Raw genomic sequence first — 144,179 nt, 5'->3', positions numbered from 1 at the left:
TAAGTTGTATCAATGCTTGATGCAAGGTCCTTAATTACTAATCTATACTTTAAACATCTTCATGTCCAGAATCCACAGAATTCTCACTATTTTGATAACAAAAGTATTGCTCTGAAACAGTCCATCTCTTTGAAATCATTAGCTAACAAGTAATTTTCTCCTCTTTCTTGTCTCATTTGGGTGTTATTTAACATCTAAAAACAATGTTGCAGCAATATTGGAATCTTGTTCGACATTCCATAACTGAAATTATTCAACCACAAAATTATTGGCACAATTTAGAACATTTGCAGATGTTATTCAAGGCAAGCTATTGCTGACTACACAATAGAATTCATGGTTTCTGTTTTGTAACATAATTACATTTCAGGTAGGCAATTCTTCTTAAGAAAACATTATTGCCACAAACTAAAAAATTTGTTTTCCACTATATATGCATTTCAAGTACTAGTATCCCGAGTTCTTTGGCATTGGATCCACTTATAATTTATTTGCTCATATTGAAACCCTACAGATTGAATTTTAGAGTTAGGTTATTGTGAGAGACTGTAGGAGGATCCTGGCTCAAAACATTTCAGGTGCATGTGTGGCAAAAGGTCAATGCTTGTTCTGGTGAGGTGATCCCTGCTCCACACACCCTGCACCCCAGGGCTCCATCCCAGCCCTGCAGTGGGGCCAAACCCTGGCATGTGGGAGGCAAAGCCCCACACCCCGATCCTGGAGCCCCTAACCCACATCCTGAGTGGCCAAATGACCACAGAACTCATCTGGGGGAAGGACCTGGGAAAGCCAAAGTACTTAAGCTGGAGCACAAGGCACACACAGGTCTTTATCTTACTTCCTCTTGGGTTTTAAATCAGCTGGAACACCACTGGAGCCATGGGTGGTAGCTATATTTGTTCTTTTCTGTATCTCTCTTTCTTCTTCTTCTCAAACTATGAGTAACTTAAAATTGGGTGAATTGGAGATTGTTAAGTGAATGTTTTGTGAAATGATGTGTTTTGATTGAATGTTACTTTAAAGTTTTGCTAAAGTTCCCTTATTTTCTGTATTTTGCCTATAAAGTTGTTTTGGCCTCTTAAGGAATACCTTATTGGGCACATAAAAGAATCTCAAGCCTTTTCAAGACCCTTGTTGAGCAAGCTCTGGGGCCTTACAGTTATCCATCCACATTAATCACAGTTTTCTGTTTTACAGGCTACAGATGCAACACATAGATTTTGGCAAATATAACATGCCCCATAGAAAAGACTTTCCTTCAAGTAAAGGCATCTGCTTTTCTACTTGAAAAATACTAATATGAATGATGTTCAGATCCCTTAAGCATAAATTTATTTTGTAATTTAAAATTCTGTTTAGGAAGATAAAATAAATTCCAATGAGATTTTATATCACAAAAACATCCTTCTTATTGAATGACTGCTGTTGATATACCAATTAAAGCTAGGAATACTGTAGAATGAAAAGAAAATTGTTGAAAAGAAAAATGCATATGGTAACATTTTGTTACTTTGTAGGGGAGAAAAAAGCATGTTAATAACAGAAATGGCAGAGGAATACAAAAGTACAGAAATAAGGCTGAAATAGCACTCTTTTGTTATAATTATACAATTTCTTTATACCTATCAAACACATGCACCTGGAAAAGATGCAAAAAAAAGAGAGGATAAGAATGTGGCTAAGAACAGGCCTAAAAATGAATACAAATAAAACATTTGAAGAATATTTCTTTTTTTTTTTAGTCAGTGAGAAATGATCTTTCCATACATTGTTTTGCTTCAGTTGTACTGAACATTAATGTTTGAGCTTCAGCAGAATTCTCTAAAAGTTCAGATCAAACTTAATATTCTATTTGATATTTATTTTGAAAGTATATTTAATTCATGTTTTCTACTGTCATCAGTTTTCTTTCCACAGATGCTTTCTTAACTATAGGATTTCAAAAATATCATAAAACAATACAATGACAGAAATTCTTTTGACAATGAAGAGATGAAGAATTGACATATGTCTACACAACAATCACCATAAAGGATTTTAAAAGACATGCAATAATTCAGTACCTTACTAGCTGTTTAAAAAGCAACTATAATGATATTACAGTTGTCAATATCTAAGTACTCTTTATTCTTCAACTATAATGTACTATCTTTAATGACAGTTTGGGTACCTAGCAATACATTAAAAGTTACTGATTTTCAGATTTAACTAATAATATTTCCTGATTAATCCATAGTTCCAATGATTCATTTTCAGCTGCCTATCTATCATCTGGTGGTTTGTTGTCTCTCTGTCTAAAAGAAGAACTTATATATGAATCATATTTTATTTATTATTGTGCACATACTCCTATTAGTACTGGAGGGAAAAGGATTAGTCTCCATTGAAATGGGATTTGTATTACTTTTTTAAATATTGAATTAATTTTATTTAGTTTCCTAGAGTCAATAAAAGAATGCCACAAATATGATGTGTCTGCACTTAGAATTGTCCAGGTCTGGGTAAACATTCTGACCATAGAAGCACAGAATAGTTCAAGTGAAAAGGGAATTCAGGAGGTCTCTAGCCCAACCTCCTGCTCCAAACAGGGTCAGCTATGGGATCAAACCAGGCAGCTCAGGGCTTTGTCCAACCAAATGTAGAAAAAATCCAGAGATGGATGCTGCAGAATATCTCAGGACAACTTCCTCCACTGTTGGACTATGCTCATGGGGAAAAAAGAGTTTTTATTTGTACCCAGTCTGAATAGCTCCTGTTTAGTTTTAAAACTCTTCTCTTGTCTTTCTGCTATGTAATGCTATTAACAGCCCATCTACCTTGTCCCATATACATCAGGTGCTTCTCTAACATACCCCCAAAGCCTCTTCTCTCCCAGACAGAACAAGCTCATCTTCCTCAGTATTCCCTCACAGGTCAAGAGCTCCAATGAACAAGTACCCTGGTGGCTCTGCTAAAGTCACTCAAGTATACCAACATCTTACTTGTATTGGGGAAAATAGAATATTTCCAACTGTATTGGAAACAGTAGCCTAAATGTGGTCTATTTATTGCCTAATAATAAATTTTATAGAACCCACATCCCAACAGTATATGTGAGGTGTGTAACAATTTTCTTACAACTAAATATTCCCCAATGACTCTACATAGAATCTCTGAAAAGATAACCAAAAGGCTACTTTTAAAAAAAATAGGAAAGCATCAGGACTTTTTGAGATTCTTTAATTTCACTTTTAATTATGTCAGTAAAGTCTTCAAAATCTTAATGTAAACAGGCCCAAAGTAGGGGAAAAGAGGCATGGTTTGACCATATCTAATGACCTGTTTTCATTTCACTTCATGTGTGGAAATCCTCACTTCTGGTGCAGAAAAAAAAACCCCAGAATTAACTTAGGTTATATTCATGTAGATATTTATATAAACCTGTGTCAGGATCTTACCTCTATTCTGCAGGCAGACTGCTCCCACTTACTCTCAAAAAAGAAAAAGGAATGAATTGTGAATTAGGAATTTAAAGACTGCTCATGGGATGATGAACTGTATGAAATGGAGCTTCAAATGATACTGATGAAAAGCACTTCTGTGTGACTAGGTTTGATATTTTATATCAAAAATATAGCAAAAATAGAACACAGTGGATGTATGTGGAACAAATAATTTATTAACCTAAATATAATCTTAACAACTCAATGAAAATACAGACTTTTTTGCAGTTCAGTTACAGCAATACTTTGAGACTGGGATCTGTTTGGGTTTAAGGTTGTTGGACTGCATGATCTCAAAGGTCTTTTCCAACATAGTTAAATCTGTGATTATGTGTGCTTCTGTTGACAATGTCACAAAAGGAGGTGAGGGTGGCACATGGAGCTGCCAGCATCCTTCCTTCTTCAGTGGGAGGGGCATGATGGTGGTGGAACCTTTGCCTCTGGCCTTGGTTATTCCTAGGTTTGTCTTTATAAATGTTCTCATCCATTTGGCATCCTTCTCCCGGTCTGCCAGCTGCAGTTCTTCCAGCCCCATGCACACAAAGGGCCATGCAGTGACAGGCAGGGGGTGTCACCCCTTCCCCAGCGGGGCCACCACAGGGCTGAAGCTGGAGCAAGGGGGGCAGCAGCCACTGGGCCAGCAGAGAGCTACAGAAAACACGCTTGGAAATTTAATCATGTTAAATACGTACATGTGTCTCCATACTGCTAACCCTCCCTTTTCTGTCAGCTAGGTAATGATTCACATCTATGTTCACATGGAAAACAAAGTCAACTGTAAATAAACTGTTTTTTCTCTCCTCTTCACACTTAATTCCAAACTTTTACTTGACAACTGAAAGCCAAAATTTATATCCTTTCCCAATAGCTGATTAGGGAGCAGAATATGCTTTACTCTTCCTTTCGTTGCATGCAGTCTAATAGCTCTTTACTTTCCACTGATTATGCCACTTTAATTGAAGTGGTTTGTGCAAAATAAATCAGCAATACAAACAGCTTTATTTTCCCCTGACTGAATAAACCAAATTTGGTCACAAAACTGGAATAATAGAATTAAGTCACTTGCTCGGAATGTTTTTGATGGCAATGACATGAAAAGATGTCTCTTTCATTTTCAATGTCTGTTGATGCAACATAAATATTATGCCAATACATCTTGTTACTGCTTAATATAAGAGTATAATGTAGATTTTATTTTTTATTTGATTTTCATATAAAAGTTTAGGAAATATATTGGATTAATCTAAGACCCAGTGAAAGCATGTGATAATTTATATGAATGGCTGAAAGAAAAAGATCTAAAAACAGAGTTTTCAAATCAATACACTAAAATAATGTGCTGAGCAGTTGATATACTTGGGAATGTCATAAGGAAAAAATAGAGAAGGGAATGGAATATCAGCATGACATAAAAGCTGAGCTCTTTAAACCCTTGGGGATGGTTTAAAGATGAACTGAAGAATATATTTTCTGTCATTGTCAAAATTTTGACAGGTGGGAAATTCTCACTTAGATACAGCTTCCCTCTTTACTTGGGAGGACTAAAAAATGGTTGTGGGAAGATTAGCAACTTAGGCTTCTCATTTCTGGTTTTTAAATATTAGACAATTCCACATAGACAAGCCTGTATGTCCAAATGCAATGTATCCATGGCTACCAGAGGAGCTGGCTGATGCTGCTGAGGGGCCCACCTTATAATTTGCAAAATCAAATGGAAATTGTGAAAGGTTTCTGATGACTGGAAAAAAGCAAGCAAACATCACATCCATCTTCCAGGAGAAGGATCCAAGTAAAGGTCTCACCTCATCTGTTATGGAGCAAATCCTATCAGAAGCTATTTCTCAAGGCACAAGAGACAATTTAAGTAACTGGAAGAAGTTAGCATGTGTGTACCAAGGGTAACTTGTACCTGGGCAACCTAACTGCTTTCTGCAACAAAGTGATTATTGCTGATGCTTCACACTTTGACACTAGGAAGGTCTTTGACACAGTCTCTCATAGTCTTCTACTACTGAAATTTTGAGGTATGTGTGGACAGGTAGACAGTAAGATGCACACAAAACTGACTGAACTGCTGGACTCAAAGACCAGTGGCTAATGCTGGAAAGAGGAGATGCTGGATTGGTGTTTGCTGATGTTGTGGCGCCTTTCAGGAATAAGTCCTGGGAAAAATGCATCTTAATGTCTTCATAACAGCCTCGATGGTGGGACAGAGCATTCTCTCAGCAAATTTGAGAACACCCCCAGAGGTGAAAAGCACATAGAGGGCAGGACTGAGAGGGAGAGGTGGGAGGAATGGGCTAACAGGAACCTCAGGAGTTCACTGAAAGCAAATGCAAAAGTCTGCACCTGGGGAGGAGTAAACCCAAAAACTAGCACATGCTGGGGGCTGGCCAGCTGGAAAGCAGCTTTGCAGAAGCTGGTAGACTCTAGGCAGATGATGAGCCAGCAGTGCATCCTTGCAGCAGAGGCCAATTGCCTTTTGGGCTGCACAAGCAGGACTGCAGCCAGCAGATTGAGGAGCAGGACTGCAAAGTTTTGTTTTTTCACAGAATCTGGGCTACAAAATGACATGGACACCCTGGGGGTTGTCCAGCACAGGCCACTGTGTCTGCCATGGGCTGGAGCACATGATAGACTAGGGAAAGCTGAGAGAACTGGGTTAACCCAGCCTGGGGAAAAGAAAACTCAGGGAGACCATATTGGTGTCTGCAACTCCCTGATTTGAGGATGCAGAGAACGTGGAATAACCCCATGGAAGTGCACGGTGATTGGCAAAGAACAGTAGTCAGAATATGGGAAATTCTGATTGAATATTGTGATTCTTTTTAACAGTGCAGATGGCCAAACCTTGGACCAAGTTACCCATAGAAGAGTGCAGTCAGTCAAAACCTGGAGTATTCAAGCCTTGTGGACAAAATCCTGCACAGCCTGACTGAATTTGTCCAGCTTTGAGCAGGATGTTGGACTAAACTATGAGAAGTCCCTCCTGGTCATAATATTTTTTGTTTCTGTGATTCCATGATATTACTTTATTGCTTGTGGAAAATAGTAGCTATTTGATTATTTTGACTGAAATAGTCTCAATGGCAAGGAAATAAACTCCATTTCCCCTAGTAGCCTACCTGGACTTGATTTATTTTAAGAGATCTTGAGTGTGACAGCAGATTATCTTTAGATATTAAATAAGTCCCATTTTAGACAAAACTTCAGTTCCACTAAGTATGGGTTAGAATACACATTCTTAATAATGGTTTCTGAATTTTTATTTAAGGTTGAAAAAATACAGTGAGTAAGCAGCGCTGAAACAAAATCCAGAACTTTACCATTTTAGGAAAAAAATATCTTACTAGGCTGAGAAAATCACACTTCTATAATTTATGTTTTTTCTTGCCTTACTTTTCTTTTCTTCATTTTCTAATGCAAATCTAGTAGGAAGCCTAGAGAGAAAAAAAAAAAAATCAGAATTTTTTACAGTCTGGCAACTAAGGAATTATTTAACTGGGAAATATGGGTATCAACTTTCATAGATATAGGACTTTGATCTCTTGAGATTTAGAGAAACAATCTGCAAAAAGCTTATTCCCTGTATCTTTTGGCACCTTTTTTTGCTGGGCAGACAAGAGCCTACATATAAAATAAAAAAAAAATAAAATATAAAGGAAGAAAAAAAAGTATTTTAAATCTCTGTGTTAATTACTTTTGTAATTTTGAAAAAAACATGTGAATAGAGGGACTTAAAAATGTGAGACAGATGGACTGAATGCTCTGTCATTTTAGCAAAACCTTTGCTCTTAATAATTCATGTGTCTTGATTTCACTGCCAGTATCTAAAGCTGAAATAGAGGCTGGAAAACATTAAAGACTTATGAAAGCATAGGATGCATATATTTAGTGAGGCTCATGCCACATGATATAGGATATTTTATCACCAGCATGAGAAGAAGTTAAAAACAAAAATATCTTACTCCTCTGTGAATTAATATCCTGTTTTTACTCATCAATAATTCATCTAGTTCTTGTGGCTACTACACAGTGTGAGTTCTGTGTCCTAGATCTGAATAAAGTAGAATTTCTGCCCCAATTTTCACAAAGAATTATATAATTTCTTGACCAATAGATCTTTAGGCACATATAGAAACTGTAGCTGGAAGAACTTCAATTTTTTTTTATTTTAATTTTTTGCTTTGATTTGCCAATTATTTCTCTCCAGAGGTGTGTTGTATTCTGACACTTTGGCTTGAACTGTGGAACTGTGGGGAAATATTGCAATAATACCTGTAAAAGCACACATCTTACAAATGAAATGAAATATATTATTATTTCAGGTAGTTTGGGTTCTGGCTGCACTCAAGGAATTAGATGGCTGAGAGTGTCAGCTGTTCAGACCTTAGGGGAGTAGAATCCAAACTGAGGCCCTGAATAACTTAGTAACTCATAGCAGAAGTGAGCAGAATTCTAGACAATGCCATCTGAACGCTGGTAGCACATGAGCTCCAGCAATGAAGCTCCAATCTGCTGGTTGACAGGGCAACACAGACACAGGAGTTATTGAGTTACTGTTGACTGCAATTGCAGCTAGGTGGGTTCACAGGCCATATGCTCCTGGAAATTAGGGAGCAAACTTGAAAGGAAGTGTAATATTTATTGTCCTCCTTAGGAAGTTAGGAGCTTTCAGATATAATGTATATCATTGGAAGGACTCTCTCTCTCTTTTTTTTTATTTTTTTTTTTTTTTTTAAATCTTTGAACATAAACTCTTTGTCATAAAATTTAAACTAAATTCATTCCACTGAGCTTCTGGCACCTTCCTGAGGAGTCTAACCTAGGCACAAAAATGGCATAAGCTATTTCTGTACTTAACAGAATGACACCTCAAGAGAGAAATCTAAATAAGTTCTGAATCATCCTGTGGAAAGCCTACTTCACTCCAACAGACAAAGACACAAATATCTCTTTGAAGACTAAAGTGGGATTGAATAAATCCAGATTTTGTGCTGTTTGAAGCAAATGGAGGCTTAAAACCATTCAGACCCATGTCAAGTTAATTAGGAAGGTACTAGCAGGATTGCATAAGAATATAATCAATGTTTTTCCTGTTTAGTTCTGTCTTTCTGGTTCTACACAGTTAAATAAAAATTTCATCTTTCCTGTGCAAAAAGAAACCCCAACGAAACCTGAAAAGTACAAATCTACTCATAACCTCTGAAAAGGAAATAAATTTACAATTTGGTCTAACAAGTAATAAAGCAATGTTTCCCTGAGCAGGCAAGCAAAGTAAAAACCTCTCTCACAAGGATATGAACTGTGCAGCAAAGCACTTCCACCAGATGAGAAGATGTGGGTATAAAAGTACAAAAGATCCCACATTGACTGGCTGTCTGCATTGATTGTTTTATCTACTCACAGCACTGCTAAGGCTGCTCTAAAGATCAGAGGCACCTAACTCCTATATTACCTACCTGAAAGTTCACCTCTGGAGAGTGATTCCACCCCTGAAGTAGTGTCCTGCTCCAGCCTTCCCTTACTGAACCACAATTTCTCCAGGACTATTTTGCTCTGCACAAACAGACCTTGAGAGCAAGATGCACATTCCCATGGGCACCCAGAAAGTATTTACTGTCTGATAGATATAGCTGAGAAGTAGGACTTGCAAAATACAGGGCTAATCATTAATGTTCTGCCTTATCTAACCTCAAGCTAACTTGGGTCTCTTCAGTCATCTGGGAAGGAGTTGGCTTCCATTGCTTCTTGGAACAGCATAACCCTTGATATTGTCAAATTGAGATCTCCCATCTCTCTGCTCTTTTTTTTGCTTAGTTTTTTTAATGCCTTCTACTGCTTCTAGATGTCTGTGTTGATATTATCATCTCAACACTTTTATTTTTCTGTTTTCACTCTACTTATCTTGCCTGGCTCTGCCTTTGTGATAAAACTTGGTGAATATCATACAGCCATTCTGCAAAGAGCTGAACTTTGAATTACAGATGGCTCAAGCCCTGGTCCTTGGTCACCTAAGGGCATGATTCCAAAACCTAAATCCAGGCCTTTAACTGCCACTAAATGTAACTTAGGTTGTAGTTATCATTAAAGAACAATATAAATTTCCCCTAAGGTTTGTTCCAAGAAGGTGTTGTTCTCCTATCTGGGAAAGGTCTTCTTACATGGTTTCACTACTCTCCCTTATTTGATGGGAAGTAATGAAAAGCTTGGCTGCTCTGAAAGTGTTGATTTGCCTCAATCTCTCTGAAAACAGCTATTTCTCCTCTTTGTTTATTTAGGAACTCTTTTATTATGAGATGTTTTAGACTGTGGAATGCCTCAGCTAGAGATTCAGATATTCCTGTGCTTGTTTTGGCTGGAATAGAGTTAATTTTCTTCACAGTGGCTGTGTTTTGGGTTTGTGCTGAATATTGTGATGGTAATAGAAATGTCTTTTGCTATTGCTGAGCAGGGCTTATACAGAGCCAAAGCCTTTTCTGCTTTTCATACTGCCACACTGGTGAGGAAGCTGGAGAAGTTGGAAGGAAATACAGCCAGGGCAGCTGACTCCAAGTGACCAGAGGATATTCCAGACCCTGTGAGATCATCCTCAGCATTAAAGGGGGGGAAAGAAGGAAGAACTGAGGAACATTTGTAGTGATAGCATCTGCCTTCCCAAAAAAACATTTATGCATGACGTGTCCCAGCTCTCCTGGGGGATGGCTGAACACCTGCCTGCCCATGGGACACTGTGAATTAATTCCTTGTTTTGCTTTGCTTGTGTGTGTGGTTTTTGGTCTCCCTATGTAAACTGTTTTTGTCTCAACTCACAATTTTTCCAGCTTTTACTTTTTTTCCCCAATGCTTCTGCTGGAGGAGTGAGGGAGTTCCTGGGTGGGACTTGCTTGTTGGCTGGAGTTAAACCAAGACTTATTCTCAGTTGTGCTCTAGCACAATAGATTTTTTTTTTTTTTAGTGAAAATTACCAGAATCACTCCTAATACTTCTCCAGATGGAAATCATATAAATGGAGGTTTTTAACAGATCAAATTTGTACTCAGCTGTCTTAATCACAGACAGTGTGAGACTCCACCTAAAGTACTGTGTCCAGGTCTGAGTCCTCAGCCCAGGACAGACATGGATTTGTTAGAGTGGGTCCAGACAAGGGCCACAAAGTTTATTTGAGGGCTGGAGCACCTCTTCTACAAAGACAGGCTGAGAGAGATGGGGTTGTTCAGCCTGGAGATGAGAAGGCACTGGGGACACCTTATCCCTGCCTTCAAGTACTTAAAGGAGGTTTAAAAAAAAGAGGGGAAGTGACTTGACAGACAGTGATAGAACAAAGGATAAACATTTTAAACTGAAAGACTAGAGATTTAAATTAGGTTATAAGCAGAAATTCTTGATTCAGAGGGGAGTGAGGCACTAGAACAGTTTGCCCAGAGAAATTGTGGATGTCCAATCTGTGATAGTGTTCAAAGTCAAGTTTTACAGGTCCCTGAGCAACCTAATAGTGGAAGGTGTTCCTGCCCATGGCAGGAAATGGGGGTATTGGAATAAATGATCTTTAAGGTGCTTTCCTACCCAAACCATTCTTTGATTCTATGATTATGCAGCTTCTCATTAAATAAGTTGGGTACAGTTTTATTTCTGTTATATATCAAAGCATGGAACTACATTTATTGAAGAAATATCTCTTCATATTCACTATAAATTAACTCATGCCAATTGCACTATATATCATGTGGCATATGTAAATTTTATTAATAACAAAAAATTTCCTTTTTAAAGTCCATTTTTTCTTAGACTGGTCAAAATTTCAAAGCACAACATTTTGTTTCCATAGGGATTAATTACAAAAACAACCACTCTGGCAGTCCTCTGCCTTCTGCAATGTAAACTTTCAAAGGCATTTGGTACTTAATGTAGAAATGAGTAGGCTGAACCCAACTGTTTGAGTGCTCTGAGGTGGACAGAAAAGAGTCAGTTGGGCTATGAACAACAAAAAGAACTTATCTGGTGATGAGATTAAGCATTTTCCCCAATAAGGATATTGTAACTGAGCTGCTCTGGTGTGTGGGATTCATAGGTATGAAAGTGCAGGAATTCCACCCTAAAAGGAATCATATTTGAATTTTGCCCTTAAAAAAGCATGAAGTCTCCTGATAATAGATTTACTCATCAGTCCCTTAGGTGGCTTGTCCAGCCTCCATAATGAACATAAGCAGCATTAAACACTTTCAGTATCTTAATCAGATCGTTATAATTTTCTACACATTACAAAACAGGCTGTTGTCTTACTAATTGTGAGGCTTATCAGAAAAATCATTATTGGCAGGAAATTTTAGTAAGATCTGTGGCAGGTTTTGTCTAACATCTGAGGAGACTTTATCTCCCATTGTTTTAGCATGCTAAAATATAATTAAGGGAATGAAATTACAGAGATGTCATGAGGTGAACAGGCCCAGGGGAAACAGCTGCAGAGAGCTGTAAATTGCAAATACATGCCTAAAATGTTTATAAAATTGTCGTGAAAATGAAAGAAAGAAATTCCTGATAAAGTTTTGGAAATTTGGAAAGGAGACATAAAGTTGAGATGGTCTAAGGACAATAACAAAAAGATTTTCTGTGTGATGAAAATTATAACCAAGAAAACAGGAAAAGAGAGGTATTGCATGGAGAATAAAAAGATTGCACACTACTAATCATAAAGGTTGTATAAAAGGGCAGTCCACAGCTAGTGAAATTACCATTGCCCTAGGAAACAATGCTCTAAGAAGATAGGAAATTATTTAAGGTGTTTTGTTAGTTTTTTGTCTTTATTTTTTTCCTTTTTAAATTTACATAGCTGTTGGTAGGTAAAGAAAAGAGGCACTGTATGCTTAAAAACCCTTTCCGTCTAGCTGGGTTTTCTACAGCTCTTGTCAAGACAGAATAAGAATAAACCAATGACAGCAAACAAGGTTTTTATTTTATCCTCACAAATCTCTAAGCAGACAAGGATTATGGCAAGGAAATAAACAGAAGCCAGAAACAAAGCAAATAAAGGAAGAGAGAGAAAAATCAACAAATTTGACTGAACTGATATAACAGGCCTCAGTTTTGCTAGATCTCAAGCAAGTTATTGTTAAGTGCTCACTATATTGTATGTGTAAGAATATTATAAATAAATGCAATAATACAATCCTCCTGTAGCCTTGTTCTTTTATTTGTTGCAGGGGAAATTAATGTAAAAACATGTCAGCAAAAATAAATCTCAGTAGAACAGACAGCCAAAAAGTAAGGAAAAATTTTCTTACTTTTAGTACTAAGAAATTCTTAGTTGCCCATTTACATCCTCCCAAATGCTGTCTTTAGCAACACATCATGTATGCTGCATTTTGTGCTCAGATGCCAAAAAGCATGAACAACAACAAAAAATCCATCATGACAAGGGTGAAGGAAAATGTTAGCCTACACAACAGATTTCCCGGGAGTGTGGTTTTATAATACAAGAGAGATAGAACTGGAAGCAATGTTCAAATCTGCATGCATGTTTTGAGATTTTCTGCACTTACATATATATACCGAGCCTGCTTGCAAGTGATAAGGAAATCCTAGTTTTCTACAGGATAAAAAACCCCAGCATAATCATGGCCTATTCTTACCTCAATCATATTTTTTTTTTATTTGTATATTTATTTTTTAACCTTATATATACTGAAGCATTTCACTGATCTATTGTTTGGTGAATACAAAGAATCTTAGTAATTAGTAAGCTGCAATATGAACTTCCAGCCTGCCCTCTAGTTAAAACTGTGATGTGGGTGGAAGGAAATCAGGTTCAACAAGAAGGATTTTCCCCTCATGAAGCTGTGCTGTCTGATACCAAGGACTATGTTGTTCTCCAGGTGTTTTTCAGTACTTTACAGAATAACTTTTTCCATGATTTCCAAGCACTGAAGTGAGACTGATGGGCCTGAAGTTTCTGGCTTCTTCCTTCTCTCTCTTCTTGAAATTGGGACATTTGTCAGCTTCCAGTCATCTGGGACCTCTCTGGACCCCCAAGCCTGCTCAAATACCAAGTTGTCCTTAAATCTGCTGATTTATATCCCATGTGAATTATCCCAAAGACCTCAAGGTAGCTCGTGTTGCAGAGCTGATCAAACTGTACTTAAAATAAATATTTGTAAAGAAGCAATAGAGAACTGCTCATAGAGATACAAAAAGGTTCATGCAGAACAGCATTTTGTACATTGCTGAGATATTTGGGAGATGTTTTTGTGGTGTTAGGGTGATTGATAGCAGTGGGTTATTCATATGCTGGAGTGGTCACACAGGATCATGGAGCAGCTGGAGTTATACCCAGCCCTGCTGAAAATGCTGCTGCAGTGATTATTGCAGTGGAGACCCCCATTGCCATTAGAAAACAATTGATCATGCTGTTCAAGAGGCTTGATTTCCCATATGAGTGTTATCATTTGCCAAGATCCCAATAAATTAGTTTTGCCTTTTAACAAATACTTTGTCCATGAGACTGTGAATGCCTCCCTAAAAATTCACATACACATAATTACTATGGTAGGATTAATGTGTCTCGGAAAGTGCAGACAATTTTATTTATATTTCAGGTCAAGAGTGCATTTGAAGCTTAGCTGCAAGGGAATTACAAATTTCAGGGACAAAACCCAGACCTGAAGAGAAAATGGCCTAGTCAAAGTGCAGTCTTTTTTGAAATTGGATAACAAAATTTGAAAAAAAAAAACCAACAAGTAAAATGATTTATCAGGAGGTCATTAAAAATATCCAGCTATGCATACTTTCCAATTAATTAACCACCACTTTATGAAAAAAAGCAAAGCATAAAAGAACTGAAAATAGGTGGTTTTTAAGTATGTGGACCTTAAAATATGTAGGTTTAGATCAATAATCCAGTTCTGTGGATCATAGGAAAGTCATGAATGTGGCAAGGGCAGTCTTCTTAAAAAGAATATTTGGTGCAATCAAAGAGGTGCAGTACCTAAACATGATGCAAATTCTAGCATGCTTGATAAAAGATCTGTCTCTGAACTTTAATAACAGAATTGTTAAAATGCTTTATTTATTAGACATATAACCAGTATCAGTCAAGGCATCTGATTTTCAAAAATAACACCTGTACATTGTTATTTCCATTAATGGGCACATGGGATAGGGGACTGCAGTGGGATGGGGGATACACCTTCAAGTACCTTGATAAAACCAAGTCATATACCTGAAGTAAATGCAGGAAAATGCTTTTAGATCCAGTAACACAAATGCAGCCAGCAAGAACTGGCCTTCCTACGTTTGCATAAACCTTTCAATTTTAACATAGTAAAGTTTTATATTTTGTTTCAAACTTAATGTCTCATGGAGTTAAAGAATTTAGATTAGCATAATTACCTTCATCAACCAGATTCATAATCTTTCCAAATAATTCTATTCAGGTACTTGCTTAAGTACTTAATAAAGCTAACCAGTTGCTATCCTTTCACAATGGAGGGTAATTTAAATTCTTTTGCCCTTCTTTTCATGCTTTATTGACTAAAAACTATGTCAACTATCTCATTAGTTTCTGAGAAAAATTCTCTACTTGATACATTTGTAATTTGTATTACAACACAATCTGTAACTGTGTGAAATACCTCATATTGTTTTCTGGTTTTCTTTTTCATTCTTCTCTTTCACACATTTTATCCAGTTTATCGTATTTAATCTCATCTACATTTGAATGACTTTGTGAAGAGTTTTTTATTAAAAAAATCTGACCATTGCTATGGTGCTGGAGATCTGTTACAAATAAGATGACCACTATCTTTTTTTTTTTTTTTTTTTTTTTTTTAAAGAAAGGTTTTTAACTCATTTCAAATTAAAAACCACACATTTGCCACTTTTGACAAGAGTGAATGAAAAAATACTTTAACTATATCTGGGATTTCATTTCTACTAGTATAGTTCTCTTTTCTAGGCCAGTCAATACAATGACACTGTTGGAATGCAGTGCTAAACCTCTCTGAAAATAATTTTTTATGAAGTATAACTTTTTCCACTTCATCCATTGAGAAGGTGAAAATTAAAATGTTAACTAATATTTCTTAGCAATCTTGACTTCAAAATCAAGGTAAATTTGGAAAAATGGGATTTCATTTGTTTCAAAGGAGTCAAAGAGTTAAAGATAAATATTTAACCTTTTTTAGAATGTCACAAAGACATTACAAACTTGTAGGAAGGAAATAGCCCCCAGTAGATCTAATCATCTGGGATACTTCAGAGACTTGCCTTCACCTGATTAGTGTGGCCTCTCTTGCAGTGGTATTTAAGCAGAAAAAATCCTTTTGTGTATTGAAATAACCTTGAAACTCCAATTCTATGATACATAGTCATGTAGCCCATTTTTAAATGTTCACTACATCCCACACCTTTGAATTAGCATAAATAGTGTCATTCAGGGTTTCTTTGTACTCAAACACAAAAGCATCCAATTAAGCCAAAGCTTCTAGATATATGTGACAGCACATAACCTCTGTGGGAAAATCAACCCCAAAATCAAAAGATACACAAGAGGTAAAGTCAGTCCTCTACTTAAGTATGAACTATCCATTGGTATTGACTGAATTCTCAGCACACTGTGTCTCAATATTTACCTATTTTAGGTGAAATAGAAACTGCTGTTTCTTTTAACTGGACCCACTGCCAACAGTAAAGTTTGATTTGAAAACTAATACTTTGTATGACTTTGTACTTGGGAAACTAGAGAGGATTGTGGCATTACAAGAAGACAGTAACAAGGACAGATCAGTTTGTACTCATTGCCCTTTACCTTGCAAGGCTTGTCACAAGGATGGATTAATGTTGTACCATTTTCTCTTCTCATTATGCTCCACCTAAAGGAGAATGAGGCATTAGAATTTTAATTCCTCCCATTCCTAACACTTAAAATGTTCTGCAGCTTCTAGTAGAATGATAGTTTTTCTTTCTTCATTCAGTGCTTTTTTTGAGTAATTTAATTGTTTGAGACACTGCAATAGTGTTTAAGTTCTGTTGTGCTTATTCTGATTCTCATGGGAGAATCTGACCATTGTAAACTAGAAAAATACTGACATGCAGTTATGAAAGTACTATATTCCATGTTTTATTTTGAGCTTGATTTTGGGAAGTAGTTTCCATTTTCTGCTCATGATAATTTGCAGGCATTATTAGTGAGGTACATTATTATCTGTCTTGCTCTTTGCAACACTAATGAAGTCAACACAACAGTCAACACACAATGGATTACCTCCAGCAGTCCTGTGAAGGTAAATGCCAAACACAGGAAAAAACTCCACCAAACAAACATCTCTGTGAACCCTGTGATAAAAATTATTATATTAAGCCAGTTTTAGAGTTCTTGTTGTATCTAATTTTGGCAGCTTCAATCCAGACAAATCTCTTTAGAAGCAAATGATTTCATCTGGCTATTTACAGATGCCAGCCTCTCTATATTGACTATAAAAGGAATTTATATATCTGAACTCCTTTTTATTTTTCTTTTCTCCTAAAAAGCACATTTTAAATAGCCCACACACTAGGATATGGGCATACATATCAGATCAATACTTGTCTGGGTCATATTAAAATGTGTCCATGTCTACTGTTGACTGCAGTTGAATCGATTAGTCCCAAAAATAAAAAATATTTAAGTGTTGAGGTGTTCACAAGTCTACATTAACATACATTTGTTTGTCTCCAACCAGAATGTTCATTTCTGTCTACATTCTTTCCTTCAAAAGAGGGTGTATCTTCCAGAATACATCTAGATTAGTTACTGTCTGTCTTTCACTTCAGATTGATTGCAATTGAATTAATCACAGATTTCACAGAATATTCTGAATTGGAAGGGACCCATAAAGATCATCAAGTCCAGCTCCTAAGTGAATGGTGAATTATACAGCCTGTAAATTTTGTCGTGTGATTTTTCAGAAAACGCAAACTGACATAAACTTTATTCCTTGGTAGCTTGTATTTCATTTTATCCTTTTATTGATAGATTTAAAGTTCCAAACTAAGGAAGATTTCAAGGTTTATAACCAGAGGAAATATTTCAAGGGCAATAAAAAACAAAATAAATCTTAATATGTATTTTCCATATGGTCTGTAATGAATCATTATTTTTCAATATAAGAAAAGAGCAAAGGTTTAGTTAGACTCAAGAAAGACAAAATTCACCTTAACAGATGCACATTTGTTCTGATGTTGTATGAGAGGATAATAAAGATGTCTTGTAAAACATTAAACAGGAGTAGTATATCTCAGGTGTATGATAACATCCCTTGAATTTGTATTTTGTCATATTGGGCAGCTTTCTTAATTTGACTGCATTTATCAAATTAAAAAGAATAGATTTCATGTTTATGCTTTCCTTTCTAATTTATGGCCAGAACAAATTATTTCTCTACTGTTAATCCAGGATTCCAAATAACTAAGCCATTCACGAATTATAGTTTTTTATATGGTTGTGTAGAGTCTGCAATAAGCCCTTTCACAGCTGTATAAACTTATATTGCACAACAAACAACAAGGCAGAGGCTTGAAGAAAGGTTTTACAGCGCTCTATTTTTTGTGAATGTCCCAAGTTGTCTGGTTGTTTGTTTTAAATTATCATTATTATTGTTTATTTTCCATATTATGGCCACCAGGTTATGTGTTCTTCTGTGAAGCCAAGTTCAGTTGAGGCCATCCAAATGAATGTCCATTGAATCCAATGAATGTCCTTACCTCTGCTCTTCAGAGACCCCAGTGTGATGTTGCATGAGCTGTAGCTCTGTCCTTGCCATCTCTGTTACCACACATCTGAGAGAGAGAGCACAGCACCAGCTGCCTCCTGACTTTGCAGAACAGAGGAAATTGTGGCAGCACGAGGTACAGGTCTGCCTGCTGCAGGTGTTTTTGGTCATCTGGTCTGAATGCATCTCTCTAACAAAGAGACCACATGAAGATTCCTGATTTTTCAAACATAGAATTTAACAAAGGGAGGGGAAAAAATGCAATAAAACAAACAAATTTTTAAAACAACCAACCTAACAAACAAACCCAAAGTCAGCCTGTACACTTGAGAGTACAGAAAACCACCTGACACTATGGAAGCCATACAGAATGCCAACATTTGTGAATTACAACTTGGGCATTTTCCTGGGCACTTATGCTAGTTGTGGTATAAAAAGAAAGATATTTTTTCTCTCAAAATCCTCAGATGACACCAAATTACTGGTTAAATGCTAACATACTCCCACTGAAAGCAAATCACAGTGGCTGTCAAGAAAACTGGAGACTTATAAAAGAAAATTTAAGACCACAGGGACTTACAAATATGGATTTTGGAGCAGTGATGTTGATTGGATGGCATAAACTTCTGGTTCATATTTGATATTGAAAATTCACCATCATCCATAGGCACATTACAGAAATTTGTCTCTTGAGGCATAGTTTGGCTTTAATAAAAAACTTAAGACTAAGAATTAAGATGGGAGAATTTACAACATTATGATTACAGTGAACTCCAGAACAGTTCTCTATTGTTCTGATTAAATAAGATCTGGGTGAAGAAAATGGTAGCTGCTGTCCCGTTTTTTTTTTTTTTTTTTTTTTTTTTTTTTTTGGTGAGTGAACATCCAAGGGAAACAGAAAAATCCTTTTAATTTTTTTTTATTTTTCATCTTTGTGTTAGATTTCTCCAGGACCTCTTTCCAGAGGTTTGTAGCATTTTTAGATATTTAAGATATGTTTAGAGACTACTTTGTACCTGCAACAAAAGTGTACTTGGGACAAAACATAAAATTATGCAGGTCCTATCATAAAATTAAGATGTGGTAATATAAAAAGACACCTTTGAATAGATACAAACAGCTCTGCAGTCAAATTCCTGTTGCAGACGTTGCAGACATTACATATAACCATGAATCTTCTTCTAAAAGCAGTATATACAAAATAATGTTATAGATAAGGATTAAATTTATCTTGATGTAGGTCTGCCAGTTTAGCTGTAGAAACACTAAGCATGAATTTCAGCTCTGTGATCCTCAGATTTACTTTAAGGAGGTTACTAAGCAGATTCTAATGGATAATTTCCACATACACTGCACTCATCTAGGAATATACAGCTTCTGTGGAGGAAAGCTGTCAGCACACAAGGCTAAGATTATTAAGTAAGAGTTGGCTAATCATGTGACTGATTGGAAGGTCTTCACCTTTTTTTTATTCTTATTTGTAATCAAACTTCATTGTTTCCATACATTTATCACAATAATGGTTTATACAGTTAGGATAAAATCAATGTCAACTAATTTAAGTGACAGAAAGATGGTCTACATTTAAATTCACTATTTAGAATCCTTTTAAGTCTAAGGAGTGCAATACAAGACTGGTCATGCTCTGGAATTTTCCAGGTATCCAAGCCCTTCAAAGATGAATTCTGCTCTGCATTGTGTCAATAAAAGGTTTTTAGGACTTTAATAATTTTAATTCAGAAGACCAATATTATGAACAGTGAGAAAAAATGCTATTTTGTCTATATAATACATTTCATGGTTATTGTAAAGCTTTTTTAAGGACTGAAACTGAACTTATTATTTTGGTTTTCTGGTCAAAATTGCTGAAAAATAAATACCTTCGCTAAATCAAGTTGAGACATAAGATTAGTTTAATAAATCTCTTTATTTTTAGCTTATATATTTCCTACTTTTACATAGCCAGATGTCACATAAGGTTTGTAAATAACATTACACTTTCCAAGGGATACATTCAGTAAAAATGTCTTCAGGAACAACTAGTCAAATTCCAAACATCTGATTGATTTGGTTTTTATAGCTCTTCCTCATTTATCGTGTGGAAACATTCACAAGGAAAGGCTTTAGTGTTCTGATATGTTGGAGAATTGCTTTTTTTTTCATGGTACTAAATGTATTTGAAAACATGAAAGAATTATTTGTGCCAAAAGGACAACATCTGCTATTGTGATCACTGAGATGGGTGATTCTGCAGAAATCCCCCTTGACCTTGGAATTCCTTTATCTTATGTGATTTAGTGCTACTTAATCAATTTTCAGGAGAAAATGGATCTTAAAAAAAAACTATGTGGCTGTTTGCCATAGAGGAAGTTTCCCCTTTCGTTAGAGGGCTCAAGGTTCTGGAATTTTTTTCCCTTCTCTCTTTTTTTGGCTCATTTGACCCATCTATAACATTAAGCAGCTCCCTGGCTGACAGACAAGGCCATCTCATCATATGGTAAATGGTAATATGCTCCATTACCCAGTAAGTTTAAAATCACAGCCACAATGAGAAGGCTGTGTTCTGAAATTAAATGCCTCTCCTGGAAGGTATCAGCCACCAGCTAAATACATGAATAGGGCAGAGCCCACCTTGCCCAGCAGAGGTTTCAGAGGAACTCCTTGCACATCCTCCTTGGAGTGTTCTCCTTTTCATGATATTTTGTGTTCATTCTCTCCCACTCCACAATTACTTCTCACCCCACAGATGGTGTTTCTTTTCCCCCTTTCCCATCATCCAGACATACACTTGCAATTTGTATGTAGAAAAGTACAATATTTTTACCATGAACATGTCAGAGTTCAGTGGAAATGTGTTTTTTTTTCTTCATCCATATTTGTTCCTCTCTTCTAGATACTATTTCCCCCACCCACAGTATCAGCATCTAGGGCTAGATTTATGTAAGCCATCCCACTGTTTTTCATAGCTGGCCACGGAGGAAGCCAGTCTCAAAGTTTGGAGGATAGCATAGAAGGCTCAGAAATTACATAAAATAAGTTTAGCCTTTCTACAGGTATAGCATATGATAGTTCTTCTCAAGAAACAGTATAGCCAAATCAGGGAAATATTGCCTGCAACACATTCAGAATATATATATGTATATATATTTAGTGCCTCACACAGCCTACACTTTTTGAAAAGCATCAGGAATGAAAATTAAGTCTGGCACCCTTTGATAATTACACCCACTCAGAAGTAAAAACAGAGTGGATTCAAAGGTAGGAATACATTAGGGAAGATAAAAACCCATGAGCATTATGGGGAGATATTATTGGCAGAGGAGGTATGGAAAAAGAAGTAAATTTTTCAGTAGGGTTCACATCATACTAAATAATTTCAATTATCTAAGTAATATTAAATTTTTAAGTAGGTATGTGTCATACGCATGAAAGTTGAATTTTCTGTTGAAAAACAGAAGCATTAAATTTGGATGCACTGACAAACCACTATATATTCCATAGCTATTTTATTCTGCCATCGAAGGGTAATTTCATACACTAAACAAAAGCCCCAAGTTTTGTAACAAAAATTGTTAATAGTCACCATGATATCAAAAGATTAAAGAATTTAGAGAACACAGTTCAAAAAAAAAAAAGGTCAGAATACCTTATAGGAAGAATTAATGGTGTAATATTGAGACTACAGAGATGTGACAAAATAAAATTATCTGCAATGTAATGTCATGAGCTTCATGCTTTCTGTTATAATGTCTCTATAAGTTAGTATCCTATTAGAAGATGTATCATCTTTATATAAAAAAGTCTAATCACACCATTGTGTACAGGACTAATGAGTTATAATTAATAATCATGTCCTTTGGTTTGATCTTTGCTGAAGAATAAGATTTCCTGGCATGTATACAGGGAAGCAAAGAAATAGACAGATGTGCCTTTCATACATGTTAAGTAAGAGCCTGGACCACAGCACCATTGAACTCCAGTATGAGCTCACATTTAATTCGAAATATTGAAGATCTTTGAAAAAAAAAAAAGTTATATTTAAATGTTTTCATGAAACTCCTGAGAATTTAAACAAATAACCTTTCAAATGGTAAAGATTACAATTGCAATTATTTTTGCTAGCTTGGGTCTATGTTAAAAAATGTTTTTAGCTTCATCCTTTTTGCCTGACATGATATAGTCCTGTGGATTCAATGAAATTTTTTCATTATTCTTTTATTTTTCAGTAATATTCAGAAATATCACCTCATTTAAAATGAGGAAAATCGTTTTATTCCAAGTGTAAACCATGACTATACTTTGCAAGTCTGCTTGGAAGGGTTAACAGGAAGATGGAAAATTATAATTTCTCAGGTGCATTGTCAAAGTTAAAATTCAAACTTTATTGGCAATACATAGACAAACTCAACAACTGAAATTTTATTTAGTGATAGGCTTGATTGACAAAGTTATAAAACTCAGTCATATTCAGGATATTCCTGACATTTTGAGTAACTATGATTTGAGAAGGTTGTTTCAGCTTCACAATTACAGCCAGATTTTGAGAAGACCTCAAGGCCATATTTTTAAGTACTCTTCCTCTAAAACTAGAAATAATTATCATAAAATAATATTTTTTCTTCTAAAGGAAAAAAAAAAAAAAAAAAAAGAGAAAACTCTGTATCTCCAATCATAACACTTATGATCCACTTTTCTAATTCAATCTCTTTTGGCAATCTGGCCAATTAATTTGAGTCCTAAAGGGGAGCTGATTCTTTAGAAAACATGACCTCAATTCAAGGTGCTGAGTCTTTATTAGCTTTTTCCAGTTTGATCTTCATTAAATTCAGACCCTACAATTTTTGACATCTAAAGAAGAAAATTAAAATGAGTTGTATGATCCGTTGCATCCTTTAATACTATATGATAGAGAGATATGTATATATACATAAGAGATGTATATATATAAAGATAAGTATATATACATAAATATATGTGTTGCCTGGTCAGTCACATCTGAAGATTCTGAGGGCTTTTTTTAAACTTAAGGACATAAGGATTATAAGCAAGTGCAATAAGGCACCTAACACGATGGACTCAAACTGGGATTGAACATTCCTTCAAGTGTTAAAACATCATAATTGCTTCTTGGATATTTTTAAACTCAAACTTTTTAATAACTTATGTGTTCATTAAAAAAAAAAAAAAAAGGTTTGCTCACATTTTACTATGTTGCATCAGAATTCAAGCAAGGTGTATATGTTCATCATCTCTTTCCATATTTGCACAAATATAAGTAAACAAATAACTAACTTTCAGACTGGTGACTAGGGACTGACCGTTTTCAAGGACAAAGTTCTTGTGCCAGCAAATAGTCAAAAGGAAGAGGTTGCAATAGCTGGGTTGTGAGATGAGATCTAATTTGAGATATAACCTCAAGCAGTAATTTTCTTTGAAATTTTCTTTGACAACTTTTCTTGCCCATTCAAGACAGTGCAAGATAAATTGTAGTAAAACAGATTCAAGAGCATTGTGAAAGCCAAACGTGCATTAAGAGACTACTCAGCAGACAGAAAACTGTTCACAAAGGCTCCATCAAGATACTGGAGGATGAGTTGACTTAGGAGCGGGTTTAAAGTGCTTTACTTCAGGACCCATGCACTTAATGACCATCTTTTTAGCTATTAGCTCAGCAAGAGACTGGCCTCAAAATGCATTCTGTACATATAGAGACAGACGTGCTTAGAGAGAGAGATGGTGCATATTCCTTCTGGACAATAAGGCCAAGTGTCTATCTATGAGTTAAAATGCTAAATCCTGCTGAAGTACTCTATTCCAGCTACAGCTAGAACTATTGTGGTCTGTTGTGCAAAAATTAGGGGTGGCAGGTAAGATAACCAAGTCTGAAATATGACCAGGGTTTGCATCCATCATACGAAGACAGAAAAAAAAATTTCCTCCATCTCAAAACAACAGAAGCAGACAGATGAAAAGACAATAGATGAAAAAACAAAGTATGTAATTATGGGTGGCATAATTCTTGTAATGGATGGCAGCCCACGCACCAGTCATCAAAAATTACAGAAAATAAGGAAACTAGGGAACGGAGGGAACTACTTAAGATAAGGAAATAATTTGTTTATTCATTTCTTGTAGACTCTGGTTTTGTAACTCTGAGCAAGGTAGATTAAAAATAATTTACAGGCACTGTCAACATCTTTATGAGATTTTTTTCTCAGATAGTTGCAGACATAATTATGTGAATGAGAACCTGAAATGATTATTGGATAGTCATTACTCAGTTAATATGCAAAATTAAGAACCTAAGAGAATTCATCTGATGTTGTTCATTGTATAAACATTTATTTCAAGAAGTCTACCCCTTTCATACATACATATACATAGAAAAAATTCAAAGGAATAATAAAATGCAGGACACAGTTATCTAAGAAAATTTCTGGTTATCCACATTTGTTTGTTTTTTATTTAAGGAACTGACCACTACTAGCTTTAATGATTGAAAAGAAAAGATAATTATGAAAACTGGCAAGTCATATTAAGACTAGATTCTGTTGCTTTTCTACACAATTTATTTAGATATGTGTCAATGAGACCAACTACTCTGTAAGGTGTTATTCAGTGTGACTAAGTCTCACAATATCAGGTTTAAACCTAATTTAAAAAGCCAAACAGCTGTTGACAAACAGCTATAGAAAATGTCTGTAACAACAGGTTAAAACTCAGAGAAGCTACAGAAATTCAAGCAAACAAGGCTTCCTACTCCTGCAGCACGTCATTAACAAGTCTGTGTGCAATTCATATCCAAGTTCTGTTTCAAATATGTTTCTTTTAAATTTCCAGCCTGAATAAGCAAAGAAGGAGTGACTAGTTTTCTCCATATCCTCTAGTCTTAAAACAAATTATATAAATTAAATGTTATCAAATATGTCAATATTCAGTTCTTTTAGAGAAATATGATTGCACTTGCATTCAAAGGAGACAAAGCTTTGCACAACTGAGGGCAATCACAGTCTCTTTACTAGAAGAGTACATTCACTTGCTTTTAAGTTAAATAGAGCAAAGATGGATAGGTCATGTGTTGACTTAATATATAATAGAATTTCTAACATTTTAAATAGAAAGGCAATGTCAGATAGGTGCTAAATGATCACCTTCCTGCCCACACTGCCAGCAAGTATTGAGATTCAGCAAACATATTTGAAACATGCCATAGATCAGTTAAACATTGCTTAAGTTTAAATTAAGTTTCACTTTGATCCCACAAATATCTTTTTTGTTCTGTCTCTAATACATATTTAAGTAGTTTGAGCACTGATAGAAATCCATCTCTGACATTTACATGAAGGGCTGGTGTAGAAATTCTCATATTTAAGCCTAAAGATGTTTCTTTTATAAGTGAAATTACAGGGCACTTCCAGACCATAAACTGTAGATGGTATAATTTAAGTTTGATATAGAAAGGCTTTTGATATGTTACAATGTCTGTTGGTTGTTTGGGTTTGTTTTTTTTTTTTCAAACAAGTGTATGTCAAACATTTCATGCAGTCGCTCAGCAATTGAAAGTCCACATAAATTCTTTACAATACTGTCAGACAACTGTCCTTTAAACCAGGACAGATTTACCAAAACTTCTCTCATGTTTTAGTACATTTCACTATTTTCTTCCATTTGCCTTAAATGCCAGTAGGAAAATACCCTGGAATTGCATCCCCAAATTGCAAGTAACATCACGTTATTGAGAAATAAGGCAGCCCAAGATACAAGAGGTGAAGAAAGGAAGATGAACACAGATGAAACACAAAAGGCAAAGGTTGAAATGAAAACAGATGACAGCAACTTTAGGTTGCTCTTTATAATCCTTATTCAGACTGGTCAAGAGCAGTGAAAACTGTGCATGGTTGTGAAACACACTACCTGAATGCAGACTTAAATTTTAGTTTGATAAAGTGAAACATGATTGATAGAAAGTCTCAGTAGAATTGTAATTTGTTCTAAGTCACAGAATATAGTTTTGGAAATGCCTTCTGAATAACTAGTATGGCTTGTAAATTTAAAACCTCATACTATTTCCCAGGTTGGCTTTCCTTGCACATTTTCTAGCTGGACTATATTTGCTGTGATGAACGTAGATGAGTAGGAAACTGCAATAATTATGGGCCATGTTTCATTCTCTTAATCAATCTGAAAATTTAATCTAAGTGGAGAATGAAAATCAAATTATATGGACAGGAGGAAATCCAATTGCTATTGTTTTAGACACCCTGCCATCATAATAAATTTTAAATAATTTCAGACTAAATATTTTAGGGTCTTGAATATTCAGTTCCTCCCTGACATAAATACATGGAAAACAGTGATGACAAAGAAATCAGCAATGTGTTAGCCTTCTGCCTAATATTATTTATGTATTTACCCACAAAGTTGCATGCTCTCTAGACTTATGCATGTACAGCTGTAGTCTCCTGGCCCACAATATATATATATACACAGCTGTTTTACTGTCATCATGAAAATAGTGAAAAACAGTTCTATTGCCCAGGCTGCATATTGTATTTATTACTTGGGCCGTGACTTCACTTACCAGATATCAGTTGAAAAAAAGTTAAGTTCCATAAGGTAATAATTTACGTTTTTGTGGGAATTGATAAGAGACAGATTAGCTGTGGAAGAGGCAAATTATCCTTAGCAGGTACTGGCCCTTGGTGTCAAGTAGAGAAAGAGTTTAAATGATTACTTGCTATTAATTTTCTTTTATTTTCTTTTCTCTGCTCTTCTTTTTCTTCTTTTTTTTTTTTTAATTTTTTTTCCCAAATATTAAAAAAAAATATAAGAAATAGACAAACCATGCATTTTTATTCAAATGTTTCTATCAGCATCTGAAATGACATTTCCAGCTCATTAGCCACAATCAGAAACACTCTGAATCCAAATATGAATCTATATTCTGTCAAAGCCAACTGTAAATATATGGGGGTTTTTGGAGGACTTTTTCTGGATTGCAAATTCTCTGGTCCCCTCAAAGTCATGAAAATATCTCTGCTGGTATCCTGCTTGGTAAGTGAGAATCTGGCTAAGAAATTCATGTAATAAGGTAAAATCAGCATAGCTTTTGAAGACATTAGAGAACTTAAGAGGTGTAGGTGGTGTTACCATAGCAAAACTCAATTTCTGCAATCTAGTTCCCTAACTCCCTGGAGTACCTTCATACCTTTCACAGAAATTGCTGATTCTCCTTACTGATTTCCTAGCTGTGCATCATTATGTGCACTTGTAAGAAATTAGGTTTTGTGGTTGGCATTTCTCAAGTTTATTCTTTTAAACCACATCTGGGGACACAATCTGAGGGTGTTGTTACACTTTTTTTTTACAATGACAATTCATCTGGTTCCTCTAAATGTAAGGCTGATGTCTCAAATGCTGGATTATGACTTCAGGCTGAGAATAAGCAACAGCAGCAGATGGACTCCCAAAAAACAAAGATCCCGTTTTCATGCAAATACTCCTAGTAGTAAAGAACAATGGAAGATAAATATTGAAAAATTTATAATATGGGAACAGAATGCCTTGTAAACAGCATGCTTTCAGAGTCAGCTGCTCTTTAAGCAAACTAGAATAGAGTAGCTCTAGAGACACATTACATGATTCAGTGTAATTACTAGCTTGTTCAAGTAAGTATGTTTTATCTGATTCTAATCTGAATTCTTCAATTCAGCTATATGGCACAATGATCTACTTTGCATTTTGGAAAATGCACCACAGTAACACAGAAAATGCATCTTCACAATTTTATGCAATATTAGATGCTATGACAGAAAAAATTAAATACAGAAGGGATTTTCAGCAAAGGAATGTTTTCAGAGTGATGAGGACAGTTTGGAGACACTAAAATTCTAACAAAGATCTCTAACTCCTATCCTTTATTTTAGGATTTATGCAGACTCTTAGTGAATATAAAAAGTACAGAAAAAGAGTAAATTTAAAAAATATATATCTGTTGATTGCACTGTACAGTAACAGGCTACTTTGCTGTAATAATTTGCTTTCTATATCATAGGAATTTCTTTATCTTGATGAGCTGTGCCTAGAAAGAGGCTTATACTATCACTTGGGGATTTTTTTTAATGATAACTGTTCTACACGATTTGTTTACTTCCTTGCAAACTTTTTTGCAATTCCACAGACCTTTGTTGATCTTCTTTCAATCAATTGACCACAGTCTTACAGAAAAACACAAATAGTCGAAGTACTAATGAGAATTTCGGACCCTGTTCAAATGAATGCTTGACCAGCCAGTGGAACTCTCAACAAACCTGTGACTTCATCACTAGCAGTAATGTCAATCTATAAAGAGGTTATCTTTTAATGCTGTTTGAGAGACAGAGACAAGAGGGATTGCTTAAGAGATACAAAGAGACAGATACACTCATTCTACATTCAGACAGGGAGGCTGCTGGTCACACAGATCACTTGAATCACATAACTTCTACTGTAGAGGTGCTCTATCCCATGTATAAATCAAAATGAGTGGTTTCAGGGCACTGGCACTTTATAAAAGAAACTTAAACCTCCAAACAGCCTTGCCAAAAACAAAAGAAAATCTTTCCTTTCCTCTGAATGCTTAATTCCTTATAACTCTGATGGTGCAAGGCATGAATTTTGTGTTTGAACTAGTGACCATTCACATCTCATCATAAGATATTGCAGTAAAATATTTTAACAGACTTTTTTTTTCTATCCCATTCTTTCAGTTTATTTATTTCCCATGTTATTATAAAGCCTAAAAAAATAAAAAGACTCTGGACATTCTGTCAGTATATTTAGATAATAGGAACTAAAACCATAAATGCAGAGCAGTATTAAAGGACAGAATTATATATATGTTCTTGAATACATAACAGAAAAAGCAATATCAGCAGAGTCCTCTTAGGCTTATTTTTCTCAGCTTTTTTTTTGTCCCCTGAAAATTAGAAAATTTTTTAAATGTTTATATGTATTACTACAAACTTCCTTCAAAAAGAGAACTTGCTTGGAGCCATTAAGTAGAAAAACATTTTCTTAAGCAGTGATGGAAATCTATTTCTTTCTGTTATGTTGCAGTGTTTCAGTTCTGTGGAACTACCTTTGTAACAAGAGATTTGTAGGTACAGATATTTGGATATTCATTTTATTTAACTCAAAAACTATTTTTCAGATGCGTGTTCAATGAAAAAATAGAATAAAATATTATCATTAAATGTCTCCAGCTATTTCAGTCTTTTTAAAAGCAGATGACACAATCTGAAATTAACTCATTCATAGTCCACATTTTAAAAATTATTCATTTGCCACAACTAGTAAGACCTGAAATGAAGAGAGCAGCAACAGAGACAACCTGTGATGAGCTGACCATAACCTCTGCTGCTGGGAGGAAGGAGGAGCTCAGGAAAGAAGGAGGAATGGGAGTAATGAGTTTTTTAATATTTGTTTCACTTCTCATCATCCTGCTTTGATTTTGAGTCAGATAATTTCCCCAGTTCAGGTCTGATTTTCCCATGATGTATTCAGTGAATGATCTCTCACATGATCTTTAACTCGTGAACTTTTGCTATATTTTCTCTCTGTGTCCACTGCAGAGGGGAATGATGGAGAGGCTTTGGTGGGAACCTGGCATCCAGCCAGTATCAACCATTACAGAAACCCAGGAAAAGTTTATCTTTCCTTCTCTATTGTTTAATCCTTTGCATGCCTTAGTGATCTACAAGGTACAGATGGAATTTTGAACAAGTCAGTTTACATTTCACAGAGTGGGATGTTTCAAATAAATGATTCTGGGCTGCTCTTTTGTTTTTTTCCCTAACTCTTTAATTACATATATGTAAATCTTTATAGATTTTTCTTCACAAATGCTTCACTTTTAACACACTCTCTAGTGGAGTCTGAATTTCTTCAATCATTCATACCTCCAGATTGCCCATGTGCTGTTTCTTCAAATAGTGATGCTTTTTTGACCTTTTACTAAAGCAGCCCAAATCTTCCACTTTTAATACAAGACCAAGTAAAATATGTTGATTTCACCTGAACTGCACTTTTGCATTTTCTTTTCTACTGAAAGTGAAATTAATATCACAGCTGATGTGAATATCCAAGAACAAAATGCTTGACAGAAAGTGCTCCATAACCTGATGTATTTATGCACACTAAGGACACAGAACCTTCAGCACACCCTGGGCCCAGCATCAGGTAGCATCTCTTCTTTCTACTGCTTGTGTTTCAGCGCTTCAAAATATCCATGGTTTCTTGAGATTCTTGAGGTATCTTTTTTATACCTCCTCCATCCTTAATCACAAAGCAGGAGAGAGAGTCCTCTTCTAAAGTAACAGAAATAAGAAAATGAAACAAAACATTGCCAAAGAGCTAAATTTTCCATATTCTTCCATGTTGCCATAAGGCTACTGACTCAATTGTTGCCATTGTGGAGAAGGCTGCACAGTTTTAGAGAAGCTTAACACCTGTGCTGAGAAAGCATGAACCTGAGACAAACTGTATTTTGGAAAAGGAGTCTGTGATTCATTGAATTCCTGCCCCTCTAAACAGCATGAGCCACTATTTAAAATCATAAATTATTTCTACTTTTAAAAGTGTACTGCAGATGTCTGCTACTCCTGTGCAATTTATTCCTGGGCATTTTTCAGATTCTACTGAAAGAAACTTACTTTCTTTAAAAATTGAGTTTTTCCTTTTGGTTTTGCAGCTTCTGTAGGACTCTTTCTTTGGTAAGGATGAGAAAAAATAATGGATATATATATACTAGACTGTACATGCAATTTAATGAACATACTTTACCATGAGATTTAGCCCTCCATTCCTTCTAAATCCATTAAGATTATGAAAAATGTTTTATTTCCCCAGAACACAAGGGGTCAAATAATAAGTTTAGACTAGTACATAACAAACAATGTATCATCCTGATATATCACTAGGAACATTTTTCCACTTAGAATTAAAGGAATCAGACTCTGGAAGAATGACAAGGTAACCACAACAAAAATAGATCCATCACACTAAAACAAGACAGAATGACGATGAGAATGTTATTGTGACTGTGAATCAGTTTATAACAAGAACACCATTCTTATCAGGATCTGGATGACAAATGAGCTTCAAATAAGGAAATTCTCAGAGAATGTGTTAGCCAATACAGAGAAACAAAGGGGACAGGAGTAAAACCTGAAAATCGAGCAGAACAGAATGTGGGAAGGTGGGTTGTAAGTGTGGGAGGATAGTTCGTGGGGATAGTGCAGAAGGCAATTTTCCCCAATGAATTACAGCTGTAGTGATTGCCAAGGAGTGAAAACAGACTTGCCTGCCCAATGGGGATGGGGGCTATAAAAGAATGGGTTAGCCAGTTGAGAGAAGATTGTAGTTGCAGTTGGAGCTTGAAACCCAGAGTCTGCTGGAGTTTGGGATGGAGTCTGCTGGCTGTGCTGTGAGCATGAAGGGACATGTGGCTGTGCAAGGGACAGACAGGGTTAGGCAGGTAAGTGCACAGGTTGGGGTTAGCTAGTCATGCAGAAGGAAAGTGGCAGAGAAAAGGAATTAGTGCTGTGTGGAGTTGCCTGAGAGAAGGCGTGAAAAGTTCTTAATAAAGGTCTGGTGATAATGCCAGTCATGTCTGTCTCAACATAATTGCAAAGACAGAAAGATATTTTAATGCAATAAAATTAATTCTACATTTTTTATCTAGCTGGCTAATATGTTTGGTTCAAGAAGTTTTTGTATTGCTACTTCCTGAAGCAATTTTTTTAACTATTTGAAACTGGTATATTTGTAAAGAGTAGATTAGTTTATCTCAGCCAATTTTTCACAGGCTGCACCAGGAGGAAAAAAAATAAAATAAACCACGAACTTTCTGAAGAAATACACAAATTTATTTTTTATCTTTGATCGTTACTATGTTCAGATTTTTCTGATTTCTGCTACTGTAAGGAAACCCACAGGACAATAAATTTTGAAGACCCATACCATGGTTTAGTTTAAGTATTTTCATCGGTACTCTACATACTCGTGTGTGCTTACTTTTTTCATTAGCAAATTTTATAGGTAATCTAGCACTCTCTGTATGTTACTACAGGATTCTCTGCAAAGTTGAAGAGGTCTTTAAAAAGAAACAGATATGACTTTAAGCACAAATTACTTAATTCAGAATCTCTTTAAGTAAACCAACATTAAATTTTATTAGAAGTCTGTAATTTTCAACCTAACATGTTATTCACATGTTTGGAAATTAAATTCCTGTCAGGTATCTGGTCATATTCAACTGGTTGCTAATCCAGAACCTTCATATCAATAAAAATTCAGTGGTGTTACAAGTTGAGACTTCTGTGATTTAAAAAATGTTAGTTTCCAGAGTATTGAATGTTTTACACCGAGAAGAAGAAAATAATATAATGGCATGGACAGGAAGAGGTTGTGTGCTTCAATTTATATCTAATTAGCTTTAATGGAGGCTTCCAAAGTTCTATCATTTCTTCAAGTAAAAGTCTACTATTTCAGGCAGAAGCAGTTTCTTCTTCCGTTGTATCTTTTTTCAATGCATCATCACAATGCATATAAATTTGCTTTTAGTAATATTTTACTGTTAATAGTAGTAATTTCAAAACAAGATTCTTCAGGATTGGAGGAATAATTATGGAAAATGAAGGCAACTTACTCAAATATTTTGGAAAACATTGATTTGTTTTTCAAAACTCAATATAAATATATTGTCATCTGAGAAAATATATTTTAGTAGTAAATTGAATTATATCAATTTGTTTGATAACAATTTAAAAAAAAAATTTAAACACTTAAAAACCTTTAAAAATCTCCTCAGCTTTATTGTGAGTCTTACTATGAATATGTGTTATTGGCTTGAACTTATTCTCAAATGCATCAACAATACACAGCTGTACTAGTAAATAAAAAGAACTAAGAAACAACTCTATAAGAATGTACATTCTTTGTAAACAATGCAGTTAACAAGCAAATATCCAGTTACTCATTTTTACACAACATAGGTTGTAATTTGTGTTTCTCTATGTGCTGTTTGGCGCTTTGGTGTTTTTGTTTTGATATTAGAATTTTTCTTCTTTTTTTTCAAAAGTAGTAGTTTGGCATTTTCAATTTGAAAGACAGCAAGCACTTCTAGTTAATTGAGTATAAAATTGAAAATTTACCAGGGACATATAACATGCTTCTCCAGGCTGTTTTATGGGAAGAAAATGGGAACGAGATCTTTTTAAAGGTTAGTATCTTTCTCTCAGGCAGGTTAGATTTTAAGTACCCATTTATTTCTCATTTCTACTCTATTCTGTCTACACTAGCCAAAGGCTGAGACTCCATCTGGCTTTCTAGGATGAGCCCAATCTTCACCTTTACTTCTTCACTTCTTACAGCTGATGAATCTTTCTTCAAATGAATGGGAAGATGTTTACTAATTAGATATTTTTTATTAAGGTGACCACATTGTACTGGTCTGAAATCTCCAGAAATTATTTGTGATTACTGCTGTTCAATATATGGAACTAACTCAAACTGAGATGTTTCACCTTAATTATTTGGGCTGCAAATTATCTCCAGGAACAGAATTAAAGGTAAGAAATCTACAAAGGAGCCTTCACTGATTTTTTTTTTCTAGATTTTTTTTTTTTTTTCCTGATTGCATTGCTAACCATTTCCCTTAGAAGTAGCTGGAGGAATTGTTGGATTTTTTCTTTTTGTTCATTGTTCATCAACATTCTCAGTGCTACATCCTACAGACTCTTTTCAAAAGTCACTTTTGGCACATCCAGAATTAAGAAAATACTAATCTTGACATTCTCTGATTAAAATAGCTTTAAATAAATATATTAATGTTTTGTCACAAATGCTATTTTACATAGACATAAACCTTCCCCTGCAATCTATCAATGAAATCTTACTAACATAGAAAACAGTCCAAATCCTAATCTGTATCCAAATTTCAAATTTTGCACTTGACTAATTTCTTAGCATTACATCTGAATTTGAATCGACTCCTGCTTGCTTCCTTCCTTCTTCCTGACTTCCTATGTCTTGCTATTCTTTCAGAAATATTTGAAATCTGCCATGCTTCATCACCCTGCATGGTTCTTCATGATAGTCATGAAATGCTGACTCCTAGATCTGTAAACTGGTCTTCTGCCATAAAATGTGCCTATTGACAAGCAAAACTCAATAGTTTATCATGAGTGTCCTTGTCTTATGTACCTGATATGTTCCACAGCATATATTATAACACTGATCCTAATAATGTCAGCTTCATGATGTCATGGTGGGAGAGTTCTAATGGGGATCTACTGCTGAAAACTTTCTTAGCACTTACATTACTCATTGAACAAATGTACATGTCATTAAAAAAATGTAATATAGCAACTTATCTAAGTATGAAACTTAAAAGAATAAATAGAAATTGTTACATATCTTATATACAGAGCTGATGCACATATATGTGCACACACAGAAAAGACCACACATATACTCTATTATATCGAATGTCTTTAGAAGGTGTGAACCCATCTCTGAATTTGGTTGTTCATCAAATGTAATTGGTCAGTATATCTGGCTGCCTTTGATTGCTGTAACTGACTATCCAGTAGCCACTTATAACTAGACTGAAAAAAGTAGCCTTTTCACTGAACAGGCCAAATAAATCCCTATTTTTTTGATATTTGACAAATAATTTAGCCATTCATCCCCCCCTCAGTCCCTTAAAATAACAGTGATTAAAACAACATCCAGAGATAATAGTTATGCCTTTTTGATTCCACATATTTATAGTTCTACTGAGAAATTTCTATAAGTTGCAATTTCTTATGATGAAGTATTTCTCCTATCAATGTTTCCAGAACATGTGATCAATTAATATTTAGCTTTGATTGGTAGTGTTCATGTAACATTTATATCCTTTCCTTAAGTTATAAATTATCTTAGCTGCTTATGGTGAATTGCTTGGTTTTTTCCATACTCATATTCAGAAAATACCTAATCCAGAAATGTTACTGCTGCCTGTTACGGAGTTTCATGAAGATGTTCAGGGTGTAATTTATCCTGGCCTGGTACTATGTCAGTTTTAATAGGTCTAATTTCCTAACTCCCTGCTTCATTGTGACCATAAAGCCTTTTAGCATTTCACTTGCTTCACCAGGAAAATTTATCCCAGGCTGTGGAATATGACCTTCAAATTCTTTCATGCATACACTAGCAAAGGATTCATTCAGCCTCTTGGCAATATGAACCTCACTTGTCATTAACATCTCACTCTTGTCCTTCAATAGTTCATCTGACTCCTTGTCTACCTTCCAGCCAGTATTGTAATTGTAACATTTTAATCCATTTATTATTTTAGTCTTCATCATTGTTATCACTTAGATCCATAGCTTCTGCTCTCAGTCTCCTTTTTTTTTTTTTCTTCAGACTTTTCTCAAAGGAATTTTTCTTTCAGCATTTTGAGAATACCTATTTTCTTGCACTGCTTTTTTTGTATGTAATAAAAAACCTTATTTATGCAATGTTTACTTCATATAGAACCCCTCTTTATGATCTCTGCCTCTTTTCTATTTCCCTTTCTTCTTTCTTCCAAATCATCCATTTTATACAAGACCATTTTCCAAATGAAGAGAATAGTGTTGGGTGATATTCTGGGTTTTATTTTGCCATCTTAGCCATGTCTGTTTCTGGATTGACTGATACACCAGAGGGTCATGATGCCATCCAGAGGTGCCTGGATTTGCTGGAAAAATGGATTGAAGAGAAAGTCATGAAGGTTGACAAGGGGAATTGCCAAGTTCAGAACCTGGGAAGGAAAAACCTGTGGTGTCAATATATGCTAGGGGCTAGCCATCTAGGAAGGAACTTGTCAATGTCTGAGGGTCTCCTTGTGCCCAAGACCACTTAGATGGACATAGGATGGTGGTTCAAGGCTCAGGGTATTCTTGAAGCTGCCGAAGAAAGGCTGCAGGAGACAATCATCCGGTCTCAAGGTCTGTTTTTTATTTCTTATGGATACAGTGTTCACGCTCGCGAGCAGCAGTCTGATCAGCACCGTGTCCAGGATGAAAGTCTGCCCACAAAAGGCAGGACTTATCTTTTATACCTTAAACTACGTATTCTATGTTTACACTATCTTTCCAATACTACAATACCTTATTACTATGTCCAGTTTTGTCCCCAGCCAATCTGTGATTCCCAGCATCCCTCACCAACATGGAGAACAAGAAGAAGAAGAAGAAAGAAGACACCACACCCCAATTCCTCCATCTTGGCCTCGTGGCTGATAATATAAACAATCCCAAAAATTACCTTTTCTACATGCTAACTATCTAATTCATGCTCTAGTTTCCCTTAACGGTTGCATTTCTTCTCTGAGAGAAGGCAGATGTTCCCATGGTGCAGGACCCAGCTCTAGGACCCCCCTGGCTCTATTCGGGGGTCTTTCAGGGGTCTGACAGCGGGGTTCTCGCACCCACAGAGGGTCCAGGGAGTCCCTCCCACAGAACTTGGCAAAAAAGACCTGGGGGTAGGGAAGTGCTGTAAATGTGACCATCATTATATAAAGTATTGTCAGCAGGTTGACAGAGATAATCCTTCTCCACTCAGCTGGAGTGGTGTGCCTAGTTCTGCCTCGGGCATACTGGAGACAGTCCAGTGAAGAGCTACAACTGTGAAGGAAAAGAAAAGCTGGGAATGTTTAGAAAGGAGGAGACTTAGGGGCAATCTTATTAATGTGTGTAAATACCTGAGATTACACAGAGCTCGTGAAGAGCCTGGATCTTTTCGGTGACAGTCCTAGAGCTGATGGGCACAAACTGGAACAGAGATCACCCTGTCTGGATGTCACAATTTTTTACTGTGAGGGTGGCTGAGCACTGGCGCAGGTTGCAAAGGGAGGGTGTGGAGTTTTCATCCTTGGGGACATTCAAAAGCCATCTGTACACAGATCTTGCCAACCAGCTCTAGGTATCCCTCCTGGAGAAGGGGAGTTGCACCAAATGCAAGTACTTTGGAAAACAAGTCACTGTCTCTTTTTGTAAAGTGAATTCAAACATTTTTTCTTCCATTTTTATACTCAAAGGAAAAACTTACATTTTTTTTTTATAATATTTATCCTCACATTTTCAATTTTGAAATTAATTAATATATAAATGGTGACCTGGGAAGCAAAACTCTATCAAATGCAACCTTCTTCTTGGGTTATATGATTCAGTTTGACAGTTCAGAATTATATAAAACCTTTAATATTAATCCAGGTATAATATCTATTTTCCCCCAAAAATTGAAAGAACTTCCCAAATCTCTTTTCCTCACTACTTCTCTTTGATATATAAATGCTTATCAGCTGTACTATTCCATTTTCTGTTATTTTGGCCATGCAAAGAGGTGCTCTTGAATGGCTGTAATGGGCTGATTTTGGACTCCCACAATCTGCCATCCTTGATTACTTGCCCAACAAAGATAAACTGAGGGAATTGTTGCAATTATACTTTTACAGAGACTTTCAGTAGCAGAAAGGGAGTGATTTCTGTTAGCAGCAATTTTTAGTAACGACATAGACCCACTAAAGTATTTTAAAATATTCTTAGGAAAAGTGGAATGCTTTGTGCTTTCCTAGGAGTTTGTGGAATATAAGCATGGGTAAATCCAACCTAATAGAGTCTCACTAAGCAATAAATATCTTAAAGAAGATACAGAATATTTTTACATAGTATTTTGAGGAGATCAAATTATTTCAATATATCTCATACACTTCAGTTTAGACATGACAGTTGTGTTGTTACTGAAAATTCATTGCAGTAATAGACATTATTACCTGGGATCAATGTAGGGAGATAAGGTGTCCTGTCTCTTGTCCAAAGGAGTACTTTGTAAAAGGCTCCCACCCCTCTCATTTTGACAAAAAATTCTATACTACTAAATCAGTCGAATATGCAAAGCATCAAAAAATTGTTTATTATTCATTTAAAATACATTTATAAAGACATTTGCAAAGTTTAAATTATATCTAAAAATAGGTAGATGGCAGAATATTCCCCTCTTGAGTATACAGAAATGCAGCTAGGTAAATACATTGTACATGCTGAAAGATCACTTTTAAGAGTTTAAGAGAATGGACAGGTATGAAAGTGATAAATTTTCATTAGGAAATTGTTGCAGAAATGGTGGGAAACCATTTGAATGTTTAGAAGACTACAGTGAGAGCCACTTAGAACTAACTGTTGTATTATATTGGAACTTATCTTAGACTATGCTAGTCTGTCCTTACACCATTCTAGAACAGACTATTTTTGAGTGACTTCTGACCACAAGATAGCCAGAATTAAAACACATGAACTAAAAATACATAGTTTGCATGAAGGAGAAAAAATGGGCATCCATCTCTTAAGGAACTGTTTAAAAAAATATTTAAGCAACTTGAATATTATTTACTTTTTACAAAATGTTAAAAAGTGTAAAGCTTACAAACTTATTCCAAAGTATTTGATGTTTGCAGTAGCTTTCAGCAAGTCAGGAAAAGAAAACTAAAATACAGATAAAGAGAACTTCACTTATTCTGAAGTAGGGCACATACAGGATGTTTTTAAGTACATAGTGAAAAGAAAGATAAAAACAAAGCATTTATGACTAAACTACTTTTTGACTAACACAGGGTGAGTAAGCCTGTTCAAACTTGCAAAAACCAGATAATTTGTTTTAAACATAAGAGTTTGCTTATTTGCTTTCACAGCTTGTGAAATATGGACTGTGTTCTGACACTGGAAATATTACTTCAAATTCTAAAGAGAAACAGTAAACAATTTTGAAGCAGGGCAGTCTGCAGAGATTTGAGTTACAATTATTCAACCAACAAAAATACATGTAACTGTATGGTGAAGGAAATGATGCTAGTCAATGTCATGGCCTTGGAAGGAAAGGTAGTGGGAACTGCAATAATTTGTGGGATTTTTTTCAAGAATTTGCAAGTACCATGTTGCAAGTGCTTTAGGTCACTTGAAGAATCACCAGGGAGGTATCAGCCAAAGTTTTGGGAGCAGACAGTGTTTCTGATAAACTCAAGGGCAGCTGACTGCCAGTAACCAAGGCTGAGGGCTAAAGAACCTTCCTGAGATCATATTGTGATATGTCCCAAGGGTGCTGATGGGAATGCACTAGCAAATGTTATGAGTGAAGCAAACAGAACAAAGGAGATCTAAGATCATTTGTTCAGAGGAGTAATTCACAACAACCATACCCAGCATTTATGCATAAGATAAATAAACTAGCAGCATGAAATAAAATGCAGTATTCGTATGGGCACAGATGCATAAATTAATGTGATGTTAAAAAAACTGATACCAGAACAATACTAGTAATAATGGGACACAGAGAAGATAAAGGTTTCACTAGAAAAGCAGATGAATTAATGGGTATGTAAATCCTTCATTAAGAAAAAAGGTGACAATCAAAGGATCTAGCAGAATGAGGACGATATTAAAGATTTCAGCACAGTTGTAAGGAAGCAGCCACTTCAGTCTTTTAAATTTCTTCTACCTTCAGACAAACATTAAATATTGGATGAAACCCATTTCCTAATGTAGGTAGCACAGAACAGGATGAGAATAGTAATTTAAAAAGGGAAATGCTGGGACATTCAATTATATACAAACTCAAGGGAAGATATTCTAAGAAATATGTGTGTACACAGGGTCATTATAAAAAGCTCTACCTTTTGGATTGTATAAATGGCACTCGGAATTGTGTTGTTTTTTGATGGTGCAGTGTTCTGGTTTTGTGGCAGAAACAAAAGAGAAAATGAGGAGTTTTTTCAAAGTGAGGTGAGAAAAAAACCCAACCATCTACGTTAAAGATAAACAGTGTGAAATGCTAAAACTGGCTGTGGAGGAGAGTCAACACACTGAAGACAGGAAGGTAGTTAAGACTCAGTTATTAATTTTCTGCTTTCTGGGAAACAAAAAGTAGCTTCTTCTGTATGAAGAATTGGTGAATCTTCAGACTAGGAAAACCATTCTATGGAGCTGCTAAACAGATAAAGGCTTACACTTTTAATATTCATTTGCAAAAACTAAAACTAATAAAGAAATTTTGGTCTTAATTCTTACATTTAAATATTTTCATTGGGGGGAAGGGAGTGGGAGTAAAATATATATTATCTGAATCTGACTCCAAAAGACTAGTGTTATAAGAAGAGGATTAACATACAAGAAAAATGTACTTTTTTCAGCACTATCATGATTTATCCACAAGAAAGTTGTGTACTGAAAAAGCATAGTGGATCAAAGTATTGATTTGATTACCTTTCAGTGTAATAGGGGAGATCTTTTGGAACTGGCTTTGATGTGAGCTGTGATTGCCATATCTAGTGCCAAATGTGAAATTTAGGAGAAACCAGTTAAGATTTTACCACTGGTATAACCTCATTAAAGAAGTAATTTTTAAAGAGGGTAAGATTGCAATAGCTGAGGAAATATATGGAACAGGATATCCTGTGGTCATTAACAGATGAGTCACATGAAATGGATCATAAAAATGATCAGTGGAAAACAGTGGTCCTTTGAAGAAAAATAAACTCTTTTTTAACATATAGGATGGTGGGGGGAAGAAAAAAAAAGAAAAATTTATATAATAATACATCTTGTATCTTTTCTTGTCTATTTTTAAAACCTTGAAAGACTTAAAATACAAAATGATGCCTCTCTTGACTTTTAAATCAGTCTTTCTTGAATGTGGAAGAAGATTTACGTATTTGATATGCAATCATTGGAAAGTGTTTATTTGGCTTGAATTTCAATCATTCATAAATTTTTTTACTTTTAAAGAAAATTCTGGTTAAATATAAAATCAAAATAGTAATTAAAGTATGGAAATAATTTATATCATCAGAAATCCTTTATTTGATGTAATTAAACTACAGATTGCCTTTAACAAAAAACAAGAAATAAAACGACACTGTCACCATTGGATTCTAGGCCAGAGTAGCATCACTTATCATAATGCTGATGTTTTAAGAAGAACCACAGTCAGAGCAGTGTGTTCAGATTGTCTCTGTACCAGCCAATAAAGTATTGCCAGGCTCTGGAGTGCTCCTGTCCACTGCAGCTGTGTGTCTGCTCTGACCAGACTTTAGAGTGCTCCTGGTCCTGGGCTTGGCCACCTGGCTCCCTCTCAGGCATACCCTGACAACAGCAAGCAGGCACTTTGGGTGTGTAATATGATGCTTGTGAGGAATTTCCCATGTAATTTATTCTTAAGAAATTTTCCTTAAAGCGTTTTTTTTTTTTTTTTTCCTGTTTCTTATGTATTGTAGAGAATGGAAAATGTTATATTACTGTATTACTGATTACTATATTAGGATTTTATTAATGATAATGGAATAAAATACATTATTTATATCACTGCATAGCAGTGAACCCATTGACAGGATAAAATCATTAAGGAAGAAATGGGAAGAGACCTTTATCACACCAAGGACAAAGATGGTTCAGTGATAGCTATCTCTATACCTGTATTAGTTTGATGTAAAAAGGTTTTGTATTACCTTTATTTTAGATTAAATGCATATTTGTTTTTTTAGCTGATTTTTTTTCTTCCTCAGTGGATAAATATTCAGTCTTTGTAATAATTATTTAGCATCCAAAACCCTTTAATGTATTTTCGTTAATAATAATGTCAAAAGAGCTGTTTCAATCATGTCTGTCTGTGATCTGTCAATATTTTGTTTAACTCTTCCCTGAAATTATATGCTATCTAGGAAGCAAGTTGCTGGCAATCACAGCAGTGGTGCTGTCTTCTTTAAAATAAATGCAAAGGGTTTTCCCATGAAATTCGCCTATAAAAATGAAAATATTTTGCACAGTTCACTATTTGAGCTTGTTAAAACCTGGAAAAGGAGTACCTCTAAATCACTCCCCTTTACAATTGTATCATCTTCTCTAAGTTAGGTTTCTTTTCTTTTTTCTACAGCAATTGTTGAGACCCTGTTTTTATTCCTCCACATGAACCAAATATATTTATCTACGTTGCTGTTATACCAAGACTGTATATTGCAGCTTTGTCTTTAATGTGTAATTTCTTTTGCAGTGAAGTAGAATAATTAGTTCCTTTTCTTCAGCACATGAAGATTTTCCCATCTTCATTGCTCTGAAATGGAGTTCTTTCTAGCTGAAAAGGCTCTCTAGGCTGCTGATTTTTTTGGTCCTTGGTTTTTCCACAGCTCTGCAGGAACTCATCAAGATTTCTCACCTCACTGAATGCAAGGGATTTTTTCCCTGTCAATGGCATTCTAGAGATCTTAAAAATTAATACATTCTAACTGCATATCGGTGGAAACTTTAACTTGGAACATTCATAGAATGGTTTCAGCTGGGATTGTCATGAGTATAAGCTTTGGTTTATCATTCCTTCTTTATTCTCAAGAGTTACATTATGCTATTTGGACTTTGAACAGCATGTTACTTGAACATATTTTATTTAAATGTTACACTTATCACTGGGACAAAATACTGCAGAATTTAATTAGAAGTGAAGAAGGTGATTTTACATTCAGCAAGGGTTGTTGTTGAAAATCTTTATTACAGTGGAATTAATTTTTGTACAATAACTGTTACTGGAATAAAAAGTCCCACTCGAAGTACAGATTTGGTGAATCTCATCTGAATTCATCTTAAGCTGCACTTTTTTAGGGAAGGAAGAGGATGTTTCAGCTTTACTGCAACACAATTAAATTTAGACTCTACAAATATCTGAATTTAAAGGCTATCAGATTGTTGGTATGTACTGTATGCAGATGAAAATTCTGATAATGACAAATTCTAACCAATGAAGGAAATGTTAGTACTAGCTGGGCCATGCCTTTTACACAATACTGTGAAACTGGCAAAAGGTATAATGCAAATGTGGAATTGGTTAAATTCTACATTACTTGAGCATGTTTCAAGCACAAAAGAAAAATTTTAATCTAAGCTATATCTAATCAGATCTATTTTCTCCTCATGCCTACAATGTTAACATTATGCAATCAACAGAGGAAGCCAAAGATGAAAAAGGAATATAAAAGTCAAATTTGATACAGTGAGAAAAAATTTACATGCAAATTAAAGACAAACATTTCTATTTTTCTCATTAAAGTAAAACTTCACAACATAGTTCTGAAGTTAAAGGACATAATTTTCAAATCAGTGTAAGTTGTGAATGGCATTTTCAAGCATTTCAAAATAAATTATATTCAGAGTAAACATATAAAATATTTGGAATATTAAAATTTATGAAATTTTATTGTCAATTTATCTACAAATAGATGGCATGCAGTAGAACATGGGGACTATTAATTAAAAGTAATCTCTTAATTGTCTGCTAAAAAGTGTAAGACAGACGCTACTTTCCCAAAGGCAGAAAGAGAATTGTATTTACAATTCAGTTATGGACAGGTGCCCAGATTTTGGCTTATCTATCATTTGCTACATGCTGAGTTAGCTGCATACAAGCTGCCATTACTAATAGTCTGGGACAGAGCCATGAAATTTCAAGTACTGTATATTCCAGGTCAGAGCACAATCTAGTTAGTGTCATCTGAAATTCATACACCATTCCTCTGCTTAATAAAGCCTGCTGGTGGCCAGTTGAACTGCAACATTGCTTTTTTTTTAATATGCTAATTTTTTCCTTTACTTATGCTTTAGAAGTGCATCTCTATTTCTTGTGGAAAATCCTTTGGTTTCTAGTATGCTTGCAATTTCATTTTCAATATCTTTTTCACAAATCCTCTCCAGGTAACATAGACTACACAGCAGGGAATTCTACAGATAGCAGAAACAGGAACTTTCATTTTAAGTATATCATCATGTTCCCAAAAAAAGAAATCTGCTCTACATTCTGCATCAAGTCTTTGCAAATAAGTATGAACACACCTAGTTTTTGGCTTTTTATCTCCATGGCACAGAACTGAAGGAACATTGCAATGGATCACTACAAGGAAGAGGCTACAAATATTTTCCTTTACAAAACATATTGGAATTTCTATTTGAACTTTGAGGTCATTGATGAACTTTAAGGTAATTGATAAGCTTGTTTAGAAATTGCAGATATTGTGATATTATTCCTGTGACAATTTCATCAAAGAGGTATAGAATTTAGATACTTTTATCTGCAAAACCAGTTCTGGAATTTCTTTTTTGTTTTGGTGGGACAACATTCTGAAAGCCATACCACTATACTGAGGTTATTATTTTTATGAATTTTTTCTAGGTTTTTGATCATGGTGAACAATTTTCAATGCTCATCTCATGTATATTGAAATAATTAATTTCTATCTTTAGTAATATTTATATTACTATTAGAAATGTGCAGAAAGTAGGTAGGATGGCAGAATTGCAACAAATATCTCAATACTGTGCTGACATACTTATATTGACAATAAAAACTATGTTTCTAAGCATGGATAACTTGGTCTGGATGAATCTGAATGATTGGACACCTGCACCACGTAGACTACCCCAACAAAAAATTGCTGACCAAGTGAATAAGTTTTTTTAAGTTGCTCTAGACTCTTTTGTGTTTTTAGCTGAATGACATTTCCAGTATTAGCTTAACCCCACACCTTACTGTCACCTGCTTTTACAGACTGTTCCAAGACTACAGCATTTTGAAATTTTTGTGTTTAGAAACCTAATATGTAAAAATGTTATCAATGTATAACTTTCATATAATATGTATTATAATAGAAATACAACACCAAATAATAAAAAAAAAGATATTGATAAAATTCTGCAGATGATATAGAAGTCCCTGGAAGAAGAATAAGCAGGGCTGGTCTCCTTCACAATGTTTAACCCTGTCTTCTATACAAGAATTCAAAATTATTATTATTTTTATTCCCCATTGAAACATTGCTTCACACCTTCACTCCAAGAACTTTTGAGTTAGTTGCAGAAAGCAGAGTGCAACATTTTCAAATCATCCTAAGGTTTCCACACTTCAAAAGAAAGCTATATTTTACACTTGCTACTCTGGAGCACTACACATTGAATTTCAACAAACTAAATTGAACTAAATCCCTTTCTCCTCTTGAGTTCAGGTGCAGCACAGGCTCATCTCTTCACTACAAAGCTGCCTGGAATTTACATGTTCCTCTAAAACATTTTATTAGAGTCATTAAAATAATAAGCCCAACAAGTTGATCATAACCTCCTTCTGGACTTCACAACTTATAGTTATTGAGGTGTCAGAACTTACTGTGCATGCTTAGGGAGCCTTAGATCCTCTCCTGGAAGATGCCAAGGGAAACTAAATCAGCAGCTGTTACTTCTTCATCTTCATGGTTGGCTGCTGTCAAAACAATCCATATATAAAATGGGATTTTCCAGCCAGGTGGCCACCAGGAACAGTTGGTCTCACAGGCCCTCTAAAGTCATAACTTGAAGCTTTCAATTAAGACAGTTTTTCACTATGTTTTATAACACTATTTTGACTGGTTTATAACCATGTTATCAGTGAAATTTTGTTAAATTGCATTGATAGCTTACCCTAAACATGAAACTTTTATGAAATAACTGTTTTATGCACTATTTTATTCTTTTTTCCATCATAAGAATTGGACAGCAGGTATTGTCTCGTATTTGTCAACATTGTTGGGATTGACAGGCAAGTAAAAATCCAAAATACTTAGCAAGTCTTTGGTGAAGGCAAGTCAAGGTTTCTTTAGAAAAGAGACATTTGAAGAGAAGATGTTAGTTAGTTTAAGAAACATTTCATATCAATGGAAAAAAATAATTATTCCCATTTGGTTTGCACAAGAGTTGTAACAGGAGTAGCATAACTCTTATTGCTTAAATACAGGAATATTACCTATAAAAACAGACATTTCAAAATAGTTCAAATCAGGATAAAAAAGACAGTATTTTATTTTTTAGAAAACCTGCTAAAGTTGATTTGCTTAGAAAAAATTATTTAAGAATTTTTTTTAATGTATACATGTAGATAAGAATGGTAGTAGAAAGGAACATAGTCTCATTAAGCCTCATTGAAGCCTATATGATAATTACTGATCAATTTACCACTAGAACTTAATTGCTACTGTAGGTTTCTAAAATGTATAGCTATCTCTAAAAAATAATTAAAGTCAGCTGAGTTGTTGTTTTTTTTTCAAATCTGGAACCTTGAATACAGATGTGTTTAACTGTACACCTTTATAATCATATGGTATCCAAAGAGTTTCAAAAGTCTATGCATAAAACCTTAAACAGCATTCATGTGAAAGACCAATTTAAAATGTTCATTAATTGCCTTCCTTCTCTATAAACATATTAACTCTTTGAGTTTGAGAGTCTGAGTTTGAGTCAAGCTATTATGTAGAATTATATGTAACTAGAGAAGTGTACAGAACCCAGAACCCACAAAATTAGTGAAAGCTTCCTCAGTTTTTCATCCTACATTGACTGGTCAAGTGGAAGTTGGTTCTTCAGCCATGGTACTATAAGGAAAAGAAAGTAAAACTTTTAATGTCTCTTTCCTGGAAATAGTCTTGCACATGAAAAACAAACAACAATTTTACTTTTTTTATTACTTTATTAAAATGGCTTCTGATATTTCCTTCAGCTTGTTAGTGTTAAAACATGAATTTAAAAACTGATTGACAAATTGAACAAATCAATATGGGCTTATTTGCTTATCTAAATATGATAGATATTATTTTCTTTCCTATAGAAAAACTGAATAATTTTTAGTGTTTTCAAACTTGCTTGTATTCACTTTTAATAAGCCTACCCCTTACTTTCCTGTTCTCTACTCTCATTTCCCCAATTACATTGAGGTTGCATTAAATTCATATTAAAGGAAAATGTTAAAATATCTCCAATTTCCTTATATATAACAAGATATATATTTAATTCTTCCTCCCTGCTCCAGAAAATTTTTTAGATTTTCTCCCTCAAATCTCCTCAATCTATATAGTTTAAACTATAAATTAAGAAAGCTGAAGAATTCAGATACTTCATGTACAGTCATAACACATTTTCTGCTCATCTTTCTCTTGGAAACTGCTTACATAAGTGCATGGAGCAATACCCATGCAGTACTCATGCTGTTTCCTGCTGCTTTGATCAAAGCTTTGTTTCCTATGAAAGAAATGTAATGAAAGAAGTCAAGGCGCCAGAAATGAGACCCTATGGTTTATTAGTCAAATTATCTCGATACATTTCAGCAATTCGTGAATACAATAAGGAATTCTCTAATACTTCATGCAAAAATCTTGTTTATAATAACTACATACAACTTCTCTAGTGCTTAAGAGAAATTTTTGATTGACATTTGGAACTTTTCACCTAACACCAGAACTAAACAAGGAAATAAGTGAGCCATGCTGACCAATTTATCAATCAGTGTGACCGTGTAGTCATTTACTCAAGCTAGGATGAAGCAAGCTCTTGCACCACAAACATCATTATTTGTGTTACATAAAAGCATCACTGACAGAAGATTAATGACATTTTGTCTTTTTTCTTTCCCAGACAGTTAAATAATTTTGTCCTGTTTCATTACATAAAAATATTCTCTGCTACAGAGCATTTTAAAATACATTTTATATATATATAAAAGTTTATAACTTTCTTTAATATTTACTTCAGGAAACAAATATTATTTATTACCAAAAATTCAGCGGGATAAAAAAAATAAAACATATTTTCATGCATTACTCTCCATTTTTATTTTAGTTTAGCTTGCTAAAGAATGATTTACAAGTGACTTTTGTGAAGGCCTTCTTCATAGGACTTCATACCTTATCCAGAGGATTTTTTTTGTGACCTTACTATCAACTGTATCATTGAGAGAACAAATTGAAAAATGCATTGTTCTATCACATGAGATTTTGCACAAACATGAAATTACCAGGATCTCCAATAAGAGAAATAAATAATAAAAATGCCTACGGTAATTAGGAACAGGTTCTTATAAAACCCTGTTGACTTTGTCATTGCTATATGTGTTTTGTGGTGCACATTACTGAGATTGATGGATGTGGGTAAAATGTTCTGCAGCTTGATTGCTCTGAGCAGACAGAGCAGACAGCTTACTAGAACAAGCTACAACTGTGCCTGTGCATGAAAATTCACTGCTGAGAGGTGAATGGGAAATGCAGCTTGTAGATTTACAGGGACAGTACTTGATTACAAAGAAAGCTACCCCACTGCCTAGTCATGACTAAATGGACAAGACAAGAAAATTAGATATGAAAGACACAGTTTGAAATAGCACGGAAGTGAATATGATACATTTTAGGAAAAATTATAAGAGTTTAAATCAAACAGCATTCAAAAACCCAAACGTCTTCCTAGTCACATACACATCTGAGATGTAAAGCTTTCCCATTTTAAACTCTTGAGGCACCCTACAAGTCAAATGTAGAAGGTACTTGACAAAAGCCAATATGAATTTACCAAAGGCAAATCATGCCAGACTAACCTGATTGCTTTCTACAACAAAATGGTGTTCTCTGTCTAGCAGGTGAAAAGTTAAAAACAAAGATCCTGTTCTTATACAAATGGGTATGTAAATTTAAAAAGAGAATTGGAAAAAATATTTTGAATTGCATAATATATAGGATGATTTTCAATAGGTTTTGAAATTTTAAAACCATGCAACAACAGTATGAATGACACATAATTAAGACCATTAGAAAAGAATAACAGCCTACATCTGAGACTTTGGTTTCAGAAAGAATTTTGTTAACATATATGATACTGTTGTTTCTATGTATGGAGCATATGTTACAGAAATATTGTAATAAAAAATCTATTGTATCATTTAACCACAAGATTTGATTCTGACCTGACAAAATAATCTATACAACTCAGATGCTCAAGAATATCTATTTCTATTCAGAAAGATGTCCAATAGACATGGAACCTGACTGCTCTAAATTTCATTGCTTTCATTTCAGGCTGTGCAGTTGAATCCATCAAACTGAGTCAGGCACCAAAGTTTCCTACAGTAACTGCAGGGATTGAAGCATCTTGTTATGGGATCCATAGCACATAGCCTTGCCTAAACAAGGAAGAGCTGATGAAATAGATGCAACTTAAATCCCAAACTCAGAGTATTAATTTATTTTAAAGTGACATTTCTAATTTTTTTTTTTCTTCTCACAGGATGGCTAGCACAACATCAACTCTACAGTGAGACAAGGAGCCCTGCCTAAGTTTCAGACACTCTAAAGTTGTATCTTCCTAAGTTTTCATTTTTTCCTGATCCACAAATTCACATTCTAGCATCTCAGGACCATGAAAAAGTATTGCTACACAGACATGTAAGAGGATTTCCGATATAGCCTTGAACACTAAGGTTGTAATTTCTTTTTCTTTCTCTAAGAATTACATCAGAACTCTAACCTACATTTCTAATGTGATCCAAGAGTCTCTCCAGGGAGAGTAAAATAAAGCCAAGAGAAAAGACAGACAAAAAGAGGCCAGAGGAATAACAGAGAGAGGGGAAATGACAGTAGAGGCTGACAAGCAGAAGAGAATAGAATGCATACAACAGGGATTAATACTAAAAGTAGACAATTTTACAAAGATTCCAAAACACGTTTTAAGGTAGCACTAGTATTTATTTACCATCTGTTTACAACAGAAATCTGAAGGTCTCTGTAAAGTTACTATGATTTCCAAGTTATAAAAATCCTTGTGTTAGATCTGTACTATGCTGCAATTTTATAGTCTCAGTGTAAATGATCTCATTATCTCCCTGGTCTATAACCTGTGTCTCAGTAGTGTTAGAGACACATATCATGATGGAGCATGCTTTAATGAGCACAAGTAAGATAGGACTGTTTTCTGAGAATCTTTTGTGAACTTCTCAATATTTTTTTTTCTTTTAATATTTTAGTTTAAAATGCTGCTTATGGATTACATCTTGATATTAGCCTTTCTACTGGATAAAACTTGAAAAAAACCCAAATTGTCCAGGCTGCTGATAGTAGTATCTATCCTGATCAGCAAATTTAAAGGAGTAAACTGAAAATTTGTTGGCATCTTGGAGTACCACACTAAAGAGACAATGTTGAGGAGCTCAGAAAGAGGCAATTTGCATAGACCTTTCTGACAAAGAGCAATATGCTCCTCCATCATCTTCCTTCTTTTGGAAATCTCTTATCAACATTAAAAGATTGTTTAGCTCTGTCATTCCGAGGCTGAAATGCCTTCTGTTGAGCACCTGAAAATTAGTGCTTTCATTTAAAGAGAAGAAATATCACTATCTAATTCTGTTAGATTTTAAAGCTCTTTCATAAAATCCAGAATAGGACTTGCTGAAACTGGTTCTTGTATTATGCTGACCACGATGAATTGTCAGAGAATCTGCATGCGTGCAGTCATAGAAAAAGAAATCAACACAATAAAAACAAGTAAATTAAATATTGTACATATTATCATCACCAAAAAGGTGCTTATTTGTCCCAATTCTTGATATTATAGGCAAGAGAAGGAGCATTTACAAACGGCTTTTGTACTTAAAACTTTTGATATTTCAGCACAACAGATTTTTTGGAATGTGGAAAAAAGCCAGGCATGGCTAAGAGGAACTAAAAAGTTTAAGATTTTTTCTTCCCAATTTCTATAATTTATTGTGCTTTGTACTCCCTATCATGTTATAGGCAACGAGTTATCTTGTCTTAGAAACCTAATCCTCATATCAATCTGTCCAGCATTCAATACCCCTAAAGACAAAGGAACAACTTAGACAGGATTGCCTTCATGTACAACTTTATTGGTGTGTATACACATACTTGTCCCTGTACTGTGTGAATTATTGAGGTAAATGCACTTATAAAGTGAATGTGGAAAAAAAAAATATGTTGTGAAATAGCTTTTTAGTTTACAAAATATTTCAGTTTCCTTATAGAAGCAGTAACACTCCTGGCAGTGTGACCTTCAGCTATGGCCTCTTGTACTGAGGATCTCACAGCTCATCAGTCCCTCCACTGTACCATGAGGAGACCTCCTGTAAGCATATAAAGGCAGAAAAATTAATTTTCTAAAGGGTTTAGGACAAATCTCTTATTTAAAATACTAGTGAAGATATTTTTGAAAGGTTGTAAAAGCTAAACTTTATTTTAAATATAGAATGAGAAGAAAAATACAAGAGAAGAAAAGCTGGACTCTGCTGGTAATAAGAACAGAAAAAACAATCCCTAAACAAATGCTCACCATACATAGTGTTTAGTTGTCACTAGATTGCATTGGAAACACTCAAGGTAACTGCTCTGCAGTACCTGATCTGATGGCAGTCTGCAAAAGAAGAGAGATGAAACAAAGACCTTATAAGTAGAAGCATCAAAAAAAGTAGTGAGAAGTGATATCAGAGAAAAAATGAGACTGGTAATATGGTACAAGCAAAAAACAGAGCTTGTAGCAACATCAGTGAAGGATCAAGCATCAATAAATGCTGAGAAACAAAAGTAATGAAAATGAGAACAAAAAAAGGCAGAACTGCAAACACATAGATGAAATTATATTGGAAAATCAAGGCCTGGAGAAACTTAGAGAAGGACAATTTTAAGACAAGATAAAAAAGCCAGGAGGGATAGAGGCACCAAGCTTTTTGAACAAGTCAAGACCTGTATAAACAGATGGAATTCTCATTGGTGCCACTGCTTTCTGTGGCATAGTCACAAAACATTGCCTCCAGACCTCATCCTGGTAATCTGATGTGTCATCTCCTCATCCTGAATCAGGAAACTTGAGGTGTCCTCACAGGGAGTCTGCAGAGGTCAATTTAGTCTTCATTTTTCTTAAAAGCAACAAGGAGGGGAAACATAGATATGGTATTTGGTTTGATAGCAACAAGAGAGGGAAAAAAGAAAGAAGTCAACACAGGTGAAGGAAATAACATTTTTCTGATTAATACAGGCATTTAATGATATAGATATTGATTTATATCTGCTAATATATGCACCTGTGTTTATTATTTATTCTTTATATTTGTCTCCTTTAACCAGTGACATTCTGTCAGAAAAATACCTCATTGTGATGCAATATTCCTTTAGGTCTCTGTTCTTCAGTGGGAATTCATTCCAATGGCTTCTATTTTATTAATATTGCCTCTGGTATATGCTGTATGTAGTACTTCACTCTAGTAGGAAGTGCACAGGAATGCAATTTAATCAAGTAAACAAAAAAGAAGACTGTGTTCACCTTGACTTTTCTGTTATTGTGGTGCTTCAGCCGTAAAACTAAATTTAATTCAAATTAAACTGCCCTCAATTAGAGTAAATGGAGAGGTAAATGATGCTGTTGTACAACAGAATATCCATTACACTAAAAAAATTGTAGATGACCTACTTTGTACCAGAGTATGGAATAGCTGCCAAAACTGCATAAGGAATTAGATATTTTTAGTTATGCTCAATTTTGCAATTCAGATTGTGCAAGCTTTAACTTAATGAAGTCGGTTGAGATGCATCATCTAGAAAGGAATATAGTTAAGCCAGGTCTCTTTCATCAAAATTGCACTCGTAACTTCTTTCCAGGACAAACAAGGATAATATGGGATACAAAGAGTAAGAACTAATATAATAATAAGTTTTATATAGTCACAAATATAACTGTTTCAACCAATACAGAGTTGTAATTCCACTTTAGGTTCATGATATTAAGTTACTTAATAGCTGTGAATTCTTAAAATCTTGAAAATACAAAATATCCTTTTAGGCTTATTGGTATTATCAATGCTCGCATTTAAAATCTTCCTTTCCCTAAATACCAGTTTAAAACTTTTAAGTTATTTAACATTTTCGTGTTAACACTTCTGTCTGGCATGTCTAGAAGAAAACTGATGGAGTTAAAATTTGACAGTCCCTTAAGCTGTGGGAGTATATGTGATTTTTATCATAAGTTTCCCAACAGAATCAATTACCAATGACACATTTTCTTTTAGAAAAGTATAAAAAAGTCACCTCAAATGCCAGCAGCATTTTAACAGAAAACACCAGAATATTACTTGTCCCTCTCATCCTTTCTTTCCATTTAATGGAAGAACACATAATCCATCAGGAGAGGAGAGAGGATGGTGTTTATCACTAATAAATGCTGACACATTTATATGTCAAACATTCCAGCTATGTTAATCTTTTACAATACTGGTGGCAAAATTTACCATCAGAGCAAGTGTTTGAAAATGGTAGAAAAGATAAAACACATAAAATATCGTTTGACTTGGTGAAATACAAATGTGTATATTAATCAATAGGGTTTTGTTGCATAGAATGATTTCTCATTCAGGTTGTCATCAAGACTGTCTTAACTTCAGTGCTCAGAATTTTTCAGCAGTGAATTAAATATTTCAGGGAATTTCTTTTTTCACAAAAAAGAAAAAAAAAAAAAAGGAAAAAAGACAAAAAAATTAAAAATTTTGCAAATGACCCCTCTCCATGTTATTGAATGATTTAGAAGATCATATTATAATTTTTTCCAACAGCTTTATGATACACACTTTTTAGTTTGATAGTGACAAATTACTGCAAATATTAAAATGTCCATACCTTAATTTTTAGCATAGGTATGCTTATGTTTATGCTTATTTCAGTTTTATTTATTTTTATTCAGCTGATAAATATGTTTTTTAGGTGAAAATATTGCACTCTAGTACATTTTTTAACTCATACTAAGTGAACAAAGTTTTAGTTATGAAATAAGTAGTATTATTTTTGTTCCAAAAGTACTCAAACAACATGACATGGTTAATATTTCTTTCACATGTCTATATTTGCTTATTTATCAAGAATACATATTTTTCTTACTTTAACTTGATAGTATAGAAAGCAAACTTGAATATATAATTTTTTTAAATCATTTCTATGAATGCATAAAAGGCAGTTTTTGAAAGTGCAAAGACAAATATGAAAAGAAGAACTGCATCTGAGTGATCAGTCATATGTTACTAAATCCATAGTTTTGACTTTTAAAAGGGCAGGTTTCCAGGGCCACCAGGAACATGTATCAGAAAGGTACTTGAACTTCATTTTATAAAGCTAACATTTTTTAGAGTCATGGAGACATATAAAAGTATGTATAATTCTCTACTTTCCTGCAAACTCACTACTTCAGATCTTTTGGAAGATGTATTGACTTTACTGGTCTCAGTGCCATGATGGGGATTATTTTCTTGATTTTATTTTTCCCCCTGAACCTCCTGTTTTTGCTATCAATATCAATACCAATTTGATACCAATATGTCACAATTCCATTTTCCTCTAGTTTTTCATGTAACTGTGCTTTATCCAGGTTGTGTGAAGATTCTATTTGTATTATTATTAAGTATTGGCAAGGAAGTTATTCACAGTGGGCTGCTCTTTTCATCAGTCAGAAAAATCTTCATCTATAACTTTACTTTGGGAAAGGGGGATTGGTCCATTTTTGTGTGCATTTGCTTAGTCTTTTGACTTTTCTTGTAATCTTCACACCATGCCTGGGGTTCCTATTTCCACTTTGGATAGTTTTAGACTTTGTTCTTCCAAAGTCTGTTCTAAAACAACAGCACTGTGACAAGAATGATATTAATCTATTGCTTGCCCAAAAGTTGCAACCTAGTTTTCTTTAATGGAGTTTTCTTGCATGTTTCAACGTTACTGATGGAAGAACTTTTTCAAATGCAGTGCCCATGTCCATATGTTTGCAAATTCTGTAGCCAGGTAATATTGTTTAAGGCAATTGCTATCAGAATGAATGCCCTTTAGAGTGTCACTACATTGACTTAGATTACACGTGTATATAAGGCATATAATAACAAACTGTGTCCAAGTTGTTTGATTTTTGTTAGGGCTTTTTTATTGAGAAAAAATTATTCAAAATCTTGGCCTAGTATTAAAATAGGATCATCCTTGACCTTATTTATACTCTAAATGATGAATTTATCTATCCCATACTACACAAAACAACATTTGACAGGGTTTTTGTGGTATTGCTCAGGTTTAGATTAGCTTCATATTTTTGCCTACTGTCTAGATTATTTTTCTTCAAGAGATTGCAGACAGCAATGCTTTATTTGGCTAAGCCAAATTAATTTTTCCTCAGAGAAGTGGACAATAGGAAGACATAAATAACTGAAAAGGATATGCACAATGATTATTTCTTAGGGGATATAAAGAATTGCTCCATTGATACTGGTTAAATTGCACCTTCTATATCATCATGACTCTGCCCATCAAGTGATGGATGGTTCTTTGTAAGAGGCATCACATTGTGTTCCCTCTTCTTGTACACTGGTCTGGACATAATCTGGAGCAGCAGACAGTAATTGCTGTGATAGTGTAATGGGTCTGTGCTGCAACTTTACTTTCTTAATAGTGAATTGTAACAATGTCTTGCAATATAGGAAGTTTCAATTATCTTTAAAGGACCCAGAGGTGTCACTTCATGTATTTGTTAGACATCTAAGCCCAAGAACAAAAGAGGAGAAGGGTTTAAAAAAGCAGTTGAGTATTACTGGTCACTGGACTAAGAATGGACATTAGCAAATATAATTTAAGAGAGGGTGATTTTACTTTTTACTTTAACCCTTGAGTAAGAAAGAAATTTAGTGACAAAAGAGGGACACATGTTCAAACAGTCACTAAAAGCATTCAGATACCTTAGGCAGATGTTCAGTCAGATAATTTTTTTACCAATAAAACCATGTTCAGAACACATTGATGAAAACGCTTTGAAATTACTTTCACTTATCAAAAGTTAAAAACCATTCACTCAAAAAACATTTAAATTTGAAATTCATTGACCATTTAATTATGTGTTCATATAGAGAGAGTTAAAATTAATAATGTCACTTTTTCCTCCTTTTTTTTTTTTTTTGGTCCACAAATGACACATTTTTATGAAGCAGAAACTTTTGTTGCATAATTCTTTCTCATTCTTTCTTTTAAATCAGATCTAAGCAAGAACTTGAATATAAAGTATAGTATTGAAGTATGTTTAATGTTGGACTCATCAGAACTCAGTATTATGTTAATAGGTATTTGCTAATTCTGCCATATCATTCAAGCTCAGAATGATAAGCAAAGCGTGTTTCAAACTTTGAGGCTTGATAAATATGCTTTCAGTCTCCAGCAAAGGCTAGGGATGAGCCCCTAGAGGAATGGGGACTGGATCTTTCCCATGTAACATGATGAAACCAAGACAAAAGGTATCAGCCATGAGAGTTACCCTCCTGTACGTGATATTTTTTTCTTATTTTAATATGAAGATCAATTGTATTCTGAAAAACAGAGATAAACATCTAAGAGAGAGCAAAATCTATTAACATCCCCCAAAAACATCTTTTTCCTCTGTGTTTATTTTGACATCATGTATTTTGCTTTTGTGTTTTGTTTAAATTTCACAAACAAAACGAAGCAATAATTTAGCCAGAAGCAAAATATTTACAGTGCAAACAACTCTCTTGCCAACATGTACAGTTCTCTAGAGAATTACATGGCATTTGTATAAGAAAACTACCTCCCTTAGATGAAAGGTCTCTCAGGCAACTGAAGACTCACCATGGGGAAAAAAAGAATGCTATAAAATAATAAATTAGAATATGAGAAATTTTTTCATGAGAAATCATCTTGACAAACCATAAAGTTAGCATATAGTGTTAATCCATTTAAAGGTAACATCTTGAAGTAAAATTAAGACTAAACTACCCTTGAGATCCTTCTGGAAATTAAATGGAATAATTTTTTTTAAAGTTACAATAGGTATTTTTGAGGATATGTTTGCCAGTTATGAACAAGAACCTTAGGCTTTAAAAATAGCTAGAACATGTAGAGTAGTTCTGTATTTTTGTCATTATTTTAGTCAGAAATAGTTCAAAACTTCAAAATAACCACGGGAAGCTGAAAATATGAAAATCCTTGTAGAGCAACTCTAACATATTTTAGTAATTTGTTTTGTCACATGATTTTATCATCCAAAACTCGTTGTTTATGTGTAAAGTTGGTTATTTATTGCTACCAATGCATTCAAAGTTGAGTAATAATTGCTTAATTACAAAGTGAGGTTTTTATTATTTTCATGTGTGATAACAATGAAGGTGATCTATTGGACCCTAGAAGGAAACAAAACCAAAAAAACTTGCCTGAGACATCACTCTGGGGTAGGAATATTGGGGTTTTATTTCCTATGCCATTGAAAACAGGACAAAACAATTAAATATCACTGTAGTGCCTGCCATATTCTTTGGGGAGCTTCACTCTTTGTGTGATCTTTTTCCTGGCCCAGTTAACTTTGAATTCTTTAAATATTCATTTATTGGTTCAAAGGCTATCATTGCCCCTCCCTTACCTAAAAACCACCTGATGTGTAATGAAAACTTTACAACTATATATTACATTGTCCCCATTCTAGGGAGGGATGTAATGAGAAAAGAAGGCATTTGTGCATCCTGGTGGAGCTAGGCATCAGAGGAATACTGCCAAAGTACATGTGGGACTAAAGCCATTATTGAAAACAGCCATTTCAGGTTTAGCATGTTTTCAAGTATTTTCTAGGTAGTCTTTATAAACTAAATTGTGTTGAAGCTATTATAGTGATGCAAGACTGATAAAAACAGTGGGAAAAGCTATTTGGAACAATTACAGTAATTAATTATACCCTTTTATTAAACAGCTCTTGAATAGCCAATGAAACATGGTCAGGAAGTCATGAGAAATATCAAATGACCTGTAAAACTGGTAGGTGCAAACACTGTGGCATTTAAGAAATTCAGTCACTCTTGACCTCAGTGCCATTCTCATCATGAATTTAAAAAGGCAAATTCAAATTTTCTACAATTGTCTTCCAATTTCAGGTGGATATTGGATTCTACTCTATTTTGTTTATAACCATCTTTGTAAATATCATAGTGTTTGCCATCAATTTCTTTTTACTGTAGATTTAAAATTGAGTTTAAACCTAAAATTAAAATTTTAATTTTATTTCCTTTGTACTCATAATGAAAAAACAGGTGGTTCTCCAATATATAAGATCATGTAGCTAAGAAGTTTAAAAAAAAGCATAAGACCTCCCTAATATAATCAGTATTTAATTTCACTGGTAAATTAATGTTTTCATAAATATTCAAAATATTTCTAGAGGAAAATTCATGAACATCTAAGATCTGATTGCTTTCTGTACATCCCTTCCCAACCATAGTTTAGCATTTGATGTAGCTAAATGTCTACATTATCTTCTTGCAGTGTCAGCCTCTTCATACCAAATTTAAGAGGCAGGATACCTCTGTTTCAGTGGTGTTTAAATCCATATAAGGGGCATCTGAGCCTTACCTGGATTCACTCTCATGGAAAGCAATTCTTGGATTATATGCAAATGCAACTTACTTGATACTATCAAGAGGAGGAAACTTTGGAAAGTAACCACATGATTTACAGTGATGTTTGTATGGTTTTAATAACAACCAGTAACTACATGTCACTAATACTATTAATAGATACGTTGGAAGAGGTAGAACAGGAAATGAAGGCAAGTGTTTGATGAAACTTCCAAGGAAATTTTGAGGGAAATGTTCCAGGATTTTGTTTAAAGCTTTTATTTCATTTCAGCTATGTAAAATCTGAATATTATTATCATTAATGAAGCTAGTTGAATTTAAGCTCATGTATCCTAAGAATTTATGAAAGAGTCAGAAATGCAGAATAAATTATCACCAGTCTGATTTATAGGTCAAATCTCTTGTCCATATAAAGCATACTTATTTTCTTTGTGTATATGTCTGGGAGTTTTAAGACACTCTTAGTATGCTCACCTTCTCTTCTCATAGAACATACAGAAAGCATTAGGAAAGCCAAAGAGAGATCATCCACTGTAACACTGATTTTTCACATCAAAAAATCTATATCCCCTTTCAATTCAGATGTAAATGAAGAAAATAAGTTTGATGTGGTAGGCAAAACATCCTACCTAGAACACTGAAGAAATCTTCTTTTGGTCATTTACATTTAGTGTGAACAAACTACGACTAGAGCAGAATCCATAAAATTTATGAAATCAGACCTGCATATTTGTTTTTGAAAATACTGAGTATTGTGATTTTAGATACTGAAAGTTCAGAAATATACACCAACATGCAGAGACACAAAATGTCTTGGTCAATATCACTTTTAACTAGCAAGCAGTTTTATGCAACCTTGGTGAATGTTTTAAACTCCTTACTATTAGTGCTGTACAAACCCCACTGGATTATATAATGTCAAGCTTGATATTAGAAAGCACATCAATCAATTTTCATGCCTGAATCTCAAAAAGGAAGTGACACTTCTGAATGGCACTTCAGACATATTCCTTTATATTTTGTTAATAAAGAGAAATCTTATTAGTGGGAGATTCAAGATGGTATAAACAAGTTTTTGAGCTCAATATACCATATGCTATATCTGCCAATTATGTTCTTGTTGACATTTTCTGCATGTGGGAATATTATCATCTCAAATTCATTATGCTTCTGTTCACATGTACTGTGTTAATTGGCATGTGACACTTTGAAAATCTGTTCCCAGGCAATATTCATAAATAGTTCTGTTTCATATGAGCAATGTATTCACTGGGCCCGATACTTCAAAGAATGTAAGAATATAGTTTTCTCATTCCCCACCGATTTTTTTTAAAAATGAATTACTTTTAATTTGTTTAAACCACTTTACTGTGATATGTCATGTTTAATGATTTATTGTCCAAATGTGAGGGGGCTTTATATATCACTTAATTTTACTGCGTTCTTTGCAATTAATATATGCAAATTAACCTAATAACCCAAAACACCTTATTCGATTTAGCATTTTCAACAAAATGCATAAAGAAGTAAAGGACAAGAGAAGATGTGTAAGCTGTATTCCACAGAATAGGTGAGATTTCATATATTTCAAAGATGACATCTTAATTACAGCACTACAAGTGCAGACTGCAGAAAATGAGTAGGATATATCTGAAGATCCAAGGATGTAAACAATAATAGCTCTGTCACCAGAAAAGACAGTAAGGGCTTTGTCATCAGCTCCCTCTAGAGAAGAATTGAGTGAAGAGTTCAGGATGCATCTTATCTAAATATGACATCAAAATGAGGCTTCTGGGTCAGAACATTATCATGCCAGAATTGTTGCATTATTAATGCATATTGATAGACATCTCTGAAGAATGGCTCAGATCTCAGGTGGTTGAATCACCTTGTTAGACAGCACTGTCTTTTGTCTATAACTATTTTGGAAGTCAAAGCCCACTTATTTTAGTTCTAATGCTAGCATTTTATATGAGGATTTTTCATTCTCATCATTCCTAATCACACCATCTGGGCAATATTTGCATGTTTTTATGGTCAAAAAGAGAAATAACACACCTGGCATCTCCTACTGACATTTGTTACCACATCTATTAACATATCTGCTCTTTGGCTACTGTTTCTCTGTTGCTAGCATGATGATTACCATTTTGTACTTCAGGGAAAATGTATTTGGTTTCTCTTCCTTGTTCTCTGCAAGTTCCTGCTTCAGCCTATGCTCACAAGCATTATTTTTACCTTCTGTAATATATGAATATAAGTAGCTGAAATATGCCATAATATGCTATATGCCAAATACATACTCTTGCTGTTACCAGGCAAACACTTCAGTTCTAGCTAATAATTATATAACTTCCACCTCTGTCAGAAATATGGTTTAATCAGACCTATGAGTGAGGAAACTATATATGTAGTCAGTTTTAACTGCATCTACATCTGTGATAGACAGGATGGATGTATATTCTCACAAGAAAGAGCAAATATATCCAGGGAACCTGTTAACAGTCTCTTCATCTCTGTCTCCTTTACAGCCAATTAATAACATTTGACTTGTAACGTCCACAGACTATATACTAATCATTTGATATCTGGACATCTGGAAAACCTTGTACAATGTTAATAGTGTACTTCAAGTTGCATAATTTACATCTGCAATAACACAAATTACCTTGCAGAAGGCCATGGCCACATATGAGGAAGGGCAATATGCAGCACTCACTGATGCACAGCCAAAGCAACAGACTGTGAAGAGTGTTGGAACAGAAATTGTAGTGAGAATCTATTACTATTTTATTTGCATTTATTTAACATTTAAATGGTGCATATAGTTAATCAAATTTACCATTTTTTTCCTAGTCTATGACTAGGAGTTGAAGCATGCAGTAGCTCAATAAATCCAAGCCTGCAGCAGCCCCATGTCCTGAGCTGCTGTTGTTAATGATGAATAAAGCTGAGCACACAGCCCCAGCAGACATGTGTACATGTACTCACAATACATGTACATATCTGGCCCACACTGATCAACACAGATGGAGCACACAGTATTAAGACAAATGCAAACAGCAGTAGTGGCCTGACCTTGTTCACTTTTTTGCCTGCTCAGGGTGAATGTCCTTTAATGCAGAAGAGCTGTTCTTATATGTATAATATGGACCTCTCCTGCAGCTGCTCTTATACTCTTAGTTTATCCAGAAACCAGCCTCTACATTTTCTGCACTCCAATTAACTCATGCCCACATAGACACATGCAAATGGGTCTTCCAGTTGACTGCTACTTAGCTCATTAGCTAGTGCTAGTCTCTCCAGTAGCCAGGAATTTCTGGATGACTTTGATACCTGGCTCCCAGGACTGTTATTTTACTTGCCAGATAGGCCACCTTGTTACCCCCTGGCATCTGCCCACACAGTATGCATGCATTCCAGTTTCTCTCCAGCTGCTATTACCCAGACACAAGGGATCCTGTGCCCCATAGTCCCAAGTAACAGTCTGGTTTCTACATCTCCCCACAAAAACGTGCATGCAGAATAGATACTATCCATTCCTGTCTCCTTTTCCAGAATACTCTTCCCATGATAAAATACAGAGCAATGGACAGTGTCTTCCCTTACTTTTTGAGATGCCATGGGAAGCACCCTCACTAATGTCTGGTGCAAGGTTTTTCCTGCATTTGGGCCTGAGGGCCCCTTGGGACAGCTCAGGCAGCTCAGAGAGGGAACTCGTGTTTCTGACTGCAGTATTTGGGTGCTTCTGTTTGCCTTTTAGGCTGTGTGGAGACAAGCCATTATTGACACTACTTAATGAAACACAACTGTGAAACCTTTTACTGTACTGACACGTGTAGTAAAAACAACCCTCATCTCCATATAGAAGACAAACAGAAGAAAATATACATCTAGAAGTCATTTGCTTCAGATTAATATTTCACTAATGTTCTTCAAAGGGTTATGGTTAAATTAATTATTCCATTCTGGATCCTTTCCAGGAAAGGAGGCACATTAACTCTTCTTGTTTGCAGAAAAGACATTACAAGTGCCAATTTTTCACAACATCCACAGATCATAATCAGGATTAGTTAAAAACTAATGGTCAAGAGCATGAAAAAAAAAATTCAGTGTGGTTTATTTTAAAAATTCCATCTGTAGTCATGACTGTTAAAGAGTGATGTGGTAAGCATATCAAAGATTTGATTTTGTACACACATATCAAATCTCAAAGTTGAAGTGTTTGTAGTGGTAAGACTTTATCTGCCACAGATATTAACATAAATATGAAAAGCAAGACAGACTTGTAAATAGTAATTTTTTTTAACTTCCTATTCCATGAAAATATGACATCAATTTTCTACAGACATGAAAAACCAAGACAGTCCAAATATTGTCTAGGTACAATCATCTTTTCTGCAGTTAATTTAACTTTTCTATTTGATATTCTTTGCACTATATATTTTGAAAGTAATTTTCTATATTTCCTTTCTGTTTCAATAGCAAGGGAGTTGCAACTGGTTCTCTAAATTGCCTATTAGTTGAAGTTAATGATATAGTCACCATGAGAAATTTTTACACTTCAATATTAAAATAGCTTTATGTGAGAATTCTTCTGATCCATCTATGTGCAGCATGCACACACACAGAGACAAAAAAAGAAAAAAAAAAAAAAAAGAAAAAAAAAAAAAGATTACTCTCTTTCTTTCCCAGTTTCACACACACACAGAGACAAAAAAAGAAAAAAAAAAAAAAAAGAAAAAAAAAAAAAAGATTACTCTCTTTCTTTCCCAGTTTCACAATTGTACTCATCTAAACTAGTTCCATCCATTTGGATTTGTACAAAACCTTACTCTGCTCTTATCATGTAAAAGTCTTTTAGTCTTTTAGGTCATGTAGGCCAAAAGAGTTCTTATTCTCTGAAATATGGGTATATGTTATTTGTGATATTAGTAGGCAACTCATTGAGTAAGAAGACTTCAGAATTAGTTTTAAGTGAAGTAAAAATGACAGAATTCTACCTTCAGCCATCTGAAAGCTACATGCTTTTCCAAGCTGAAGAACATGTGTTCTCAATATAACTAATGAGAACTAGCCAATCAAGCAGGAGTTTCACTTTATTTTAAAATAAAATGTCTCAGAGAGGAGAAACGGCAAATAAAAAGAGCAACTTATCTTATTCCACTGACTATAAAAGCATTCTACAGATTGACATTAAAGAATCCTTTTGTGTAATTTATTTAGACAGATATACCTTAGTACACTTTGTAAGTTAAGGTATTTGATAGTTTTACAGAAGCTACTTTTGGAGCTTTCAAAATATATAATTGAGATACTGAAGCAAACTTCGACTATGTATGCAAGGTATGTACTGCCACCATTTAAACTAAACCCATGATACATATATTTCCTGGAATGGGGAATTATTTGTTTTCTTCTTGTTGCAGATAAATTGATGTTCTAAATGAAATGTTTAACAAACACCATTCTTGCCTGCCATAAGGCCTGCAAGCACAATATAGGAAATTTCAAGATGATGAAAATATAGGATCTGCTAACAGAACTGACATTCAAATTATTCATTAGTTGCTTAGAAAAGGCAAAATTAATGAGGTGACAGATTTTGACATGTATGCAAGGTATAGGATAGTAAAAAAAAATTGTGGAAAGGTACAGGAGCATCTCATGATGGGCAGTAACTTGGCAGATAAAATTCAGAATGAATAGCTGTAAAATGATTAATATGTAAGCAAGTAACCCCAAAAATCTGTATAAAATGATAACCCTTTAAATTATCTATTACTTTTCCAGAAAAGAGATCTTAGAATTTCTAAGGAGATGTAACTGAAAATACTAACTCTGTGATAAAAAGAGCAGGCAAAAAAAATTGAACAAACTTGAATGAAAGAGAGAACTACTTTAAAAATGTAACAAATTTAAATAAATCAAATGGAATACTGTAACTCAATAATATAAAACCTTGCAGAGTCTTATGGTTGCCCTGACCAATCTCGAATTCAAAAAGTAACTAGACAATTTTAGGAATTACAAGTTTACTGAAAGGTATTAAACAATAAAATTACAATTTGTGATTCCAAAAAAAAAAAAAAAAAAAAACTTAAACCTCCAAATTACTACAAACAAAAAGAGCAAATAAGAAAAAACCCAAAACACAACACTACTATGCACATGTAATGTTCCTTTAGTGTTTCTGGCTACCATCAGATTCAAGTGTATCAAGATAAACAGATTTTTTGTACTGCAGGATATTTTTATTTTAGATTTTAATCACACACTATCTTTTGACTTCTATCATACCAGAAAAGTGATCATGGCTAAATAGAAATAACACAGACATTATTACATATTAATTGATATTGATAATTTAGGTTTATTGCTTTTTAGCCTTCTTATCACCAGTGCTACAAGTTATCAAAGGGATTTTGAATTACATTTAGTGTGGGAAGAATTAGATCTACATTTAACCAAAGTGAGACACTTAAGCACTTAGTTCTTATGAGATAAACACCATCATTCCTGGTGGTAAGTCATGTTAGTCAGTGGGACTTTAAAATAATAATGTATTTTTTTTAAGCTGCAGTTGATTGATAGAAAGACTTTTGAAGATCCTGACAATAGCAATGAAGCAATAACTGTGAAAAATTAGCATCTTTATATTAGCAATCAAATGGAAGAAAAATATGGAAGAAAATGTGCACTTCACAGAAACTGATGAAACCTTGAAGCATTTAGAAAGAAGCATTAGGAAGATCAGGCTTTATGTGTGCCGAATGGAAATTTTACTATTTTTTGGTAACATTTGGAACTGGTACAAAATATTATTCTAGGATATGAATAGATATGAACATGGAACTAAATTGAATATTTTTGTTGCAGTCTCCAGAGTTTCAGTCAAGAAAAATAAGGTAGTGTAAAGATCTCTTGAGGATGTGCCATGTATCAGTTCTAATAAATTCAGAAGTAGCTGATGTGTCTTTTGGTGAGATTTCAATTTTGATCAAGTACACGCATCTACAGTATTTGTTTCTGTCACTGTCAGATGCCCAAGTGTTGGGAGAGATTTAATATTTATAATCAAGAAGACACAAGGGTTAGAAGTAGGTTGCTTTGACCATTACCTGTCTTATAAATGAAACCAGCCAATATTTATGTGATTAAATTGTTAATCAACAGGATCAGGTAATTCCCCATGCTGTTCAATGCAATCCATTTTCCTCATCGAAAGAAAACACATGAAAAAGGAATTTAATAAATTGCTTGTTAATTACCATTAGGCAACAACTTTAAAAGATATTTTTTTTATTCTATCACATGCATGTTGGTTCTTTTTGTGCAATATGAGTCATATTAATTAAAAAAATTGAATTACTTACCAAATATTGATGAACAATAAATATTAAACATGTATTTAGAAATTACTAAGAAATGGTGTTTCATTTAACAAGTTTTCAGCTGTAAATATGTATTTATCATTAAATCCTAACTTGCCAATACTTATGTATTGCTGAGGGTTAACAAGAAATAATATGAATTGAGATAACCATAGCAAAATATAATTATTCCATCTTCCAAAAGGATGATGTATTCTTTTGTCTTCATATTTATTTATAATAACTGGTCAGCAGCTGTCTTATTTTTTCCTTTAATTAGCACAGAACAGAATAAAAGTGAAAATCCATGTAAAATGTAGCTTAAAATGGTTGCTGATTCAAAACAGAAATTGCCAAGAAGTTGAATACATAATTTGGATTTCAACTTCTAATTAATATAAAAGTATACATTTTAAAATCAGCAAACAGATGAGCTATATCACACCATGCAGCATTTTGTTTTTAGAAGTATCTAATGATCTATGTCTGGTAAAGATTTCACTTTCAAATATTTGTCTCTTTCTGATATTCCTTGGAGTTTTTCTGATCAAGTTTGTCCCTGGGGTATTCCTGAGCTGCAATTGTTCAGTCTTGCAGGAGAACTTCAAGGAATTATTGTCTCTGAAGTAGTTAGAAAAATAGCTTGGAACTAATGTCATTTAAGCGAGTGGGAAACCCAAAAGAAGCAGTGGTTGAAGAGTGTACATAATCTCTGCCTCTCCTAAAATGCAGACTTTTGAGGCCAAAAGGCCATGCATGTTCTATGCAATATTAAATATGTCTTTCACGTGAGTTAATGTGCATATATAGGAATTTCAAGAATCTCTGAATTTTATGGCAGTGCCTATGCTTTAAGGTAGATTTTCTTACTAGCCTAAGACTGTCAAGTGATCCATTGAACTTTTCTGGTATAATTAAGAACCTTATTTACAGGCAACTGGCACGCAGGTGGGTGGGTTCCATTCAGGTGTCAATACAGACTTGGGTTCATGCCCAGGGACAAACTTAGCACTCCAATAACCACATGCACCACAGTGTGTAAGTGCCTACTTAGTAGTATCACTACCAGTGACTACTTAGTATCACTAAAATTGATAAAAAATGAGGACTTTTCTAGAGGAATGAGGTCTGAGTTCACATCAGTGATCTATTTTTAAAATAGCAGGTTTCTAAGGATGTGGATTACTTTTCTGAACATTGGAAGAATATTATTTATAGTGGGTTTTTTTGTTTGTTATGTTTTTTGTTTGGTTGGTTGGGTTATTTTGCAGTGCATTAACTATAGGCAATGTGAAGTACTTTTTATATGCATAGCACAAGACTGGTCCCAAATTTTCATTCATTCAGGAGCTTTACAAGCTCAGTAGACTATTGATCTCTATGACCAAAATAATGGTGCTCTAAATCAGCCTTGTTTCATGTTGAGAACAAGGATCAGTGGTTAGATGAATTTTACTGGAGAATTTTTTTCTTCTTTTTGAAAACTAAAATATGCCTAATTACTACTGCACTGATTGGTATCTTGTATAAATAGTTTCTAATTTCCTAGAGATCAAATTTTAACTTTACTGAATTCTGTGAAATAACTTAGGTTAAGTTCAGTGTATTAATAGGGAAAAGAGCTGAGCATTCATGTTAGATGTTAAATTAGGGACAAATAATTGCTCAGGAAATAAAACTGCATGCTTGAAACTGGACTTTACGGGCCACTAGTTCTGTGAACACTGTTTCCTGTTTCTTAATCTCTCAGAAATACATAGTTAACTCTGTGCCATGTATTTCTGTACTTCTTATTTACATCATAACCTCACAGTCATTGCACAAACCTACTAGACAATCATTTTAACCATGTAGGGATTTTACACTAGTGTTAAATTCAAACTCAAGTCCAAAAAAATTGATATTCATTTCCAAATGTTCACTCAATAAATGTCTGTTTCTAGAGATGAAAATCTTATCCACTGAGCCATGTTCTTCTCCTTCCCAGAAAATACCATCTTTTAATAACATATTTAGTGTAATCAATACTGACAGAGACAATGTGCAAACAATTACTTAGAAGGAGAGTGTTATAATTTGAAGGCAGCATGTGTCTGTAAATTGTTCCATACCTCCTACCTCAATGCAGCATCCAGATATTCCTCATCTCAACAAGGTAACAACATGAAGTATGTAATTTACTGGAACCGAGATAATTTTTCTTTCTTCTAAGACTGCTTAATTGCAAGCATTTTCTCTGCCAGTTTAGGTGTTCCTCTAAGAATCTTTTCTGATTCAACTAAGCCTTTGAAATCTCTTCAACAGCTCTAAGAGATTAGAGCCTTTGTCTTGTGGCAATAATATTTCTTTTAATACATGATACAGCTTATTTTAATACACTGTTATTTGTTGAAGCCCAGGGAATATTTGTAACTTGCTTCTATATTAAGGATTGCACTGATTTATGAATTTTTCAAAATAGAAATTTAGGACACAATAATTCTGGAATTAATATTTCTTCCTCCAAGTTTTGTTATCATATCCTTGCCTGCATTTATAAAATGTGCATAATAATCAGGAGGAGTTTTCATTTATAGACAAGCCAGATGGCTACCCAGACAGATTCCTATCGTTGTCGATACCAATTACAATTTGTGTGTTCAATCACCAGGATCTTAATTCATCACATTTCTTCAGCAACGTGTCTTCTCAAATATTTATATGTGGGCAATTGCTGAAACACCTTATTGAACTAGAACTCTAAGTACAGCTACTCTGGAAGAGAAAGGGTATATGAAGGAGGAAATAGGGAACGATGTTAAAAGAAAAAATCTTGGTTGCATGGATATTACCACTCTGTTGCTAGAACAGTTCCCAAGAGCCACCAAAGTGGATATATCACTGCTTAGTTTGCAACATGTTGCCCTGGCTATCCTTTACCTGCTGATTTCTGATATTCCTGTGAAGGTTGAATATTTATTCATGCTTTATATTCTTCACAGCAGCAGTTTAAGGACCTTTTCACATGTCACTCCTATTGTCTAACAGTAGAACAATTTTCCAATTATTGAAATTGCTCTTCAGCCTCAGTGTAAACAAAGACATATGAAAACAGAGGAGAGGATGCATTCTGCTTCAATACACACATCACCTACAAGTTACTTGATTATTATAATGCAGATTGTCTGTGTGTAAACAAAAGGGTATAATCAAATGAGATAAAAGGCAAACAAAGGGAAAACAGCAATAATAATACTTATAGATTAAGAGCTTTATAAAAGAAGAGAATGTCTTTATCTGGAAGTCTCACTTCTGAGTGGGCCTAGAGAGAGTAATGCTAAAACCACTACAGGATTCTTCAGAAGGAAAAAATATTGTTCAGGCTGATAACAAGAGATGGATATTAATCTCAAGCAGACAAACAAGGAAAGTATATTACCAAAGCATAATCTGTTTCTCTTGACAAATATAAATCACCGGGCTATCTGGAAATTACCAAAATTTTAGCAGTTTAAGCCTAGATATGAATAGAATATATATAGTTTTCATTTGCTTCTCTTTACCCTACATGATGTACTTTTGGGGGATATTGCTTGGGCTTATTTTACAGCTCAAACTGATCTCTAACTCTGTTTATTGTTTTGTATTTCAAACAGAATACAATCCATGAAGAGTACTAAACATATAAGTAGCCTGTATGAAGAGAAAAAAAAGAAAATAATAGTAATATCTAAGAAATAGTTATTTTCCAGTGTTGTTGAGACACATGATTCCTCCATGAAAGAGGCACAAAAACATGAATTCCTTGACAAAAAGGCAGACTAAATGTAAAGCCTGCCTTTGCTACAGAACAGAATAAGCAAACAAGTCTTTGAAAAGTATGATTCCAAACACATTCAAGGTCAAGTGATAATATAGTAGTCCCACATGCTTTTAAAAGACCCTCAAAATATTCCATTCATTTTGCTTGCACTGAAATGTTAAGTCTTAATAGAAGTTATGGAATGGATTTTAAATTTACTTCCATTTGAGCTAATAACTTTGAGTGGACATTCTGTTCTTTTCCTGACAGCTCCCTAACTGAAGTATTTAGAGTGTGCAGTAAGTAGTGCATCTCAGTGGATGCTGGCCTTCAGTGACAGACAATAAATACTGAAGATGCAGTGTCCACACCATATGAGGCTTTGCTCTTGCTAGTGCAGGACCAGAGCCCTGGATTTAAGCAATTTTAGCTGTTAGAGAATACTGGAAATGTTTATTTTCTGTGTTTGGCCTCATTTTCAACCAGAAACAGCTGACTGAAACCATTCTGTGACACGAATATGTGTGTGTGGTGAGTGAGAATAATTTGGAGACTCATTTCAAAATTATATTCTTATCTAAACTAAAACATCAGTGTAAGTTCTTATTTACTCTTTTCAGGAACTCTGACTTTTATTTTGTCTTGCTGAAATACTATCAGTCACCAAAAAAAGCAAAATTAATTTTAAAAAACCTACTAATGGCACTATATCTAGATGAAAATGCTCTTCTCTAAATCATTACATAAATCCAATAATGAGAATACTTAAATTTAAATTGTTTGTGGAAGTTATTAGAAAAAAAAGTTTCTTTTTTCTGATTGTGTTTGGATGTTTGTGAGCATTGTGAGGAAAAAAAAATAGTGATTGTATATGTACTGATATTTAGCCAAATCTTTCATAAAAAAAGTGGTTTCTAGAAATCTGAATTGCAGATTTAAAATTTTTTTATTAAATTATTGCCTTCATGAACACTACTGTTAACTGGAAAATTACAAACCCCTCCCCCAAATTTTCACGGAAAAAATCCTCTTTTAATTATATTTTTTCTTTAAACAACCTGCAACATAGAGCTGTAGTCTCCCTCTCATTTTAATGAAATTCCTTGACTTACTATATTTTAATATATTTTTATTTGAATTTTTACATATTCTCCAAAACCAAAACTAAACTCCTTCAATTTGTTTGAACTGCTGGACTTTTATGACAATCAATGTTTTTGCCTTAATTTTTTCCTGAAGTGATATTTTTTCAAGAAGCAAAAGGACTTGTGTTAATTTGTTTAAATCTTTTAAAACTTGCAAAACACAAATAGGATTAGCAAATAATGTCATGAGATTTGGCTTAATATGAACATTACAATTGCAAAACAGTTTAAGTGTTTTTCTCAAAAGGTGTCATAGCTAATTGGCAAGGACTATTCTACTTATGTAAAGTTGCTATTGGACCCATTTTATAAGCAGCAAAATCACCACATTTTTATCAGGCACCAGGAATTTAGTTTCACCTACTAATGAAACATGCTTAAAGGAACTATTTTGTTTGGTATTATCCTTGAATAAAAGGATATTTAAGACTGTTGTTATATATAAGAGTTTTTTTTCGAGTTTCTCTCACAAGTCTAACAAGTAGTTTTGTTCATAGGTTAATAGGAGGTCTCTATTATAAAGTCTGAAAAGAAATTATATTCCTTCTGTAAACAGACAAAAGTGAAAAAAACCCCTTATGTTTTTCTAGACTTGAGTTGTTCTATGCTACATTCTGAAATTTATTTCCTCACAATGAAATCAGGCATAATATTCATGAAAGGAGATTCTGTCTTGGAACAAGGCTTTTTTCTCCTAACACTCAAACAATCCCTGATCTTACTAAAATCATTTTCAGAATCGATATGCAAAGAAAGAAAAGAAAGAATGGAATGTAGTATAAGCAATAATTTTGTTGAAGATTAAAGTATATATCTATTATGTATCCAAATGAACTGGGATAAAAAGAAGTAATAAAAGGGATCAATGCCTAGCTACCAATGGGAGAACACCTTTCACTAAAAATCTAAGGTTTGATTTCTCAGTCCTGATCTTGACTGATGTTCAGTGGAACACTTTCTTAAAGTCCTGGTTGAAATTAATATCTGAGTTGAATTTTAAATAAGAAAAATAAATCAAGTAATTAGAAATGCTTGTTTCATAAGTTTGAACTTTCCACATTTCTCATTTCTTCCTTAGGACAGATGAACTCTCATCATGTAGAAGCTAAAAGCATTGTCATTTTTTCTATTCTAAAATGGTCCCTGACTTGCAGCTGTTATCTAGCTTTTTACTCAAATTGTCTAATTAAGGAGCAGAATCATGCTAAACCCAGAAAAGTTGGTCTTGACATGTTGCTAGATTGTGAGATTGTTGCTTCTGTTCAAGACCCAAACAAAGGCTGTTTCTGAAAACTTATTTTCAATACTTCCAGCTTGTCACCTACTACTCTTTCCTACAAAGTTTGTCTCAGAACATAATTGGGATGAGGTATTTCAACTTAGAAAGTGATTCTCATAGTAAACAAAATACAGAAGAATGTCAGTGTCTTGAAGCATGTGCTCAGAGCCACCACCTTCTGCAATCCAATTTCTTTCAATTAGACTGCAGAAGAAAGATAAGGAGAGAATGAGTAAATAGCCTGTGTAGTCAGCATCAAAGAAAGAATTTAGAGCAGCTCTACTTAACCATCTTTGCATGAGTCTCAGGAAATTTCACCTGAACACTAGGAAAGATAAAGTAATGATGTCATTAATGGAATGCAGTTGACTTCAATACTGAACGCTTCCAAAATACCCCAAGTGTTTTGCACTTTTGCAAATAGAATGCCCCTTGGCAAAATAATTTTTTTTTATGTATATTCATTTTGGCAATGATATAAAACATAACAGATAAACTTATTTCCTCTGACTTTACTGATGGATAATGATAAACCATTAACAGGTAGTCAAAGATATCATTATCTTTATCTTAACGCTGAAGGGCCACATGCAGAATCTGATAATGCCATAGAAGTCCCTCCTATGGTTCTTCTATTAGAAAACAGTAGGCATTTGTATTTTCTATAATTTGTTAAAATTTGAGAAATTTTCACACCTTGATGGTATTCTTAGACTTGGTACTTCTGAAACGCAAAAAATATTAGTGACTGCATTATTCAGTTCCAGAAGTCTCTGAATGGTGAACATTTATCTCATAATTTTGAATGCTAAATAACTGAAAGTTTATACACATATTTGTACAAAGAATTTCAGCTTCTCTTTCTGACAGCTTATATCTGTGAATGAGAGGTGCAAATAAAAGAAAAAAATAGAAACGTACTTGTCCTATTACTACATGCTCTTGAAAATAGGCCTACCCCATCTTTCCTATAAGTTCCCTTCTGGCAGTTGAATACTGCAATTAGGTCACCCCCAAGCCTTCTCTTTTCCAGGCTGAAAATCCCAATTCTCTCAATTTTTCATCACTGAGGAAGGTGATTCTGCTGCTGTACCCCAATCTGGAGTGCTGCATCCACCTCTGGGGTCTTAAACAAAACTTACAATAGTTTCACATTATTTTTTAAGTTATAAAACATAGAATAAGCTGTTTATCTGAATTTTTTAAAAAAGTTAATGGCTATGAATTCGAGTCCCCAGTAGTAAAGGGGTTAACCCAATTCTCTCTCTGTTAAATAGCCTGCTTAGCCTTACTCCTAACTTTGTCATACTAAGATTAGTTGACACTGAAATGAACACTAAATCAGATTTCCTTATTGAGAAACTGCTAGAGTATGATATTTTTGTTGTTGTTAATCTGTTTATCTTTTCTTAGTCTTTTAAATAAGTATTTAGATATAAGATTAAAGAATTGGTGACTACAGGTTTCCTAATTCTTGTCTTCTGAAAGTAAACCTCAGTCAAGGGCTGTGTAATCTGAACAGAGACTTTTATTTTCTTCTGGTACTGGTACTAGAACAGAGCTGTCTTGCCTGCATTTTCACAAATCTTACTAGTGACCTTTGAAGCAAGGAAGTGAAAGAGATGACCAAAGTAACCTTAATAGCCTTGTATGATGGGAAAAATAAGAAAATGGAACTGCTAAAAGTAATAGAGGTCAAAAATTAATCAGTAAATCTGATTTTGGCCAAGTTAAACATTCACAAGTCACTAAGTGAAGGAACAAAAATGACTTAAATTGCAGTTCACATTTATTTCTTTTGGAAATATAAATATTTTATTAAAAGATCTGATGCTTTATAACCCACAGATTTTCCTGTGACTTAGTGCTCTCTGTATCCTCAAAAATTGGTCTGAGATCCACCCCTCACTGAAGGATGTTGCTGAAGAATATTGCTTAACAATACAGCAATTAAAAAAGAAAAAAAATTAAATTAAGGATATAAGACACAAAGCAACTGGAGGCTAAGCTCCTCCTGTTTCAAAAGGGTGGTTATAACCAGCATTCATTGCATGCAAACAGGATATATTTGCAACACATAGGATTTTTAATTTTGTCTCCCTTAATTAAATGATACATGGTTATCAAAAGATGAAAAAATATATGGCTAGAATGAAGTGTGGCCACCACTTTAATTCTGAAATTTTCCAACATCTTCAAGTTTAATGTTGTCTAGATATGCTGTTTCAGTGGATTTTTTTACAAAAATCAATATTTTCAAATGAGATGCATACATGCCTTTTTAGGAAAACAGTTCTTTCAAACATGAGGAAAATTCTGGGCTCAAAATTTTTTCCACAGAATATTAGTTAGTCTAGTAAAAGAATTTATTTTGCCCTTCAAATAATACATTGCATATATCTATGAAGCAATCTGGGTGTGGCATTAATCAATATGGATAAGATTTGTGTATTCTGTGCTATTCTACCATCCTATAATTTGTCCAACTAATTAAAGTATCTGGCACAAACCATGAACTTATATTGCCAAATATTTGAGGCACTGTAATGCAAGCCAAACACTGACTGCCACTGTTTCAAAAAAATCAAGCTTCTTTCTTTAAATCTCTGAGGGCAACACTTGATAGAAAAAAAATTACAAACACAGCAAACAGTAAATAATTACTGCAAGGATGTGAGTGGGCATGGCTTGAACAGTAAAAACATTTAAGATGTAAAAAATGTCTTCAGTTACTGCCAGTACAGTCTTTAAGTTGGCTTACAACCTGCATAGTAGATGAAATGGATAGGGCAACACTGAATGTAAGAAAATTCATATAATACGGTGTTGTTTTTTAAAACTGCTTCTGATGTACACATTAATACTGATCTGTACTTTTTTTTTTTTTTTTTTTGTATTTTGATATAACTTTGAGCTACCTAAGATGACAAAATCAAACCACTTAGAAGCTTTTGGGAAAATTGACATAATTTACCTTCACTCAGTGGAAAGGCCAGAATGTTTTAGTGTTTTTGTGAAACTGACATCTGAAAGACTGAAAGGTATAAAAAAATGAAAATTATGTTCTTTCCCCTTCTGTTAAATAAGTTTGAGAAAGCTATGTCAAGATTGAATATCACTGGTAGATTTTGAGATAATAATTCAGAGACCTTTAAAGACAGTATTTTTTGTATATTACTGAAAGACAAAATTTTGTCAAATTATATAATAGCATAGGTTCATCAATGTCTTTGTAACTTTGAGTCACTTCACTACAGTTCAAAATATTACAGTTATGGTGAAGGATTACAAAGATATACTGCCAAGTATCAGTTGATTATAATTTGTTTGATTACATAGACTGATTTGACCTAACCACAAGCTGATAAAAAATAACACCAGCATGGATTCTACTGAAATTTACATGTTGCAAAACATATTAATGTTCTTTCTAACAATATACTTGAGGAGAAAAGAAGTGAATCTTTGTGATAATCTTATAAAATAATATAAAAAATAGCAAAAAAAACAAATAAAAATTATTTCCATGTGATTTTGTTGTAAAAAATATACATATATTTGGCATTTTCTGTAAAAAATACTTTATATTCCCCCCCCCCCATAATTTGTGCCATTTTATCTTAGGGGATGTTTTTGCAGGTTTTTTCAGAATGGGATTATCTTTCCTTCAAATCTTCTTCAATTACATAATGTGAAATAGTTTACTGCAATTTTTATTATTGTGTCACGGTGTGACTTGAGTTTGCCAACCTTAATATATTTAATTTCTTTTAGAGACGGGACCCAGGAGTAGAGACAAGGCAGGCTTAAAACTTAGAAAGGTACAAGAAGAAATTTATTAATAACACAAAAAAAAAAAAAAAAATTCAGAATAAGATCCTTAGATTGTTTCCTCCTCCCCTTCATTCAACATTTCTTAACAACAAGCATACAGAGAGCGCTTCAGTCAGTGATACATTCAAATAATCAGTTCAGTTTACTTAAGAGAGAAAAGTCCCTTTTTGGTTCTGGCTTAGGGGGCGTCTTCACCTTCACAATCCACATCCGCCCAGGAAAATATTACGACTCCTCCCATTCTTTCACAGTCCTTCCAGAGCTGTGCAATGGGTTATGTTACACACATGGGGTAGTGCTTTTAAAGGCAGGCTGCTGAAAAAAAAACCAAGATTCTCTTCATCTCCTTCACTATCAAATGTCTCTGTCTTTATTCCAGTCCCACGACAGAGAGAGCTTCAATTCCTGAGGCAAAAATCTATTAAATGTCTCTGTTCACATTTCAGTCTCAGAACAGAGAGCTCTTATTTCTCCAGGGCAAAAATAAGGTTTTCTTCTCAACACCCAAACCTCCCTAAATATATTTCACAGTTTAAAGGAATTTTAGTAAAGCCACCATCCCCTTAGCCCACAAAAGGTTTTCAGCTACTTATCAGTTCGCATCTTTTCAATCTCTTCCCACCAGGAACTTTATCTTCATTGCGCTGACTTCTGAAGTCTCCAGGCTTTATTCCTTCCCATTCAGGAGAGCTTAGAAAAAATCGAGGATCTTATCCAGGCATGAAGAAGTTACAATTGTATCCAGAACGTGAAGAAACAGCAGGGGCAGCTGGAGGCCTCTTCTCTCAGAACGAGGAGGGAAGGGGGAAGGGAGAGCCTTTGGTGGCTCCCCGATCCCCCCTGCTCGGCCATGCCACGTGGAGAGGGGAGCTCTGGGCCATGGGGCCATGCGGTCGGGGAAGAGGGGTCAGGGCCCGGGACCATGCGGCCGGGCCGGGCCCCACGCAGAGCCGGGGCCGGGGTCCCGAGCCAGGCTCCCTGCAGAGCTGGGGCCAGGGCACCAGGCCGGACTCCAGGCCGAGCCCAGAGCTGGGCCAGAGCCCCCAGCCAGGGACCACCGTACCTCCAGAGACCGGAAGCCAAAAGAGAGCAAGCAAACCTGATCCGCTGTGATTTGTGAAAGTGAAATAACTTTTCATTGGTTTCCCGAGCTGTCCATCACCAAATCAGCTCTGTGATTGGTGGCAGCAGCTCACAGGGGAGGCTCCCAGAGACGGGAGAGCCCCTCCCACTTCCCAGCTCCAGGGGGCCTGCTCGGAGGTGAATCCACCCCTCCCCCCAAGCACGTGAAACCAACACATATTGAAAAACAATATTTTCATTTATCCTTGAGATCAAACATGTTAAAATTTGTGTTATTTCAAATGCAGTTGCTAAATCTTTTAACAGAGACATGACCTATCACATGGCTCTGATATAAACTCCTGAACAGAAAAATGGCTATTGTCTTAATTTTGTTAGAATTATAAATTTGGGGGAAATTGAAGTGCTTGTTAGTATACCATAGGTGGGGTTATAATTAAAGAATTTAATGAATATTTATTTTATCAGGTGACTTTTAAATTTATTGCAAGTAAGTCTTCATAAAAACTTTACTGTAAATAAAACCACAAGCTGCAACATTGTCAATTCTTTATATAAAAATTCATGTTTTATTCTTGCTGGTCATCTATTTCTCAAAATCTTTATTCATATTTCAAAGCATTTTTGGGGTGAAGACTTCATAAAATGTAGGTGGTAAATACACATAGAAAAGATGAAAGCTAAAATATTCAAGAATTGAAAAACATCTTTTTAAAATTATGAACTCAAATCCTGCAGCAGGGTTATAGTTGTAGGTTTTCTGCTTTTTATTTTGCGCCTTTTATTTTGTTTTTTAATTATTAAAATTTTATTTAACACCCTTTTTTAAATTGTCTGATTTCCTATTTAGAAGCAAAATGTGTAAACTGTATTTATATGAACAGATTTATTGAGACTCAGATGGGGATTAGTGATGCAAATAATTATTCATGTACAATTGTAATATGATGGTATTCAATTAGAAAATCACAGAAGCTATACTCTTACAAGTTTTATACAATAGCTGACAGCTTTTTGTACAGCAACAGAGCAAAATAATTAAATTAATATTATATAATTTCTCAAATAGTATGTAGCACATTAAAGAACAATAGCTCTGAAGTTTAGATTGCTGCTTCCAGTGTCTTCTAATGCCATTAATTTGTTTATCTTTCAGAACTAATTTTTTGATGTTATTTTTTCATCCACAGTTTGAGATGCTTTGTCTCAGAAAGAAAAATGTATAAAATACTTTCTTTTAAAAAACCTAAAAAAAGACAAATATACATGCTGTTTCCTTGTCTTGATTTAGAACTTAGGATGCACTAGTTTTTTAAAAATTCTTAAATCATGGATTCATAGAACCATTTAGGTAAGAAAAAGCCTCATAAGGTCAGAGTATAACCATTATCCCTGCCCTGCCAAGTCCACCAATAAACCATGTCACTAAATGTCACAGCTGCACACCTTTTAGGTGCATCCAGGCAGGATGACTCAACCAGCTTTCTGAGCAGTCTCTTTCAATGCTGGAAAACCTTTTCAGTGAAGAATTTTTTCCTAATATACTAAATATTATGTATATAGAAAAACTGCAAGTGTGTTTTTTCAGCAGTGGAATACTCTGAAGATTGTGATCAGCCACAGCTCAGCTCCAGACCCACAGGTAGCAACCAGGCCCCTGAGTTTGACCATGAGGTCAGGACTTACCAACTACCATCATGGACAAAACAGACTCAATTTATGGAACATTAATTTAATTTATTGTAAATTAAGAATACAGGAATATTTCATTAAGGAAGTTTGTTTGTTTTTTTTATTTTTATTCTATGTTTTACTGTTGAAATGAAAGAGCAAATCCAAAAATTTCTTTGTAAAATATCCAATGATAATATGAAGAGGATAAAGAAGTGTTGCTCAGAATTATATATATTTAGATATATATATATTCACTAAATCTGTACATTCTGTATGATCTCATATATCACACATGTAAATCTACACTGAACCTTTTTTGCTGTATCTTACTCCAGTTTGCCAGTATATTTTCAGAAAATAAACCACAAGAAATTCATAAATATTGATAATCTGATGGGCAATGAGCAGAGCATTTGGAAAATATATGAGGTTAGAGTTCCTCCAGGTGAATTTCTTACCCTAGAGATGGTATATTTTCATGACAGCAAGAGAGCCACTGCTGCCATTTCTAGTCTTCTAAGGAGATACTTGCCAGCACTAGGGGCAGGTTTAACTTGAGGATCTGTGAAATTATTGATAAAAGGGAAATAAATGAATAATAAACAGGCTACCACTCTGATTGACCTGTTCACCCTGCCACAGCCTGCTAAATCTGAAGGTAAAGCAATAGGCAGTCCAAAATCTACATCCAGGAGGTAGATTTCTTGGTAGGCAACATTCTTCCTTGCCTTTGAGGTCTCCTTAGAGTACCTTTTATGAATTTAATGTAGCCACATACTGACAGGATCTGATTATTCACAAATGTTCCAGCTGGCTGGCTCTTAGAAATGTTTATGGAGCTTGCACAAAGGAAACTAAACTTACCCAGTAATGCTGCAGGAACCATGTTAACTGTCTGCAGTCATTCTGCTCTCTCAGACACATGTGCCACAGAGTGTGTCATCATCATGCTCCCATTTAACCTTTTTCTCAGCTTCATTCATGAGTTAGGTTAAGCTTAACAGAACTATACTCCTTACAGTCCCAAAGCTGGTTCAACTGAGATCAATGCAAGCCAATATCTCTGCACAATACTCACAACCTTTAAAAACTTCAGAGCCAAATCCATTAAAAATCACTGGGACATTGATCAAGAGTCATGCAACCCTTTCAAAAATCCAACCTTACTTTCTGTTTTCCTGTTGCTCTGTATGAGAATAAGAATCTGATCTGTCAGAATATTTGGTCACCTTTTGTGTAGAAAAATTTCAGCAGCACCATCAAAATTCAACATGAGGAGTAAAAAAATCTTCCTTTTATGAGCATTTTAGGCCACAAGACAAGCAAGACTGGTCCATGACTTGCATTAAAACTGAGATGGAAAATATTTGCAATCCATTATATTACTGAGACAAGAGTTGTTTCTCTGATGTAGTCGGTAACACTGCACACTCCCTCCACAGGCAGTAAACCTGAACTAGGGATTAATTGGGGCTTTAATTTTTTTCTTCAGTAGAATTTATTTTCCTCTAATTTTTTTTTTTTTCCCAGAAAACAGATCTACAATAATTTTTAGAGATGGGAATTTTGTGGTTTGATACAAGTACCGACAGATTATTTCATAGCGAATTCTAATTCCTCTTTAAGTTTGTAAACATGAAAAATAATTTATCTGGTTGGCTTCTCTGGGTGAAAATCTCCCTTTAAAATTATTATTTTTCTTACCAAATATATACTTATTTGCCTAAATGCTGTTATCAAAAACTGTGGTTTAAAAGTAAGTTTAACATGTTATTAATATTATTATTATCCAAGGTTCACAGGAGTCTTTTATTTGAAATAAACTTAGTCAACATTTATCTGACACATGTAATGAAATAGAATTTACTCACACAGAAATATATTTAAATTATTAAGTAAGAACAAACTAAAATTACAAGATTTTTTTTTAATTTGCCCATGTGGTGTGCCACTAAAGGAAAAGTCTTTCATATGTGCACCAGGTGTCTTTGAAAATTGATATTTGTACTACTTTGGATAAACCATAAATCTGTTAATACACAGATAACACTACATAAATTTATGAATGCTACTAGTTTATATCAGAGTTGTAGAAATCACTGTTTGGTGGAAGTTTCAGATTCCAGGAACTGAACAAGAGTTTGGAATACAATGTCAAAGAATAATGCAATCTGATTTTATTCAACAGCATTGAATCTCCTTTTTCCTTTATATCCTGTCTACAGCAAATTTTATTAAAAAAATCATAGCTGATAACGTGGTAAAATGCAAAGTTCATGTTAAATTATGATCCATTTAAGGTGCCTCTAGGCCAAACCCACTCATTATTGAGAAAGTGGAAAAAATTACTCTCTCAAAATTAACAGTTAAGGCTCAAGAGAGATTACTGGTATTTTTTTCAGTAGCCTCTCTGAGATCTGAAATAAAATCCTGCCTTTCCTCAAAGTAAAATGACAACTAAGATATGATATTTGATTTTTTTTTTTTGTAGTGACTAAAGAATAACTGACTGGTCATTTGTAAAGTACTGCAGATTAAAAAAAAAATCTTAGGCTTGAGATACCCTTCTGTTTTTCTGGAAAACAGGCAACATTTACTTTACTGTGGGAAGCTTGATATAAACTTTTTTTTAGAAGACAAAACACAGGGAAACACTTCTGGATTTAGGCACAACTACATGCTCTGATGGACTTAAAAAAATGTTGCAAGTTGCATGAGGTCTTCATTTTTGATAGCAGGTCTATGAAAGACTAAAACTCAGATATTAAAATAAGTGTAGTTCTTATAAAGCTGATATTTCTGATATTTTATTTAAATATTGATCAGAACCCATTGCAACCAAAGCTTTAACCACAAAAGACTATCTTGACTTTGACAACTAAATTCAAACTAGCTCCTCACAGCCATGACTATGTTGCCAACTATTCCTGAAAGCTCCTGAGATAAATAGATGTCATTTCCTTTTTCCAAAATTTTGTATCCTGATATGCTTGAAGGATTTCAGTTTTTACAACATTAGACAGTCCATGGTCTTGTTTATATTTAAACTTTCCCATCAAACACAAGGTAGATATGATGTCCCCTTTAAATAATAGCTCAATAAGTCAGGAAAAGATTAATTTAGCTAAATTGAAGATATCTCAGAGCAAAGATTAATTTTCTCTGGTGTCCAAAGAGATCCAAGCCCTTATCTATCATCTGAGCATGACAGTGTCCTACCTCCCAACACACTGTAGGCAGCAGTTAAACATAATTTCTAGAAACTCCATGTCTTCAGAAATGCTGTAGTAAGTAGAAAAGGAAATTTTTGAGACAGCAGTGTTTTGGAGTTTCAGTAATATGTATTCTGGGAACCAGCTCTGTGTTTTCAGCATCTCAAAATTTCTGAGTAAAATGCAATTTCTTTAAACCGTTAACTATAATTAGTCAAATAAAAGTAATTAAAACACACCCCGAGGTGTCATATTTATTAACGGACAGTTTATTATGATACTTCAGTGGTACTTTTCTTTCAGTCCCACGCTCATTTCCAGGAAGGGCTAATCCAGCAGGTATTGTACTAATTATATATTTTACACAGGGAAATAATTTTTTTCTCTGATGCCAAATGCTGAGATGCTGTGATGCTCAGAGTATTGATACCAATCACTTGTGTTTTTATTATTTGAAGGGATATCAAGAATCCAGTAAGAAGATGACATTCTGCTGCACTGAATGCTGGATAAGAATGTCAATTAACTATGAAAAGGATTGGATTTTAATTCCTGTCTGTAGTAGCAGATTCTTGTATTTGCAGTTGTTTTAAAAGTTTGAAGTCCCTATTATTTAGATTTATTTAGATTATTTGTATTTGGGAAATTCACTTTTCTTTAACTTTTAGTTGATATCACCAACAAGCTTGGGCAAATCCAGCCTGTTTAAAGTGACAGTGTGATCTCCGTCTTGATCTTATATTTTCTTTAATAAAACAAAGGTTTTAATTCAATGGAAAGTAATGAAGATTTTAAATATCAAGTAAACAATCATTTCAGGGAGTTTTGAATAATATCCAAACTAACCATAGATGAAGCTCTCTACATTTAAATATTAAACATAGAGTCAGTAGAGGCATTAACAGAGAGAAACTTAAAAATCCTGACTTCTCCATCTAAAATGCATCGTTGGAAACCAACTCAGTGAAATACAGATTACAAAACGCTTTATTTATTCTGGGATTTTTTTTCTTAGATCTGTTGTACATATTAATTATAAATTAGAGACACAGATCTGAACTGAAGGGTATAAATGTTTAAGAAGTTACAAATAATTGAAAAAGCAGGAAGTCCTTTAGGATTTCATCTTTCTTTAAATGGATTCTGCTTCTCATTTTGTTTTGGAAAACTGAATTCTTGGACTCATGGGAAGGTTCTTTATATTGCAGGCAAGTGACTTCTGTTCAGAGCTGACTGACAAGATCAAATCTAATCTAAATGGGTTGTTATTATCAGAAATATTTTAATTATAGCTCTATACTTGATTTATTTGATTTAGAGAATTTGTTTAACATAATGTCAAAAAATAAAACCTCATCTATTAAGCATTTGCTGACTTTATAATTAATAAATTAATTTCCTTGTCACTCAGGTATAGATCAAGCAAGTGGTTGAATCTAATGTTTTTCTGTTAGCTTCCTCCCCAAAGTAATTTAAGAATTCTCTTTTTCTCCTTACTTGTTCATCTGACCAGAAACAGATGCACATACTTGAACATATACTTGATTGAGTAATCAAGTTACCTAATAGGGAAAGTAGAAATTACTTAAATATAAAAAGCATCTGTTTGCAAGGTCAATCTAGTTCAAAGGTCCTCCTCCTACAGCAATTTTATGCATGTATAGCAATTTCTACACAGTAGTGAATTGAAATTATTCAGGCTGTGTATAAGCAAGGTTGCCTATTTTAACAGTCATAGAAAGTTAATTTAAGATAAAATAAAGATTCAAAATAAATTTTTAATAAAATTTAATAATTTTTAAAATTTTATTTCTCTAGTTATAACTTTTCACCAGCCTAAATAGCACCTCCTAAGTCAGTGGAGAGGAGGTGGGAATTATTGAAATGATGAGAGATCTGACTTTGCAGTATCTTCTAGAAAAGACTTGTCCTTTGAAGCATTTTCTCCATAATATTCATCATTGCTATTCTTTTAGCATGATGAAAGCAAGTAATTGTTTTATATTTTACAAGGCATAAGGGAAAGCTTTGGCACAAAGGGAGTGTAAAAAGGTACAGTAGAAATAAGATTTTGTTCTAAACAATTCTGAAGAAAACTAGCACAGTACCAAACAGTTTTAGAGGAATATTATACAATGGGTTAAGAAAATGCTTGCTCAAAGTAGAAAAAATAGATGGAAAGCTTTGTGTCTGTTTAGAGGGAAGGGGAGAATGGGGGAGGTTGCTAGATATGGGAAAAGAGACATGGTTAGTCAGTGATTTTTATGAGCTGCTTTTTTATACTGCCACAATCCTATTTCATGTATTAGAATATTTTCTTCCCTCAGGGAGGAAAGCATTTTAGATTTGTTGATGTTCTGCCTTTAACTTTGCAGCCAAAACCAACATTTTTTAATGGTAATGTATTTCTATTTAAAAGACATTTACAGTAAAAAGTTGATTCTGGTCTGCTCACATGCAATCCAGTCATTCTGTTATCACTTCTATAGGCAATATAGCTATAGGCAAGTTGTCAGTATTTATGTTTAAGATACAAATCCTTGTTATAAGGAATTTTTCCGTTGGGATAAACAATAGCCTGGAGAAAAAGGAAAGAGAAGGAAACCATATTTCTAAAAAATTAAATAAAAATGGAAAGACAAAATCTAGTACAAAAAGCCGTAAGACATTTGCAGTTGGCTCTTATTATGAAAAAACAGATATTGTGCATATTCATACACCCACACACACTTAAACACACTTGCATATATATTAAGATTTGTCTTGCTTTACAGTAGATCTTTAAAAGCAGAAATATATGAATAAACTAAACAGAACAGAACTTGGTTAAGTTGTTTAAAATCCAATTCCTTAAATCTATTTGATTAACTTCTTCAATAACACCCCTGAGATTTGCCTTAAACCTATCTGTTTGGTAGAAAAACAAAAAGGAACATACTTTTTTTGTTTTTTGTTCTTTTTTTCTTTTTTTTTTTTCCCTGGATTTATTACTGTTCAGTCACATGGCTATTTATTTTTCCTTTAAGGGATAGCCCTGTATCAAATCAAGACACTACCCAGTGTTTATATCTAAAAGGAAAGCAAAGCCTAACCTGGTGAGCCATGAAAACCTTTGCAGTGAGGAGTGAATATAGGCATATTTGCTGGCAGCCTGAAGGAAGAAAGATTTATTTTGATTGCTTGATGTGGAACTAGGTGTCCATGTTTCAGAATTACAGAAGCAGTAAAGTTAGAAGGGACCACAGTGGGTCGTCTGGTCCAACCTTGCTTCTCAGGCAGGGTCATCCTAAAGCACAGGATTATGTCCAAGGGGTTCTCAAATAGCTCCAGTGAGGGACACTCCACACCCTCTCTGGGCAGTCTGTGCCAGTGCAAGGTCACCTGCACAGCAAAGAAATTCTTCCTCATATTCAGGTGGAACTTCCTGAGCATCAGTTTGTGCCCTTTACCTCTTGTCCTATTCCACCAAGAAGGGCTTGGTTCCATCCTTCTGACACCCTCCCATTAGATATTCATACAGATTGATGAGGTTCTCCCTCAGTTGTCCCTTCTCAAGGCTGAACAGGTCCAGCTCCCTCAGCCTTTCCTTGTTAGAGAGATGCTCCTGTCCCTTGGTCATCTTTGCTGCCCTCCCCTGGACCTGCTTCACGAGCTCCATGTCTGTCTTGTACTGAGGAGCCCAGAACAGGACTCTGGCCTCACCAGAGCTTAATAGATGGGCAGAATCACCTCCCTCAGCCTGCTGGCAATGTTCTTCCTAATGCACCCAACACACCAGTGGCCTTCTTGGCCACAAAGACACAGATGTCTCATGAACAGCTTCTTGCCTGCCACTGTGCACACAATCACCACCAGTTTTGCTTTTATGGGTGCCTGGCATTTGGCCAGTGTCAAAACACCTTCCCCCCACTCCTGCTTAGTTCTTGCCCTTAAATTCACTCACAATTTTTCTCAACCTTCTACCCAGAAGGGCAGGGGTACTGGGGTTGGCATCTGTGCCTGATACGTTGTCTCTGCCCCTCTTTAGAGGGAGGACTCCTCACTCCCTATTCCCCTGTAGGGTCTCTTTCATGGGAAATAATCCTCCATTAACTTCTCCAATGTGGGTTCCCTCCTGGCCAGTTTCAAACCAGTCTTGACAACTGGCTCCATCAGATGCAGAGGAAGTTTCTGGCAGCTTCTCACAAAAGCCACCCTTGTAGCTTCCCCCTTCTACTAAAGCATTTCTACACAAACCCAATACACACAATTATATTTTGGATTAAATTTTAATGAAGGCCCTTTTCTCCACTAACCCTAGAAAATACTTAGTCTTTAATTTAATCATCTAAATATGTAATATTCAGAAAACAAGCTTAAATCGGTCCTGCTCTCTGATTCATGACTACATAAAATATCTAAGCAGATCTGGAAACAGATGACAGAATCTCCTCCCATGTGGTTATCCCAGCCTTTAAAAGAAACGTGCTTTCTTTATCATATTTTCTATTTGCAAACTTGATGTAATACATAAGAAACAACAATGCATAATAAATCACTCTACTCCAGCATATTCGTGTGTGTGCATATATATGCATGTATATGCATATGCATATGCTTATACATTTAATGAAATTGATTATAGAATAGAGAATTTACTGTCACTAGAAAATAGGAAAAACCAAGCCCATACCAGGTTATCTAGTAGAATCTGTCTACCAAAATTACATTGACTAAGAGGAGAAATCTTTTAACTTCCAAAGTTAGGTTGTACTGTAAGGCATGATTTTTGCCCCAAAACAGCCCATTTATTTTAGGTATTTCAGTGGTTCTTGGGTAACTCTGGCAAGATACTGTTACTGAAACATGTTTGAGTTAAAAAATTAGAGTACTTTATCTTTGGCATCTTTTATGTTTGGCAATGATAACTGTTAAGTAGCTTTAGCCTGAGAATATAAAATAGATTTTTTTTTCTGTTACTGGACATGCTGGCAAGCAAATTACCAATCTCCTTTCAATAAATATTATCTCTGTGTTAAGATAAAACAAACAGTGGTTCACAATGGGTGCACAAACATAAAAGCATTTGATGTATCCAGTTGTATATTTCCCCTGTCTGTATTCTGACTTTTGGTTTCCTGGGATGCAGGCCAAATTTCAGCATATGAAGGGTTTTCTTTGGAACAGTCATTAAGAGATCTTCATATGACATCATGGAACTCTGTCTCTATAAGTATGAGCTGACTGCTTTCCAGGATAAAATATTTTAATATATTTAATAACACTAGTCTCAGCAAATAAATTGTCTTCTTCTCTTTGTAGAGTTTATATGTGAATTCATTATTCAGTGAAGGAGAAGACTTAAACTAAGGTTATGAATTAACAGGATTGAATATCAAAAAGGTTACAGAATGGTCACTGAAGTCTGTGTTCAGAACAGGATATGAGAAATATAGTTCAAGATGGATTCATAGGTGAAATGAATTAATGATATGAAAATAAAATAACGTAGATCTTAAGAACAAGAAGCAAAATCCATTGGTTATATATCCGAGCTGATTGAGTAGTTCCAAATATTTAGTCTCCATTATTTGTATCAGATAAAAGAATATGGTGAGAAATATTGTAAACTAAAAGAGAGATGTAGTACAGTCCTTAGAACCTCGAGGTCTTGAAGTTCATGTAATATCTTCTACTAAACTATCAGGGAGCTGCCTGCAGTGAGTTACAGGAAACCTGATTAATTCTTGTTAACTTCACTGATATTATCCCCACATAATTTACTGGAAGGCCAACTCAGCCCTGAATTCTTAGTAAAAACTGTACATAAATTGTGTTTACATAGAATATGTTGCTTTAAAACTCTTAAGTGTAAAGTCTACCTTCATTTAAAAACTCTATCAAGATCATAGTTGGAAACCAAGGCACAAAATAATGAGACAGATTTGTGAATTCTTGAAAGGCACCAAAAGAAAAATAATTAGGATACAAAAATATTTTGTTTGCCTTCTGTTTTATTGGAAGGATCATCCAGGAATGACTGTGTGTTCTTACAAAACACTGAATCAAAAGTGTTCAATGTTTTTTTCTTCATAATCTATCTAAAAAAATTTGCATATATTTTAAAGATTTGTGAGCTCTTCATCTTTATGTAGTTCAGTATCTTGTTCTGCATGATAGTTAGAAAATATTCTCATTGTTTTATAATTATTAATTGTCCTGCTCCATTCCCCAATTCTTCTTACATGGTTTCCTTAACAGTTTTCAACAACATGAAGAAATTCATTCTTCAAATTAAACATGCATAAGGAAACAATCTTCAAAGACTTTACCAGAAACTTTCTAATTTACTTTTACTCCCATGACATGTACTGCAACAGTTGACTTTTTTCCTTCAGAAAATTCTATTGTAATAATGGATAAAGGGTTTGGGATAAGGGGAAGAAGCTTAGTCAAGGAGTAACTTCTCTGGAAGACCTTCAGTTGGAGTCAAGGGTGATAGGAACAATTTGACTTGGTTTTTTTATTAATAAAATTATTTTCCACATGCATTTGTAACAAAACAAACTGGCAAATTGAGATGTGCCATAGCCTACTTTTGCTTGGATGAAATTTTAAAAAATTGTTAAAAAAAAAAATCAAGAAATCTGAAAGTGGAAGTTCAAATCACTAGAAATTCAAGTCTCAGAGAAAGAATACCCACATTCTTCTAGCATATTTATTAAAAAAACAAACAAACAAACAAACAAAAAAAACAAAAAGCACCAAACTAAAACAGGGCAGAACAGCTTGCTTTAAACTCATATAAGAATAATAAATAAACTTGGACACTCATAAGCACTTGAACCAGAACTAAAACAATAGTGATAACAGTTGTATCCTAGAACTGAAACTACACACAAAAACCCTTCCAAATGGTGCATGGATCATTCCCAATTTCATCTTAGCAGGTTTCCCACAATGGATGCAGTTTTGTTTCATCACCTATCATTTAAAGACACCTCAGAATTACACTCTCCATGTTGATTAGCCTCCACTTTCTGCGTACACCATACCTGTCTGGCTGCTCTCTGCCTTCAGAACCTCGCACCCCAGCCTTGTCTCTGAGCTTTGACAGTGTCTGGGCCCCCAAAACACTTGCTTGAGTTTTGGTGTGAGAACAGCTGTCTTTAGCCTCCTGACAGCTGTTTTTACAAAACACAAATTGTGTCATATAAAATATCAGAAGGCATCTCTGAAGTTTTCCTAGTACAACTTCATGCCCAAAGAATGCTGATTTCAATGATACATTTAGTTACTCAGGTACTTATCCAGTCAAGTTTTCACAATTTCTAAGTCTGGGAATTTTATAACCTCCTGGATGACTTTTAGCACCATCATTTAAATGCATTGAAATTTTACTGATTTAAGAACAAAACATTGTTGGAAGTTGCCCAAAAATGTAATGAGCTTCTTCAGGAAGGGTAAGGATAATTTTTGAAACTACATCTTAAGGAAAACCTATTTAATTCTCTGCTGTCTTAGATGAACCCATAAAAAATAAACCATAAAAGAATAGTACTAACAAATGACCAAACCAAAATGTTAGGTGGACTGAAAAAGAGCAGAACAGAAACTTAACATCCTTATTTTATGGAGAAATGCAAATAAAATATATTTTAAAATGTTATGCTTTTTTAAAGTAAAACAAAACTAAACTAAAACAAAACACAAACACAATTAAGCAAAGAAACAAACAAATAGAACTCTAGTGAACACAAAAATTGCAATCAATAAAATAGCATAGACTAGATACAAATAGAATAAATCAGAGTTTTAGAAACTATAGAGAAGGGGTTTGTTAGAATACATTGTTATAACATTCTTGAGGATCTGGTTAGCATTTTTTTTTATATAGAAGAAGCTGACAACTGAATTAGAAATTACCACAATGAAACAAACCTATGTTTTCTCCAATCAAGACAAGAGTTCTGGTTCTTGCATATCGTGGTCTTCTGATATTGGGGAAGATCTACTAAGTCTCTTTCAATTTTCAATTTCTTCCCTAAGCTGCAATTTGTATTTGAGAAAATACCTTTTCTCTGTATAAGGCTCTCCTTATTGCTGCAATGGACCCTTTAGTCACTGTAACCAGGAGAGAAGAGATATATCAATGAACAATCAGAATAAAATAAATAAGAGATTGCTACATCAAAGACAATTATTTAGTGGTGCTTTTTACTCCAGATATGTCAAAGACCCAGATTTGTATGTGTCACACGTGTTGGTCTTCTAAATACATTGTTTTAATACCCAGATGAGAATTAAACAATTACTGATCCACATGAGGGTTCCTTTGGCATTTGTATTACTTCAGCCCTTGGTTATCTTTCAAATCCCCAGCAATACACATATCTGGCTGACAGCTTACAGAATTCTTTTGGGATACACAGAGAAAAGCAAGAAAGGATGATGAGGATTCAATCAACACAGATGCATTAGGATCAGACAGAATACCAGAACCTTCTAAGATCTACCCAGGTATTTTCAATTATTCATATATAGTGATCTCAACCATTGACTTTGGAATGATATTTTGGATCTTATCCTATTAATCAAACAGAAATTACAGGGGATTACGAAATAAAGACAGAAAAGATTTATAGACTGGCCATTCGGATTTTTGCCAACTGGATATTTTCTAATTCTGTGCAAAATCTACCTTTAAAGGTCTCCATAAGATATCACTAACCCCCTACTGCCAAGACATCACCATGTCGCTACACCCTGATATTAACTACAAATGTTCTTTTTTTTTTTAATCAGTGATTCCACTATTCCACAAAATAATCAGTCCCTGCACATCATAACAGCCTTTAAATATTTGTAGAACATCATGACTTACTTTGTTATCATCTACCTGTTAAAATGAGTTCTTTTAACCTTTATGCAGAAGTCAATATATTTCTCCTGTTCCTTCTAGTTACTTTTTATAACATATAACATTAGGCGAGAAGATTTTACCATTTTCCCATTACTTACTCTAAGCTAATATTATTTATAACTATCATACTAACAAATGTTCAAACTTACAGAATCATAGAATCATGTAGGTCAGAAAAGACCTTCAAGATCATGACATTTAACCATTAACCCAGCATCATCAAGTCCACCAATAAAGCACATCTCTAAACTCCATGTCTACATCTTTTAAATACTTTCAGGGATGAGGACTTAAATACTACCCTGGGAAGCATGTTCCAATGTTTGACAACCCTTTCAGTGAAGAATTTTTTTCTTGATATCCTAAGCCCTGGTACAACTTGAAGTCATTACCTCTTGTCCTGTTGCTTGTTACTTGGGAGACAAGACTGACCTCCAGCTCCCTACCACGTCTTTTCAGGTTATCTGGAGAGAGAGAGAGTGAAAAGTTCTTCTCTGAGATGCCTGCTCTCCAGGCTAAACAACCTCAGCCACTCCTCATAGATCTTACCCTCTAGACCCTCACCAGCTTTGTTGCCTTTCTCTGAACACACTCCAGAACCTCAATGTCCTTCTGGCAGTGAGGGGCCCAGAACTGAACACAGGATTTAAGGTGTGCCCTCAACACTGCCAAGTACACAGAGGGACAAAACTTCCCCAGTCCTGCTGGCTACACATTTCTTGAAACAGGCCAGGATGCCATTGTCCACTGGTACACACACTGGATCATGTTCAGCAGGCTGTTCACCAGCCCCCCAGGACTTTTCCACCAGGAAACCTTTCTCTGTCCCCAGCCTGTAGAGCTTCAGGGCATTGTTGTGACCAGGTACTGGACCTAGTTCTTGGTCTTGTTGGACCTCATTTTGTTGGCCTTGGCCCATCAATCCAGCCTGTCCAGGTCCCTCTGCAGAGCATTCCTGCCCTCCAGAAGATCAAACTCCCACCCACCTTGGTGTCTTCAGAAAATTGCCTCTCACTCACCATTTTCCCTTGGATTATGGGGGCTTTATTCTGCTCCCTGTCCCTCTCTTCTAACTCAGTGGGATCAACACCTGGAGAACAACTGCTCTTACTACTAAAGACTGATGCAAAGAAGGCAATAAGTATTTCAGCCTTTTCTTCATGTTTTGTCACTATTTCCATATTACGTGTTTAGGTATTGGACTAGAGAAAGATTCATTACAGAAATTTTTGAAGTCTAGTAATACAAGGATATATTGCAGTACAAAACAGCTAAAAGTAGGCCCAACTGTGTGTGGCTATAAAAGGGAGACCACTAGAGAATGTGAAAGAAAGAAAAAAATTAAAACAACAGAATTTAAAAGAAAAATTAAATCTCAAATGGGAAAAAAATCACCTTGATTATGAGAGTTAACAGAGAACTTATTTTTAAAGTAAAACCTTATTTTAATGTTAAGCTTAAAAAAAGTAGCTCCCCAGAAAATATCCACACACACACAAAATTCTTCTACTAGTAATTTGAAATTGCTGAACAATTCTTCATGAGAATATTTAGAAAGACAGAGCTAGGCAGAAAAAAACCCTAACAACAAAACTCAATGCAATTTGTCACAGTAAAATATTAAGATAAAGAAAATAAAGTTGTAAAAGCCAGAAACAATTGCAGGAACTGAATGTCTCTATGTAGGAATATGAGGCAAAAATTCCATAAGCATGGTAGCATTCAATGAGAGAGGAAAAGACTCACAAATTAAAACAACAAAAGCAGTTTAGGCATTGGCTATGCTTCAATGAAATTCAAGTCCTGATATGTAAATCATTGATTAAAATCTAGGAATAAATTTGCATGAAGGAAAATATAGTTAAAAACCTAAACTAAACTGCTCAATAAATTCCAATTCACATAATGTATTTCATAATCTCTTTGGTTCTAATAGAAAAATGACAACAGAATTGCAATGTTGTGTGTATTGTCAAACATCCATATCCCCATTTTACTAGGTCAACTTTGTCATTCTTTACAACTAACCCAGTTTAACTTAGTCTCTTACAACTAATTTAGTCTCAATTAATCTAGTTTATGTAAAGGTAATTTTTTTTTTAATTCCATAATCAAATGTCCACTATTCATTCATTTTGATTCTTCTTTCTATAAATTAAGAAAATTGTTCAAATGGTTTTTTGAATTCAGGCTTGAAAAATAACTTCTTAGTTATAATTCAAGAACATATCAACAGAATATTTGGGGAAATTGAAGCATCATTTAAAATATCACTGCAAAACAAATAGGCAGGATGAAGGGCAGAAGGAATTTTTCTGTCTTATAATGTTGGGGTTTTTTGCTCTAAGGAATTTAGACATGAATAAAAAGGATTTTTACAACTTTCTCTGCAGTAGCTTTACAAAACCCCATAGAGCACTGAGATATATGACCTGCTGCAAAGCTTTCCTTAATGCCAAAGATTCAGTAATTTTTAAGTGGAAAATTTTTAGCCTATTAAATATAATATATATCCCACTAGCTCCTGGCTAAGCATTCTCTATCATTGTTTATAGGCTTTAGTGAACATGATAGAATTTACATGCATTTCTTGATCTAGTCTTGGTCAAGTACTCTAACAGATTTCTTAAAAATGAGAATATTTTGTACCCAGTGTGTAGTTTCTTCTTACTTTGCCTTCATTTCCTTAGTTCAGTTTTCTATGTTTGCTACAAAAAGAAATATTTAAAACAATTTCAGTTTAATAGCGAGAAAATCAAAAAGTATCATTAAAAAAAGCCTGTATCAATATGGAAATGTGACTAGACACTGATTTTCAGGCCATTTAAAATATGTTTTCCAGGCATAATAAGTAGTCTGCTCATAGGCACCTTCCTGAATAAAGGGAGAAATCATTCTGGATCATTATAGTGTCCCAGAGGAATCCCAAAGGATTTTTCTCTGTCAGTGAAAGAACAGAGTCAGAGTCAAGGTTCTCTTTAACGTTTTTTTGGGTCCTTCCATTTTCCCTCACCTTAACTCTCTGTAACCTCACCTTTTTTTTTTTTTTTTTTTTTTTTTTTTAATAAAACTAGTGAGATGGGGTAGATTAGTTGGAAAAACAGATTAATAGAAATATATCTATTTTACAGTTCTGCTAATGTATGCAGAGAATTTCTTATAGCTTCAGAAAATTGTACTTGCAAGATTTCAATCTGAGGCTAGTAGTCTGATTTAATAAGAAGAAAATTGAATCAACTTCCTCCATTAATGTTATTATTAAAAACCTCTTGGTATTCTCCAAAAGAATCACTTCATTATGCTGAAAGTAACACATCATCTTTATTTTGAGTAATATTGACTAGAAAGAAGGATTTCTCTTGAAAAATTCTCTATGTGAACTAATAATGGAGTCATTGAGTCATGGAATTTCCTGGGCTGGAAAGGACCTTGAAGATCATCTAGCTCCAACTCAGCATCAGAGGCAGGGACACCTCCCACTAGATCAGCTTCCTCAGAGCTCCATCCAACCTGGACTTGAGCATTTCCAAGGATGGGACATCCACTTCTCTGAGCAACCTGTTCCAGTACCTCACCACCCTCACAGTAAAGAATTTTTTAATATCTGATCCAAACCTATTTACTTTCAGTTTGAATCCATTGCCCCTTGTCCTATTACTACACGCTCTTGCAAAAAGTCCCTTTCCATCTTTGTAGGTTTTCTTATAGGACTGAAGGGCAGCAATTTGGTCATCCTAAACTCTTCTCTTTTCCAAGCTGAACAAAAGCTCTGTCAGCCTTTCCTCATAGGAAAATTAGTTAACTTCATCCCATTAACCATTTTGCTGGCTGTCTTCTGGATTTGATAGCGCAGGTCTGTGTGCTGGGGACCCTGGAACTGGATGCAGCTCTCAAGGTGGGTCTGACAAGGCACAAGGGCAGAGCAGAGGGGCAGAATCCTCTCCCTCACTCTACTGCCCACGCTGCTTTGGCTGCAGCCCAAGGTAAGTTTGGCTCTCGGGGGTGCCAGGACATATTGCCAGGTCATGTCCAGCCTCTCATCCCTCTGGAACCCCAAGTTCTACTTGGCAGGGCTGCTCTGGATCTGTTCAGCCTATACTGATACCAGTGTTTCTCTGATCCAAGTGCAGCACCTTGCACTTGATTGTGTTAAATACTGTGAGTGTTAAATACCATGGGTCCACTTCTGGAGCTTGTCCAGGTCCCTCTGGATGGTCCCATCCTTTGGCTGTGCCAGATGCCCCACTCAGCTTGGATTCATTGCAAATTTGATGAGGGAGCACTTGATCCCTTCATATATGTAATTAATGAAGATATTTAATAAGTTGCTCCATCGTTACACGAATCTCTGAGGGTCACCAATTGTCCTTGATATACATTTTTGTATGATGTGGGAAAGAGCTGTGTGAGAGAAAATATATATGACCTTTCAATAGTTATCTTCCATCGTGTTTTCAACATTGGTTTTCTGTTTGCTACCTATGCCATATCCAGACAAGAGTCAGACAAGTTACCTGTAACATCAGTCTCATGCCCTTCCAGTAGAAAAATCTAGAGGTTGGCTTTCTAAGGACTGGCATTACTGACCATTTGAAACTTTACCCAAGAAATATTTTTATTGCCTACTCTTTCTTATACATTTTTCCTTACTGACATCCCCACAGGGAAGAGGAAGAAAGGAAATGGGTGAGTACACAAAGCATAAAAGAAGTGTGGAAAGGAAGAAGCACTGACTACAAGGGAGAATAATAGTGATATTCCTGTACATTAAATGGTATCTATGATCTCAGGCAAGAAAAAAAGAATTTGTGAGAGGGAACAAACAAGGTCATAAGTGAGGTCATTCTCTCATACAAAATCAAGTATTTGCTGCTTATCTGTCTCTAGGCTTTGGAGTGTGACCATGCTTCATTTTTGTTTGTCATCCACTAGTAAAAGGAAATTATATTTTGAAACTTTAGTTTCTAGAAGACATACACCTGTTAATTAGTTGCTATGAAAAATATGAGGTAGGCAGAGGACAGTTTTGATATATAAAACTCAGGAAGCTGAAGTTTTTACACTTTTTCAGGACTAAATTTTTCTTTGAAGGGCAGCTTTTGCTAAAAAGAAATTGTATCATTTTAATAAGAATATCAAATAAGGCACTATGTTCATTTGGCTTTTCAAGGGACAATGAAATAACAATGTATTCCCATAAATGACACGGGGTTTGGTCTAAAATTATAGGAAAATAAATGAATTATTATATTTGCAAATTGAACTTTCTACTTTAACAGAGAGATCATTATGGCTATAGGGATGAAGAAATATTGTGCAGATATATAATTTGACATGTAACATTGCCATCAAACTCCATGCATTGCACTTATTTTTTTTCACAATATCAAAAATTCCATTTCCTTGCTCTCTCGATAATCTAAAGCATTTATGAAGATACTTTAAAATATGGTCCTCAAAGAGCTCAGCCAAAATATGACTCAATAATAACTTTCAAATCATTGCAATTCACTGGGCTGGAAATAGAAACTTCAGGCTGAGTGTCATAGTTCATATTCTGCTCTTCCCAATCACTGTAATAAAGTTCAAAGTCACATTGCTTCTGTGTATCTTAACCATATCTAGCCTCAAGATTGAATGCTGTTCTTCTTAAGGAAAATAGAAAACATTTTGTAAATATTTAAAAAATTTAATAGAAGAAAGTCCAAAGAATATTTAATATTTCAAAACATGCTGTAAATTTGTTAACAGATTGACTATTGACCTAATTTTTAACCAAATAAATCTGTAAAAGAAAACAATATGGTAAAAAAGTGTTCAACAATCTGCGATATTTTTTCTTTCTTAACATTTATAAGAACAATTTATAAAGATCTGAGACTACAAAGATGTTAACAGCATGTGTCCTTATTTTTTAGAGATTTCTTTATCCAAAAACAACATACAAGGTAGATCAGTCTTTTAAAACGTATATGCAATTAAAAATACCAAACATCTAAGAGTTATGAGGGGTTTACATTTTGTTTTGGACTTTATGTAGATTTATATATATACATGTTTATTTCAAATGAGTTAACTGCAAGAAATCTGGATAGATAATAAACATATTTTTAGAATTTAGTGGAAGATTGAGAAAAAATTATTTGGATCTCAATGGAAATCTGTCACATTCCAACAGATAATAATGCAGTACATTATCAAAGAGATAACTGAAAGACTTTTTTAAACACATATATAGGTGTATGCATACATATAAACAGACATATATGTTTGTACATGCATATATTTATGGTTTTGAAATTAATTAAATTGTATTTTCTCTTTTATTTTTTGTTCAAAGGCTCCACACATATATTTCCTTTACTGTCAATCATGTTAACGTATTCAGTAAGAGGAAACTTACAGATGGACATTTGAAGGTCTCACAGACTCAAACTGAAGAAAAATATTTTTTCTTTAGTAGTGGTCTACACTTTTTTTCTACTTACATCCTGTGTCATTTAACTGTCAAACCTGCCAGCTGTTTTAATGGAAATGTCGCCTATGCTGTTATTTTAGAAGGTCTTTCAGTGTGTTTTTTGCTGAAATTATATAAACAAAAAATTTATTTTAGAAGGAAATTTAATTTTGGACAAGATATGGTGATTTAGCCTAGCAAGTCCTTACCCTTTACATTTACTCTATCTTATCAATCCTGCTTTGACATTAAAGAAGTGAAATTCTTATTAGAATTTGCAAAACATTTGACTTGATAATAAACCCTAAAAATTTGCCCTTTTAGGAAACCTGAAATTTTCCATTAAATTTAGAACTGTAAAGATGTGTGTGAAAATATTATAGTCAATACCAAAGTCACCTTTTTCCTTCAGTGACCACATATTTTTTTTCCTCATTCTGATCTTGGATAATTTGAGATAATCCTGCATGTGAATACCCTTTTTTTGAAATGATGTAGCCATGCTGACAGCATATTTAATGGGACACTGAGAAATTATGACTTACATTGTTGTTTAACTTGAACTCAAGATTTTTTAAAAATTACCATCATCAAGGAAGAAGCCATATCAAAATTGTAAAAATAATTACTTGGCATGGTAATAATCAATGTTAAGGACTCAGGGGTGAAATCCACTTTTGGAGCATTCACTGGAGACCTCACTGTGGTCAATCCTTAAAAGGGGCTCTAAAGAGGTTTAACTAAAGCCTGTGGTGATAGGACAAGGGGCAATGGTTTTAAACAAAAAGATAATGGGTTTAATTAGGAACAAGGAAGACATGTTTTACAATGAGAATAGTGGGACACTGTAACAAGTTGCCCAGAAAAGTTGTGCATGCCTCAATTCTGGAAGTGTTCAAGGTCAGGTTGGATGGGACTTCAATCATAGTGACCTGATGGAAGATATCCCTGTCCATGGCAGAGATTAAAACTAGATGATCTTCAAGGTCTCTTCCAATTTTCACTTTTCTATGATTTTATAATTCTGATGAGCTTCCTTGTTTCTAGCAACTTGTTTGTAGTAAAAAACACACAGAGGTGGCTGGTTTTACAGGTTTCAGTTACTGAGGACATTCTTTACAATGTTCATATACATACTTATCCCAAATATCCTGCACAGTTTGAGAATTTTACGTCCATTTTCACCTCCTCAGGTTTCCACTGTGTGGCTAGGGAAGACTCCCTGAGAGATGGGAACTTTCTCTACAGTGTTCACATACATATTTATCCCCAATATCCTACATAGTTTGAGAAAGAAATAAAAGACATTGCTTCTGTTTTTGTGACAGCAGAACAGAATCTTTCCATCCTCCTATGCACCATCAGAGATTTACATCTAATAACTTAAAAATTGAGGACTTTACTTCTGCAATGGAAATTTTTTGGGGGCGACAATTCAGGGACTTCTTCCAGCTAACAAAAAGTAGGTAGCTGAAGCAGAGTGGGACTGGATTCTGTTATCAACCATGTACAGGAAAAACCCCCACTGAGCTGTGCTATAACCTTCAGTCTTTGAAACTCAGTAAATTTAATTTCATGTCCTTTTTCACTGCCTCAGCTTTCCCATGTGTTTTTGTGTAGCATCACTGTGTAGCTCAGGAAGACTCCCTGAGAGATGAGAACTCCTGAATTTTCATTAAGTTCTATTACTGCAGTTTTTCATTTTCTACAGTTAATCCTGATGCTTAAAGCAAGATTGAGTGGATGTAGGAATCTTTTTAGGTTTAGCCCTCTGTTTGGAGCTTGCATTTATGTGGCTTAAAATACTCCCTTTCATTCTTTGCCAGAAATTATTTTCATGTTGTCATGCCTATTTTTTTTTTTTTTTTTTTTTTTTTGAGACTTGCTACCTTGAATTTCTGTATAATTCTGTATGCTACATCTGGAGCCCCTTAGTATACTCATCCAACATTACTTCATTCAAAAGCATTTTCTCTGCTGAATTCTTTACTATTAATATTGTTTCTTGTCTTCTAAACAGTGGTGTACTTCTGTACACCAGCAAGACTTAAGTGCTATAGTTTGCACATTTCCTTGTAAATCATATTTCATATGGAGGATAAATTAACCACACAGTATCTCATTATATGCTGAGTGCAACTAAGGTGAAAAATGTGATTCTTTAATTTTGACAAAAATATTTCAAATTCACTTTCCCAGCTGTTTTAAAACTAATAATAATTCCTGATCAGTTTCACAAGCTGATTTCACACCCACAGAAGTTCATTTCAAGGAGGTTATGGATACTCCATATCACTCAGCAAGTCATGAATCATACAATTATGCTGTCCCTTCAGAAACTGGGTAGCTCCACACAAACTGAGCACTAGAACTGGTCCTCCTGTTGATGCCTCAATTCCTTGGGCTGTACTGAGGCATTGCATCAGACAACATTAGTTGTGCTCAGCTGGAATCCTCCCAGACAGTATGTTAATAGCAACAGAATGAGTAGGGTAAAATTTTCCAGATAGGTGTTTGCCAGGACTCTTGTGATCAGATTCATACTCTGATATTATTTTACTCATATAGGTCTACATTTTTAATCAAGACACCGACTTTTGATCTAATATTTCATAAGTAGAGAAAGCAATAAAGAATAAAAGGATAGTGTTCTACTAGAACAAATGAAACAAGATGGTTGGAGGTTTAAACAGCACAAGTGAAAAAAATTGAAAAGATGAAAATAGGAAGATATTTAAAACATCTTGATTAGTTCAGATGCAAGCAAGCTAGAAGATACATTTCAGAAAAAGAATGCTGGGTTTGATATAAAATTAACAAAGAAAAATGTAATTACTTGTAATATACTGGTCAGACTGGATATCTTAATAATTTGTTGTGATCTTAGACTTTTTTATTTTATCAATCTACTACTAAATTAAATACTCGATAAATTAGTGGCAAACTGTCACATTTCAAACACAGATAAATTCTTTGCAACCTACAGTTTTTTTTCCAATATTATGTCTTCTGTATGAAGTATATTGGTTGCTGCACAAACAATATAGATCATTATAGTAATTATGCAATTTTTTTTTCTTTTCAATTTATTGTCTCCTCTATTATTATAATACTATGTTGAAAGGTGTGTGGAGGGTTGTATGTGTGTGCATACATCTGTGCACAGGGGTAAATGCATTGGGTAGTAAAAGTGATTCAAAGCTGATAAACTGCAAATGTTTGAGAAACTATTTATAGTGCCCCAAAAGCATTACTTGCAATTTGGAAAATGCAGAAGAGAATAAAGAGAAATTAAACTTTTGAAGTATGGAATATTACAAAGTCAATTTAGTTACATAGCAGCAATGCTTATTTTCAGACCACTGTATTAAAACAAGCAAACATGTTCTGCTTAACTGGTCCCTCCACTGTAATATATTTTGTATGTCCTTCTTGTCATTTTTAACAAAATCAGACATTTTAACTTTCAGTATTTCCTCAAAAGAATGGGAGATAAAATCCTTCTTTTTTCAGGTATTGTTACATAATCATGTGATGACCCATGAACAAAAAACAGTGTTGTTTTTTTCCAGAGTATAAGGCATTTTCGAACATACTTAGTTTAAGCTTTGTATAACCAATGAAGCCAGAAATTGGAAAAAGGTAATTCAGCTTTTTTCCTGCTGATGAGAGACACCATATTCCGGGATTTTTCCTCATGTCGTGTGAATTACCTCAAAGAGGATCTCACACTCTGACTAACGAGCAATTATTGCTCCTCTGTTGCTCCTCTGGCAGCCAAAGGTACAAATCAGCACCTTTTTTCCCAATGAAATAACAAGAATTTTGGAGGTGCTCATCCAAAAATAGTCTGATCCAATCTTCCATGAGTAGCTGTTAGTCACTCTCTCAGTCCTGCCTCTCAAAGACCTGGGCAGATTCTTTTGAAAGACAATCTTATCATACCTATGAGCTTTCTTTGGCCTGAGATCTGCTGAGAATCAAAGGATCTTTGAAAATTTTCCAGACAGCTGTTTGTGATTCTATCGTTGTGAGCAGCAGCTTTTGCTATGTGGGCATCTGGAAATAGTGGGATAATATTTATTTGCAGTAAATAAACAATACTAATAAAAGTAAAAATTTTAGATTGGGAAAAAAAAAAAATATATTCCAGATTTATTGCTGAAATAAACACCAAATTTACTTTTAAGCCCAAACATGCAATTTGCTCAGCATGGCAAAAGATTGGAGGGAGAGAAGTGGTGACAAAAATATTTGTTTTGTTTAGTTAAAACTGGAGCAAATTTTGAAGTGACTGGTTTTCTTGATGACAACCATAATAATTTGACATCACATTTAAACAATTTATTCAGAAACTGTATTTTTTTATTGAAAATGTTTTGACCAAGACATTTAGTCCACTAATGTCACTGATATAATTTCTATAATTTGAAGGCACCATCCATTTCACTTTCTAACATTCTATCTCATTTTCTGATTGTGTGAGATTTCTTCCTTTTTAACACTTTTGACTAAATTTTTCTGTAATTCTTACTTGAAATTTTATCCTATAATAGTGAAACATTTACAGTTTTTAAATTTTTTACAAGCTTTTTTTTCAAGTTTTTTAACACTATTGCTGTGTTTTGGAAGTAATGCCAAAAAAGAAAGATGATGATCAAAAACCAATATAATTAATTAGAGCTAAATTTAAATTTTTTTTTTTCTGTTGCAGACTTTAACTGAAAGGATTCAAAGTCTATGAGCAACTGAACAAACTCCTTTTCTTTCTTATCATAGCATGGAAAAAGTAAAGAAAATTGCAGATTTAGAGATACTAAATTTGCTAAATTTAGAGATTACTATTGGTAAATAATTTGATTGACTAGGTTTTTGTCAATTCATTTGACTGGAATTCTGTCAAATTCTTCAAAATCCTTTTTTATTAATTCCCTTAAAAAAAATGTATATTCTGAACTATTTATAACATTTGTCAAACTGCTCCATCATTTCTCAGAATAGCTTTTGTCTTTGTATAAATTGAACAAGAGCAAGCAGACATTACTAAGAATTTCTGAATTTTATTTCTGCATTTTTATTTGCTTTCAAGATGTCATTGAAATTTTAAAGTATTAAAACACTGAAATTGTTCATAGGTAGAGCTAGCAATAAATGATAAAAGAAATTATCTTCCTTTAAAATATTGTAAAAAGGAAATCAGTTTTAAATTATACTCTTTTTTTCATGAAATAAAGGCTTCTTTCACCACCTGGCAAGCACCAATGTCACAATTCCTATTCAAAAAGTTTCATTCCCTTCTACTCTTTCCTACTGCAGCTTCCACCTGCTTTCTGGGTTACTGGAAAACATGAAGTGAGCCATATGGGGCAGAGGTGGTGGAAGACTAAGGTTGCTCTCTGAAGTACTTTTATAACAATCCAAGACATTGAAAATCAGTTTAAATTGTAAATACCTGCTCACATATACTTGTGGGAGTGTTCTAAGTGTTAGAATGCAAATTATTCCTGTTGAAAACAAAAAAAAAAATCCTTCAGTCTTCCTTGGAGAATTTGATTTTGTTCTGTGTGCATAAGAGAGTCTGCAGCTAGGTATTGAAGGTGAAGTTAGTTCTCCTCCTGTGTTTCAACAGCCACTTCCACATATTTGTTCACCTTTCATTTTTGAGAATATTTTTTAAATTAGAAAACATACCTACAGTTACTGCTTTTATTTTTTCTTAGAAAATAAGCTTGAAATTTCCATTTAAATTCCCTATTAATAAATCTGATTCAAACTACTTCCATAATTTCAAATTTGGCCTAGAAATTACAGTGTTTGGTCCATTTTTTCAACTTTTTTTTTTTTTTCAGACATAATTTTTAATATTTTGAATTCGGTCTTAAGTGCAGAGAAGGTTCTTTAGCCAATTTTATCTACTAATGGAGCTAAATGAATGGCTCAGATGAGGCTGAGGTGTTAAGCAAAAGCATGCATTGTCCTTCATGAAGGTTAGCCACTAATGTGGACTTCATTGACACCTTGTGTGCAAAATATTCACCTTCTAATTGTCTTTGTATTGCTCATGACATTGCAAAACTCTCTGGATGTGAAATGTCCATCACAAAAAAAAATAAAACCTGCTGCTAGTGACTTTCATAAGTGCCTTTTGTACCTTTTAAAATATGCATGTTTATCTGTGTGTAAAATAATGCTAAAATGCTATTCATCAGAGAGCACACATTTGTAAAACTCATAGAGAATTGACTTGAACTACTTCATTTTTCTTTCTGCTTTCTGATTCTTTTGTGGCTGGAAAACTTCAGTGATAAACAATATCTCTTGTTCTCTAATTCTCTCCTGCTTCTCTTTCTCTGTTCATGGAGTATAGCCCTTTTAATAAATCAATTCACAATGAGAGTGAATTATTTCAAGTTTTTTGATGCTTTTTCTAGTTTGCAGAGAAAACAGATGGCTAGCAGTTATGGTCCCATGGTCTGCTTTAGGCTATTCATTGGTGCAGGAGAGAGAAAAAAGGAGGAAAGTACCAGCAGCCAGAATCCCTCAAGCAAAAAGCACTTCCAGGAGGGTGAGTCAGAGAACCTGAGGGAGCAAGCAGAGTGCTTATCATCTCTCTCATTTATTACCTGAGAGGCTGATGGCAGATGGAGTGAGACAACATAGGTCTCCTGTAGGGCTAGATAAGGAAACAAGATCATTGATTGCTATGTACAAAAGCACAATAAAGAAACCAGTGGAAAAACTGCCTGGAAGCAAAATAAGAAAATGCATAAAACAGCAATAAAAACAATAAGACAATAACAATAATAAGCAATCAGGCATTGTAGAGCTGTGAAACTTCAACCTCTCTGCTCTTTTGTTTCATAATAGGATGTGCCCGTTCTAGCCCAAGAAACAAAATTTTTACAAAATATAGCTGGTGGTTTTAACATCACGAGCTCCCCTTCCACAAGTCTCACATTGCCCTCCTAATAGATTCCAGGGTGTTAGGGAAAAACAGGTGTTCAACAATCTGTGGCATATGGAGTTTCTACTCTTTGGCTTTAATTTACTTCTGTTCCCTTCTCTGTAAACTGTACTGTGATATACATTACCTGGTTTCCCTTTGACTAAACATGGAATAGTTATAAAACAAGCTTTTTCTTTTCCTTTTTTTTCTTTTTCCAACTCTTTCAACGTTAACAATGCAGAATATTCTGGTGGCAAGAGAGGAGCTGTGTAAAATACATTGCAAATCAAAAGGAATGTTTCAATTTTGCTTTGTGTCAATGCTAAGCAAACCTACGTAAAAACTTAAATTTTGCATGTTTCTACAGACTATGGAATGAATCTGCAGAACTTGAAAGAATGGGACTCGTTAAAGATTCAACCAATATTCTACTTGTTGGCCTACTTTTCAGTACCTCTGCTATTGTTTAAAGCTATACTATCTATCCTGAAAATTCTTTTGCCTAGTTTGAAACTACAAAAGAGGATATTTTGAAAGTTCAAAGCAAATCAGCCAAGCTGCCTTCATCTTGTAGGGCAGCAAAAATGTAACATGTTTCTGCTTCAATTTACACATTCATTATGTTAATTCTTTGAAGTTATTTTGGGAGGAATGTGTTAGCAACCTTCACTGAAACATTCTGTTTCATGTGTGCATGCATTCATGTTCATGCATATTTGTTCAGGGAAAAAAATCATATATGGTTTAAAATAAACTTGTCTTCATTTGGCAAACTGTTTTTTTTTTTCCTCACAGCTCTGTGGATTTTGCTATTGAACTGTAGTGAGATTTCTTATTTTGGACGATTCTCACCCCCTAAATCTCCTGAAAGGGTCTCATTATAATAGAAACATATTCACTATAGCTGACATCATGGGTAATATATGAATTCTGATTTTAGTTTGTATGCTTCTTTCTTCTTTCACACTTTTGCTGATGTCATATTGGTCATGTGATAGGCTAAGTCTGCATTAATCACACAATCACAGAATCAACTATATAGTCCAACCTAGCACTATCTTATCCACTAAACCATGGCACTGAGTGCCACATCCAGTTTGTTTTTAAGCCACTCCAGGGGCAGTGACTCCACCATTTCTCTGGGTAGCCCATTCCAATGCCCAGCCATACTTCTTGTGAAGTATTGTTTTTCCTAATACCTAGCCTAAATTTCCCTGATGTGACTTAAGACTGTGTCCTCTTTTCCTGTCGGTTGCTGCCAGGAAGAAGAGACTGACCCCACCTGGTTGCACTCTCCTTTCAGGGAATTGTAGAGAAGGATGTCTCCTTTTCTTCAGGCTGAACACCCCCAGCTCCCTCAGCTGCTCTTCATAGGTCATGTGTTTTAGACCCTTTCACCAGCCTTGTTGCCCTTCTCTGGATGTGTCTGGGCATCTCTACATCCTTCCTAAATTGGGGAGCCCAGAACTGGACGCAGTACACGAGGTGCAGCCTCACCAGTGCTGAGTACAGGGGAAGAATGGCTTCCTGCTGGCCACACTATTCCTGATACAAGCCAGGAGCCATTGGCCTTCCTGGCCACCTGGGAACACTTCTGGCAAATAATTATATATGCCTATATTTTCTCTTTGGCGTTGGAGTTTGCATTATTAAACTCTCACACCACACTACTAGGAAGCCATGTCAAAATTATGTGATGTTAAGAGCTACTGTACAAGAGCTACATACTCTAAGCATGTTCAGGCATGACCTAGGGAGTACTAGTTGTCCCTGACCAAACTGCCAAATGTGGCAGTAATTTAATGACACCGTTGTTTTTGTCTTCTGGTACCTTGTGATGGTCCCTGACCCAGTCAAATAATCCAGCATAGGTGTAACCTGTATATAACCCTCCTCCCAGGGATTCACTTGGCTGTGATACAAAGCCTGGGTTTAATAGAGAACAGCTGTGCAACCTTGGCTTAGATTTCTGAGAAAGTTGCTAAGCAGTAGGAAAGAGCCATTAGAAAGTGCATAAGCCATAAGCCATTCAAGGTAAGAAAGGTAAAATTTCAGACAGAGACAAGACTATTGAGACTGAGTAGTCAGTAGATCAAGGATTCAGGAGAGAAAACACTGAAATGAAAGGGTAAAAAATCCTAGGCAAAAAACAGGGAACGGAAACATAACAGCTTGGCAAAGTGAAAGGAGCAGTACAATTCCATATGTAACAGCAGTCATCCTTTATTAATCCTCTTGGTGAGGGAGTGAACATCAGAGACTTATTAGATGTCTTACCATGAGCAGTGAATTTACTAATGCTTAACCTGTTGATCCTCATTATCTATTATCTATTGTTTGTGTTAGTCTATAAGCTATTGTTTCGGTCTTTAAAATGGCATATCAAAAATTATTCTGAGTTGGAAGGGACCCACAAGGATCATCAAGTCCAATTCCCTGCCCTGCACAAGTTCACTCCCAAGAGTCACATTATGTGCCTGAGAGAATTGTCCAAATGCTTCTTGAATTCTGTCATGTTGGTGCTGTGACAGGACTATGACCCTCTTTCAGTGTCAACCAACCTTTTTATTGATGAAGAATCTTTTCCTGATATCCAACCTAAACCTCCCCTAACACAACTTCAGGCCATTCCCTCAGATCTGTCACTGGTCATCAGAGAGATCAGTGCCTGCCGCTTCTCTTCCCCTCACAAGGAAGTTGTAACTGCAATATCTCCCTTCTTCTTCAGGCTGAACAGACCAAGTGACCTCAACATGGCTTCTCTTCAAGGTTATTCACCATCTTTGTTGCCCTCCTTTGGATGATCTCTAATGGTTTAGTATCTGTCTTGTATTCTGGCACCCAAAACTCTGCACAGGACTTGAGGCTGGCCGTCCTGGTGGCTGGGGTACTGCTGGCTCGTGCTCAGTTTTCCTTTAACCAGTATCCCCTGGTCCCTTTCTGAGGCACTGCTTCCCAGCATCTCATTCCCCAGTCTGTCTGTACATCCAGGGTTGCCCCACTCACACTTGTAAAGTGTTTTTGTTCACAGTAAAAATTGTCCATCAACATAATTCAGAAAGACAAGGTTGATGAGATTATATGAAGAGACAAATTATCAATTTGATGATACTCTCTTAATAACAATCTCTCAAGGAAATGGTTTTGTTTCATTGTACAAAGTACAGAATAAAATAAAACAGATTTCCTATATTTTAAGGGTATTAATGTGGTTTCAAAATTTACGGCCCTGATTTTGTAAAGAACTTTATTTTACATGAATGTCCCAGATAAATGAGTCATTGCAAGATTAGGATTATATTAAAATATAATTAATTGGACTGCAGCCCTAGGAAAATTGTATTGTATTAAAGTGTTCTCAATCAGGGCTTATGTTTCTTTCATTAATTCTTTATCAGTGAGAGGAATGCTGTGGGGAGCCAGGTAACATTTCAAGAAACAATTAAAACAAACAAGGATCAAAGTATGGATGGTGATGCCCTTATGTTCAGCTATGCTTCCCTTCCAACTTCTCTGCATATTATTGGTTTGAAATCTCACTGTCAGTGTGGCCATAAAGATTTGAGTTACTGGACATAGACATTTGGACTAATAAAAAAATGTATAGCACTTAATGTTCTTCATTCTGCTTTCAAGTTTTGCTATTTTGGCTTGTAAGCTCTTGTAAAATTAGATAATGGTGATTTAATATATAGGGCATCTGTTCCTGTGTGGTTATGCATGCCTTTATACATTCTCAGAGGACATCTAACAGGCAGTACACATAAAGGATAATATAGTAATACAAAGAAAAAATAGAACAAATCCTAGTTTTTTATTTAGGCACTGTCATGATTTAATCTCAACTGGTAACTGCTCACTCATTACCCCATCAGCAGGATGGGAAGAGAATTGGAAGAGTAAAAATGAAAAAACTGGTGAGTTGAGACAAAGACATTTTAATAGGCAAAGCAAAAGCTGTGCACGCAAACATAATAAAGAGAGCAATTCATTCACTGCTTCCTGTGGACAGGCAGGTATTCAGCTGTCTCCAGGAAAACAGGCCTTCATCACACAGCTTTTTGGAAGACAAAGCCCTCATTCTGAATGTCTTCCCTTCCCTGCTTCCCCCAGTTTTACAAAGTAAGCATGACACTATGTGTGATGGGATATCTCTTTGGCCACTTGGAGTCAGCTGTTATGTGTTATGGGATATCTCTCTGGTTACTTGGAGTCAGCTGTTATGTGTTATGGGATACCTCTTTGGTCACTTGGAGTCAGCTGTTATGTGTTATGGGATATCTCTTTGGTCACTTGGAGTCAGCTGTTATGGCTGTGCTCACTCCCAACTCCTTGTGTGCACCCAGACTCCTTGCCAGCATGGCAGTAGGAGAAGCAGAAGGGACCTTGGCTCTGTGTAAGCCCTGCTCAGAAATAACAAAAACATGTCTATATTGTCAATCCTGTTTTCAGCACAAATCCAAAACACAGCCCATAGCAGCTACTGTGAAGAAAATTGACTCTAGCCCAGCCAAAACCAGCATATTATTCACCCCCAATTACACATTATACAGTATCATGTTCAGTATATAAAGCTGGGGAAGAAGAGGGAAGTGGGTACACATGGCATGATGGTGTTTTTCTTTCCAAGGCTCTGCTGCACGTGTTGGAGCCCTGTTTTACTGGTGATGGCTGAGCACCTGTTTGTCTGCTGGAGAGGGTGAATTAATTCCTTGTCTTGCTTTGCTTGCAGGTGCAGCTTTTGCTTTCCCTGTTAGGCTGTATTTGTCTCAACCCATGAGTTCTCTCACTTTTTGCCCTTCTGATTCTCTTCCCTGTCCCTTTAGTGAGGGATTCAGCAAGTGGTTGCATGGTACTTAGCTGATGGCTGGGGTTAAACCATGATAGGCACAAAGTTTCATATTCATGGAAGTCTGTCCTCATGTATCCTCTCAGATTTCAGAGTTCAGATACCTCTCTCTCCATCAATGTATTGTAACATACAGGCTTTGCCACAATGAACATATGAAGGTAAAGCATCCAAGACATCTAAGATATTTTATAATTGTTTGGCATAGTTTATTGTAAATGAATAAATAAATATGGATTTTATCACAGGATTATCATATTTTGATCTACCTGCCATAGTTGTAAAGAACAAAAAGTAAAAAGAAAAATTGGCATTGAAGTAGACAATATATTTCACCTGATAAAAGGTTTAACATGCATACCTGTTGTTCCCCTTCAGTCATTTCTACATGCTTCATAGTTAGCTTGAAGCATGTATACTCTGTTCTCAGGCTTTTTCATTCACTTAGGCAAAGAAATAGGAAGGTGCAGCATAAACATATTCAAGGAAGCAGTTCCCATAGTCAGTCTCATCCTGTTAGAGCTGAATGTCCTTCTCAGAATCTAGGACTTGAGTCACAATCGTGATGATGAATTTCAAAACTTTTTGCATCTTGAGAGTGAGGAACATGCCAGACTTGGCAAGCTTGTATAAAACTCTTTATTTTACAACTGGAATATGCTAACCTAAGCTGGTGGTTCAGTGAATTATTTTGCTTCTGCTTCCCACACATAAGTAGTACTTCCCATTCCTCTGCTTCTCACTTACCCTTGAGTATCTACTAGCTAATTCTTTCCAGTGTTCATATATGTCCTGTCCAGGACAGGGCTAAGTTTTGCAGTAACCAGGAGGGGACATGGCTACGACCCAGAGGTTATTCTATACCAACTTAAATAATTTTGCAAGGACAGGGACAGGGGTCTCTTCCAGGTGGTGTAGCACAATGGTGCAGTGGAGTATTGTTGGGGGTGACCACGTGCATGTGAATTGTTTGTTTCTTGTACGCTCTATTATTAGTATTATTGCTGTTACTCTTTGTTTTCTCATCTCATTGCTGTTTCCAATAAATTGTTGTTATCTCAGTCCATGTCAGTGCATCAAAAATACAAGATATTTACATTTTGTACTCCCATTCTCTCCAGCCCTATGCTGGGGCAGGAGGAGGAGGACGAGTGAGGAGTGAGCAAGCAGCACAGAGCATTCCAGTCAGAACACTTAACTGGGGAACACTATTCCTAAACTACAATAATATATATCACTTCAGAAATCTGGTGAAACATTACTCAAATTGTGTAAAACCATGGCATCTTTGGAACTTTAAAATAGTGATTGGAGTACTCTAAAATTTAGCTTCCTATAGCCTTGAGGTGGAATTGAAAATTAAAGTTTTACAGAACAAAGGTTAGCTGAAAATTTTGTTACTTACATCAGCCTCCTTTTCAGTTTCATTCCACATTGCTCTTTGCCCATATAGCTGTCTCCATCATCAAAGCTTGTCATTTGAATGGCATAAAGAGTTTATTCAGCCCCATTAGATGAAGAATGACAGTTGAATACCAATTACTGTGCAACAGTGTACTGAAATATTTGGCAGCTCTTTCTACTGTACTGACAACAACAGCAATAGTTTGCAACCTGTTTATAATTTCTTTGTTTAAACACAGACCAGCTGAGACATAAACAGACCTTGGGTTAAAAACTGATCATGACTCTTTGTTAGCTTGGAACTTTGGTCTTGACCTAGCTATGCATACCCTGAGCAATCTGATGTATCTCTGTTCTAAAGCTTCTGAAACATGTATCAGTATTGAAAAGAATTGAAATGGCTTAGGTGTTGAGGAAGTTTTTTGCTGTATCATAAATATTGCAGCATAAACCCCTTTATTTATTTATGCATACCTAGATTTCCCTTTTAAAGAAACAATCAAACTTAATATCAATTAAGCTTCTTAATAGATAAAAACTGCATCAATAAATAAATAATAGAAATACAGCATAGTGCACAAACTGTTGTGGAATTAAATTAAAATAAACCAGGCTTTTAGAACTGAGAACAATGTCATGAACAGTTAACCATTTAGGTCCCTTTTTGGTGTATCATTGGAGTATTCATTAACCAATTTTTTCAGAATATCTAAGAGTTTTCATTGTCAATGCATCAGTTCTTGTGTATGGTTCAAGCTAAATTAAAGTAGTTCAATTCATAGATTCACCAAATTAAAAAGACTCTTTCAGAAAATGTTTAGATTTTGCCACTACTTTCTTTTTACTGCACTCAAGTTTATAGAACCTCGAATCATAGAACCACATAGGTTTGGGTTGGAAGAAACCTTAAAGATCATTGAGTTCCAAATCCCCTGCCCTGGGCAGGTATATCTCCCACTAGACTGGGTTGCTGAAAGTCCATCCCACATTTATAGAGATGGAAATGTTGATCATTGAAACACTCCAACAGTCTTTGATTTGCAAAACCTCCCTGCCAGACATAGTTTTATTAAGCTACTGTAAAAAGCAAATATTAAGTCACCACAAAATCTTTTTGAAACCAATATCCTTGTTGACAGGTAATTCTCAGATATGACCTCTTACACATTTTAGAGAGGTGGTTTGAGCCAGAACCAAATTATATCTGTTCATTTCTACTCTGTGGAGTTTCCAGTTGTCGTGTTCAGTTTTGAAATTTTTCCAGCAAAGATGAGTAGTAAATATATTTATTACTGAAGTAGCATTAACAGATTCATCTGTGTTTCAAGGTCAATATTTACTCCCTGAGACTTTGCTACCACAATGCTCTAAACAGCCCCAATATACAAACCACTGAGGAATGTCTCTCTTAATCATTTTAAGTTAGACAAAATGTATTCTAGAGCTCACATCATCATGTGTTCTGGACATTATTAAGACACCCATAAATTTATCAGAATTGTCATTTAGTGTCTTGTGAAATTAGTCACAACCACAGTTTTTTGGGTACCTGAATTGTTATCTGCTGACTGGTATATAGTGAAAAATGACAGGCAGCATCCAGTGGTGTTCTTTGCTAAAATGCTAAAGATACAAATCCTGAAGCACAGGTTTCTCATAATGCAAGTTATCTTCAGCTTTATTCTATGTGCTAAAAATAGGTGGAACCCAAGGTGTATATCCTTACATGGAGATTCCTGTTTCTGCACTTCTGGTCTCCTATGCCTTACCATGCCTGCAGAATGCAGTATTTCAATCTATATATCATCTAAAGTGATAAAGAGGTGGCTGAGAACAGGTTATAGTTAAAATTATATTTTATTTCATATTTTCTCCAGGCATATTAAAAAATACAGACCTTAACAATTGTTAGTGACAGGATAGACACCGAGTGAAAGTTTTAAGTCACATTCTAACAAGTAGTGTGGCACAAAATTGTGCTACAAGTTTCTAGTGATATCTTCTTCCTGTCTAAGAATATACACTTTACAATTCAAAAACAGTGTGTATAAAAAAAAATATCTTTAAGAATATATTTTCAAAGAGATCTTCTACTGCTACACACAAACCTCAGGATCTGTGCAGTAAATCAAGATGGCAAATATTTCTGCAAACATTTCAATGTTGTTCTTCATGAGAACTATTTGAGTAAATGGCCTTCTGACACTGCCCTTTCACTGATATTGGGCAAAATATGAGTACCTCTTTTTTTGCCTTTTTCTTGTACTATCACATTCAGTTTGACTAATAAACATTTTCCTCCACATCATTATGGGCACATTTTTGCTATTCCTGAAGTGACTTGAACAGAGAGAGTTTGTCTGTCACACCACCACACCTCTCAGTTCACAGATTGTAATTCTAGCACACATCATAGGATGAGAAAGTCTTAGCTCTATACCTTTACCATGTCTTTCTGGAAGATGAGATGTCACTGAACTTACTGACATGACTTTATAATTTTCTCTGTAGTAATAATTCCAGGGATAGAACATTGGCCCACATTTTCGTTTTCCACAGACATGTTACTAATTTATTACCATGCTGAGGACTTTCTAAGCTTTTACAAAATTATTATGTTCCTTAGTACAGAAATATGGCATCTTCACAGAATTTCTAGGAGAATAGTTTGGTGAGTTTTCAGAGACATGCTGACCTTTGAAATGACAAGGTCTGTAGAAGTAACTCCTACCTTGTTGAAATCTTTCTTAAACATTAGTTAGGTTAAATATTATGCCTCAAAGACTTGACTTATTTATTGTACTGAGTATTGAAACTATCCAAGAACCACCTGTGTAGGAACACTCCAAGTTTAATTTTCATTATTATTCCCTAAATGCATCTTCCTACATTTTATAACATTGAATTTAATACCACATTTTTAATTGTTATCCAGTCCTTCCTATATGATACTTCATATTTTCCTTTAATAATTAATTCTTATAAAAGTTTGCCTATGAAACCTTCTGATGTACTTTCTTTCCTTCCACATGTGAATGCTTTAATATTGCTTATCACAGCTTGCAACTGTACACATATTATTTTTTTCTAATCACTAGAATCATCTATAAATAGATGAACTTTGGAGACAAAAAAAAGAGGAAGGTCATTGACCTCAGTTCTTTAAAATGAAAGCAACTTCCTTTGCTTCCATTGGTGTGAGAATAAAAGCAGAGCCTTTTACAAAGGTGGTGAGTGTTTTCAATGTCCATTATTCAAAATCTGAGCTGCCACACTTGTGTAGCCTGGGAACTCTTTCACTTTGGTACTTTTTAATAGAATTTGTATGATTTATCTGGTCTGATCTACCACTAAGTATCACTAAGAATTAGTATTTTCTGATGTCAGGTCTGAGATTTATGGTTATGTTTTGGGAATTAAGGAGAGGATAAAGGTTTTGATCTGTGATATGTGCATTGACTGTTTATTGTAGTGTGACACTGCAAAGGAAGTAATAATGTTTGTGATGTGCAATTGTTTTGTAGTGCAATTTTAAGGAATAAGTACTGCTTGGTGGGCATTGTTTTAATTTGCTAAATCTCAGCAGACAACTGAAAAAAATATTTCCATTTATTCATTATGGATGGGGATTTAGGCTCCTGCAGAAAGCAGAAAATACACTGAGGAGTTCAATTATTTGTGTTTGAGACATTTAGAAGTTTTTCAAGTCACTGCCAATTTAGTCACATGCTCAAATTCTCTGAATGCTGATTTTGCTAAAGAATTAACAATGTTATATATATATATATATATATATATAATAAAAATACAATATATTATTTTAATTTAGAAATGCTGTTCCATTCCTGATTTTCAATATTTGGCTTTTCTTCCTTAGTAAATACATTCTCCTAGCAGAAACAACATGTAGCAAGTTAAAGCTGTTGCATGTAAGGGGAGTTGTAGTTTTGTAGTTTTGTACTTTAATATCCATAGGCAGACAGTAAAGAAGCCATCTTTGAATTCAGGAATTCTTGGTAACCAACAAATAGGCAAACATTGCTAGTATAAATAATTCAAAAAACACTGTAAAATGCACAAACTTTGGAAAATTACTAGTCTTATACAAATTTGGATCTTTAAACTGGAAGCTTTAAATCAGAAAAATATCCTTATATGTGGACTGCACTGTTCAGCAGGAGATTTATAACCCTAAACATAGAATGACATGGTTGCTCTACCTCAATACTCTGGAGAACTCTCCATTTTTGTAGTAAAATGTGACTTTTAAAGAAAAAAAAAATTTCAGGGCTAGAAAAAAATTTAATCCAAATTCATGCCTGTTTTCAAAAGTATATAATCATATCCTGAGTTACTGGTTTTTGCTTTGAGTGATCTCTTATGACTGTTTAATTTTTTTGCTTCCATATATGCATATACATAATTTTAAATTTTTCAGCGAGTTTAAAAAGATTTTGGAATAGAAACTTATTTCCGATCTCCATCTAAAGAAATTAGAAGTGCAAGGAAGCTTAAAAGGTGACCCTAAGTAATAAATACAGCAGCTGAGAAACAGAACAACAGAGTAAAAAATATCTTAACAAGTGAAAAAAATATGTAGAAACTGTAATTTGAAATGAACATATATTTGAGTAGAATACAACTTGAGAGAAACAATCTAGCTGTCAATGGATTAATTAAAGTCTGTTAATTTGATAACATATTAAGTCAATTTTGTTTACAAAGAAGTCTGAAAAATAAAAAAAAATCAGAATAAATTGTTTGTGGTGTTTTTAATATAAATTCATACCTTTAAAATTTTTCTTTGAAAGTATGGTATAACATAGCAGTGTTCTTTCTATGACAATTTAAAACAAACAAACAAACAAACAAACCAAACCAAACAAACAAACAAACAAAAAAAACAAAATACACTAATTATAAGATTCATACAAAGAAATACCTTATATAGATGCTTAAAGTGATGAAATGTTATTCTGCAATTTAAGTGTTGTACTTTATTTTTGTTGTTTTCCTTTTCCTGTTTGCTCTTAATGTCTAAGTCTCAGGGTTTTCTAATGCTCATGTGTGCAAATTTCTTCATGCCCTCTAATGATGCCATGGAAACTCTACAAGGTTTCTTTTTGTGTAACCATATGAAGAGATGATTATTTTATTTTGCAAAGATGCACAGATTCAAAGGTAGTCTAGCACAGAATGCTGAGGCACCTCAGAAGTAGATTAAAAGATATTCACTAGCCAAATTTCTTAATGTACAAAATGATTGATGCTTTTATGCCAGTTTTTAATTTGGAATAGCGATTAGATTGATGGCTGTCTGAGGCAGAAACATATCAGTCTCATGTGGGATGTTGGACAGGCAAATTGCATTGCTTCAAGTGCTCTTGAACCCATAAATTTCAAGTAGTAATTTTGCAGTGGTATAAATAATAGCATGTACTTGATGTCTATTACTTAGGTAACATCAATAATAAAATTAAGAAAAGAAGACAACATTTTAAAAGCTTGTACTTCTGCCTGCAATTGTAGCCAGGTAAGAGTAGACCTATGTGTAAGGCAGTGCTTCTGAAGTCGTTTATATCTGAAAGTAAGTTGTTTATTGCTCCAGAATACAGAGTTTCTTTCTCTTTGCTCTTTTGTTATGGTGAGAAATCATGCCATTAAAATATTTATATTTGGAGTTAACAGTTGCACGTTCACTAAACAAGCACCATCAATAAATTTCACTTTGATGCTTTTTATGATAATACACTGTAATTGGATTCAGCAGTAAATCCAAACACAGCTCTGAGGCATTGATTTTCAAAGCAGTTCTGTCAAAATTATGCAGTAAGAAATGAAGCAGCATCTTGATGAGGCATATAATAAAATTACTTTAAAATATGATTATTGAGCATAAGATATCAATAAGTTGAGAGTTGTTTTTATTATGACAATCCTAGAAGGGACATCTAAGGAACTGATATAATTTTCTATACTGACCTTTTGTAAATGCACATTGGCAGACAGAGACAGTGTATTTAATTTGTTGAGACTGACAAGCAAAATGCCTGTCAGTGATGTCAGAGGTGATGAATGATGGTTCAACTGGAAAGAAATAAAAAGAAGCACCCAGAAAAAAATCCAAAAGGACAAAAAGCAGTAAGAAAAAAATCCACTTCCTATCTTTCTGGTGAAGACAGAAGAATTTTTGGGCTTAAACCCATACTATCCTGTACTCAAATCAGTCTCTGGGGAGAAGAATGAGAAGATAATTTGCTGTAGGGCACTTGAATAGGAAAATTAAGCTTCTGGCAAACAGTACAGTAGACTTTATGCAAATGAGCATGAAGGCATGACCAATTCAGGGATTAGGGTTCAGAGCTGTGTATGAGCCATGCCATGCTCAAACCTTATCAAAATCAATATACATTGATTTGCAGCTGAACAAGTAGTTCCCTTGTTCACAAGGTAAAACATCCAAGTTTTACTTTTGTACCTCCAGTTTGCCCGTGCCTGAGTTCCACTCTGGGTACTCTCCTAAGACTGGTTTTAGACATCACTGGGTTTGTATGCATTTTAATATGTGAGCAAAATTTTGAACTATTTTTAAAAGCTAAAAGTATATAACCACCATTATGTTATCATCTATCTTACTTTCCCTTAAACTGCTTAAACCACCAGAAATTTTCTGTTAGAAAAACAAGAAAGCAATTTATCACTGCAAATGAAACTCTATTCACTCTCCTATTATGTTCTTAAGATTTTGAGAATATACTTGTTTCAGCTCTAAGATGACAGTCTGAAAGTATTTTCAGTCCAAATGATGCTAGAACCAGCTTCTGAATGATAATAATGAAACTTATTCCATGAATAACACTAATTCAAATTATGCAAATAAAAAATGTACAGGATATGCCTGGGCAAGAGAAAACCATGGTTTCCTCAAATGCTAATGCCATTTAAAAAAATATATATCATAGAAATTAGTAATGTTTATTAAAACTTTTCACATGAAGGCTAAGAGTTCTATGTGCAAATTTTAGTGGTGCCAAAAAGACATAAGCCTATATTAGAGATTGTGATTACAGCCTAAAAAAGGAATGGTGGAAGAAAGGAGATTACTTAAAATTCGTAGGGGGAGGTTGCAGATATGTGACTTACATAAATGTCTACAACCCAGCTGGGGGATTGATGCTGATGTCTTGAAAGACAGGGGGTGGCTTCCAAGGATGACATAGATGAAGCCAGTGGTTATAACACACAGCAACAGGAAGCTGAGGATATGAGGTCTTAATGAGTTTCAATTTTAGGCCTACTTTACACACCAGGCAAAGGGTAGAGATTATATTATTCAGTGAAATTGGCTTTTAAACAGTCTATGTTGCAGAAACGATTCCTGGAGAACTGGTTAATCTAAATTAATTAGGCTAAAGGAAAAGAGAAATACTAGCTTTTAAAATCTCAGGCTATAAGTGGATTTTATTCAGAGACGAGGAGGAAAGATGAAGCTAGAAGAGAATTCTGAACATCTATCTGTAATTACACTGAAACTTTAATGACAGTTTTCTAGGTATCTATCTGAATCTTTTATTAACTGCTCAAGAAAAAATTACTATTCAAAGCAATCTATGCAACCATTCCACAAGAGAAAATTTCATCTATGTGCAATGATATTTGACATATATGCAGAACACATTTATCTTCCTAAACAGGGTAAACATGGAATTTTGTTGATATGTTATTTAAAATTCCTCTGATGATGTTTCCCAGAGGTTGGAACACCCTAAAAAGCCTATCAAGCAGAGGCTGTCACTGTTAGTCAATCAGGTTAAAGGTTGCTCAGCATGTTGCTTCCAGCCAATTGTATTTTCAAAGTCCTTTCTCAATAAGTGTCAACAGTGAAAGAGCTATAAAAAAAAAAAAAAAATTATTCAACACAAAATTACTGTCAAGGTCGGTTGTGCCAGAGTTGTGCTCTGAGGATCTGAATAATTCTTTTGACCCCATGAGTACTCTCTAGTAGCCTAGAGCAAGAGCCATAGCTTAGCTCTAGTTTCCTAAATCCAGATTTTAATAGATTTTTCTATCCATCTTTTTTTCAGGATGCCATTCTATTAATAACTCACATTCTATATTAACTAAATACATTTTTTTTAATAAAAAGACAAGAAAATCAACTGGTTGAAGCAAGCAGAACTTTGTAATATCTATGTGTTTGTTAAAATAAATTCAAAAGAAGTTTTATTTTATTTTGACGAAATACTTCAATTTAAAAGTAAAACTTGGGGATAATCCTATACAAAGTGCATTCAGTTTATGGTGGTTGGGTTGAATGAACATATTTTTTATTTGTTTCCAATAACAACTTTATCACTGATTTTCTATGGATGATTTCATTTAGTTAGGCAGTTCCTGCTAACTGCAATTTGTTCTAAGATTTGTGAAATCTTTCAGTTTGGACATTTCAATCCCACTAGCAGCACTATTGTTTCAACACTGCAAGAAGAATATAAACATCTGTAAATCACTCTTCCTTCCATCTTCTTACTCTGTCTGCAAATAGTTTTTCATTTGAAAGTCTTCAGTTATTGATGTCCCCTTTATATACATTAACAGATTTTTCTTTAGATTGATGAATTACTTTAATTAAGATTACGGAAAATTTAGTTTGAGGGAGGAGAACTACATATCAGGAAAGGCAATTTCTTACTGAGAGTCTCAGTCTAACTGAGTCTCATTACTGAGCAGGCTCAGACTATGTAAACATACACAGAAATATGCTGCAAGGGTTACAAAGTAAACCATTTGTACCAGAAAGCACGTGATGCATTTAAAATCTGAAAAATAAAACTTTTTTTTACTTATGAAAATAACTTCCCATGAGCAGAACATTAATAGAAATAGTGAGGTGTGATACATAACTTGTGAATTTTTATCCTAGTATCATTATCTGGCCTGCTTTATTCTATGTCTTCAATTTTAACAATTCAAATAATTTGATATATGGAAAAATAACACTCAATACCTTAACAGTGGGACAAATCTGAGGAAGAGCCTGGAGTCTAGGAGAGAAAAGCATAACAAAATAAAAGTCAGACAAATTCACTTAGAGGCAAGCATTTAATTGAGTTGCTAATTTAGCATTTACTCAAGTTATGGCCAATCTCTTGACACCTTTAATTTATGAATAGATGTCTTTCTTTGGAAATGTTTCAGTTATACATAAATCATGTGTCTAATGCAGGCCTAAAAGCATCCAAGTCTACAGTTTACGTTAATCAGCAAGTCAAATTATATAACCCAATTGTGTCTGCTAGAATTAAACACTCATTGACTATATAAATCTATTTATCATCGCATTAAATAAAATGATTAGCACTTCTGCTGAAGTGTTAACGTCAAGAAAAAAAGTCATCAAATTCTACTCTGCAGTGTACTCATAAACTTGGTAGCACTGACAAAATAATGTATACCAAAGCCATACAAAATACCAGTTTTTCAATAATTTCTGATAACATAGGTAAAAATACTGGTTGATGAGGGTGAGGAGAGCTCATTTAACAAAATAGTAAACCCATGTCTATAAACATTATGATAATGGTTTCTCTAGGATCATGGTGAAAGAGATAGAAAGCATAGAGAATAAGAAAGAAACAGAAAGAAAAATAAGATTAATTGCCTGAACAATGAATCTTAAAAATAAGCTTTCCTGTAATTGGAGAAAATTTAAGTATTCCATCTTGACCATCAGGCTATCTTATCCAGCTTTTCATTATTCAGGCAAAGCATTGTCACTAAAATGAATTCATCAGCGTAACAGAGATAAATGATCCAACATGGAACAGACAGAACTATCTTCCTGTTCTTAGGAAGAAAATTGTCTCTCTGTACTATTATATCAGTGACAAAGATGTCTGGACTTCATAAGCATTTCTTTCCATTTAGTCTGCCTTAAATATTAATGAAGCAAGGATTTAGCTTCTCTGTGCTAAGTTCAAGAAGGAGTTTAAAAGTATTAGTAAGGAATAGGACAGTTTCAAGCATAAAATAATTAAATCACTTAAAAGACACGTCTAGCTCTTACCATGTTGAAAGAATTAATAAGGTTAAATAAAATGGAGATGAGTTGAAATGACTCTAAAATACACTGAATTTGTACCTAACCTCTACAGTTTTTTTTCAAGAAAAAATGTGTTTATGACATTCCTCAAAGTATTGTCTATATGGGTATCAACATATTATCATTTATTATTTATTAATCACAAACATAACCATCATTAGTAGTTCCATAAATCTCAGGGTGAAAAAAATATTTCCAAAAATAAATAAAAAACAACCTCATGCCCCACAACAAACTAACAGTAAAAGAAAGATGCTTTGCCAGATTGTATGCAACTACAGCAGAAAAGAGATTGGATAATGGATCTCAGCCTATCAGAGTTGTAGTTACCTACAGTATTTTCTATACTTTCTCTCTTCCCATTGCTTCTTATGTTGAAACTGTAGTAAATTGAAGTATATTAGCATTTCAAATGAAGTAGGCACATTTTCAAATGCCAAATGGTAAAGACAGTCCCATGATTACATTGAGAGCTAGAATCACAAATACTGACAAATATTCTGAATTACTAAGGTCCATGATTCTGAATAGGGACTGCATTTGGTTTTCTTTCAATAAGCCTGAGTATGAATTCCAGACAAAATCTACGAGAGCAAAGTTCCCGATCTCACATTATTAATTTACCTCTTGTGTTGTCCTTATGTATTAACTGAAGATAAGTTGTAAACAGGTCTATGTATTTATAGATTAATGAGTGCATGAAAAGCAGAAGAATCTCTGTTCTGCATCCAATATAGCCAAATCCCCCATCCTTTTTCCAGAACCGTGCCTAGACTGATGTTTTACATTTGTGCTGTTCAAAATGTTTGTCTTAATACAAGTTATGGAAAGTTTCTCTTAGAGCAAACACTGTGTGAGAGAGGCTCAGACTTTGGTAGGATATGCAAGAATGAAGAATCTCTGGCACAATTTTATGAAGTGATGCAAACTGTAGAGAGAGTATTATCACCTCCCTTCTCCTTTTCCTTTCAATTCTAACACCTCTGAGGAAAATAAAAGCTACCAAAAAAAAAAAAAAAAAAAAAAAAAATCTCAAGACCAATAAACAAAATATATTTGGGAAGACTATTCAACTGAAGATTATATTTAACCACATCAGCAAATTCAGTATCAGGTATAAGATATTCTACAGAACTAAACTTACCACTGTTATAGCACCAAGAATTGCCAGTCATGAGTTGTCCTGAGCACTATTCCAATAGCAACCTTAGTAGATGACCCAGTCCAAATTTTAAAAGCTTCCCTTAAAATGTATGTAGGTCAAAACCCAGAGGTGACAGAGAAAATATCTAATCCATTTCTCTGAATGAAATGGAATTGCTGAGGAGCAAAGTAAAGACAGAGACTGGTGTTGCACTAAAATATTTTCTTAGGAGCAAGTAGAGAATTTGTGTATTAATTTTATCTCTGCTGCAAAGGACACATCACATTTCCTAATAAAAACTTTCCATTAGTCTCCCAACACAGTAAGACTTTCCTGTTAATGGATTATGTCTCCCTCTTATTTAAGAAATTAGACTCTTTCCCAACATTGTCTGCTTTAGTGCATAAGCCCTCTCTTTAGACATCTCACCAAAACACCAACAGAAAGCATATGAGAGGTGACTGGCTATCAGTTTTAAAGGAGTCTCAGTTAAGAGGGGACCTTGACACTCAAATATGAAAACTTGGAGCACATTCCTGAATAAGCAAACAGAAGAGGAATGTAAGGAAGAAAATTACAGAAAAAATTCTGAGAGTTAAATAAAAATGAAACAACTATTGTCTAGAAAATTGTGCCAGAAAAATCAATATCAGCTCTGAGAATGCTTAAGAACTTAGGAACTCCAACAACCACGCAAAAAAAGAATCAATCAGGTGTGCAAGAATTCCACTCATATTTATTTACTGGTAGTCAGGCTCAGATTACTGTTTCTTCTTTTTATTTTTTTCCTTTTTATTTCATTTAGCAGTGATGTGTAGGTTTAAGGTGAACAAGATTGCCATCAACCCAAAGATTCTGCTCCCTGGCCATGAGTAAAGCTGATGTCAAATGCTGAAGAGAAAAAAGAGCTAAACCTAGATATATGTAGTTTTCATATATGCAGTAGATTGATAGGCATGTCTTTTCTAAATTCTAAGGTAAAAAGAAAGACTTAAATGAAGAACAATGGAAGATCTGAAAAGGTGTAATTAACAAGTTTATATAACCATAGACAAAAAGGAGAGAAAGAAAGATATTTTAGAACTTAATCTATCCTTAAAATCGAGATGAGATAAATCCATCAAGTGGGCACAGGCACAACTAATACAAAAGATTCTTTGAATTCCTTCTTTTCAGCCATGACAAAATTTTCCAAACTTTTTTTTTCCCTTTTTTCTTTCTTTTTTTTTTTTTTAATTTTACACTGGTGGCATTTAAGGAACTTATGGAACTTATGCCTTCACAAAAGCATTTGCTAAGTGGAGGCTCACAGCTAGGATCCATTTTGCACAATAATGTGTCTACAGAAAACACCTAGGTATCTAAGTTCTCTTCAATCAGTAGAAAATTCCATACAATTAGCAGTGCATAGAGAGTTATTCAGCTCAATCTAAAACACAAGTTTTGAATCAGTGAATATTTGAAAAGAGATGAAGATCTGGTTCATCTGAAATTTTCCGGTTAATATTACCTAAAATATTCCACCGTAGTTTTTTTAATAAGTTCAAAATTAAGAAGTGATTTGATTTGGGCTTTTGAGTGATTTGGGCTAAATTGATTTATAAACTTTTCATTTCTGATCCATTAAGAAAGATCCCCTACCAAAAGTCCTTGAAATTTAGTTTTATTCAGATATAGTATTTGGTCGTCTGATCATATATGGGCTTATTCTTTAGATATTTACATTTACGTTACTACTTTACAAACAGCACCAGAGAGAAATAATGCATGTTCACATCTGATCAGTGGAAACAGATGTATTTATACTTTTTTGCATTCATATAATCATAGAATAATAATTAATATAATCATAGAATATCCTGAATGAGAAGGGGTCCACAAGGACCATCCAACCCCACATCTTTGCCCTGAAGAGGACCATTCTAAGAATCACACCAGTGATTATCTTAAGTCAAAATGTTCATGATTTAGGACTATGCTAGAATTAACAAAAACCCTGAGAAATCCTGGAACACTGAAAAAATGAAAGGTGTAAAGGAACAGGATATTTTATTTGGTCAAGCCATAATTGCAGGTGCAATTGCTATACTATTCTTTTAGACTTTGAACTAAAGCTGCTAGATCTTTAGCTACCTCATCCTTAAAATATTTAATTTTATTTTATTAGAAAAATTATATTTATTTTTTAATCACTAAAATTTTTATTGTATATACTCTACTATGCACTGGAAAAAAATACTGATAATAAACATCTTCAACAGTGGGGAAAAAAGGAATAAAATAAGTGTTAAAGCATTTTCTTTAGGTAAAAAAAAAATGATCCATAATTTTTGCAAGTTGGATTTTTCTCCTGATAGACTGCACAAATATAGCATATGACATTGATAGTAGTGATTTTGTTTGGTTTTTTTACAAAATATTCATAATTTAAGTTTCGATATTCAAATGCAAAAACGGCAGTGAAAATTTGAATCATTAAATTCAACTTCGTAACAAGTCTTACTTAAGAAAAAATATGGTCTCTGCATGAGGAGTACTTAAAAGATTACGGATATTGAAATTCCTCCAGGAATACAGGTCAAGTTACTCTCTGATTTAATCTTCTTCCCCTGCACTTTTTGTATGGCATGTCTGTTAAACTAAGTGGTCGAGAAAAGCACCTCAGAATGAAAAAAAGGTGCTAAAAATTGTACTTTTTTTTTTTTCCTGATAAATTAGATTCTGTTTTCAAAGAAATATCGTTATATTTTAGCCCACATATCTTCCTACATAGAAACAGAGATAATGTACTTTTCTAGATTTTCTATAAACCCACAAATGCCATACAATTGCAAAAGCAGTTGCAACTATCTTCATAACTGTAATGCCAACACTGATTCTTGAAAGTGCTTCTGTGGGTGTTGAATCATGCGGAGTTGGAGATAGCAAAACTAAATCAACAAAATAAAAAAAACATTTAACTGCTCTTTTTAAGGTATTTCCTGATGGCTAAATTATTATATTAACAATCAGGTAACTTAGACAGGAGGGACCTTTAGAAGTTATGCAGTTCAGTCCTTTCCTGGAAGAAGTGCAAACCCAGAGCAGGATATTCAAGGTCTTTCCCGGTACAGTGCTGGAGAATGGAATTCCAGAGCCTCTACAGCAGGCTGTTCCAGGACCTGATTACTGTCAGAGTGAAAATAATCCACTTAGATACTTCAAATTTCCAGGGCAATACGTGACTCTTTCTTCTTATCTAGTTGCTACACACCTCTGAGGGAATTTGGCACTATCTTGTATTGTCAGACAAGTTTACAATTCCCCCCACAAAGCTGTGCATTTTCCTGTCTGAACAAGACCTGCTCCATGAGCCTCTCCTCACAGGGCAAGTGCTACAGCCTTCTACTGTCTTGATGACTTCTGTAGAGGTTTCTCCAGTATTGAAATGTCTATTTGGTACTGGAACAGTCCAAAACTGCAAATAAGAAGCTGCTTTGTTAGTTGTTGAGTCCCAGTGGTCCACTCTATCAATGCATCTTTATGATCTTCCAAATAACTTTAAAAGCAAATGATAATTTACAACTAAATGTGAAAGAAGAACATTTGTAGATATTTCATTCTCTCATTCTCTGAGTTTTTGGAAAAGTTATGGGGGGGAGGAATGTTGTTGTTTTGGTTTTCTAATGTTGCGTTGGTTTTGTTTTGTTTTTTTGGTGGAGTTTTTTCTGTCTGTTTTTGGATTTTGGGTTTTTTTTTGTGGAAATGACTGGCCAGTTAACAAACAGAAAGTCCACACTGGAGGAAAAGGTACAGCATATTCTTACCTGTCATCAGAAAGTACCTAGTATAATAATTTTGAAGTATATAACTAAATTTTCTCACAATAAAATATAACGGATCTAGTAGCATATAATGTGAGTAACCATTATTCTATTCTCCTCTCTTTCAATCTATTCTATTAATTCTATTCTATGTCCTCATGGATCCTGAAGGACTCTGTAAAATAGAATTAATAGAATAGATTGAAAGAGAGGAAAATAGTATAATTTCAGTTGGAAGGGACCTACAGTGATCATGTTCTCCAACTGCCTGACCAAGTCATGGCTGACCAAATGTTAAAGCATCTGGTTTTGTCTAGATGCCTTTTTACTCTGTCAGGCATTCATTTTTGCAATAAATTAGATCAATTTGCTTTGCCTGTGATAGTAATTGGTGAGTGATCTTCCTGTTCTTAACATGATCATTGGATTTTCACTGTATTTTCTCTCCCTGTCCTACTGTGCTAGAGAGGCCTGATTGGCACACGGTAGTCATCCAAAGTCAACCAGCCACACTCTTTCACAATTTTAATTCTCTATGTGTGGACATCATCTCACAAACTCCAGTTCTGTTTTCCCTTTCAAACTGAAAATAAATAGCTATTCTGTAAGGATACCAGAGTTCAAAACTGCAAGGAAGAGGAAGAACTCAGCAATCAGATTGAGCTGTTGACATACGGCTCTTCATGTGGGAACAAAATGTAGGAAACAGTAAGATTCCTGGAGCAATGCCCATATTTAGTATTCAGTGAGAATTTATTTTATCTTTTCAAATCATACTGCAGGATCTGTGATGTTAGATATACAAATTTAAAGGCTGCTTTTGAAAACATAAGCATTTATTTGGTGTAAAATTTTATTTTCTATACTGATAAATGTTTTCAAATGCAGATAATGACATCTGATGCTTAAGGGAATTTACTAGGAATCAGAAAAATTAATTTTCTTTCAAACACAGGACTATATAAACATATATAAAAAATATAAAAATGAAAGAAAATAGTTCAGTGATTTGTCTTCCCAGGCAGTTATAAAAATCAGCTGGTGATTTAAAACCATAAAACTAAACCCTCAAAAGCTATAAAGCAATTCATATAATGAGAAATAAATAATTTTTTTTAAAAAAATAGTGTATCTGGCAATGTAGCCATTGTTGCACAGCCAATGTGTCTAAACATTTTGTAATTAACTTGTAATGCTTCCTTAGGGAGAAAATCCCCAAATCTCACCTTTAAATATTTACATGATGGAATTAGTCATGTTTTACCACGAAGTAATGATAGAAAAGAGCATTCTGTCCAATAAAATGATTCACTAACAATGGGGTTGTGAGTTCTAAAAGTAGTCCTGTTTTTTTTTTGGTTGGTTGGTTTTGTTTGTTTGTTTTGTTTTTTTTGTTTGTTTGGGTTTTTTTTTAATTGGAACAGGATTTTAAGAAATGATCCAAAGGATGATTCAACAGGTGAAAATGTTTGGTAAACTGGGCTAATGAAGATGTAGTCTAATCCACATTACAGTGTCATAAGTGAAAAAAATCTGATTTCAGTTCATTGGTTTAATGTTCCTTGTTTCACTTTTATTAGGAAAAAGAGCAAAAGGAATAATTCTTAAACTATCAACCAGCTGGCACACTTTTCAAAAAAACAATTTAACAAAATTAATTTGTAACAACTGTAGTAATAGGGTCGAAATTGCTGGTTAGGAAAGCAGTGAATAGCACAGCCATCCTTCCATCTTAGCATTCATGTTATATTGCATGCAAAACTGAAAGTATTAGGTACTGGTGAGAAATAGTAATGTACCAGGCAAAGGGAAATTAGAGACAAAATTATTCACTATTCTTTATATTATTAAGAATAATTTTCATGCAATGATTTGGAGCAGAATAATATAATCAACAAGTACAAATATTATTTTTATTCTAAAATAGGTAATTTATATAGTCTGTATTCTGTATACTGAAATAGCTAAAATGGCTTAATCAGACATTTCATTCAACTTTTTGCTTATGAATATAAAATGGTCATATTTCCTTTCTTTGACATTAAAAGTAAAGAAAAATATTTCTGTCATCTGCATGGAAAAATCAGACACTATATATATTGTCTCTAGTACCAAGAGATAGCATACTAAAGAAACATTTGTTATGTATGTGCATTTTAATATTTAATATAATTTTTAATCTTTGATTTGTGGTAAAGAATTTGGTTTTCCGAGTTCATGGGTTCAACACAATGGAGGAAGAAGTAAGGAAAGGGAATTTGCAGTTCTTGATACTGTGACCTAGCTTTAACAAAAAACATGACTGAACTCCTACCTTCAACAAGAGATGCTATACTTTTTCTCAAGCATGTTTCTTTTCTAATTTTTGAGGAAATATAAGTATGGTCAGTCAGCCTTTAGCTAATTATTCTATTTGAACCTCTGTGTCAACTTTCCTATGTAGATTGTGTATATATAGATATAGATATAAATATAGATAGATATAGATATAGATTCGATATAGATATAGATATAGATATAGATAGATATAGATTAGATATAGATATAGATATAGATAGATATAGATATAGATATAGATATAGATATAGATATAGATTATATAGATAGATAAAGATGATAGATATATAGATATATATAGATATAGACATAGATATAGATATAGATATAGATTATATAGATATAGATATAGATATAGATATAGATATAGATATAGATATAGATATAGATATAGATATAGATATAGATAGATTAGATATAGATAGATTAGATATAGATATAAACATATATATGCTATATTTCAACATATATATATATGCATATATAAAATGTAAGCATCTCTGGTATTTGTTTCTCTGTGAGAGTAAGTAGAAAAGTGCAATATTTTTGATACAACTAGAATAAATGGGCATAGTTAGGATCAGATTTTGTTATGTCCTTTATTCAATCCCTAGAAAAATGCAAATTAAACCAGCTGTTGTTAAATCAGACTTCTGTTGTAAACTTAGCACCTCTTTTGATAATGTTACCTTTGTTATTTCATTCCTAACTCACCGTTTTCTGTCACATTCAACAAATAGCTTCTTTCCTCTCTCAAGGTCCTTCAACACTTATCTTCCCTCCATAAACTTATACTATTTAAATACAGTGGCCTTTAAGATGTCACTTTGTGCCCCCCAATTCACCTGTTGGTGAGAGATGCCACTCTCCCCCATTCAACTGTTAAATTTTCAAGGAAGCATGTTGTTGCTTTGTCCCCTACAGCACCTGGGACTAAACCAGGGCTTGCTCTAACTTCTTTGTAATATTTCTTTTCAAAATATATGTTTGTGTGGCCCATAACCCACTCCATACAGAGAACAAGACAAACCAAATCAAAACAAAAAGTAAGTAGACAACAGATAGACAGATGGTGCACTGGGATCTTTTACTACCCTGCTCAATGAGACAGTTTGACCATTTCCCTGTTTGTCTCCCGTCTGCCTGTTTATCCATCTGTCATTTCTTCTTTTCTTGTATAATAAACTCTTTGGGGTGGGGACTATCCTTTGTTTTTTCTTTAGTTCAGCAGTTCTGATTCTTGTTTTAGTAAAAGACAGAAAGCTCTGCATTGCTCCTGCAGGTTCTCAGGATGTGTCATGGCTTTCAGGTTGCAGTTTGGATTTTTGTACAAAAACACCTACATGCTGGTGCTGGTGCTGGTGCTGGTGCCCATCCCTTTCCACAAGAGCCCCAGCCTGCCATGGTCTCTGAAGCCTGAGCTGCCTCTGGTGAGGCTCAGTCTGGGAGGTTGTTGAGGGCAGGGTAGGTAGAGCCCTCAGCCACTCTGGGCATCACCCCAAAGGAGAAATGGCCTGGCTGTGGTCATGATTTCTTCCTTTTTTTTTCTGTCTGGAGTCCATGTGATGTTATTTTCATAATATTTTAACCTCATTCCCATCCTTCATTAGAAAGCCAACAGGATTTCACTTGCTAAGACAGAAATCTCATTTTCTGGGCTATGAAGCATGGCAGTTTTGTATTAACACTGTTAGAACTGGTGGTTGTAGTGGCAATAATGTAAGTAGCAGTTTTAGCCATCTTATGATATCCTGGGAAATACTGCTGTCCTAACTGTAGGCTTAACTAACTTTGGCTCCCATGCATGACATTCAAAGCATAGTGTGAATCACAAAGTCCTGAAGGGCTTCAGAATGAAAAAATCTTCTCAACCCCAAACCAAATAAACAAACCGCAATAGTGATAACTGTTATCTTAATCATAAATTTGATAAGAAAACATAAAAGGAAATCATTTGAATGAAATATGGAGCACTGTTTCTTCAGTAGGCTTTGTTTATGCTAGAACAAAATTTAAACCAGGACAGAAATACATCTAACTTTTATAATAATCCATGTCATCTTTCCTCAAATGATATAATAATAGGTCTTTTATACCATGAGAATCTAGAATCTTTTTCCTTGTCTTCAGAAAGTTTTTTTTTTTAATTAAAATGATATGTATTATAATTCACATTACTGTAAAGACCTCAAGTATTCGACGTTGTACTGTCCTATCTTCATGACAACGTTGTTCACACTCAGTAGTGACTGAAAATACAGAGCACATAAAAAGGAAATAAGACATATCAATCAATGAATATTTCACATGTGAAACTGTTTGTAAAGAAGTGATGGTTTTGCTCACCAAGCTTGATCTCAGATGCACTGCTGAAAGTTAATTTCCCACTCACAGACCTGTGGAATGAGACATTTATGCAAGCCTGACATCAGTTCACTAGCCAGAAGAAATCAAACGACTTTTAATACCCATACTTAAGCAGGTTTGATGACTTGAAGAATATATCTCAGATGCTTACATTAAAAAAAAAAAAAAAAAAACACATTGGGAAGGTAAAAATATATCTCTTATATTCCAAACTACAAAATAAAATAAAAAATAGTGAAAATTCCTTTTTTATCAATTTTATCCTTCTGTCTTTGACTAAAAGAGCATAGCTCAAGCAATGGAAACACAAGGTAGCAATGTAATTTTTCACATTGATATATTTCCAGAGTTAAAAACAAAACCTTTCTGGAATTCAAGCCTTTCAAATTGCTTTTAGTATTTCATAATATGAATGTTTTTTCTTATCTCACTTCCCTGTTATTCTGTGCACTTTAATTTAATTTAAAAAGTTACTTACAAAATGCTATTTAGGGGCATTTTAAAGATACACAGAAACATCTTTATATATTTTAAAGCTCTTGAATGCAAAGTGTGAAAATCCTGTAATGATTTGAAGTGCAGTCATTGCAGATTTTTATATTATATATGGTGAAGTACAGGGCTGCAAAAAGTTGAAATTTATCAAGTTATGATAAAAAATATATATATAAGCTTGCTGTTTATCTGTAGGTGTTTCCTAACCTTAATGGTGGCTGACTTGATTTGACATCCAAGTATGTCTCAGTGTGCATTTTGGCAGAGAGGGATGTATAACAGCTGTTATGTAAAATTATATAAAAACAAGCGTGTCACCATTCAAGAAGCAAAATTGCTGTGCAGGAAAAACAGTCTCTTATTTAGAAAATTTGAACTCATGATCACAGCTCTCCAAATATATACATGTTCTGTTACATAGTCATTCCAACAAGGCTGCTTTATCTAAATCTTCACAGCCAATGATAAGTCAGGATAAAAAGTTTAAAGCTTTTTTGGCTTTACAGAAAAACTGAGGGGGAAATATCTGATGGAAATAAACATTCTACCTAGGAATGTCAGTCTATGGCTTCTTCTCTTCTTAGGAATGGCACACAAATCTCTTCAATGATTCTTGCATAAATTTTCATAGCAGAATAGACCAATTTCCTGATTTGTTTTTAAATCAGGATTCGTCACAAGCAAGGAAATATTTTTAATAATCTCTCCCTCTTTCTCTCCATTTCAAGATTTTATTTCCTAAAAATAATATTGGTATTTTAGAAACAGGATTATATTTGACACTCTTAACTCTTAGAGCTTCTTGTGGCTTTATTTTTTTCAAGTGCTTAACCATCCCATGCAACTGAAATTTAGAAGAATACAACCTCTGTATTAAACACAGTTATTAATGAAAAATTTAAAAAATATGTTTAAGGATAAAACAAGAAGTGAATGCATTTTCCATTTATTAAGGGGATACATTTAATCTCCTTACCAGTTCAGAGAATGTTATTTTTGTACCATTTTCTGACAAAATTTGCTTTAGTTTTAGAAAAATATTGTTGAATCATATGCTGTATGCAGAAAATAGAATGCTGACTTTTTCATTATCAATTAATTTTCTAACTACACTAGATAAAACATTATAACATTTTATATACATTCTCATAGAGACATACCTAGCCACTGCAGAATTTTTCACTTTCAGAATTTTTCAGCTTCACTTTACCTCAGTGATTGATAGTCTTAAAAAATATTAATGATGTGGCATTCACATAAACACATCTACTACCTGATTTCTAAACAAGTAATTTATCTTTACAGATGCAGTAAAATGATTAGTCAACTAAAGCATCTGACTGGAAGACCAAGTAAATGAAAACATCATTTTGTACTTATGAAACATAGTATTTCTTTTCTTCTGCTAATGACAAATCTGGAAGAAAACCCCCCCAAATCAATTGAAAATACGAAGAAACTTCAAATCTTCAAAGGTATTTATCACAATGTCTGAGAGAAGGAAAAGCCCTTAGCTTCATGGAAGACAAAAAGGATTAAACATCTTAGGAAGTCAAGGGTTATTTCATTGGGATTGACTTTATGCTGGAATGTATTTACTTTAGTCAACTTGCTGTTAATATAGTTCATTCCTCAAAAGGTTTTTTCATTCCTCATATTTATCATTTCCTATTTCGATGGAAAGCTGTGGACAAGAATTTGACATCAGATTTTGAAGTATTTGTCTTAGTCATCTTCTGATATGAATATTTCATGACCCTTATACAGACCAAAAATCTATGGCTGCAGCTGGGTTGAATGACTGCAACCCAGGGATGGTTGATCACAGTCATGGATATATATAATTTTTGTGTTGTTTATGAATCTTCAAGCCATGACTCAACTAAATCCTTCTGTTCACTGCAAGCCCCACTTGCTCTCAAGTTCAGCTTGACACAGTACCTGCCTTGCCCCTATTCTTTTTCCACCATATCTTTAGAAACTATTCCAAATTCCCACTTACAGACTTTGAGATACCTAGATGAAAGAATAATTTCTATTCTTCCCAGTACTCTTACTCCAGAGCCTATGAGCTCTTTTTAGTTTTCCTTTTTTTTTGTCTTTCTTGCATTCAATATGTCTGAATATATACCTTTAAAGACATAAATTGCAATTCAGGTCAGCCAAGTATTAAGGTTCAGAGTTTTGTGTTGTTATTTCTAAGTCACATAAATTCTGATTTATGTGTGGGTTCAACTGATAATGTGTAAAGATTGGAGTAAGTTCAAGGAGTTTTCAGCTCAATAAATTTAAATTTTATTGGATAGTAGTTTGTATACACCACAGATATTTTGTCTGTAATAATTTTTATTCTGTGTGTTCTCATCATAGTAAAAAATGGGTGGATATTTACTGAAAACCAATACAGACTTTCAAGGGCAAAAGGTACCTGTTTCCAGAAAGAAGACCTAAAAAATTACAAACTATGTCACCATTTTCAAAGCAACTGTTTTTTAACTGTGTGTCTGTGAACTTAAGTGAATCTATCGAAACTGAATAAATTATTTTAGTGCTAAAAGTGGCTCAAAGAGGAATGAAGCTTATTAAAAAATTACAAACCTTCATTACAGGAAGTGTGTTCTATGACAGGTAACTCTTCTTTAGTGGCTGAAGCAAAGTGCTATCAGCCACCATGTTTTTAAGAGAAGTCCAAATATTTTACTTAAATTTGAAAAGTTTAGATTTACATCAGCTGTGTTAATGAAGAAAAAAAATCTTCTTGACTAACACTGTTTAAATATATGATATGTAATTTATGTCATAGCAAAGTTTTAAGGACTTCTTTTAAGATACCTGATCCAGATTTGTTTATGCTGTGATTTCTTAAAATTTGTATATAACCTGTAAAGTAGTAAAGAATATTTGATCTACTAAGTCATTGAAAATTAAATTTTACACAGCTTCTTTTTTTTCTGTTTTGCTTACCTTTAAGCACAAGTCTTACACAAGATTTGGACTACACAATATCACCCCCAGTAATAATTAAATTGCATGTTGCAGGGAGGTTGGCTTTATCACTTCCATAAAATATAGCATCTTTCATTTATTAATATCCTATGAATTATAATTATAAATAATTTAAAATTTGTTTCTCCAACAAAGAACTGGACTGCATTCAATGGTACAATGTTTTTTGTTGTTGTGTATACTTGTTTATTTGTCATTTAAGTAGCTTTCCCAGACCTTAGTATAATATATTGAAAATTTTTCTGTGACAGTAAGGATCACAGGAATTGTAACAGAGGCACTTTTATGCACATTCCCTTTTAAGACCCCTATGCTGTAGTTATGTAATTTTCTTAAAATCTCTACAATTAAATATATCACTGTTAAGATACTCACTGTGAATATCTTGAATCAATAACAAATGATAGATTGGAAATTTATATTTTAAAGAATTCTAAAATATATTTTAAACATACTTCATCTTTCTATGTGCTGCATGAAAAAGGAGCTACATACACTAACTCTTTGAATGACCTGAAATAAGAAGACTGGAACAAATTTTGATTGGTTGGTTAGTTGGTTGGTTGGTTGGTTTGGCTTTGTGACAATGTATAATAAAACACATACGCCAGAAAAAAAATAGGGAATTGGGATTATGGGAACATCATGAAGTTCAAAAAAGGGAATTGCAAACCCTGAGGAGCAACCCCAGGTACCAGTATGTGCTGGAGGCTGCACAGCTGAAAAGGCTGGAAGGACCTTGGGACACTGGTGGGCACAAAGTTGAACATGAGCCACCAAAGTTTTGTCAAAGGCAGCTAACTGTACCCTTGACTGCATTAAGAAGAGCATTGTCAGCATGCCCAGGGAGGTGATCCCTCCCCCTTACTTAGCACTGATTATGCCAAACCTGAAATGTGTGCCTGGATCCTCAGTGAAACAGAGACACAGGAGACAGTCTGTGAAGGACCATGAAGATTATCAAGAGTCTGGAGCATCTCTCCTATGAAGAATGTCTGAGACAGCTGGAATTATTCATCCTGGAAACAAAATAGCCCAGAAAGGATCTCATCAATGTGTGCAAATACTCGGAGGGAGGGTGCAAAAAATACTCCCAGGTTCTTTCAGTGCTTCCCAGTGACAGGATCAGAGAAGCAATGGGCACAAAGTGGAACACAGTACACCTGACATCTGAATGTCAGAAGACACTTCTGCAGTGTGGGCTAGCCAAGAACAGGCACAGATTAGACAGGAAGGTTGGGGACTCTCCATCCTTGAAGATATTCAAGACATCTACTTGAACAGGGGGAATTGAACCAGACACTTCCAGTGGCTCCTTCCAGCTTCAACCATTCTGTAATTCTAAAAATATAATTAAATGCTATACATGCAGCAACTTTACAGTTCACTACTAAGTAACAAATAACAACATTTTACTAATCTTTATGACAACATCTTTGGGAAAATATAATCTAGTGATTCTACACACACATACACACACACAGACACAGACACACATACCTTTCAGAGAGTCCTATGGAGTTTTCCAGAACGTCTAAACTAGAATTTGGACTGTAATTTGGTTTTCAATTTTCATTTTTTCCTATCAACTAAGGCTTATGCTCTGACTTCTTGTGTTTAGAAGAGTTGCCTTCCATTTTTTGATGTTGCAATGTTTATCAGTAAGAGAGGATTGTTTTAGATGAAGGGGGAAGTCCTTACTTCTTGGGAAACCTCTTCAAAGAAGTAAGTAAACCTCTAAAATTGTGCAGAAGTAAAAATTCTACAATCTCTAGGCTTTTAAAAATACAAGTAAAGTAATTATGTTTTGGTTCTGGGCATGTCACTCCGAAATTTGTTTTGTGTTGCTTTTAGTGTTTGGTCAGACTGTAAATGAAGAGGGGCTTTCTTGTCTTATGATTTATACATGTTATCATTCATCTATTTCCTTATACTACTAGCAATATTTAGTAATGAAACAGCTCACTTATTTGCATTTCTAGCACTTTTTGGATGTTGAAAATTTAAATGGTTTCCTAAAGAATTAATTCCATTAAGATCCTTCTGGGTTTTTTTCCAGTTAAAAAAGTTTTCTTTATAGATCATGGATACATGCATAGAAATTATTCTCAATAAGAAAAATATGGTTTTGAAGAATACTTTCTAATTCTGAAAGGTAAAATTTTCTAAAGAAAATAATAAAGCTTGCTTGCTAGACTTTATATTTGCTGTTCAACTTGCTGACTTTTTCTTCCATGCAGTATTGCTCTGAGCAAAATTGCCTTCAGGAATTTGTAGTACCTCAACTTAGTTGAGGAAAAAAAAAAAAAAAAGACTTTTTTTTAATAAAAAATGCTGAAGAAATGGTTCCCTATGTTCTTGCACAATGGATCCACCTGTAAAATCCTGAAATTTTCAAAATGTTAATGAAACCAAAATGACTAAATACTTCAATGACTTATTGTTCTATTTGAAGAAGTCTCAGTTACTCAGATTCACCTGTTTCTTTCTGGTTATTATGACCTGTGTATCTACAGGATACATGAATAAAGACAGCTTTACTGCAAAATTTTGCTTTAATTTTTCTTCTTTCAGTGTGTTATTGTGATAACAGTAAAAGTATAATGCATATTAAAAAGTAAGATTTTGCACTGTATTTCACATTCAACTCATCAAAGGTAACAGCAGTCCCAAGGACTTCTGAGAATCCAGGACAGGCTGGAATGCAGCTTGAAGTCCACCATACTCTAGGTTTAAATGCCTACAGCCAGTGCTGAAATGTAGGACCTGAATCACCTACCAGCAATAAATAATTTGTTTGTAATTACTTGATGCTTTAACATAGTTTAATGAAATTGCTAGAGAAATGCTGTAAATTTCAAATACTAGTATTGATCTAAGAGAATGTCTACAGATGGTAAATCATATGTACTCTTCTAGCCATGACACTATATCTTCTTGGGCCTCACTGCAAATGCAAGTGGAATATGATAAAATGGTAATCAAGCTTGTCATGTGTGCCCAGCATGACCATAGTTGTTCATATGCATCTTTATGATTGTTACAGAGATTTTTGACAGCAGGTTCTCACCTCCACCAGATAGATTTATTGCACAGAACAATTATGTTACCTGGTAGTTCAAGATAGATGCCTCAAAAGAGAGACCCAGAAAAATGAAATCTCTTGGTAATTACACTGTTAAAATCTAAACTCCTCATGCAGTCTGGACCAGTAGCAGTTCAGGATCTGGGGTCTTCCCCATCTTCATTGTTGTATTCTTTCATTGCCAAGGGTTCATCACGTGCTCATCTTCTCATAAGTTGCTTTCAGTGGGGCTTTCCATCAGTTCTGTTGTCCATGTTACAACAAGGTTGTTACAGTTTATGGGCTGTTCACTCTAGCTATTAATTTTTAAGCAATATTTAAGCTACAGCTTGATCTATTCTAACTATTATTAGATTGTTAGCTCCAGGTTTCACTATGATCCCTCTTTGACTTAAATATAGACATATAGTTCAAATTGAGTTCAACTTGCTTCCTAACATTTCTAGCTACTTATGTCAAGCAAGCACTTAGCTATTTTCAAGTAATGTACAATTTTCCATAATGATCCTGTCAAATTATGTCATAATCTCAAGAAGCACAGACTTCCATCTACACATTTCTGTAAGAGGTAATTTGGAAACAAAGAGCTGAGGCTGTGTTCAATATGTACTGCCCTCTTAGTTTCCCTACTTCCACCTTAGTCTCTTAATACACTTAGCAACAAGCAATATAACAAAGATAGGCAGAAAAATATATTTCTTTATTTCCATCACTTTACTGCATGAAAGGGATATTTATTATACTGTAAAATCTAATTGATAATACTTTGCAACCTATCTAATCTTAGATCTTCTCTGAATATGGAAGACTATTTGCACGAAAATTAGCATTTTTTTAAATGTAGAAATAACAGTTCCATCATTTCCAAAGTGACAGAATTTTGTAAGAATAAATATATTTTTATTACTTTGATGAGTATAGATATTTTTTAACCACTGCTGAGCTATACAAAGGAACAGTATCCTCAGATGTTAACACTCCATGTAAAACGCGGAAGCACTTCTAGCTTATCAAGATAAAAATAAGCTGAAATTACTCATATAATGTATGTGAATAAAATTACTCCTAATCAAAATGAACTGCCCACATGAAAAGCCCAAATCAAGAATACAAAAAAATGGAACTAAAAATAATTATGACAGCTATCCTTTTTTTCTACAGAGCATAAATATTTATTACAGTAAACAGCTAAATATGAGCATGTCTTCACAATGACACCGTTTGATTCTAACTTTCCTCTCCAGTCAATCTGAATTTTATCACTGGGAATTTAGAGGAAATGATGCTGCATTCTGCAAAAACTTTTATTTTAAACTCTCCAATTTTCCCACATTCTAAATAAATATTACACGTTAGCAAGACTTAAACGCTTCATCTTGCATTTTGAAATGTATTATGCTTCTTTGCTTGTAGTGTTACAATTATTAATACTAGTATTGAAATTGATCCTTAACCACAGAATTATTTTGGTGGGAAAAGACCTCTCAGACCATTGAGTCCGACCTTTGACCAGTCACCATCCTGTCAGCTACACCATGGCCCTAAGTGCCACATCAGGTTGTCTCTTGAACACCACCTGGGATGATGGCTCTACCACCTCCCTAAGCCCATTTTCATGTTGAACAACCCTTTCCATGAAGAAATTCTTCCTGATATCCAATCTAAACCTCTCTAAATTGTGAAATGATGCAGAATATTTGGAGTTACAAATATTTGTTCAGGAGGAAATTTTCTCATATTATTCTTGTGGTTTGAATTGTGTCAGGTAATGTATGGAGTATTCTGTTTCTGTTCAATATAAACAGATACCCTCTCCCTAAATTTTATTTTTATTTATTAAACTAAAGTATTATTTCTTCAGATCTTGCATAAAGTTCTTAAACTTTGCCCTCAATGAAACCAGTAGCAAAAGTTGTACTAACTGTGACAGACTAAGCATTGTACCATAAGAGCTATTATCAACTTTCATCAATATAATAGCCTCCAACAAGTTCTATAAATAAATAAATATACTTTTATATATATATATATATATATATATACATTCTATTTATATTGTCTGCGTACATATCTTTTAATGTGTCTGCATTATGTATATACCCACACAAATAAGAAATTTCCAGAACACAATAAAATCAAACAAAAAACAAAACTTTGCATGCTTAAGGACTCCTATATATTAGGAAGAGAATGAAAAAAAATAAAAAGACAAAGCCCTATAATCCTAGTCCAATTGAAGATCAGAATCAAACAGAGAAGGGGAAAACAAAGAAAAAACAAACAAAGAAAAGACAATTAAAAAAAATAGACTCTCCTTGAAACTAGGATTTCCAGAGTTTTTCTCCTGGGTAAAATGAAATGAAGTACTGTTTTGACAATGTCCAAGCCTGAAGATGCAGTGAGTGCCCTTTTATTCTGACAGAGGGAGAAGGGGCTGAGCAGCCCCAAGGCGTGAGCAGCGGGTCCACGCTCGGGCTCCTGCCCTTGTGCCAAGCCAGGGGCCTGAGTGCCAGCACAGGGCTTCCCTCCAGCTTCCTCTGCTCAAACTGGGTTATGGTTGTGTGGCTCCCTGCCTCGTAGGCTTATGTTCATTTTGTTTTTTTTCTCTGCAAGCGCAGAATGAAAGTGACAAGACCATTCCAGGAGGGCAGCCAAGAAGATGTCAGTGTATTTTTCCTAGCTGGGCATAAAAGCGATGGCAATGATATGATGATTTTTCATCTCTGAAAATTTCCCATGCACACTTCGTTCATAAAGAGGCATTTTCTGCTTTAAAAACATGTCAGTGGAAAAAAAAGGTAAATTAAAGATTTTGAGGTAGAAGGACAGGTAGAAGGTTCCCTACGTGAATTAAATATTAAAGAAATTACTGCAAGTCCTTGTGTTTTAAAGAACTCAGGCCTCACACTGCTGGGCTTTGTTGTTTTTAAGAGAAAATAATTGCCATATTTGCTGTCCTCAATATAGCAGGCAACTAAATTGCATGATGAAGACATACTTATAAAATAAATAATCATTTAACAGTCACAGACATCCTGGACTGCATTTTCATAATATGTCCAGCACCCCAGTTTTTTTCCTGAAAGCAGCCTTTTACAAGACAACTCACACAATGGGCATCATTGCTTTGCTGCTTTAGCCCTTTGAGCCACTTTGAGTTCTGTAGACAGAAATTTCCCCTAAGAAGGGAAACACAACTGTTTTGCTGGTTTTCAGACTTACATAAAGCCAGTGCTAAAATAGGCTGAAAATGCCTCTTGTGTTCGTCAGGAGACAAAAGTCTAAGCAACATATTAGTTATTTCTTTCATCTTCTTTTCCCTTGCCATTTAACTGAGTTCAGAAATGGCTTCTCTTATGGTTTTTTGAGCCCAAATTGGTGGCAGCTTATCCCTGTGTTTTTCATTGCATAATTGTGTTTAAAGCACACCTCAGCTAGCTCTGTCAAAGCCATTTCAAGCAATAAAAAAACAGATACACTGGTGTTTTGGAAAGAATTCTGTTGAATTTCAGTATTCTTTAATATTAGTTTTATTTTCCTTAATAATAACTCCATGTTAATTTTTAATTTTCCCCTGCCAATTACCACTGTGCTGAAATTGGAAATGACAGTTATAGGACTGAGCAATTTTTCTTCATTCCATATGTTCTCCATATCCTCAGTGCTGCATTTAAGTATCCTATTATGTACTAGCTATTGACTTATTTAACAGTGTTTGTTTATGCATTTCTAAGATATTTCCTTGAATTTCTGTTCTGTCTTCTGATTAGTGTTGACACAATATTTTGTGGAAATACATTTTTATTGATTCACAATCTTTTCAGAGATGGATATTTTGCCTTTGAAGACCCTTTGTTCACTGTCTGTTATAATGGTTCTTTCCTATGCACTTTCCCATTTATCGGTATCTTCTAAAAGAATGCCCCTTTGCTGGAATATGCAGCCTAACTTATTAAAGAAACATATTTTAATCGAATTTCCATGTGTTAATATACATTCCAGGACATAAAACATTGTGGCATACATACCAGCTCATAAAGTTTAGAATAATCACCTATTCATTTTCATAAACCTTCCAGTCTTCCTTTTTAACTCAGATCTACTTTATTTTCTGGAGAGAATGACACTGGTATTTTCACTTGCATTACCTTACCAATGTTGCTGTTGTAACATAACAAAATAATGCAGGCATAAAGGCCATGGATTCCAGTTTGGTAAACAATGAGATGAGTCAGATATCACAATGGCCCATCAAAGGGGAGGGGTGGCTTTACAGTAATCAACTTTTAGAAAGAGATAATAAAAATAAAGTAAGACAGTTGCACTGAAATGTTTAAATTCATTGTTTCAGGCTAGGGCATTTTCAGGTGTAAAAATTCACGAAATACTCGAGGAACATACAAAGGCTCAAATCTAATTTTTGCTTTGAATCAGATAGAACAGATATTGGAATACGGCCCCACTTCTTAAAAATCCACCACAATCTCCATATTGTAGAATTCATGTTCCATTTAGATGTTTATAGAGAATAGAAGACATGCCAAAGAAGAATTTGACATTTTAAAAGAGGCTGATGCTATAATTTGGTGAGCAAGACTCTTGCCTGCTATGTGGGATGGAGTCTGTGGGAGCCTAATCTATCATAAACAAGCAGATTGGTTACTCCCACACCCAAGTAAAATGTTCTAGCCAGTGGGTTATTGTCTGGGCATTGGGTAGGCTGAGAGAGTATCTACCATAACCTTCTCACAAAGAAAAATACATTCTCTAGAAGTGTCACTTTGATTCTACATCAGGAAAGTAATAAAATATTTTTTAAACTACATGATATCTCTTTTCTTTTATGAAACCGAAAAATATTTTTCTGATCACAGCTAAAAAATAATACAATTCTCACATTCTTCCCTCAGTTTGTCAATTGTGGGACTGAGTGCAAAATAATCTATGTTATTAAAGTTTATTTCAGAAAGAACCACCAAGAGATACAAGTAGAAATAAAAAATCCAACCAAACAATCAAAAAACAGTTCTGCTGGCCTTGCTTCCATCTGCAGGCAAAGGGAAACAAAACCTCGAGTGGGCATTTATTTATAATTAAGTACATCTATCTAAATATAGAGAGATACATTTCTATAAAATACATATTAAAAAAATCCACAAATAGGTATTTCTATAACATAATATGCATGAGAACTCTTTGAAATCAATAGAGAATTCACTGCTTGACATTTATTCTACATGGAACAAATTTAGATATAATAAAAATGAATGCCATGAAAACCTCTAACTTTCCCTAGTTAAATAAAATGATTGATTTATTTTAACACTAATGATAATTATATCACCATCTGTGAGTTTTGACCATTGAAATTAGACAGTATCATATTTTAATCAGATATGATTCTATGTTAACAAATAGTGTGACACAATATCATAGAGTGAAATAGTTATTTCAGAGGACAACACATCCACACTATATTTTTTAACATTTTTACCTCAGTTTAGCTGTAGTCTGATCTTGTGGACTAGATGACCATAGAAAGCTGGAACACATTAAATGTTCAAGACATTTTTCAGTCTAGCCTCATTTAAAAAAGAAACTGGTTTACACCTTCAACAAGGGCAGCTTTGTGAAGCCAAAACACAGACTGTGAGGACTGCAGGGAGATTAACTCCAAAAATGTACCCATCCTTCATAAAGGATAATCGTAGATGTGTTCAAGATAAGTAAAGAAGTACGACATGACTTTAGTCCCTAAGTTAAATGTTTCCTCATATTTAGAGAAATGCTGTGTTTAGTGAAGATATAGGACAAACTTGCTCCTGAGATAGGCAACTCAAGGACTTATCCTCAATTTCAGGAATCCCTGAACTCTTTAGAGAAGGAAAATCCACCAGATGTGCAGAGGGGAACACTCACATAGCAAAAATGATGCCATGCTCAAATGGGATTTTTTTACCCCCATCACTCAGTTGGAGTGGGATTTAAAATTAAAATAAAAATGCTATGAAGTACCTTCATTTGAATTGAATCTCTCCATCATTCCCATTTACCGTGTACCAGTTCACATTGCAGAGCAGTTTCAGAGTTTGAGAATCTTCTCAGATGAAATTGTAGTGAAAGTGGCTGAGACTGAATTGACTGAAGAATTACAGTTATTAGTACTTAGCTATTATGCATTTCATCATACGAAGAAGATGTGAAATAAAGCTCTCCCTCTACCCAGGGCTGAAGTAAAAGAAGTTAAAGGAAAGCCAAGGCCCCCAGGCCACCCTTACAAACTTTAAAAATAAGTGACTAATGGAGATATTCAGCAGATAAAAAACAAAACAAAATAAAACAAAACAAACCCAAACAAAATACTTTATTTATGGATATTTTTCAACAACATCTAAAATCTTGTCTGAAAATGAAAAAGCATTAATAACAGTGAGAAAAATACTACTCAGCTTTTCAAAAACTCATTTCACCTGTCATGTTCTTTTGTGACACCAGTTGTAAGTGGGCACTCATCTGTATCACCCAATTGACTTCCCTTTTTTTTCTTTCTTATTCCACACATCTCTTTGGCATGTGTGATAAATTTACTTGTCTGTCCTTATTCAAACATATCTTGAAGAATGTGTTTTGTCTTTGAGCCTATAATAAAAGCTTCAAAAAGATCAAATTCTCTAGCCTACAAAATGTATGAATATAATGATACTTGTGTTATATATTCTGCTTCTAATGTACCCTTAAGCTTTTGGTTATTGTAGAATCTGAGGATGTGGTTCAAAGCTGAATATATTAATTTTGAAATACCTTTGCTAGGTAGGTATTATCTCTACTATGCAGAAAGTGGGGGTACAATCTTGAATAGTATTTCTGTGACACGATTCTATGATAGGACATACTCTAAATCAGGAAAGTATAGATAACACCATAAAGGTTTACTTCATGTTCTGTGTGCTGCATTGAAGTCTAATCATTCCTGAAAACCTACCTTTCTTTAACAGATTTAGGCCTTTTTACTGATTGATGTAGATAGCTTGATAATTATACTGGGAAAAATACAATCTTTGAGATATGTTTCATATTCTGAAGCATAGTCATAATATGTGACACTCTTCCTGTGCTGTCCTGGATGTTAACAGCCTTTGTTTGTATTTGCTTGGAGGATGTAAAGGGGGTTTTGTGACAGACCCATTTATTCAATTTCCTTTTTGTGGAAAGGATCTTTTTAAACCATAGCTCTGAGGTGGAATCAAGTTTGCCAATATTCAGAGCAGTAAGAGAAGACAATGAGCACAAATTGACCAAAAAAAGTTTCAGACTGGGTGTAGGGGACACTTCTTCCACCAGTGTGTTCAGCAGTGGTA

The sequence above is a fragment of the Oenanthe melanoleuca genome, chromosome 3 (assembly GCF_029582105.1).
Source record: "Oenanthe melanoleuca isolate GR-GAL-2019-014 chromosome 3, OMel1.0, whole genome shotgun sequence".
NCBI classification, from domain to species: Eukaryota; Metazoa; Chordata; class Aves; order Passeriformes; family Muscicapidae; genus Oenanthe; species Oenanthe melanoleuca.
This window is presented reverse-complemented; position numbering follows the sequence as displayed.